The following is a 144,179-nucleotide window of genomic DNA, read 5'->3' on the forward strand; positions in this document are numbered from 1 at the left end:
AAAGGCACCTTTTTCCTTTTTATACTACGTTTTTTGGAGGTAATGCGGGGTGTTAAACAATTTGATGGCCAGCCTTTAGGCGCCATAACATTTTATTTAGCAACGTAAGTGAAATACATACAAACATACAATTAAGTTTTCGATTTCCATGACTACGCACACATACATACAAATTTATTTTATTGTTTTGATATGCAGTTTTCTACATTAATAATTGAGACTTTGTGTTTTCCTAAGTATTTACGAACTTACGCATTTTTTTATATTTATTAAATTGCATACTTTTATAATAGTTTTGTATGTACTCGTGTAAGTATATGAAATGTATAGTATTTGGCATTGAGTTGCTCGTTGATAGCGTTTTTGTATGTGTGTGTGTGTGTACATATGTAGAATGTTGTATAAAATTTGTTACCTGCATTAAGTTTTTAAGTGCAGCTGCTAAAACTATTATTGTTAAAACACACTTTATCCACTAATTTGCTTCAATTATAATTTTTTTGTTTGTTTTTTTTTCTTTTGTCGCCCAATTCTTTTTTCTATGCATTCAAAATATTTTTTTGTTTCACTTACATTTGTCTTTTTTTAATATGCGTACATACATACATACATAAGAGTGTTCTGAAGGCTGTTTTCCTAATTTCAATAAATTTTGCTGCAAAATAATACATATCAAATATGTTGAAAAAGCTTTTAGTAATATATTTTTGGCTAATATTAATACATTGACATTGTCATAAATCGATTTCTTTCTTTTGCTTAAGGCTACATAATACATATAAAAAAATGTGCTCCATGTAGAGAGCGAATGGAAGTCGATATTATTTAATAAAAATAACAATAATTCGTACAAATTGTGCTAAGAAATGTACCGTATGTTTTAGAAATGAAATGTCTTTGTTTAAATATACAACTTCGAACTTTCCTTCATAGCTCGACTCGCATGCAACCTGCCAGTTTTGACTACTTTTTTATTTTTTTTATTTTATAAAAGTATAGTGCATTTCTAACAAAACGCCATATTAAAATTAGAAAAATTTAACTAATTTTTATCAAAATTTCAAAATTTTTAATCAGAACTAAAAAAAACAAACACAAATTGGCTGCGAATTTTTTATCGCTCTTTAAGGGGGGAAACCGGTTTAGGGGGCTGAAATTTTTGTGTTTTTCGTGAATTTTTTTAACAAGGAAAAAATAATCAGAAATTGTTTAAACTTTGAGGGTATTTTATTAATATTTTTAAGTACACTTTTAAATTTTTGCACGCTATTTCCGCCGGAAATAGTGGCGTTAGAGCGTGCTGTTCATGGACGACCGCCATCCGAGTATCTGGTTGGTGGGCATTCCTGAAGTTGTAATTTTTCTCTGTAATCACCAACAATTTTTTTTTTCATTCGCAACATATTTCCTAAGAATATGAACCTAATTTTGATAAAATAATATTGAAAATTGCATGTTTTTGAGGCGCTTGAACACAATGTCATTATTTCATACCATACTTTTTCATCTATTTTGCTTAAAAAAAAATTGTTAATGATAATATAATCCAAGAATTAGGTTCATATAAATTAGAATTGAATAAAGAACACTCCCCAAAAATTTCATAACGATTGGTCGACAACTTTTTGAGCTAGAGTGCCCGCCAGTTGAAAAAAGTCGTTTCGAGAAAAGCGCCGTTCTAACTACCGCGCGCTACGGTGCCGAACCGACGGGCGGTCAATTAAGTGCTCATAGAATCGGGAATAATGCGAATTTCCTTTTAAAATTTTTTTCACATATTCTTGAGTAGATATACTAACAATTTATGCATTACAAAAATTTCGAGTTTTTGATCAGTCTAAACTGGTTTCCCCTTTAACTTTTAGTAGAACAAAACATAAGTTAGGAGTTGCTAGGAAAACTTGTTGATTCTTGGCAATGTTTTTTTCTTGACGGTGTTGTGCATTTTCTCCATATACCAAAACCACGAAATTTTTTCGATGTGGAAAAAAATGTTATCAACAAGAATTTCGAGTCACTTGAAATTTGCACTTTATACTTATATCAATAATTAACTCAATTAATCAATTGATCAATTAATCAATTAACTTAATCATATCAATTCGCTATAAAACGGCATACCCGAAATTTTTCTGAGGATTAGATTAAAAAATGTGAAATTTTGATGAAACTTTGTTGATTTTTTGCTTTTTATCTATACAAAGTTTGAAACTTGTATTTATATTGTTATTGTAGGAGAGTGAACTATATTTCCAAACACAAAAACTATTAAAATTAAATATGAAACAAATAAATTTGCAAAACTTGTAACTAAGTCGAGGGCGTTTTTTAACACAGTGTACATTTTTATAAAAAATAAAAAATTAAATAATCAATCAAAGCTGGATAATTGAGATTAGGTTTTTTTCGTGGGTTGTAGCACTTAAAGCCCCATAAAATATGCAACAAGCCCAATGCAATGCTTTTCAGTTTCAACGCTGAATTATGCAGCGTTAAACCTAGTTTAAAAACTTGCACTCCAGACAGACGGCGGCGTTAAACGGTATTACCGGCGGAGTTCATTCTGATTAAAATTGTAATGTGACAGACGGTTGTTACACGGATTAGTCAACAGTTGACTTGCTTGTTGGATACTTTATTCAGTAAAAGATGGACCGCAGGCAACAAATACGGGTATTAGCTGCCTTGATACCAAGAAACAATCATTTATTAAAAAAAATCTTAAATTGGAATTTCTGAAACTGCTCCTAAATATCAAAATAATTATAAAATTAGTCCTTAGCTTTGCATCCAGCCTTTCTTGTTCTATTTAAAAGTTGCATTATTTTGCATTCACAACAGATATTAACTGTCATTTTTCGGCAATATTGCCATCGAAAATTCCAATAATCCGCTTAAATTATGAGAATTAAGTCTAGCTGTCAATCCGCATTAGTTGCACTTAAGGGGGAACGCCACTGTGAAAGGTCAAAAAATGGTCGATTTTAGGGAATTTTTTTTTGTAAGTAGGAAAGATTATTCGAGGATCGGACAAAAAGAAATTTATTATATATGTAGGTATCTATGTTGATGTAAATTTTTATTAAAAAATATTGAAAATTGACAAATTTATGTAAATAAACGTAACGGCGGCCGCCGTAGCCGAATGGGTTGGTGCGTGACTACCATTCACAGAGAGAACGTTGGTTCGAATCTCGGTGAAACACCAAAATTAATAAAAACATTTTTCTAAAAGCGGTCGCCCCTCGGCAGGCAATGGAAAACCTCTGAGTGTATTTCTGCCACGAAAAAGCTCCTCATAAAAATATCTGCCGTTCGGAGTCGGCTTGAAACTTTAGGTCCCTCCATTTGTGGAACAACATCAAGACGCACACCACAAATAGGAGGAGGAGCTCGGCCAAACACCCAAAAAGGGTGTACGCGCCAATTATACATATATAAACGTAAGGAGTTAAAAAAAGATGACGTCATCTGGTGGCAGCGATACAGCAATGAATAATCTGAAATCAAAAAACTAAAAATTTTAGTTTAATGTACACAATAGTGGCTATCGTTGTACGTAGCCGTTTCTGTTTTTTTTTTATTTTGACAAAATGGTGGGGATTTGAATTTCGATGTGTGTTTTTCACCATTTTTTTTTTTTATTTTCAACAGGCCCAAAAATATAGTTATTTTCAAAATTTTGAAAATCGGCTACGTACAACGATAGCCAATGCAATCACAAAAATTAAAAAAAAAGAAAATTAAAATCGGTTCATTAGTCTTCGAGAAATCGTTGCCACCGTATCAAAAAAAAGGTGTTTCGAGAAAAACGCGTTTGAAATAAAGCATTGTATCGTAAGCGCAACGTTGCCCATGTGCCGGAATTAAAGAAGAAACACATTAACTTCAAGTTTACAGCGCAATTAACGTGAATTAAACTCGAGTAGAAAGAATTAAAAAGGGAATCCGATTGCAGTACAATGGATTTAATTGTGGTTGAACTTACTAGTCTGTTCCGGCAAAAAAAAAAAAAACTCTAGTTGATAGAGCGCAAAGTCCGCTAATTCAATTTTAAAGCACTATGTTTTTAACCGTAATTGAAAGCATTGTTATTTCTTCTAAATTTTAGTGCTGATGCGGCATAAATTCTATCACGTTTTTCTATTTTATTTCCTTTTTAATTTTTTTTGTTCTTTTATTTTTTAATTTTTGTTTTCTCAGCAAGCGTTGAAAATTGTTCAATATCAATATTAAGAAATAATTTGTTGTTCGCTTTTTGGCAGTCATTTTACTATTTAGCTGTGGTTTCTTGGCTTTTGTTTACTACTCAGCTTTTTAGTGGCTGCGACGAGTTCAAGCACAAAGATGCCACTTTTTATTAGAAAAATCAGCTGCTTTATTTTTTTGTTTATTGGAAAGTGCATGTGAAATCGAAAATTATCCACCTGCAGATAAACTCAAACATCTGGGGAAGAATTAACATCAGATTAAAATTTATCTTCAGGTTAACTCGTCACTTCAACAAATTTTTTTTACTATAACTTTTTTATTTAAAAAGAAATAAAACCAATAACAAATTTATTTATTTCTTATACCTTAATACATCTAAGAATAACGGCACTTTTTTGCATTATACAAAAAAGTCCGTATAACTTTTTCAAATTTATGAAAATTAATAATTTTTAATAATTAAATTAATAAAATTAATTATTAAATTAAATTAAGTAACTGTTAATTAATTAATTAATTTAATAAAAGTAAATATTATTATGCATTTAAAAAAAACTTAGTAAAACTTTAAAATGGACGAAATCGGAGAAGTAAACTTTAGTAAAACGACTTTTATAGCAAAAATAAAACAAAAAATCAAAATTTTTTTATTCAAAATTTTTCACATCTCTAATAAAGCATTATGCATCAAAATATTTTAATTGGATGTACACTCATGGACAATAAAAAAGGTGCGACATTTTGACCAGTTTTGGTTCTTTTAATTTTAATTATTTTGTATACATAAATTATTGACAAAAGCTTAACTCATTGCACCATAAATCATATAAATTGTTTTTTCAAACTCTATGCAAAAATTGTGAAAATTCTCCCAATTTTCACCAAAATTTAAAACTTTTTAACCAGAATTTTTGGCATGCAGTTTTATAGACTATTCAATTTTGGTATAACAAAGTGCAAGAGGCTACAAAATAGCACATGTGTATACTTATTTTACTTATATACAGCCATGGGCATATAAATAGCACATTTAGACTTTGAAAGCAAAGAGTTGAATATGTTTTTAAAAAATTATTTTTTATTGGGGAAAAAGCAACATAAAAAATAAAAAAAACTTATTTACTTAATCTTTAAAACAAAAAGAATTTCAGTTCTGATTTAATTTATGAGAACGTTGATAACTCACGAAACCTCCTGGACACATAAATAGCACATCCTAAAAAATTCCAAATAAAAGCAAAAAAGGTAACCAAATCAGATAGTTAAGTAATAATATTGTTTTACCAAATTAGTATTTTGTACTATATCCACCGTTTTTGATTACTTCTTCAAGCCATCGCTCCATGCTTTCTACAAGCTTGTGGCATCTTTCCTTTGGAATCGAGTACCAAGCCTCCTCAACTGCGCCCACAAATCATTACAATTTTTACAATTTTTGTTAGCGAGTTTGACCTTAACGTCATTCCACAAATTTTCTATGAGATTGAGAACAGGGCTCTGCGCCGGCCAATCCAGCCATTGCTGCTCTTCTGAGCCATTGCTTCACTGTCTTTGCAGTATTCTTTAGACAATTGTCCTGCATAAATGTCCAATTTAATGGCATAAACTCAAGCACAAATGGCTCCATTTTATCCTGGATATTGAAATCTATCCATTTTACCCACCACGCGAACAATCGGCCCAACAACATGCCAGGAAAAAGCTTCCCAAACCATAATGCTTCCGCCGCCGTGTTTAATCGTCTTTTTTGTGAACCTAGGATTTAGCGCTTGATTTTTTGGACGGCGTACAATAGTTTTCCCATCTAGTCCCATCCTATTTATTTTGGTTTCGTCGGTCCACAGTACGTTTTTCCAAAACTGAATAGATTTGTCTTTGTGGGCTTTTGCAAAGGCAAGTCGGTGTTTGATATGCCTTTTTGAGAGGAATAGTTTTTTTTCTGCTTATGCGACCAAACAGCTGGGCTTCGTTAAGTCGCCTTCCTACAAGCTTTCTGGACACCTGTAGACCAGATTCTTGGTTTATTTCAAGCATTATTTGTCGTGCCGACTTAAAAGGATATGCTTTGCTCTTGCGTATTATAGCTCTATCCACATTAACATCAGTTTTTCGCGGCTTTGGTTTTCGTTCCGTTTTTTTTTGCTTAGATAGGATTAATCTTTGTTAACTTATTAACTAAATTAAGAGCATTATAAACCATTTTCGAAGAGCACATCATCATTTGAGCTATTTCTGCATAGCTTTTTCCGTTTTGACTCATACGGTATAGGTATAAGAGCTCTTTACTCCGGCATGCATTGTTTTCCACGGCCCATTTTTAGTAATTACTTTAAAATTTTATTTAATAAACCAAAAATTATACTAAAAATAGCTGAAACAATATTAAAGTTTTACTCTCCGCTGCACAAGTTAAAATGTGCTATTTTTGTGTCCACTTCAAAACAGCAATAAGCATAAATAAAATATACAATAATATAACCCAAAAAATTCCATCGAAAAAAAAAGGTAAATTCCTCGCATAAATGTAAGCTTAATAACGGTAATAAATGTAAACAAACAAATTTATTTCATCAAAGCAGAGTTCGTACTAAAAACTTAACTTAAAATATAAGGTTCACATTTGTGCGATTTATCTGTACATGGCTGTATACAGAGATTTTATTAAAACGGTTTTTTTTCGAAATGAAATATTTCTAAATAACCTCTATAAACTAAACATCCAATCACGTATTATACTGTTTGTTCGAAATATTTCTATAAACATTTGAAATTACCAAAATTCTATTAACAGTAGAGTTTTTTACATTGACTTGGCACGAATTTGTAATCGGTCAAGGATTGTCATTCCGAAGTAATAAACAAAAAATGTGTTTTTAGAAAATTTTTAAGGCTGTTTGCTTAGATAAGACAGTATTTGAAAGAGAGCTGTGATAGCATATGGATGCCGGGCTCAATGCCACGGCTCGGCCAACTTATCTGTTCTACGTCGCAATGCAAGGTATAGTACTTTAACAGCTAAACTTCTTTTAAAGCGTTAGTTCGGTCAAAGTAGGAATATGCCTCAGTCATCTGAAACCCAATTTATTCGACCTACGCTCATAGACTCGAAAAAAAATCTTGCGTTTTGTCATTAATTCATTTATTCCATTCCATTCCATTTTCTCCTTAACCCCTTGGGTACGGATTTATTTGAAAAAATATTTGCATGTGGAACAGATTTAATTTTTGGTTTCTTGATGTAGCACTACATTTTACGTAAGAATTCATTTATTTTTACAATATTAGTGACATACAAACTGTAGTACTAAGATGACTTCGGGTAATTAGAATTGCAAAACCTAGGGCAAGCAAGTGCTTGACGTGTCTTAAATGTACTTAAAGGAATCATGCCTATGTATAATTTTGTTTGTGTTACTATTGATTGTTCAGCCCTAATGAGTTAAAATGCATTTCTAAAAACCTCGACTTGGACTTTGCTGTTCCTAGTTCTCAATTTTTGCTCAAACTTGATTCGTATTACTCATAAGTTTTATGTAAGTTCTAACCAGTAGGAATTAGTGCTAAGTCCAATGTAATCTGTTTATGTAATCTTTTTATGTAGCCAAAAACTTAATGTTTAAAGAATTTCTTCACTTAAGTCTCTTGCGGTGGCGTCGACTGATTTAAAAGCAATTGCTGGGCACATAACTTTAGTTAATATACAAATTATAACTTTCTCAATTCTTTTCGCGCTACTGATAAATTCAACTTCAGTACCCTTAGGTGTTGCAATTTGAGTAATTATTTCTACAACACGAACATATTCATGGTTATTACCAAAAGCCATCTATTTAACAGTGACAAAATGTGAAATGGTTTCTTTTTGAGATGGAAAGTTTACGATACAAGTAAACAACATCAAAAGAGTAGTTAGATATCTCTCAACAGTTCAAATAAACCGTATCAATCGTAACATTAGAAAGACTGTAACTTAGTATCTACAACCAACTCTCTTTTTACACGATTTTAAAATCCGTGTAGTTTTACACGAAATCACAAAACGAAAAATGTTTTTCTAAACAAAACATAGTGCCTAAAGGAATTTCTTATTATCATACGTAAAAATATTTCGTGTAAGAGCAATAAGTACATTTTAGAACTAACCAAGTTCAAATGTGCATAAAAGAGTAATCTTAAGGTCGCTCCTAGCTGTATTGTACAAGGTGGCGCAAAATAAGTCATCCAATTTCGTTTTTTTTACTGAATAAAAAAATTATTCTGAGCGATGGAAATCTTCATCTGACCTTTATATGATCGATTGTTTGCCTTTAGCTGGATAACAAGCATTGTACAAGGTGACGCAAAATTAAACATCGAATTTTGTTTTTGAATCGCTTTTTTTACTGAATAAAAAAATTAGTTTGAGTGATGGAAATCGCGGTTGTCGGTTTGTATACTGCAGCTCTCTAGTTTACAAGCGTCAAATATGACGCCATTTGCAAAAGTTATAAATTTCCTTATAGGGTGATTAGTTTTGAGCCACCTTGTATAGGGTTTTCCAATAACAGGTGTTACAGATGAATGGATTGCGCAATCGAGAGATGATTAACGATTTTTTATGGCCGCAATTGGATGGTACTGATCTGGTCAACATTTATTTTCAACAAGCCGCCGCTACGTGCAACACAAGCAACGAAACCATTGATATTTTATGGGAAAAGTTTCCGGACCGTGTTATATCTCGAAGAGGTGAAATCAATTGGCCACCGAGATCTTGTGATTTAACACCTTGTGACTTTTTTCTTTGCGACCACGTGAAAGAGAAGGTATACGCCAACAGCCCAGGGTCGACTCAAGACCTCGAAGGTGGAATTCGTGAGGCTATCGAGGATATAGAGCAGCCACTTTGCAATTCGGTTATGGAAAATTTCATGAATAGGATATTGTCCTGTAAGCGTGGTCGTGGTGGTCTTTTGCTTGATATTATTTGCCACTATGAACGGCACACTTTAATCTTTATAATGAAATAAACATCCGATCATTTATATTAAAAAATAGCATTTTTCTTTGAATATCAAAATACAATAACACCTCTCATATAAGCAACTCGAGAAAGCAAAAGAGACTTTGTTACAACGAAAAAACCGACAGAAGCCGTTAATAATCTGAGTAAAACATGGCAGATGTGCTGGATATATGTGAGATATCTACTTATGATAGCATTTTTGGTCCAGTCCGTAACAAAACGTCGACGCTTGTTATCAAGTAGCTATGAATAGAGGCAAATTAGATTTTTATTCCCAATTTCGATTTGAATTTTTTTTTTGTTTTGTACTTATGGATAGAAACAGTTTTTTTCTAATAGCGGTCGCCCCACGGCAGACAATTTCAAACTTGTGAGTGTATTTTTGCCATGAAAAAGGTCCTCATAAAAGAACCATCTGCCGTTCGGAGTCGGCTTAAAACTGTGGGTCCCTCCATTTGTGATACAACATTAAAACGCACGCCGCAAATAAGAGGAGCTCGGCCAAACACCTAACAGAAGTGTGCGCCCCAATTACTTATTGTTTTTTTTACTACTGGATCAAATTTCCACTCTACACTAATTGCCATTTTTTTATAATATTGGGAGGTTGAATTAGTTTTAAATGTGACACACAGATGGCGCTTTTTATCACTTTATCGCGTTGGCAATACTGAATATATATTCATGACAAAGCCTCATCCCTAGGCTTTGTTTATCAGTATCTGTCATTTCGCTGAAGTATAAACAACGCAGTGTTTTCGTGCTCCGAGTATGTCAACTTTCGTGCCGTCGAAACGCAATTTCCGGGAAGCTTTGCTTTTCTACTTCAATTTGAAAAAAAATACAGCCCAAGCCCGTGAATTGCTGCAGGAGGCCTACCCAGACCATACTCCGTCGATTTCAACATGTGAGTACTGGTTTCGAAGATTCAAAAGTGGTGATTTTCACACCGAAGACAAGGAGCGTCTTGGCCAGCCCAAAAAGTTCGAGGACGCGGAATTGGGGGAATTGGTAAACGAGGACTCGTGCCAAACCCAAGAAGAGCTTGCTGAATCATTGGGCGTTGATAAATCAACCGTTTGCAAGCGTCTAAAAGCGATGGGAATGATCCAAAAGCAAGGACATTGCGTCCCGTACGAGTTGAAGCTGCGCGACGTCGAACGGCGATTTTTTACGTGCGAATTGCTGATCGAGCGACAAAATCGAAAGGGTTTTTTGCATCGGGTGGTGACTGGCGCCGAAAAATGGATCCACTACGATAACCCAAAACGCAAAAACTCATAGGGTTTGCCCGGCCGCGCATCAACGTCGACGGCCAAGCAGAATATTCACGGCAAGAATCTCATGCTCTGCATTCGGTGGGATCAGGTCGGCGTCGTATATTTTGAGCTGCTCCAACCGGGCGAAACAATCACGGGGGATCGTTACCGACTGCAATTGATGCGTTTAAGCCGGACATTGAAAGAAAAACGGCCGGAAACGGTAAAAAGGCACGACAAGGTTATTTTGCAACATGACAACGCTCGGCCGCATGTTGCTCAACCTGTCAAAAAATACCTTGGAACGCTTGGCTGGGAAGTGTTACCCCACCCGCCGTATAGTCCAGACATAGCTCCCTCCGATTATCATTTGTTCCGGCATATGAGTCTCGATTTGGCGGACCAGCGGTTCTCCTCGTACGAGGCTACCAAAATATGGGTTGAGTCATGGATAGCCAAGCAGCGGCCAGAATTTTGGAGAAACGGCAACCGGAAATTGCCCAAAAGATGGGCGAAAGTTGTAGCTAGCGATGGTCAATACTTCGAATAAAATATTTTGTACCGTTTTTTCACAATAAAGCCCCAAATCTTTGAAAAAAACCTTTAAAACTAATTCAACCCCCCAATACAAAGGAATGGTTTTTGTTTTATAAATATTTATGTAATATGAATCTCATTATTACTTCTTTTGCAGAGTTTTTTTTTTTGAAAATATTTAGAGTTTTTTCATTTTACACGACTTTTGCGCATTTCTAAGGAACGTATCTACCTTGTAAGAAGAGAGTTGGGTGTACCTTTATTACACAAAAGCAGTCAAAATTATTGCATTGTGAAACATATATAACACATATAACGGAGCGGAGGTAACTGCAATTATTAATAAATACATTTATATTATATGTTACACAAAAATCCACATTGTGTCATTATATACATTATTGTTGTTCTAATTGAAATTAAAAAGCTGTCAAAAAGAGTTCTTTGGGCACAGGCGCTTTCTCAGCGGGCAAAACTCTAACAATTTTTTAGTCCAAATATAGACGTATTTGGCACTGTTGGAAAATGAATTTATGCCTCATCAAGGCTAGGGCCCTAATTTTTTAGCTGTCTTGAGCAGTCCATACTTAGCACACTTTGTACAAAACTAACTTTGAATCAATCACGAAATTCCATAATAACTTTTTCCTGCGCTTACTTACAAAGTCAATACATTCAACAATACTATCAGTACGAGTACTTCAAATACATTTAACCAACGAAATTAGTTGCATTCCGTTTGAGGACAAAACATTTAGTATATAAAATACCGGTAACCAACGTGAATGGAAGCTAACAATTAAGCTACTTAACAATAATTTAAGCATGAAAAATAATTTAATTGGTTGTAAAAAACGTTGTTATAGTTCTTACTTAATAAACGAAAACAGCGAAATTATCAACTATTTGTTACTTCACACGCGCATCTTAGCTTAAAACACATGCATACATAAAAATACAAACATTTTATGCCGCGGCAGACGCGTGATCTAGTGTATTTGTTCACCACGGGCAGGCACCAAGTGCTGGGTTCGAGGCCCACTTCGCACTTTGAGCATCATATAGCTTTTTTTAGCAGTGGTCACGCCTTGGTAGATAGAGGCAAACCTGCGAATGCATTTCTGTCACGAAAAAGCGACTCACAAAAATTCATCTTTTATTCGGAGGTGGCAGTAAACTGTAGGTCCCTCCATTTATGGAACAACAAATAAACGCTACGAATTGGAAGAGAAGCTCGGCATAAACAACTTTCCATGATGTATGCGCCAGTCTGCTAAGTATTATATTTACTAATTATAATAATAAAGCCTATAAGTATGTATACATTTATAACTTATTCTACTTTGTATAGTATTATTTTGGTAGTTCTGTTGCTTTTAATGCTTTTGTGTCTTCTTATGTTTACATGTATGTATATGTATAACTTGTATTATTGTAATTATTTGTTTGCGTTTATCTTCTTCTTTGTTTTTTTTTTTTTTTTTTTTTTGAAAGCAATTTCGTTCCTTTGTGGCCGCTATGCACTTCTTCTAAACTACTATATGAAACACTGGCTAGTTTCTAACATTTAGTATTGCTAACTATGTATTTAAGTCTGTCGTACTCCTATTTTCCTATAATTAGCTCGTGTTTATTGTACATTCATATGCATGTGTATTAGGTAGTTGTGTGTTTTCTCTAGTTATTCATTATGTGTTTTTTTTTAAGTAACTTAAGCCGCAAGTAATACATATTTGATAGGAGTTTTGCTTTTGTTCTACATATTCTCGGCACATAATTTTTATGTTTGCAAATTTCAGTTACTGTTTAAGTATTGTTGCGCCCTACGCACACTTTGCGTAATGCCTCCAGTTCACTGCGTTTCAAACGTATCTTGAACATGGCTTCTATAAAACTATGGCAGTTGGTAACAATGTCATCCTGCATCATGTTTTCACGAAATAAATTCGCTAATGCAGCGATATCATCGCAGCGGAGTATTGCTGTTTTGTGTGTTAGGAATAATGCTAATGCCACGCGAAAGACAATCTGTCGGCGAAGAGTAAAAGTTGGAAGTGAGTTTTATTAAAATTGATTAAGAAATAATTTGATGAATGTTGCCACCCACCTTATAACCCTCCGCAAAAACGCAGTCCCAAATACGCAGCACTGTTTCTACAGGAAGCACCTCAGCGAATATGCAAATGAACCATTTGCTCGCTATCACAGCATATGGTAAGCCTAAAAGAAGGACGGAAATTACTAAATTAACAATATGTATATATGAAGTATTTATATACAATATTATCATGATTCAATTATTAAAGGTTTGCTCACTTGTGACATTAGAATTTTGACACTCCCTTACAAAAGGTCGCATTTAAGAAGGGCGTAGAAAGTGGAAAAATTAAATACCTTCTTGGTAAAAATGGTAGCGAAAAACGTTTTCTTTTTACTTAAATTATAACTGGTACAAACAGAAATTGCCAGGAATGATATTAAAAAAAATGTTATTAAGTTAAACCCAGATTGATATTTAGTGAATTAATTTTTAAATTGAAAACTGATCACGAAGTTGGGAAGTTTTACCAATATGAAGATACCATACCTAAGCAGTATGGCCCTAATGAATTCCTTGCGCCTTGCTTTACTATGCTATGCCCACGTAAGTTTGGAGTTTTGACCCCCAAGTCGCGATTATTCATTCCTAACCACTTGACAAACTACCACGGGCATGAAACACCAAATGATAGAAAATGTTGTTTGTAATAGCAGAGGCTCCTCGACAGGCAATGGCACACCTCCGAGCGTATTTGTGCCATGAAAAAACTCCTCATAAAAAGCCATCTGCCATCAGGAGGCTATGATTAGTTACATATTGCTAAATGAGCTCTTGTTGGTAACTTATGTATCTTAAAAGTAACGTAGTAAGTACTTCCCCCACCTGTATTTGAAAGGCATTGGACTCAAATTGTCAAAACTTTCATCTTTCACGTTCATTGCCCCAAAAAGATGCTTTGTGATATCCTGATTTAAGCTGTATGTCAGTATGTTTTCCATATCGTCTTGGTTATTCACATACCGAGCAAGTGCTTATACACGCTTTTGAAAACGAAATGTTTTTCCTACAAATTTTACATTTCTTCCACTTTTGTTAAAAATTTCTAGAGTTAACAACCCAGTGTCTTGCTAAGGGAGCCGATTTGTCAAGAGGGAATGAGAAAGCTGCTTACTGAGCAAACCTTTTATTATTGAATCATGCAATATTATAATATATACATATACAGTTTGTCAAGAATATATTTGCATATTGAAGAAAAATTTTAAATTTTAGCTTTGATCGAGAATTCCAACAACAAATAAAAAAGCAAACAAAAAATGTATACACTATTCCATTACTGTACTTGTCTGCGACTATTGAGCGCCAACAGTTTTAAAGGGGGGGTAACGTTTTTGAATTTTTTTTTTTGCATTTTTTTTTTTATTTGATTTTTTAAATGAAGAACCTTTCAAGAATATTCTGTGAAAATTTTAGATGAATCGGAGCAAAACCTACAAAGATACAGCCATGTAAGTGTTGCTACCTACCTGGCTCAACCGCGTTTAGCGTTAGCGTTAAAGCGTTTTTCCCACAACTTACGTTTTCAAAGTCGGTGCCCCTCATAACTTTGAAACTACTGCACCGATCCTTTTGAAATTTTGAACACTTTTTCTGTAGATGTTTTACAAGGTAACGCCGAAGAATTTTTTTCGAATTTGTTGATACTTTTGTTTTTACGGTAACTATTGTAATTCACCGATTTTTTACGCGAAAATCGTGTTTTTGACTTTAACGTGTTCCCAAAAATCGAAAAATTTTTAATTTCAAAAAACCCTCTCGGCGTTACCCGGAGAAAACGATTATCTAACGAAATAACTTTGGTTTTTTGATTTCAGATGATTTAACACCGAGTTATGAGGGGCACCGCAAAACTACTTTTTTTGAGATGCGTCCGAATAATTTCTGCCATTGCCGTATTTTTAAATATTTTTGGATGAAAATTTCACAAAATATACTTCAAATGCTATAGTTTTATGTAGTAAAAGATTTGACGAATAAATTTTAACTGTGTCATCAAAAAAAATCATAAAAATGTGCCTTTTTCCATGAATTAACGTTACCCCCCCCCCCCCCTTAAATAAATACACACATTACAAAAACAACAACAAAAAAAGATTTTTACTCTATTTAAAAAGTGTCAAAAAAATCTTTGCATAACTGATGAAACCAACAAAAAATGCAGTTATTTTCCGCGAAATTCATTCATTTCAGTTTTTTTGCAAATGGTATGGAATGTGAAAGGGGTAAGAAATTATTTAGTTATAAAGTGATTGCCTTCAGTGCTACAAGTGATCTCAGATTTGAATAAAAAAAAATGCCAGAAAAACGAATTTCAAAAAATATTCAATCAGTGTCTTTCAATCACTACAGAGACAAATCACCCAGAAAAATCGCCGATATGTTCTCACTCAAAATTAGAACTGTATATAACATCATAAACCGTGCAGACTCGAGTTGAAAGGATCTACAGGCAGGCCAAAAAAAGTAGCACAGCGAATTGCACATAAAATTATTAAAACTATTTATAATAGCCCGCAAAGCAGTACAAGAGGATTAGCTCTTCAAGTGGAAAAAGACTACGGGTTAAGAGTTTCTCATGAAACTGTTCGAAAAGTGTTGCAAAAACACAAATATTCTTCAAAAGTGGCTGGGAAAAAACCCCTGATATCAGCACAAAACGATGATAAAAGATTGCGATTTGCCACCGAGCACATAATACTTCCCACAGAGTACTGGGATGACGTTATTTTATCAGATGAGACGAAAATGATGCTCTATTACCACATATGTATATAGTATTACCTCTCACAGCATTATAAAATAAAAATATTATCCCTACCGTAAAGTTTGGAAAACTGTCAGTAATGGTTTGCGTTTGTATATCAACAAAGGGAGTGGGTGAAATCAAAATTTTGGACGAAAGAATGACCCAGGAAGTATATCTTGATATTTTAAAAAACAAATTGACTTCCAGTATTAGAAAATTCGGCTTTGTTGACCCGGAAAATTCGAACAAATTTAAATACAAATACTACAAAGATAAAGATAAATCATATTTATGCAGGTCCTGGTTACTCTACAACTGCACCAAAGTTATTGATACTCCCGCCCAAAGTCCCGACATTAACCCAATCGAAAATTTGTGGGTTCATTTAAAAAGAAAAGTAGGAAAAAGATCGCCAACTAATAAAACTGAATTAATAAGATTCATCAGAGAAGAGTGGGAAAAAATACCATTGGAATATGATATTCCGAAACTAATTAAATCAATTCGAAGTCGTCTTCAGGCGGTAATTGATACCCAGGGGGGACATACAAAACATTAACCCCAAAAGACCAAAAATTCAACCAAACTTGATTTTCAACCAACTGTGCAAACATTTTTTTGACAGCAGAGAAATTGAACTGTTTTTATGTTTTAGTATACATTAGCATATAGGTAGGTATATAATTGGCGCGTACACTCTCTCTGGGTGTTCGGCCGAGCTCCTCCTCCCATTTGTGGCGTGCGTCTTGATGTTGTTCCACAAGTGGAGGAATCTACAGCTTCAAGCCGACTCCGAACGGCAAGTATTGTTTTTGAGGAGCTTTTTCATGGCAGAAATACACTTGAAGGATTGCCATTGTCTGCCGAAGGGCGATCGCTATTAGAAAAAACTTTTTCTTCATTTTGGTGTTTCACCGAGATTCGAACCTACGTTCTCTCTGAATTCCCAATGGTAGTTACGCGCCAACCCATTCGGCTACGGCGGGCGCCCTACTATAGTATCCGTCGTATATTCACGCCGGACTTGGAAGGCAACTCGAGCACTATATCTACAATAGGTGGTGGTCGATTCTCTATCTCTCTGCCTCTTCATCTATCAATCTATTGATTCTTTAACACTATATCAACAATAGGTGATTGTGTTGTTGTAGTTGTTGCAGCAGTTAATAAAGCCCTGCTGGTACGTTGTAGTCGTCTACCTCATCTAACGGTAGGCCCAAGAAAACATGCTGTTTCGAAGGGGTGGGTCCAAAGAAAAAGGGGTGTTAGGTGGGTGGGTTTAAGGGCTACGTGAAATATGTGGTGGTTGACAGGATTTAGGTATATGTAGAAAGCAACAAGCTCGCTCAGGTCTAAAAGTACGGGTAGTAAAGCTGAAGGGTTGGAATGTTATTTGTGAAACTATCTCCTTTGAAGCTGACATACTTTTTTAGATTTTTAATAAAATTTATTTAAAACTATAAAAAACATATTTTATCTAGGCCTTGGTAATAGTAGCCGGTTTCAGCACTGCACATTTTCAATTGATTCTCTACCCTTCTTCCTTAATTTAAACGATTATAATTCAAAAGTGACCTTTAGTATTTTTCATTGCTATACATTTGTTTATCTGGAAATATTCCACAGGGCAATGAACCGATTTTACTGATACTTTATATTTCTTTTTGGCTAAAAAATCGATTTCGCAAACTTTTTTGACCGCCACTCACATTTCTGAATTATTACTTTTATATTCTACCGACATCCGCCTCTGCGTACTTGAATGGTTCGGTTTTACCCGACCAAAAGGTCGGTTCGAGGGGTCGTTTCCACGACAGTCGGTTCCACGTGACAGGAACGACCCGGATTTATATCCGGCCAAGAACTGTCACTCCAGCAGCATTCCCAGTATATGTATGGGGAATGTTTATGCTGCTAAAACAACATCCACCGTATTGTTTCGAATTGGTACCTGAAACATTTGACCACCAACTGAAGTTTTATTGCCATAGTAGCAGCAAGGATCTCCGAAAATTGCATGTAAATCAATCTTTCGAGCTGGCATTTCTAATCTGTGTCCCAAGTAACGGGCAGTATAGATTCTAATTTGAGATAAACCCGAAATATCGATTTTACATCACTAGAATGGCACACACCTTCTCCGGCCCAAGTTCATCTGCCAGCAAATTTTCATGCATCCAAAATATTAGAAATTTTGTTTAACCGGGAAGCGGTACCCACCTGCAGAAATGATCTGATTACTGTTGTTGTTGTTTTCATAACAGTATAAAATATCCACTATAAACATTTAGCGTATAAAACTGGAGCTGTTATTTGTTGGATCAAACATTTTACTTCAATGCGATCAGCGAAAGCTTCCTCAAAATCATACGATTTTGATTATTCGCATAAAGCAGCGTGCGATTGATGAAATGAATTGAGGAAGAGGGAGAGCAATCTGAGGCATCTAGCGCTGATATACGAACTCGCACTGTAAATGGACCAGTTACAAGTTCCGAATGCACTGATTATGGTCGCACAAAATGGCATGCACCCAGCAGCAATCTTACTTCAGCAGTCGCGGTTCTAAGCTATGGCCAATATAAAGTGATAGTATTTTGCTGGATATAAATCCGGGGCGCTCCAGTAATGTAGAACCGATTGCCGGGCAACTAGGTGTGCGTGGTGGGCTAAACTGTAGCGCATCAAAATGCCACAATCGGGACTGTTGTGAGATGCCTTCTGAATGCTTGCAAATATCAATATAACAGTGAAAAGCTTATGACCTCAGACAAGAAAGATAAAATAATGGCATATAAGCTATTAGTGGGGCAATGCTTGCGCATTGATAAGCCCAGTAAACACCTGCTGGACAGATACAAAAAAAAATATTTCAGCATTTTTAGGTCGGTCTTCTCACGGTAGAATATGGAATTTCCTCTACCAAATATGGGATTAAATATTTGTGTCAACATTGATTAGTATTATAAACTAAAAATATATTATTTTTACCTAAATTTTCTATGTGTCGATTAACTTGCGGCGCTCGTCGGATAATCATCTCCTTGAATACTGCCAAGTCCCTTAGTAAGTTCGCCATATTCTTTGTATGATACTGCGGCACAATGCTCTCGACAATATGCTTCAATAACCAAAACGATTTCTCTTCATCGTCTGTGACAATCAAGAGCAGACCTATGGAAAATTAAAAGTAATTATTAGATAAAACCAAATTAAATTTCGCGTGATTGTGTATTAGAAGGAAAGAAGAAGAGTTGAAGGAATTGTAAATTCAAGATTTTACTTATGTAGATATATAAATAAATTAATTAGATAATAATTTCCCACTACTTAACATTTGCTTGCACCTCTAATTGGTTTGTATAAGTACAGTATTGTGCAAAATATAAGTAAATTTTTCCTACTGCCTTACTGCTACGTGATTAAGATTATATGTGGATCTAGGAGAAAAAAGATTTTGTAATATTTAGGCTATTTTAAAGACATTTTAAATTAAATCTTTTATTTAATCGTTATTTTAAACTTTTTTATTTGATTGATATGTGTGTGTGTGTGACAATTTTAAACACTTTGCTGAAAATATATGTACATTGTATTTCTTATTAATTTAACATTTTTTCTCAATTCGAGCCAGATCAAACGATATATAAATTTATTTCAGCTTATAGTGACCTCAGCGCCTTAAGTTAGGTTAGGTTGACCTGGCTGGCTGAAAGCCATTACATAGACCTATTGGTCCTTAGTGGTACCAGATGGAGCATGACCCTTACGTTTCCTTGCAGTAGGCTTCTTGTAGTAAGTCTGCGTCTTTTACGAATCTAAGTATGCTCTGAAGCTCTAACCCCGAGAGATATTCCAACCTCTCATATTGTAAAGCTCCTAAACATTTCATTCGGGTACATAGAAGGTGCTCTAGAATTTCCCTCCCTTCTATTTCATTGCAAAATCTGCAGCTGTCCCATCTTGTATGCGTGTGCCGCTAACAAATTGTGCCCTGTCAGTATACCTACGATAGTTCTGCTGTCCTTTCTAGACAGGGCTAGTGCGAATCTGGCGTATTAATCTGCATTCTGTGTACACATGATTTTCGCGGTTTTGCAAGTGGCTGGATTATTCAACCGCCTGTCTATCCGTATTTTCATATCCGCAGCGATGTTCGTATTTAAAAGCCTCAGCGCCTTATTTGGGTAAGTTTTTCGGTAAGTTATTCTTTCAATATAATATTATTCAAAATATTAACTGATTCAATGGAGATTATATAAAGGGGTTTTCAATTGGCGCGGTTCGATTTTGGCGCCCTGTGGCAGCCATTTTGTTTTGGTGACATCTGTCAAATCTTTTGTTTATTATTCAGTTGTTTATGCCAAATCATCATGGCAAGTTACACGATTGAACAGTACGTTCAAATGATAAAACTTTATTATCAAAATGAGTGTTCATTAACGCAAACGTTGCGCGTATTGCGCCCATTTTTCAGTAGACGTGGTGGCCCTTCCAATTTCTTATGGCCCATATTGAACCATATGGACCTAGACGACATGTGGTTCCAGCAGGACTGCGCTACGTGCCACACAGCAAACGCCATTTTATTCCATTTCAACATCTACCCGCCCTTATTGAAAAACCCTTTATAATGGAGATTTTACAACTAACGCATTCCCAAGACTACCTAACGGGCTAAAAAAAAAACCTGAGAAATAAAATTACCAATTTTTGTTTAGCGGCTCAAAATATTCAAAAGTTCCAAAATATCGATCAACCATTTGAGCAGTTCAGTAATGAACATATATTATTTTGAGCAAGTATACAGCTATTCGTACTAATCGATGCCTGGATAACTAGACCTCTAATATGTATGATATATAGTGAAGCCAGTTTAGACTGCACTAACGAGCATTCCCAATATCCTAATAAATTCCACGCCACCTACTTACTTTTTATTTGACCTATGCTGAAAATTTCAAGTCGCTAGATCACCTGAAAGTTAGTTTAAAGTCGACTGCTAAGGTGTGTACACAATAAACAAGAACACAACCCTTAAACATTAAACAATAAAAATGTTGAAGGGAGTAAATTCGTTTATTAATTTTTTGGTTTGTGCTCAGCAGTCGAGATCTTTTGCGGCTTTTGAAAATAGCATAACTTTATAAGTTCAGTTGGGAATTGTAGACATGTTTATTTATTAAGAGCGTAAAATAATAAACTGCGCGGTGGCTCGTTTAAAAGAATTTGCTTTTCTAATATGCAGAAAAAAGGAGAATGGTGGAATTAAAGACAAAAAAAAAAGTGGAATAGAGCAATGCCAACGACAATCGGGTCTACGTCACCAGAACGTCCTGACAATATATTTTGGTCAAGAGTTATCACTCCAGCCAACTGCCCGTCAATAATAGAATTTTGGAGTATTTTATGCTGTTAGAAAGAAAAAAAACAAAATTCTAATTCACACTTGATTTTACTAAAATTGAATGTGCTATTAAACTACATCGGCAGAAGTTTTCTAACGAATCTGATTAAAAAGTTAAAATTTTAATGGCAATTTCTTGAAATTCGTTAAATTTTTAAGAATTTTGTACAAAGTTTTGAACTTTGATTTATTAGGTTTTTCCTATACCTAAATGAACCAAGGCGCATTTATTAAAGGTGGTGGCACAAGACCAAAACACTGTTCTGTACGTTTGATTGTCAAAGCAAATTATTGGGAAACTATATTATATTAGAAAACAAATAATGAATTCGCCTTGTTTCATTCTGAGCTGTCAGCCACATGGACAAGGCGAAAGAAAAAAAAAAACAAATCAGCTGATTTGCCGATACCACCTTTAATAGATTCGCCTTGAAATGAAAATTATTATTTTTTAAAATTAACTAAAAAATCTAAAGTTACTTAATTATGAGAGCACAAGTGTATATTTCAAATAAATTTTTAAAGTGGTGCCATGGTATCATAACGTGTGCCAATAAAGTAGCTAGACAAATTTTGATTAAAAATAAAAAACCATACTACTGTTCAAAATTATTTAATTTTTTTTATTTATAAAACATATGATTGTTACACAAAAAAAGCATTACTTGTATAGTTCTAAAGGACCATGGTCTTCTATTTTCCGAAGCTTTGATTTGATACCTCCAATCATCTTTTGGACGACGTTTATGTCCACTTTCCTTGCACATAATTTGATCCTGTTCTTCAGCTGTTGATTTGATTTAGCTTCCCAGCCATCTTCGTACGCTTTCTGGCAAAGTAGAGTCCAAAAATTTTCAATTGGTCTGGCCTTTGGGATGTTTGGTGGGTTAGCACATTTCGGAACAAATTTTATATTATTTTCTGACATCCACTCTAAGGTCTTTTTAGCATAATGACTACTTGCTAAGTCAGGCCAAAAGATGTAATTACCATCAGAATGCTCGGATTTGATAAATTTTTTAAGTTTTGTAAGGCATTTTTGAATGTAAATGTCACTTCTTATGGCAGGAGCTGTGGAATCTTGAAGATAAAGTTGAGAGAGTCCTTTGGAAGATATGGCAGCCCAAACTAAAACTTTCGGTTCAAATTTAGCTTTAGGAGCAAACTTAATATTATCAGGAGTATTCTCTATGTTGTTTGTATAAAATCCACAGTTTTGGTCTCCGTTATTCCAAGCAAACGTAAAATATTTCTCATCATCGAGAATCACCTCAACATCGCCAACAAAATAGCTACGGCGGAGCAATCTACATTTCTTTGGTATTTCTTCTAGTTGTTTATCACTATATTTTGGAACCGTTACCCTTTTGTGATAATTAATACCACTTTTCAACAAATTTTGACGTACAGTCTCTTTAGAAATACCAAACTTTCGACCTAACTTGCGGTTTGATGCACCTTTTTTGTCAATAGCAGCTTTTTGCAGTTTTTTTAATTGTTTTGCGTTCAGAACTTTTGGGCGACCTGATTTTTTCACTCCTGAGGGAGCTATCCCACTATCAAAACGTTTAAAAATTGAATAAATTGTTGAACGTGCAATATTTTCCAGAAGAAAGTGTTGCAAAACCTCTTTTTTTGAATGCTGTCCAAGCATGTCATAAATGCGTTGACGTAAATGGTCTTGGTTTGCGACCTTCATGATAAAAAATTAATTTAAATAATTTTTTAATTAAAGGCCATAAACTAATAAATAATTTAAGGATTAAATGAAAAAGATATTATTCACCACTCTTAGGTTCTAATAAAAAGGAATTTGTCCAGCTACTTTATTGGCACACGTTATTAAATTGAGAATAGCGATAAGGCAAATAAAAATCTGAAGTTACAAAGACCAGATGCCCTAACAGGACGAGTAAAATTGTTCGCTACAAAAATGCAATAAGTTTTTGTGTCAATAATCCTATTTTTACTAGCTATAAAATTGTATTTATAATATAGTATTCCCTATATGAAAATTAAGATACAATTATAAAAAAATCAATAATTATCATTAAAGAAAAGAAAAAAAATGTTTTTTTCTGAAACTCCGTCCATTAAGGTTTACACAGCTATTGAAGACCACTTTTGCTTTATTTTCTAGTCTTGAAAGCGTTTATTCACTTTCTTTTTTACCTTCATTTGGCTTTTAACAAGAGTCCAGTATTTTTCAGCTAACCTTAAGTGTGGGCAATTGGATTGCTTTGCTCCTCTGGATAACAAAATAACCCCTTATTTTTAGTCCACGGCAAGAACGATTTGCTGTAGTGTCATGAAGAAAAGTTAGACCAAAAGCACGGAGAAACTTTACAGGGTTTGATTGAAAAGTAATGAGTCTTTTTTTTTAAGCAGTTTTATTAAATCTTTTGGCTTATACAACTAATATTTTTCAAAATAGGACTCTTGAGCGTCAATACACCGCTGGTAGCGGTCCTTCCACTGCAGGAAACATTTTTTACAGTTTTTTGGATCGCCTCGATGAAGTCGAAACGCCTCTTCCGGAGGGGGCAGGTCTGGGCTGTAGGGAGGGTGGGGAAGCACCGGAACCCCTATCTTGGCCAATGCAGAGGTTCACATCTTCGTCTGTTTGCGTCGTCGAAGGCCTTCCAGATCGCTGTTCGTCTTCAACGTCCTCCCGGCCTTCCTTGAAAGACTTGTGCCGCCGTTTTACCTGGGCACTGGACAGAGATTGGTAGCCCAATGGTTTCGGTACTCGTTTTGTTTAGCTTTACGCAAAATTTGATCGAGCAACGTTGCTCCAACGATCGCTTCATTTTCGCCACTGCAAAATCCTAACACACTTTTAAAACAGCTTTCACGCGCGGAGCGATATTCACTGCACCGCTGTTGCCAGCGAACTGGGACCGGTTTCTAGTGGAAGGGGAAGGTCCAACGATAATTTTCCCCACCAGCCGATTCGGTTGATCGCTTGGCAGACGCTCCGCGCGGGAAGGCTCATTACTTTTCAATCAAACCCTGTATATTTATTTCATGTAATTGGCGCAACAATTATTGGTTGTTTGACCGAGCTCATCCTCCAATTTGTGGTGTGCGTCTTGATGTTGTTCCAGAAATGGAGGGACCTACAGTTTTAAGTCAACTCTGAACGACAGTTGTTTTTTATGAGGAGCTTTTTCATGGCAGAAATACACTCGTAGGTTTGCAATTGCCTGGCGAGAGCCGACCGCTATTAAAAAAAAAATATTTTCTATCATTATGCTGTTTCATACCCTCAGTGGGTTTTGAGTAAAATAATCTCTTTTGCAAGCATTCTTTCGCAAATAAATAGTCATCAATTCTTTCCGATATCAAGAAAAGTCTGCTGCATTTGCCACAATTGCAAATTACCTGCGAAACAAGAATTGTTTTTTGGGTAAATTTTTCCGCGACTTCTTTCAAAAATAGGCTTCCTGTCTTGTCATGAGAACACTCTTATTTTCCAATACATTTCCTTCGCCCAATGCCCACATCTTCACTAAATCGTTTAATAAAGCAAGAGACAACGCGCGCAAGAAACGTTTTTGAATCAACACTTACATTTTTGGCTCTTTTTTATATTGGAAATTGCTTTCTCCCTTTTCCAAGGCTTTTAATTCGCTTCACATTTACTAATAAATAAAAAATTGTTTGAAAGGCAATAAAATATAAAAAAAACTAATTTGAATGTTTACGTAGCAGTATGTAGTAGTATGTGATGTTACTATAGTAGTATGTGATGTTATTTTAAGAATTATAGCGAATAATCGAGAATTAAAAATCTTTCAAAGCGAGGAATTTTATAAAACCAAACACTTTTTGAGACGTTGAACAGTGATTTTTGGCGTGAATAGATTTTGAAAATGCGATATTATCACTTTTCATTTATAGCCCGTTATAAAAAAAAATGCCTTGTTTTACACAATACTGTACACTGGAACTGCATAGCCATGAAGTGGTGATGTTCACATACCCGCAATATAATTCAAGCCCTGGCAGTAGCCCACTTCGCGATTATGATGCGCATACGCAACCAATATATTGAAGAGACGCTCCTTTTTCGTATCAAAGTGAATATTGTCAGGAAATGTACGAGGTAGATCAATTGTTATGGAATCGCAGATTTCTTTCTCGTAATGCGCGCTCAACAAATTACGATAAAGCGTAGGCGAGCGCTGTTGCAGTTTGGAGGCACCGGAAATTTTCATCCAAACATCAGGACGAAATGGGCCTGAAAGAAAAGAAAATGAAAAATGTGGCGAGAAAATTTGTATAACAATTAGGGATATTCACGAAATGAATTAGTTAATTTGAAAAAAACTCACGTTAAGTAAATGTAATAACTAATAACCATAACTAGCCATCAAATGCATATACGAGAATATAACTACGCTGAACTCAAATTGGCGAAATGAGGTTTTATAAAACGAAGTTTCCTGCCAGCTTCTAAAGTTGAAAAAAACTTTCGAACACAAATCATAGGCGATTAAGTAAATATGGTCATTCGAGAAAATATAGTACTTAAAAACAAAAAAGCGGCTTTTAGGTCTATAATATTTAATATAATATACGCATGAATTACGTTATTTTTGCCTCCTCCGGAAAGCGCACTTTAAAATCATCATCTTAACTCTAGCTAACTGTCATGTGCTACTCTAAGCATCACTCCTGCAGGCACTTTTTGAGTCACCTTTTAGACACGTTAGAAGGCATCTCCATCAACTGAGGATGTCCAGTCGTACACACAACAACCACTGGATCTTACAGTACACAAACAGGCTATCAACACCATTCGCAAAACAAACCTTCACCACCTTTGTGAACTCTCGCTCCCCGAATGTCGTTATCGAAGTCCAACCACCACCGATAGCAGACGAAGAGCTTCAACAGCCAAGTGAGACACGCTTTACTCAGACACAATGACGTTATGGATATTGTAGTAGATTAAACTCTTACTTATTTAGAATTGACCCAAATATGCTCAACATATTATATATACCATTTGAGGGTACCCTGGATGACACTAACCAACTCTTTACATGCCCCACACATCTTACACTCCTTTCCCACTGGAACGACCAAGTCGAAACCGCCTGTTTCTTGGTCTTGCCGTTAAATAAGACCGACTACGGCGATCGATGACTTCACTGCGATGGCAAGGTATTTGGAAACTGCTGCAGCAACAACAAAAACATCATGAGTTCTCTCATGCCCTGAACTACAACTTTATGCGTCGTCTCAATTCAGCAGTCATGTTGTCGCATGCTACGTAACTCTTGTCTGATAAGGGTTTATTCTTTATGGTCGGTGAGGAAACGTTCGAGAAGGTCATTAAGGGGGGGGGGTAACGTTAATTCATGGAAAAAAAGGCACATTTTTATGATTTTTTTTTGATGACACAGTTAAAATTTATTCGTCAAATCTTTTACTACATAAAACTATAGCATTTGAAGTATATTTTGTGAAATTTTCATCCAAAAATATTTAAAAATACGGCAATGGCAGAAATTATTCGGACGCATCTAAAAAAAAAGTAGTTTTGCGGTGCCCCTCATAACTCGGTGTTAAATCATCTGAAATCAAAAAACCAAAGTTATTTCGTTAGATAATCGTTTTCTCCGGGTAACGCCGAGAGGGTTTTTTGAAATTAAAAATTTTTCGATTTTTGGGAACACGTTAAAGTCAAAAACACGATTTTCGCGTAAAAAATCGGTGAATTAGTTACCGTAAAAACAAAAGTATCAACAAATTCGAAAAAAACTCTTCGGCGTTACCTTGTAAAACATCTACAGAAAAATTGTTCAAAATTTCAAAAGGATCGGTGCAGTAGTTTCAAAGTTATGAGGGGCACCGACTTTGAAAACGTAAGTTGTGGGAAAAACGCTTTAAAGTACAAATGGCGCGCGGTTGAGCCAGGTAGGTAGCAACACTTACATGGCTGTATCTTTGTAAGTTTTGCTCCGATTCGTCTAAAATTTTCACAGAATATTCTTGAAAGGTTCTTCATTTAAAAAACCAAATAAAAAAAAATGCAAAAATAAAAATTTAAAAACGTTACCCCCCCCTTAAGGGCAGTTGCGTCGGCCAAATTACAACTCGTTTAATGCAAATTCCTAATGCCTGTCTAGAGTTGACCTCTTTTAAAACAAAAAAACTTTTTTTTTTTATTTCATGTCCACAGTGGGTCTCGCACCCGAATAGTAGCCAACCAAAGGTTAAGTAAAAATAAGTATTTTTGCGAAAAATGGATCTACTTATTGCTTCTATGATTAAGGCGACCAAAAAAGTTTAGCTTAGGTGAGGTTGAACTGGTTGACTTGCAGTCATGCATAAACCGATTCAGTCCATAGCTATATCAGATGGAGTTCATTAGTTATGTGTTTTGAAATAGTCCACCCGCATGGTGTCTGTTTCTATTGCAAATTCAAGGAGACATTTACAACCTACTGCTGAGATATCTTCCAATCCATCAAACTATGCTGCCATCAGATATTTTAAACGTGTTTTGAATAATGCAGGACATCCGCAAAGGAAATACTCTACAGTTTCCCTTGAGCCCTGCTCCTTACATTTCCTGCATTCTTCGCTGCCCGAGACTCCTATCTTATAAGCATATGCTGCTACTGGGCTATGTCCCGTCGGCAAGCCTATCATAGTTTTACAATATCTTCTTGTTAGTGATAGTATAAATCGAGTTCGATTCTGATCGTCATGTTTGCACATGAGCTTGGCATTCCTGCAAGTGATAAGAGGAGATGCAAAACAAATTTGTGTGAACAGTTTTCGATGAAACATAAACTTATTTCCTATAACTTCTACACGTGCATCTAACTTTGCTTATATGGCATTCACCTAAAAGCTAAACTAAATAATTAATAGCCTTCGTGAATATTTAATATTTAAGTATGTGAAAAAATGAAAATAAATTTTCTTCTTACCTGGTATGCCCTTTCGTATGTACCGTTTTAATTTGTTATCGACTATAGTGAGATCGGAATTACGTTGCAAGACGGCTTCCCATTTCATACGACGCTTCGTGAGTGTCTTCAGGTAACCGGACATGAATTGCTCATAATTCTTGTAATCGAAATTATCCGAGCGTTTAAAGCCATATTCGTCAACATCGCTGTGGAGAGAAGGTATACAAATGAGATAAGTAAACAAAAACAAAATTCAAATATTTTCATTGAGATTATAAAGGCTAATGATGATAAGCTTTTTGTTGACGGTATATAGAATGCAAAAAATGCATAAATGTATAGAAAAAAATGCAACAAAAAATATTATCAAAAATCAACGCATATTTTGAGCCACTTGAATGCCGAACGAAGTGACATTGAGTTAATTTTTTCGTATATCACTAACACATTCTTGGTCTGAGAGCCGGCTAACGATCTGCTATTAGTCACATCATAGAAATCTTTTCACCATGGGAAGTGTGGGCGTATTAAATTTTCTAAAAGCGGTATAGTACAGAAACATATAAAAAAATACCATTCTGAGCCGGGTAAATATCTTAAAACAATGTGTGGGAGATATTATCCTATTTCCAAGCCTAAAATGACAACCTTGTATAAAATTCGACATTGTTTTTACGCTCGAGAAAAGCTCCAATCGAAAGTGAGACACACAATCGTCGATCGATTCATACGGCAAGGGGTTAATGCATTTTTTGTAGTTCATATAAGATACGATTAAAAATTACTTTCGAGGATATTTCCCACTATTAAAAATAATTAAAACAAACATGTACTTAAATCAACTATAAAGTCTGGTGGCAAAATTAGGTTTTCAATTTAAAGTTTTTAACGGCGGAGCGTATGAGCGTGGAGGGGACCGCGTTAGCTTTGTTATTAGTGTGAGTTTTATAGCCCCGATGACCAATGGGCGAGTGGACGTTTACAATCGAAGCGTATTTCATGGCCAATAACTCATGTGCAACTGCTCGTCGTAGATTTCGTTCACATTACAATATTTGACATTTACGACGTGATGCCCCAAATGAAGATTTGATTCGCTCATGTGTGCGAAGGTTCCGGACAACAAGTTCGGTGGCAAACAGCTCCTGACCGGGGCGCAGTCGGACATCGAGAATAAATTAAAATATTGTACTTGGCGCTACAGGTTTACAGGACTTCACCACTTCGAAATTTGAATCGTGCAAGCGTTTTAGCCTAACGCTTACAATTTGCAATCGTAAGCAATGTTGATGCGATTTCTAACGGTAAACACTATCTTTTGGAATGATTAAGCCCATTTTCTTTAAAATGGAAATGTAAATAAGCAAAATTGTAATATTGTTCACCCACTATTAAAACATCAACAGCCGCTTCACAGTCCCAAAGTGGCGTTTTGGTGTGATTTGTCAAGCAGTGGAATGGTTAGGTCTGGTTGAAGCGGTTCTCCATTGCGGGACACACTCAGGCTCATAGCCCATTGTGATGCCGCATAGGGAACTTGTCCTTATCTCTTCTAAAACCAGTGTGCACTTTTCGAAAATTTTATTGTAGAAAATCCCTGATTTCCACAGAACTAAGATCTTCCAATACATTGAAAAAGTGTCCACCTAAAATGTTAACCTACGTCTGTATAGAGCGGGACAATGGGACAAAACCGCACCGTCTCTTCCTCTTCCTCATCTAGACAACTTCTGAGAAGTCATGTGCTTGCATACCCATCCTCTGGGCGTGCCTGCCGATTAGGCAATGCCCCGCTATAACTGAAATCAGTGTGCTAAGACGGTGCTTATCTCGACTTAGCAGAGATTCTGTGGAATAGAGAAGCAGTGTAATAATTAGCCCATATTTTTTTGAAAACCGTTGAGAGCAAGCAAATTCTGTAAAAAGTATCACTTATCGTCGCACGCTGAAAGATTATTTTCTACCTTCATAAAACATAAACATACATGATTTCAGCAAGATGGGGATGCGCAGCATGCGGCCAGAGAGGCCATGGCGATGCTGTGTGATTTCTTCTCTAACAGACTGATAAGCCATTTCTGCGACATATCCTGTCCACCCAGTTATCCCTATCTCACCCCTATGAACTTTTTTCTGTGGGGAGACCCAAAGAGTGACGTCTATAAAACAAACTCAACGACCATCTGAACACTAACAGAAAATATCGTTTGCGAGGTTAATGGCAGCCCATCACTTCTCCAGCAAGAGGCGCATAGTACGGAGGCTAGATGCCAAGACTGTATCTGAAGTAATGGTCAATATTTAGAAGAAATATTGTATATATAATATATAATATTTTGAATACAAGTATAAAAAAGTAAATGAATACAAGTAAAAATAAGTAAGTAAAAATGTAAGAGCGCCCGTGTGACTGTATAACTAATGAATTGGAGTGAAGTTTAAAATAAAATATATTACAATGTGCCAAACTTTAGTGACGTCGCTGAGGGCACTTTGAAGACAAATAATTAGAAAACTATTCTTTTCGGAATATTGGGAGTTATAAAGGTTGTTAATGAACTACTCCCTAACATCTCTACCAAGTTTCATCAAATAAATCATTTTGCTTTACCTAAGTCGGATGCTTTCGCCACCCTGTGGATTACTTCGCTGGTAGATGCAACAAACCTACGCCTGCATCAGTTCACGTTTTTGTGCAAATTGCACAACTTGCTTTAGGCATTTTTAATTTTTTATTCACAAGTAAAAGACATTTCGTAAATTGCACGTATTTTTGTCACAAAAAATTAAACGGAATATTCAAGAAAAAAAAAATGTTGCAACCAAATACATATTATTTTGAAAATAATAAATATATATTATGTAAAAGCAACAAAAGCGTCCGACAAATGAAGGCAACATTGGGGAATATAAGGCAGCCAAATGTCAGAAAATGAACAGATAAAGTAGTTTTATTACTACATTTTTATAAGAAAAATTGTAGGGCTGTAGGGCTGTTATTATTGTTCCAGCCATTATACGAGGGTTTCATTTCTATTTTGCGCCTGTGCAACACTTACGTGTAATGAAATGTAATTCAATATTTTTATGGAAAAGTTTGGTATTTTTTAGCATAAACCCACATACATATAACGTTTTCACTTACGAGTTTTATTTACTCTTTGTTTAGTGACTTAAAAATTCAACTCGCCTAAAAGATGGAATTAACCATGGAAAGTTTCGCGCGATGATTTATTATGATTTTCGTCGGAGATTATTGATCAACTTCGACTTTTGGGGTTGAAGCACAACAACGTGGCCATCGATCCTTACAGGCTGAATTTGGTGAAGGCCGTCGATTGTTGTGACAGAAACAATCAATGATGTGCGTCCATTGATAACGCAAAACCCTCACGTGAAATATCACGAGATAGAGGCCTTCTTGGACATTAGTGGGACCAACATACAATCAATATTGCATGAAGGTCGTTAAGATTTTCATAATTTGGCAATTCCCAAAAAAAGGACTCGTGTCGATTGATGTGAAAAAAAACATTTTTTTAAGAAATTCTTCGGTGGTTCTAAGCACGTTTATGACATTGTAACCGGTGACGAATCTTGGAGCTATGCATATGAGTCGGAAACAAAACAGCAATCGGCAGTATAGGTGTTCCAAGACGAGCTTAATTCAAATCTGGTCATGTTGCAACTGTACTATTAGAGAAACTTAGAACAGTCAATTTTGAGTGGTACACAACCATTTGTTTGCCAGAAATTTTTGAAAAAATTATCAAAAACCAACCGCCGAGTTGGTGCACTACCATTCGAAAGTGCACAGGTACGAAACTTCAGGCTACTTCAGGAAACTTCACCCAAATTGATAGAAACAGTTTTTTTTCTAATAGCGGTTCCCTTCGGAAGACCATGGCAAACCTCCGAATGTATTTTTACCATGAAAAAGCTTCTCATAAAAAACTATTTTCCGTTCGTAGGCAGCATAAAACTGTAGGTCCCTCCATTTCTGGGAAACATCGAGGCATACACCACAAATAGGAAGAAGAGCTCGACCAAACACCCCAAAGAACGAATCCGTCTTCATGTATCGGCTCACGAGAGAGTTTTTGAGCACTCAAAAGATCGAATTCATGTGTCACCCGCCTTACAGCTCTGATTTGGCAACTATTGATTTCTTTTTGTTTCCGGACAACGCCTGAAGCAGCTGTTGAAGCCTTTATGCTGATTTTGGGGGTATCCACTTTTGAGTGGCAAAAGTGCTTTGAAAATGGGTCAAGCAAATGCAGAAATGTATTGATTTCCAAGGAGAATATTTTGGAAAACAATAGAACCATTTCCATGATTATTTTATGGTGTTTTTGTCATTAGACGCAAAATATAAAACGCAAGCCTCGTCTGTATGTATCATACATAAATATGATACATAAATAGTTTTGAAAATAATTTAGTTTTAGACAATCCAAAGTACATTGAACAAGTAGTAGCAGTAGAGCAGCTGACTTGCTTTTATTTATTTATTTGGTGACTAAACTGTGAATCTTTGTTTATGGATTTTCACATTCTAGGCACCAAAAGCAAAAACAAAATGCACTGCTATTGTTTTTTTTTTTTTGTTCTACTGATTCTATCTGTGCAATATGATTTGAGGAAATCAGAATTATTTCAAATTCATTTGATAAAATATCCCGTAAATCGGTAATAATTGGGTAACACTTGCCAGCAGCTAAGAGAAAATACGATAGAAGTACGCAGCACATTTTGATAAGCTTCAGAAGGAACTTGAAATCGTTTATGTTGCCCTTTCCTTTCTACCTCCGCCCGCAAAAAGCTAATTAATTATGTTCAAAACGGTGTTATCATTTTAGTCGTGTATGTGTACATATGTATTTTTATGGATGGCTAGTTTTACAAAGCTAGGTAGATAAGAGTGTACCTATGTGTGTATTCATACATACATCTGCGTTCACAATAATAGCAGCGCGGCATGCTGTAAAGTTTCGACTATTTATTTCCTTTTTATTTTAGTTTCTTTTATTTTTTACAGAAATATATTATAGTTCAACAAATTTTCATCAAAATATCAAACGTTTTAATCAGAATGTTTAAAAAATTAAAATTTTGGTACAATAAAATTCAAGTTTAAAATTAATTTTTGTTTGTTTGTTTTTTTTTAATTTTTTTTTAGGAACGTTCGAAAATTTTCTTTGTATGTAAAAAGTGCGCAACGCCGGCAGCAAAAAAAGTTGCGAAAATCAGCGCGATTTTTAAGCCACTTCAAATTTGAGCTTGAACCAAAATTCAATGGGTTATAAAATTAAATACTCGAACATTTTCTGAAAATTCTGAATAAAAGGTTTTAAATTTTGATGGAAGTTTGCTAAATGTTTTTAAATTTTTTACAAAGCTTGAAAATATGAGTTACTTATGCTTTTTGTTGTAGAATGAACTATATTTTTGCAATAAAATAAATATAAGTAAATAGTCAAACGAAAAAAGTCTAAGCGTATCGGATAGCATTGACAATTACGAGTTCGGCGTAGTTATCTAGAATCCAGCATTAACACCAACCACAACGTCAGCCTAGAGATGCAGCGAAGAATAAGTCTTGCCAAAAGGTGCTGCTTTGGGTTCGGTAGGCAATTGAAAAGCAGAGACCTCTCTCGACGCATGAAAGCAAACGCTCTATCAATCACTCATCTCCCCGGTATTACTGTACGGTGCTGAGTCCTGGACATTGACGAACACCGATGGGCGGTTATTAGGAGCGTTCGGGAGAAAAATTCTTCACAATTTGGTAAAATTTGCGTGACTGCTGTATACCAAATAAGCCAGCTGTACAAGCTGTACGCCGTCATCGGTGTAGTGAAGCGCATTAAAATTCAGCGATTGCGCTGGCTGTGTCACGTTGAGCGATTGGATAACAACGCTCCAGCAAAGAAAGTGCTTTTCGAAATGTACTGGTGTAACTCACAAACAAGTACGTCCTCATCTCCTTTGGAAAGACAAATTCGAAGACGACCTAACCTGCCCTTGGTGTTTCTAACTGGCGTCAACGCGCACAATGTAGAGGCGATTAGCGCAACATTTGGTAGTGGCCAAGACCGACCATCCGTTTTATTTGCCATGTAAGTAAGTCAATAGTAAAACTTCGTAATATTTCGCTCTGATATTATTTTGAACACAGGTGTACTTATATGCATGCACAATAAAAAGTTGTGATTATAAATCAAAACAACGTGACCCATACATAGAATTTTTTTCTTGTATAAAAATGTGAAACACATTTTGACTTTGTACGCGCCAAAGTTAGAAATAGTCGAATGATTGGCATGTGTATGTATGTTTATATGTATAAACAATTTATGACGTTCGTTAGTCAGAAATGCAAGCTGCACTTTTGAATTCTTATTACTTTAAATGACACTTGCACCCACCACTGTGACAGAGCTGTCGAAGATGACATTAAACGTACGAGGGACAATACAAAATTGCCATCAGTTCCTGGCTAATACCGTGAAAAGACAAATTTTGTATGGTGCGGAGGAAACGCCACATGTATCATACTTTCTACTTACCGGTTGTGCGCAGTACGCGCATGTAGTGCATTTAACGGTGTCCGACGATGCAGGACTAGTAATATCTGGCGTGTAGCCGCTAGACATTCTAGCAATGGAAGCTTCCCAAAAGCGAGAACACAGAGGGAACAAGGTGGGATAACTCTACAAAAGGGCGTTGACAATCTAAAGCTTTGGCTAACGAGGCCCAATTGATAGGTGGACTTTTACCTGACCGAGTTCTTAAGTGGGTATGACTGCATCAAAGCATATTTACACAGGCTCAACCACGACGGCCATCACTATTGTGATTCCTGGGACGAAAACATCATAGAAGCTGTTCACCACACATACTTCACATGCTCGCGCTTCCGTTATGGAAGAGAAAAAAAATTATTCGATGCCACTTGGTATAAGTTTGTAACAAACACAGGTCTGAATGCATGTTCGTATGTATTGTATGAGTGTATCAAATATCAATATATACCGGCAAACTAATAAAATTTATAATATAATGGGCGGATCAGTGCGTGATAAAAATTTAAAAAACGTGGTGCACGAGCTGACGGCAGCTGTTTTGTTTCCGCTTTTAACACTGACCGTACCGCGCCCAGTCAAATGACCGGTTACAAAATTGAATTTAAAAATATAAACTGACTATGTATTTGTTCCTTGGTTAATTTAACTTTATATAATACATATATAAAATACAAAAAAAATTAAAATGTATGATTTATTATTTTATTGTTATTTGAAAATATTAATTATGTATTAGAAAAAATTAAAAATTTGTTTGGAAAAACAATTATTTCATAACCGGTCAAATGACCGGTTGCGGTAGGAATAAGTAAACGTGATACACCGGTACGGTTAGTGCTAAAGAAATAGTTTTGAGTGATACAGTAATACAGTGACGTGCAGCGAAATAGGGGCACTACTTATTCCATGTGGTTATTTTTACAAAGCTCATCGCTTGACATGACAAAAAAATATATTGTTTTTGTGCATATGCTATTTATGAAAAAAAAGGCTTCATTCAATAACAAGTAAAAAAATAACAATAATTTACTTCTAGCATATTTAATGAATTTTTATTACCAGGTCACTAGAGCACTAGTCCGCCTCGAGTCATTCACATTAAATTGAGTAGAGAATTTACATAAACTGGATAGAAACGGAATTCCGGTATATTTCTGCCATGAAAAAGCTTTTCATAAAAACAAATTATATGCGTTATAAAACTGTAGGTCCTTCCATTTATGGAACGTCAGGGCACACGCCGAGCAGGGCACACGCGTAGAGTAACGTCATCCTTTCATGGTCCTCTTTAGTTTCGAGAGCAAGAAAAAGTCACAGGGGGCCACATCTGGGGAATACGGTGGCTGTGGGATCATTAGTGTGTTGTTTTTAGCCAAAAAGTCGCGCACAAGCAACGATGTGTGAGCAGCGGCGTTATCGTGATGCAAGAGCCAATTTTTGTTCTTCCACAAATCCGGGCGTTTCTGGCGGATTGCTTCGCGCAAATTGCGCACAGCTTGCAGGTAATATTCCTTATAGACCGTTCTACGCTCCGGCAAGAACTCATGATGCACAACGCCCCTGCAATCGAAGAAAACGGTAAGCTTGGCGCGCTTTTTTCGGTCTTGGTTTGTGCGGCAGCTTCCATTGAGATGATTGAGTTTTGGTTTCCACGTCATAACCATAAACACACGATTTGTCACCAGTTATGACTCTCTGGAGCAAATATGGGTCGTCGCGGACAGAGTCCAACATCTCATTAGCAATGTTCATGCGATACTGCTTTTGGTCGAAATTGAGCAGTTTTGGTGCAAATTTTGCGGCGACCCGTATCATGACCAAATTATTGAAAAAAAAATCGTATAGCATGAGCCAATAGATATGTCTAGGTCCTCAGCAACTTCTCTAACGGTGATTCGACTATTTGCCAGTACCATTTTCTTCACTTCATCAATTTTTTCGTCTGTTGTTGAAGTGCTCGGGCGTCCGGCACGCTTTACGTCATTCACATCTTCTCGGCCTTCTGAGAACATTTTGTACCACCGATAAACGTTGCTTTGGTCCAAAGTAGCTTCTCCGTATGACACAGTCAATATTCGGAATGCATCCGCGCACTTAATTTCGTTTTTCACACAAAATTTGATACAGGTTTTTTGATCTATCTTTTTGAATAGGTAACCGAAAAATGTAAAAGCAAAGCAGCTGTCAACAATTAACTGAACATTTAAAACGGCCGAACTCGTCGGCATGAGTGAGAGACATGAGTACCAACATATCGCCACAAAAAAATCGAAATTCGAATATACGTAACCTGCTAAAATTCAAAATTCGCAAAACTTTTTGAACACACCTCGTACATACGCGCCAATTATATGCAGTAAAACCTTCCTTGGGTGGGCACTAGCCGTCAGTCAGCTTTTAGAACGGGCACAATGAGAGCCTTGTAGAGTGTTAGTTTTGTTCGCCGAGGGAGGGCTTTACTACTCAGTTGCCTACTAAGTCCAATGTAGCACTTGTTGGCAAGAGAGATTCTACGTTGGATTTCCAGGCTGGCATTGTTATACGTGTTAATGGGGGTTCCTAAATAAACGAAGTATTTTACAACCTCGAAATTATAACTGTCAAAAGTGACGTGGGTGCCAATACGCAAGTGCGCCAACTGTTTGTTTGATGATAGGAGGTACTTCGTTTTGTCCTCGTTCACCAACAGACCCATTGTTTTTGCCTCTTTATCCAGTTTGGAGAAGGCAGAACTAACAGCGCGGTTGTTAAGGCCGATGATGTCAATATCATCGCCATACGCCAACAATTGTACGCTCTTATAAGAAATTGTCCCTGAGCGATTAAGTTCTGCGGCTCGCACGATCTTCTTCAATATCAGGTTAAAGAAGTCACACGACAGCGAGTCACCCTGTCTAAAACCTCGTTTGGTACCATACGACTCGCAGAGGTCCTTCCTAATTCTGATGGCGTTGCTGGTATTGAGCCGTATTAGTCTTGCGGGGATACCAAATTCAGACATCGCGGTATATAGGTAACTCTTTTTCGTACCGTCGAATGCAGCTTTAAAGTCGACGAAAAGATGGTGGGTGTCGATTCTCCTTTCATAGGGTTTTTCCAAGATTTGACGTATTGTGAATATCTGGTCGAGTGTGGACTTTCCAGGTCTAAAGCCACACTGATAAGGTCCAATCAGTTGGTAGATTGTGGGCTTCAGGCGGACTTCAGGCGGGAATTAAATTTAAATTTTTTTTTTAGTACAGTACTCTCGACGGAAGTGACGCATCAAGTTCTTCTTCTTTTTTAGTGTTTTCTTATAATAAAAAAATACTGAATTTTATAAAATCATTGATTGGACTCTTCAAAACGTTCGATTCGGTTTCAGTTCAGCGTCTCCTGAAAGCCAAAGTTCGTTTCGGTTTGGCCTAAAAGTCTATATTCGGTGGAACCGATTTATGAAGTGCTAATTGAAAAATGCAACCAATCATCAGCCTCAAAAGGCTACAGTTCGCCATCGAAAACTGGCAATTTGCTGCCGTCTATGATAACAAGCCGAATAGAAACTTCAAGCTGATATAGAACTCGAAATAATCCGAAAGAATGAGTAAGTGTGGCTCTTTGGTTTTGAGGTGTAACTTCTTTAAACTCAGTAAAAATTATATGACACTATTTTGGCAGACCAAATAAATGCTTACGTAGTCTACGTGATGAAGGTCAAAATATCAATAGTATGAGCAATATCAAGAATTCGATAGACATAATAATCTCCGCAAGTATTTGGCCCTATATCACTCCATTAATAACTGGTTGATGCAGTTTTATTACCAAATCCAGCGTGCCCCGAATCGCTTTCGAGGGCTAATAGGTTTCCCCATAATTCTGATATTTTTACACACAACTTGTCGGAACCCTTCATGCTTGTAGCGCTCCTACAATTTGTAATTTGAAAGGATTCAATGTGCTCTTTAAGTCTTAAGCCATCCATTTTTTTTTTATAGAACTACGATTAATAAAAAGCACAATTCACTCTATGCAGCCTACTCAAGGGTGATAGATTACAAGGTTTGGCTTTCCGAAGCAAAATTGTGGGGGTAACTTCGGTCGCCACATCATCGGAAATTCGGCAGCAGAATCCTGCCCGCTCATGCCACACGTATTCTCGTCCAATCAGAGAGCAACCATATAAGATGAGCATTGGCTGTGTTGATTTTGTCTTATATCACTAGCACAATCTCAGTTTTATCATAAACAAGGTAAGTAGGTGAAATCATTGAAGTACCATTCTGGTACTTCCCAAGTTGCACTAAAGCGCATTTTCTATACCATTTTGATACCACCAACGAGCACATATCTACAGCCAACCAGAGCTGTTGATGTAATGTAGAAGATTGATGGAATTTAGGTTGGCGTACTGCCCCACTCTGTAACCACTCATTTACAGAGAAAGTTCTCAACAGTCTTCTGCTCTGAAAGGTCCCCATAGCTTCTGCAATGGGGGTTATATGATAAGTCTAGCTTTTGCGCGTGTGTGCTGTTCGCACAATGACCGATAAACACAACTACGAGTTTGGAAATAGAATGGCATGGAATCCCCAAGACTTTCTGAGTCCTCCGTATATTGTACTGAGGCCAAAGAGTTTTTGGAATGGCACATGAAGAAATGGAGCTCCATCTTTTCTGCGCTTTCCTGAGAAATAATTTGTGCAATTCACCTTTAACAGCTGTCAGGGGAAGCCGATGACCGCGTAGGAGGGACCTGAGGCCAATTCAGTCCCCTTCTTAGCAAGCTCACCAGCAATTTCATTTACCTTTATGTTCCTATGTCCTGGAACCTAGATCAGAGAAATGTTACCTACACACCCAGGAGATTTGATCTCCTCCTTACAGGAGTTTACTAGTTTGGTTTTGCAACATGGCGTCGTTAGAGCTTTGAATGTTAGTATCTCCCTCGGCCCCACGTTCCCTAAGCATTTTACATGCCTGCAGAACAAATATGGGCGTGAACAAACCACTATCACATCCCATGTAACGTGAGCAAATCAGCTGATTCCTTCAAATGCACTGAGAGCCGGTTAACGGTCTGAGAGACTGAACTTTTTCACCTGCACTCTACTAATAGCTCTTTTATATGCATGTGCTTAAGAGACACAACAATCGCCATTGTTATTCTATTTATACACCGCAAAGTAAAATACAACAAATTAAAAATATTTCGAGTTCTGGCGTAACATGTTTAGATGCACCACTACCCAATCAAAGTTTCTGCATTAGAAAACATGTGAATAGGTACTCAAGTTTTTTTCTCTTCAGTTTTTTATTCATTCAAGCACCTGAACACTAATGAAGTGTGCAATGATGTGTGTGCGTTTTTTAGCGCAAAGCACGTGAGGCGGGACAATTACTCGTCTAGTGAATTAAAAATTAAATAAACCAGCTGAATGCTGGTAGACGCTGTGGCTTGACAAGTGTGCCAAAGCAGAACTTTGTACTTTACATGACGTAATGCATTACTACGTAGATATATGTATATGCCTATGTAGCGCGCGGCATAAAGGTGTGGTGCACTTAAAAGCTATAAACGTAAGTACATATGTATATAAGTATATATTTATATATATATGTATATGGATATGTATAAACCACGAAGTAGGAACAACGTTTGCCATTCTTGTGTATAAACGATGTTTAACCGGCGCGTTGATTTGAAGAGACTTCCAAGAATCAAAAAATTTCTTTTACACACAGACAGACCATTTGGTTTTAAATTCCATATGTGTGTGGATAAGTAAAAAAGAATGTTTAAATTTAAAAATATATATATTTAATATTGCAAACCTGAATCTTGAGTTGCTACTGGCCGCTACATCCATAGAAACTGCCCTTATTAGACACACTGGTTCCAAATTGTTGATAAAAACAGCCGGGGAAAATTCGATTTCCGACTTGACACACTAAAACTTTTTTTCCAATAAATACTACGTTGGTTTCTTCTATTTTGTTACACCTTGCACATGTTACCGGCATTTGTTTTAATGGTTATTCACTCTTAACACTTTATACACTTCCTGTAAAATTTCCTATGCAGACTGTTAACACAATTGCAACGTTGAGGTAATTAATGCCACTTTAGCTCCATAATCCGTTCAAAGGAAACGAATAGCTGATAGATATGTATGTACGAGTATATCTGTTGAAAACGTATGAAAAATATATTTAAAATTTATAGTGTCGGACAATAAAACCTGCTAAAACACAACTGTATGAACAACACTTTCATTGAAGAAAGAAACATATACACATGCATATGTATGTCGACGATGAGTAACGCTTTTACCGCTGCTTTAAAAATATTGTTTTATTGGTGCGCACATTTAGCCAAAACTATCGCCTTACGCTACACCTGTTCACACATGTACTTAATCACTGATGTATATATAATATTTGCTCAATAAAATTCTGCCTGTATCTGCTGGTATGGCATCAGCTGGCTTTCAGATTTTATTTTAGCTTTATTTAACATGAAAATTTGCTTACTTCCAAGAAGCCGTCCGTGGACATAGCGCCTTATAAAATAAAGTAGTCAGGTATTTAGTTAACAATGCGTTGTTGTTCTTATTACAAAGAATGGACCGACAAATTTCGCTATTGAAAGCAGGTGAGCGAGCGCAGTTGGCTATCTTTCTAAAGCGTTTTACTTGCTTTATTAGAAAGAAGCGTTTTTTTTCAGCTTACGAGCAACACAAAAAACCTGATAAGGCGATTAACGATTTTCAATTGAAAGCCATTTGCAAGCCTCTTATCACTCTCTTACTTAGTTTTTTACACCATTGGTGTTAACGCAGACGCTGACATAGACGTAAACGCCTCTGCCTCCTATGACCTCGTCTAGCTGAAATGGGGGCGTGTGTTGTTGTATCAACGTTGTAACATATTTCGCTTTTATTGTAAATGGTTATTTCGAGTAGGCTAGAGTCGAGGTTCCTTTCTAGAGATTCGTTGAAGGTGTCTATAAAAATGCAGTAAGTGACATAAAAATTTTAAGACTTGTGTCAACTCTTAATCCTCTATACATTAGCACTTAACAAAAATTGCTTCGTATTCCCAACCCATTCACAATGTTTCACACTCACAACACACTGCTTTATCGCCAATATTTTGCAATTAAAAAATACTCTGCTTTAGATTGATAAACTATATTTTGCATCCACCAAATAAATTTTATTTTTTAATACACAAGACCAAGGTGGATTTAATCGCCTTGCACAAGACCGTGCAGTAATTTCTTTCTTATTTGCTGCTTCTGTCACCTGCTATAACAAACATACGCGCGCTTCCCACAACCAACTTTTCGCAGCGAGCACACAACAAAAGTATTTTGTTTTGAACCGTATTCTCTGCTAAGAAATGACAATTGCGACTGCAGTAAAGCAGAGAACAAGGCAAAGTGGACTCATAAATAGAGCTACCATTTCGTTGACAGTAAAAAACGAGATATTTAATGAATTCGAATTATATTTTGTAAATCGAATACATTCGCCTCTTTGAAAATTATAAAAACCATAATTAGACATTTATTACACTTATGCCTACAGTTTTGGCAAACGAAATTTAATTTCGAATTCATATGATTGTAACAGATTCAATCATCAGTTTGATTATATATATAACTAGCATTTCCCAGTGGGCTTCGCACCACCATACATAAAATGTTTTTTTATATCGCAAGAAATTTTTCATATTAAGTTTTCTTTATAGAACTCGTAAAATGTTTAAACAGTTGAATTAATTAATTTTTTTCATTCAACATACTTTCTAAAGATGTCACAATAGCCTTTTCTGTACTTTTTCAAAATTTGATTGTTTAATTTCCATTTCAATTTTTTACGCTAAATAAATTATGCTAAAATAAATAAAGTTAAAAATGTTTTTCCATTTCCTTGAATGCTCCAGTTTTTATTATATTTTCGTCCAAAATTAATATTAACATAATACACTTACAACCACAACAGTACAACAGAAACGCTCATAAGCGGCTGTGTATTTGTTGTTGTTTTTCCCATACAGGCATTTCGTATGAGAGGAAACCATTACTCAAATAAAATGTCATAACTCAGGAACGGCTGCACCGATTTCAATCAAGCTTCACACAAACCACCTCCTCAAAGATAGAAAAGAACTCTAAAATTTTTGTGTCAATCGGTTCGGCGGTTCTTGAGTTATAAGATTACCAAGGAAATGTAACTTCTTTTTATTTATATAGATTATAATTAATTTTCGACTCTTCCCAAAAAACCTTTAATATTTATTTGACTTTGATTTAACCCCTTACCGCATATGAGCCCATATATTGCAATTTTCATTCAATTGTATTTCCAAAATAAGTATTATAAAGCAATTCGAACTATTTTAATCCATTAATATATATTCAGCATTGATAAAACACAAAAAAAAAATTATATAATTTTTTTACATTTCGACATAACCTTACTTTTGTGCAAGTGGGTGAAAAACCAGATAACAGAGTAAAACATAAGTACCTTTTGGCAAAAAAATATTATTATAGGGTAGATATACTCATCCTTAACATCGGATAATATTTTTTTCTCTTTTCAACTGTTAAACTAACGCATAAACAAATATTGGATTCAAAATTATATTTGCCTCTACTCCTTAGCAAGTCTAAATTTTATGTAGTTCATTAAACTATTTACAAAGAATGCTGGCGGAAAAGGTTTCTGTTTTCTGTAGCTGTACGTAGCTGATATTATTTTAATAAATTCTTGAGTACTATAAACTCTTTTAATTAAATAAATAAATAAGAAATTTAAGTATATTGAAAACAATGTGGGAGTATTAACACAAGGTTTATAGAATACCATTATCATTATTATTATTATTATTATCATTACTATTAATATATATTAGATGTGCATATGTTTTTTTAAATTAATTCCGTTGAAGCCATTCCAGTATTTTATAAAAATCATTACTGTAAGAATGGAAAGGGATTGGTATTTGAAAACAAGAACTAGATTTTGCATTGTTTATATTTTGGGCAAAATTTTTCCAAATTTTGAATGCCTACGAAATTCACTGAAAAATATTAGTTGTTAAGGTAATAACACCTCTGCAAAGCCGTTTTCATTGCTTTCGTTTTATGCTCACTTTCTCGCACAGCGAATTCGAACAGCTGTTTGCAAGCTGTCATTTTAAGAAATCGACAACGAGTCTTATGCAATGTCAAGCAATAAGGTAATTTCTTTTAAAAACATTAATTCTTATACAAAAACCATTTAAATCGGTAAAAATTCTATTGTAGGTTGCTGTGAAGGCGTAGACGACGAATGAGAACGACGACATTGACCTAGTGCATTAGTGAAACAGCATTTAACACCGAGCGCCGCTTACAAAACAATCAATCCAAAATGCTCCGAAAAGTTCTTATAGTGACACCAGCGACTGCTATGTTGTTTGCTGCTGTGCCAGTAAAACAGAAGGAAGCGAAAGCGGTTGAAAAGGTCGAAGTTAACAACTTCAAGTGCAAGCCCAGTGAATTGCCACTTTATCAGTCGCTGCACGAATTATACAGGTAATAGTAGCATTGGGACTTGCTGTTTTTGTATTAAAATATCTCTAATTAACAGCCCTAAGTCAGAACTACATCCCGCAAAGGACTCTGCGATGCGTCAAACTATCGAAGGTGGAGTGCGCGTTGTACGCACCGAGGTGCAGGCTGGCCTGAGTGCACTTGCCGAACAGAAGGCCCACTTTGACAACTACATAGACACAGCCAAGGCACATACGCAGTCCACCATAGACTATCTGAATGAGCCACAAAATGTGTTGCCACGTAGCGGAGCCATAGCCGTTGGTGGCTTGTCTGGCTTCATATTTGCCGCACGTGGTGGTTTCATTAAGAAAGTACTTTACACAACTATTGGTGCTGGCGCTGTAGCTTCACTCTGCTATCCACGACAAGCGGAAGTATTTGCACGTGATGCGTTAGTTCATGCGCGCAAAGGATTCGCCATCGCATATAACTTCGTAAAGGGGGTAAAACCAGGTGATGAAGTTGAACCTGAACCGGTCAGCAAATTCCCGACCAGCTTTGACGACTTGAAGTATCTAGTCTTAGATCTATATGACGAAGGAAAAGAGGCAATATTTGGCAAAAAGAAATAAACTCAACACGAAGTTGAACCATTAGCAACAAATTTAAACAACATCAGATCGAAAAAAGTGTATAGTTCTAATCGCATTGAACTTATAGTGGAATATGAATAGCAGGGAACAGTAAAAGTATGCCAGAAGTTTGAAAAGTTGTCTGACAGAATAGCTAATAAGCCGAAAGCAACAATAACAACACAGCCTTTTTTTCACTGTTCTGCGGGGCAGCGGGAATACCTCTGATGTATTTAATATCAAACTAATATAGCAGTATAACTTTAGTGCGACGGGAAACTATGGTATAAAGTAATGTTAACAACCACGAAAATGCAACTATTGAACAACGGAGTAGGAGCGGTTTTGCAAAATATTTATGAGACCATAATAACTTCATTGCTTTTGTCTGGGTCGGAACGAGATAGTAGTTAATTATGATAAATGTAATAGTAACCAAAAAGTATTTGGTTTTTATACTATGACACAGATTGAGCTATTGGTAGGCAAATTTCCACTTATTAGTCATAAAATAAATATTATACAAAGCGATTAACGAGTGAAATATGACAAAGTATTTTTATTTACTATAGAAATATTTTCCCAAAAAGGTCTTCAGTTAATTAAAAACTGCTTTAGAGCAAATGGAATCTATAATAAAGACATTAGATCGAATATGCCAAGATTTATTTTCATATTTTGTAGAATAGAGAGTTTTATTGATATTATACCCTAAGGAGAATAAATGTTTGTGATATGTATTATAGAAGAAATGTTGATGACCTTTGGTGCAAGTTGGACTTTAAAGTAAAGTTTGACATTCATTTGTTTATTCCTTATTGTTCTTTGGAATTTTAGGTTTCGATATCAAAATCTGATTTCCGCAGTACCGAGAAGTGATTGAGGCAGCGCTTTCGTGTCGATCCTATCCAACTCATTAATCTACTTCTGAAATGGTATTGCCCTGAGCAGATCTCAAAATCGAATAATGCTAAGTTAGATTACAAAAATAGTAGTATAACTACCACTGCTCCTCCTAGTGTCCAAATTGAGATATCTTTCTTTTTAATAGAGTTAATCTGTATGCTATTAAAAATGTCTCAAAAAAACTTTTTTTGATTGAATTGAGTCACGCCCATCTCTTTCGTATCTCCTATATTCAAGGCGAATGACTTCAGTGTGTTTCCGAATTGTTAATTTATTTAAATATAATACGACTTTAGAGACTTTAATATACAGGATGCATACGCTATTTGAGGGCATGAAGATACGCGGCTATACTTCCCGAAACCATTATTTTTATTTTTGCTCTTTTCCCGATAAGACATGGAGGACTGCAACTTAACTCAAGAAATGAAATGACATGCACTTATCGTCGTTATCACACCTACTTACAAATCTGTAATTTTCTTAAGTGCGCCCATTCATTCGTTCATATGGTTCGGCGTGAATTGAGAGCAGCAGGCGGCGATGCAGTGCGCAAAAAATAGGAGGAAAGTTCTGACACTGTCCGATCTGCAAGCGATCATTGACGAGGACCTTTTAAAATCAATGAGGTCCCTTGGAGGCCGCTCAATGTTTCTGAGGGTCTTATACGTTGAGTTTTCCATGAAGATCTCCTATATAAATCCCACGTTGACAGTTTATGTCGGAGCAAACACGAGACGAGCGAGTTATCTGATAAAAACGCCTCTTAAACACAATTAAATACCCCGAAGCGCCTGAGATGTTATGGTTTTTTTTTCTGATAAAAGAAAATTTTACGAAGACCAAAAGAGCAACTACAGAAATGATCAGAATTACAGATGGCATGACACCACATTTCTTTTCTCAAAGGTTATAGAGAAAGTAGTGAAACCCTGGATTGATAGTGTGTGCGGTGGCAGCCCTAACGCCTTTCAGCAAGACTCTCCTTTTTCACAGCAACCGATGGCGAGACAAGATTGGATGGCTGAAAATATCTATGAACACAAAGCATCGCACTTATGGCCGTGTAGCTTCTCAGACCTTAATCCCCTGGATTAGTACTCATGGAGTGTAGTTGAGCGTGGAACCAATAAGCAACCTTATATCACAATTCGTTCTCTGAAGGCTACAATTAATATCGTTACGGTTGTATGAATAAGGATCATATGATGCGGGCATGCAATCGTTTCCGGACCCGGATTAAGAAGGTTATTGCAGCTAAAGGAGCATTCCATGGTTCGTACGGGACAGATCGTACGAATTTTTACAGTTTAGAATCTTAATTATAGACAAACCATAACTTTTTAAAACGAGTTATTTAGTGCACTAATACTGTGTGGTAGTTTTCTAAACGAAACCTATAAACGTGCTTTAAAATATTCGCATATCTGTGCAAAATCAAAAAAAAATTATATGTTCGCACGGGACAGCTCCAGTCTACCACTACTCTGAGTTATAGTGAATTAAGTGAAATTTCAGCGAAACTAATAATATTAACAAGAAAACGAAAATGACATTTGATTGTGATTGTATTAGAGTTTTTTAACACAACAAAAACATTTAAAACATATTTAGTTTAAATGACTTACTATATAGTGTAAAAATGAAAATGTTCGTACGGGACGCGTACGAAATTCAGCTCTTAAATTTTGATTTTAACGTTCTCTAAAGGGAAAATTTGATGCTGTTGTTATATTGAGCATGGCTTTTACATGCAACTTCGCGCCCATTTGCTAATATTTCGTGAAATTTGGATATTTCGGGTATAGGCTTGGACGATTCCCAGGGACGAACATCCCGAATTTTGTCAGCTATTTCGGATGCAGAAATATAAAAAATGGATGTTGAAGGAACTAATGTGGCAGCAACTTCTGCGAAATCATTCACGTTTTGGATTACTTGGCTACGGGCTTTTTGATTAACAAGTCTTTTTATATTGCCACCGGCTCCGTCTACAACTCCCTTACCATGGGAAGTGGCAAAATACTTCCATTCAAATTGTTTGCTATATCTTTCAGAGAGATAGGTATACTAATAACGAGACCATATAACGATTTTTGAATTCAGAAGAAGGACCATCACTCCATATAACTTCTTTAATTCTTTCGCCATAATCTGCTGCAAAAATTTTATCATACAAATATGTCATGAAGGCGAATATACTGTATCAGAGCATATCACAAAAGTTTTACATTGTGCCATGAAAAATGAAGCAGCGGTAAAAAGAGTAAAACTTTCCCTACTCCATAAAGCTGACTGCACCTGCTTTGGAATGCTTGTGCTTGTACTCTTTTTATATTTATGTGATACATGACATATGGTAAGTCGGATATAAGGTTTTCGTGTAACTCTCCACAACTGATTTCTCCTGTCTTCGGTTTTACTCGTTGATCGTCTCCTTTTTTCCATTGCTTATAAATTATATTTTTTCCTGGGTCATAGGGTATTACTATTTTACTTTCATTTTTACATGTATCGCACACATTTCTCCAACAGCTTGAATCAAGGGCCGTATCACAGAAAATGTTGCTCCAGTAGGAGCTTATTTTCAAACACTTCAATTTTAGAATAAAATTCTCGTGAACCATACATTTGCACTGTTCTGATGGCATGTCTTTTAATAACAAAACATTTTTCGGTCGTAGTGCACAAAATCTAGAAAACTCTGTTTTTATGTTCGGAAACTCTTCCTTAAATATATAAAAAGCTTCTTTTAAGGGGTTACATCTAGTTAGAATTTTCAAAAAATCGATTTTTTTATTTCATTTTTGTAATGTACATATATTTAAGTAAACACTATGAAAATTTCAAGTCATTCCGAAGATTATTTTTGAAGTTATACGCATAAATGTAACGACGCGTCAGAGCACTTTAAATTAGCTTTTAAAACTTTAACCTTGTTTTTCTCAAAACTGTGTTTTGAAAGTCGGTGACCACGATTTCTCGGAAACGGCTAAACCGGTTAGTCTGAAATTTTTACACCGGCTTCTGAACTATATTTTCTAGTACTTAATCGAAGCTTTTTTAAAACCGATAAACATTTTTTTGTTTATACACAATTTAAGGCCAAAACTATTCCAAAAAATAGATTTTTTTTTTTGAGAAGCCGCCATTTTGTCAATAATTTTTTTTTTGCTTATTCTTTCGATTAATTACAAGAATATACAATACTTTAATCAAATCCGTTAGGTTTTTTCATTTCAGATAATCCACTTCGGAGATATAGTGGTCACCGTAAAACGTCTTTTTTTGGAGGGGTTCCTGGAAATCTGCTGTAGCAGCTATAAAAACTGTTATTCTTGCAAATAAATTTTTTTTAAATATTATTCAAAGTTACCATAATATGTGTACAAAGGCTTAAAACAATTAATTCAGAAGTTTTCTCAGGAAAATTTTTTTAAAAACCTCATTTTTCAGGGCTTCTAACTAGATGTAACCCCTTAAAAATAAGGTGAGGTAGTGCTTTTGCAATGTAAGTTTTTTACCGTTAGTCCAACAGACCATTGTGTCCGTTTCGTCATCGTTAATTGGTTCATTTATAGATTTATTCCTAACGTTATCAATATTAAGTCCAAGTTTTTTTGCCACACCCGCTACAACAGCCTTTTTTTAGTGGGTGAACTGAGTAGACTTCGCATACATTTCTGTACAGCCTTAGCATACGTTTGCTTACATTTCTATGGAAAACATTCAGATTCGCAATCACTAACAATATTTGAACCAGCCTCCCTGTCTTGGGTTTGGATCAACTTTTTGGCTCTTTGGACTCTCTTTTTTTCTTTTTCGTACTTCTTCCTCTTCTGTATTTCTTCCTGGGTCATGGCTTCAGTTTTTCTTTTCCTCCACTGTTTCACTCTTTCTTTTTCGTTGTTTTTGAAATCTGGACCTTTCTTTCGTTTCTCGTCTCTCCATTTTTTATTACTTGACACGCTATGGTTGTTATTATTTTCACTCATTTTCTCCATTTTTTAGTTAAAAGAAAAACTTATATGCCGTGTTCGTACGGGACAAAATTTAATGACTGAATATTGAACTTATTTGCGATGCCAACTGAAGTCAATGCTTTACAAGTAAAAAGAGCACCAGTAGTTTGCTTTAAATGTAAAGTAATCGAAACAAATAAGTTACTCGGATGAGCACAAAAATAACTGTACAGTGTTAAGTGCGTTCGTACGGGACATCATCGAACCATTTTTTTAAAAGAGCATATCTGCGTTGTTCATAAATAAACTTTTTTTTTAATTTTACGTTTCAAAACGTAAAAGTTTGTTCTTTTAACACCAATTATCAGTTTCACGTTATATGTCACACATAATGAGAACTAAGCGCTTAAACTTGACCAAATTTCGATAGAAGAAAATAAAATTTTAATGAGTTGTTTTTCTTGTAAAAAAAGATATTCAAACTGAGGTCAAGTAAAAGGTCGATGTTTATAATGAAGATTGATATATTTTAAATACAATACATTAACACTAATATAATCATCCGGAAATGCAATTTGTTCGGCGGTCGAAATTTACCATTTTCCATGGAATGCTCCTAAAGGAAATTTTATTAAACGATTTTATTGATATATAACATATTAATGTTGTGCAGAAAATTTGTGAAATTTTACTAAATTTTCTTATATTGAAGCTAATTAGTTTTACTCTCAAGTTGCCCTCAAATACCGCATGCACGCAGTATATAAAGAGGGGCAACGGATAACGTGAGTAAAAGTCTAATGCTGGAAACAGTCACCGACATACGTAGTCCCTTACCGCAGCCCCTAGAGAGCACAATATTGAGCAAAACTCATCCCGTAGAGAACAATTGCGTTCTTTTAGTTACATATTTACACAATACATCGGTTTGCGTGTGTATGTGTTTGGTTGTATCTACACAATGTTGCCATTGATATTTTTGCTTACACACTTTTTCACACATCCGCGTTATCATCCGCTGCTCATGCCCGAAAAAGTTTTATATGGGAGAAAAACAACAGCATCGTATGTAAAAAATTGAACGACTTGAATGTTATAGGCCAAAACCCTAAGAGTTTCTAAAAATTCTTATTGAAAAGTTCAAAATTTTATAGCAGTTTCTGGAAAATTATTAAATTTTTGTGAGTTTTGAACAAAGTTCGGAGCTTTGATTTATAAGTGTTTTGTCACACAAAGAACAATAGTTTTATGCAAAATTCACGAAAAAAATTTGTCATTAAAAATATTTCAAATATTGTGAAAAGATAAAGTGGCTTGACACAAATGTATATTATATTTTCAATCCATTTTTTAATTGTAACTGGCCCAAACGTTTAAAAAATTCATACAATATATTAAGTCAGATGTAGTAGAAAATTTAGAAAAAATTTCCTACGATGTTCGTTTGGTTCAAATATCAAGGAAAAAACAGGCATATTCAAAAATATTTTTTTTTGTTACCTTGAACACTTTTTAAAAATATGGTAAATACTTACGCAAAATTAAGTGACAAATTTGTATACGCAAGAATTTTGGTCACTGTACCAGGACTACAAATTTGTAAATATTTTTTTAATTTAATTACTTTTTCTTAATATTTTATTTTTTATTTTTTCTCGAATATAGTTTAGTGGTATCTAAGTCATATCCAAATTTGGTCCAAATCGGCAGACTCAATCGAAAGATATAAATTGTTTTTAATTTTCAAAATTTAATTTTCATACTTAAGGATACACTTTTGAAAGCTGAAACCTGGTAAATATTAATCTTATACGGATTCCTTGTCTGGGCATCCTTTCCATGTTTATTCCCTTTTTCCACAAAGCTCAATCTTCATAAATACACCTGGACTTCACCCACTGGGACAACTCATAACCAAATATACCATATTTACGTGAGCCGCAAGTGGAGAGGTTCGCTACTTGATGCCAGGAATAGACGAAGAGCCCACATAGACAGTGACTACGAGCTGATTACCGGCGACGTCAAGAACAAGCTGAAATGCGAAAGAAAACCAACACACCGCGTAGTGGCGACGGATATGTCACACGCTTAGAAAACCACCATAGCTTCACGAGAATGGCACTGAACACAGAGAGAATGGCACAGAGGTAGCAGTCGGCTAGATAATACTTGATATCAGATAATAGCCCAGAACCGTGTACGATGGAAGAGTCTTGTCGAAGCCCTATGCTCCCGAGCGGAGTAAACAAGGAAAAAATATATCGAGGAGATAGAGGGTTTAAATATTCCACAAAAATTTATTTTTTTACATAGAAATACTGAAATACTTAAATATAATCTTAAATGTAAGGACAACATAGATGCTTTCCATTTCAATTCAACCGGGCTATTCGGGTCATGTTCTTCGATTTCGATGTAACTCAAATATGTTGCTCTCTGGTCAAAATAATGAGACACGTATTTTTTTGTTCGCCCGAAAAAAACTTTTTTCAAGAGTTATCGGCAATTTTGTTTTTCGGCTCAAACTCGATTTTTTTTAATTATATAAGAAACATTTTTTTTTAAATGCCCATAACTTAGTCAAAAATGAACCGATTTTAATAATTCTGGGTTCAAAATGATCGTAATTGCTTACACGAGCGACTTCATGTAGAAACAATTGCAAAAAAGTAGTTGAAATTTTTTTATTTAGCAAAAAAAAAAAAATTGAAAGTTTTTCGAAATTCAATATTTCAATAAGTGTATTTTTTTTTTATAACTTTTTCTTAATCAAGAGGACACCTCAAACTTCAATTAAGCTGAATGCCCAGTAGCTAAAATGAGTTTTTTTTGAGTAATGAATTTTTGAGTAAAAAACCTGTTTCGCACTTTTTGTTTTTTGGAAAATAAAAAATTTTCAACTACTTTTTTGCAACTGTTTCTACATGAAATCGCTCGTGTAAGTAATGGCGATCATTTTGAACCACAAATTATTAAAATCGGATCCTTTTTGACTAAGTTATGGGCATTTAAAAAACATTTTTTCTTATATAATTAAAAAAATCGAGTTTGAGCCGAAAAACAAAATTGCCGATAACTCTTGAAAAAAGTTTTTTTCGGGCGAACAAAAAAATACGTGTCTCATTATTTTGACCAGAGAGCAACATATTTGAGTTACATCGAAATCGAAGAACATGACCCGAATAGCCCGGTTGAATTGAAATGGAAAGCATCCATAGTCTCCTATGCCGATTTCCCATAAGAATGCGCAAAAGGCGAATCTTCGACTCCCTTAAAATAAAACTCAGACGCAAACTTTCAAATAGTCAAATATAGTATTTCTTCCTTCTCTACCAGAATCCAACTCGTTATTTTCATTTTTGTTGTACAGTGCATTTTGTGTGTTTACAAAAATAGGTCTAACACATTTACATACATACATTCATATTTTTTCATGAATAAAATAAAAAAGTACCTTATTGAGATCCCAAATCAAATGATTAATGTATCCGCAGCATCCAAAGAGCCGATAAGAGGGCAGCAAATGTCACAACAAAAAAATTTTTTTTAAATTTTTTATTTCGCGTACCACTTTTTGTGCAAAAGTGAAATTTATATTCGAATGGGACTTCAGCTTCTTCAAAGTTTTTGCACACATTTTTCTTCCTATTCATCTATGATGCCATTCAGAAGTGTGAAAAGAAGTGGAAAAAAGTTAAAAAAAAAATTAACAAACGGTACTCATAGTAAAATATGTATGATGCTCTTTGTGCTCATGTAAAAAAAGTGTTTTTTCCATTCTTTTTTTCCGCTTTTTTACTTTTGAAATCTACAATCCAAATCTAAAAAAATCAAAACATTCTCCACTTCGTTAATAATTTAAAATGCCAATCATCCGTCGATTGCCCCTAATGGCTGCTTTGACTGCTGGCAATTTTATACACTTCAAATTATATTTTTAACACTTTTGCGTTTTTTTTTTCAAATTGATTGTTAGGCATTTTGTTTTTTTTTTTTTAGTTTTACAGGGTAGACTATCGACTAGTTGTTTTTAATTCTATTTTTACATTTAATTCCTATTTTTAAATTGGCTGCTAATTCACGTCAAAAAAGTAGCAGAAACTAAATATCATTTAGCTCATATAGCTTTTGGAATTTAGCTTGGCTATAAATAAATGAAAGTCATTCTAATTACTTCTGCGGCTGGCCTTACAGTAACTCGTTTCACGAATCGCGAATCCAATTTTTCAATGTATTTTTGCAAATTTCGAAGCTTATCGTCTCTGGAAGTTTTTTTTAATATTCACCTTTACCGAGACCATTTAAGAAATTGTCTAATGGAGCCAAATCGCAGCTTTTGGGCGTCCAACGTACATCAACGTTTCGGCTGATTATTCGGTTTGTCTAGACGTAAGGCTGGGTACGAGGCATGTAACGTCATCTGTTGAAACCAAATATCGCCTAAGGAACAAAAAAAAATATGTTTAACCTGCGATAATGCTCGCTATTGGCTCTAAATCAGATTTTTTCTATTTTCAAAAGCAAACAACACAAAAAACCAAAAAAGCGTCCAGTGATGCCGCCCTATCACAACCTGTACTGAAAAATCACTTGTTGGGGATGCATCGGCTGCACAATAATGACATGTGGTTTTATCGGCACCTAAATTTGATAGTTCTATTTGCCAAAATAGCCGCCTTGATGGTAATGGGCTTAATATGGAATTTATACTAATGCGTAATATTGGCAACTCTCGCGGAAACTCCTATAACGAGCTCAGTGATTCTGTACGCAGCACCAATCTGGGCATACACGAAGCCATCGTACCTTGATTACATACGAGTCACATACAGACTTGGCGCCTTGAGAGTAGCCAGTGGCTATCACAGTGTCTCAGATGAAGCAATCGATGTAATAACGGGAATGATGCTTATCGATTTTCTCGCGGTTGACATGAAGAGGTTAAATAACACCATTGGGCATAAGAAAGGCTGCGAACAATGGAGAATGGCAGATACGGTTGGAGCAATCCGAGAAAGGTACGTGAACCTTTGAACTGATTCCCAACATTGCGAGGTGGATTGAGCAAAAACACGGAGAAATCGATTTGTGTATCACGTAATTGCTTACTGGGTACGTTTTCTTCAAAGAACACCTACACAGGTACTTGAGAACGACCTGCCCAAAGTGCCCCGAAGGACAAGATACGGCGAGGCATATCTTGTTTCAATGCCCGCGGTTCATTAATGAGCGAAATATGCTTGAGAGAGTGTTTGGTGAAAACATATGTGAGTCAAATCTTATCCCACATATGTGCGAATATGAAAAAAAACTGGAAAATGGCATGTGCAGTGGCCGCAAACATCATGAAGAACTTTCAATAACAGAACAGAAGAACTTCCCTACAAAGAGCTTCTTAATGCAAAAAATCGTACTTGGACAGAATGACAACAACAGGCGATTGAGTAATAATATATTCACAACGGCCTCCCGCCGTACTACTTAACGGTGAAGTTCCGGAAGACATACCGTAGGACATGAGGGGGAGTTTAGTTGGGTTGAAGTGCCATACCACGACTTCGGCCATAGGCTTTTGATGCTTCTCCTCCTCCACAAAAAAAAAAATAGAAAAAGCTTTATCTGGAAAGCTAATTTTTCGTTGAAAATGCTTGTCTTCAACCAAGCGTTCTTCAGCCCAAAATCCTGAACTATCTTCAAGTAAACAGCTACTAATTTTGTATGTCTAACAATAAATTGACTTTTTGACACATAACTCACATAACAATTGTAGACGGCAAAGTCAAAAAATCGACACCTAAAAGTCCAAACGCTAAACCACTCTGCATCCCCGCCGTATAAAATGGATCGGATTACGTGTAAAAAACTTTTTAAAATATTAAATATTTTAAAAATTCGCTTTCAAAATGTATGCTCTATTGCCACTGCATAGTGGGCGTGTGATTAATTGGTGCCGTTTTTTGGAGCGGTGTCATTTTTGAACCACTCTCTCTCGCAAACGAATACAGCGACAGCGTTACGATCAGCGAAAGAGTACTTCAGAGACATGTTAACCTTTTCATGTTTTGGAAAGCATTGAAGAATTGGATGTGGGTGCGCTCTGATTTCATTCAAATGGCGCGATGTGCCATGCAAGTCGCAAGTCGTCCAACAATCGATCTTTTGTATCGCCGCTGTTATTCTCCTGCAATTCGCCTTGAGGCATCAAAGTGATTTTCAAAATTCAAACGCGATTCGAGCATTGAAATACAATATTGTTCGCGCTATTGCTTAAATAGGAACCGAAACCATCAGTTATTTTTATTTTCTTATTTTGTTTAGGATTCCTTTATTAATTACACCTGTCTTATGACACTAAGTAATTCTTTTACCGCTTGGATTCCATAACATCAATCAGTATTAATGTTACATTTTGGTGAGTATTTGTATGAGTTTGCAATGTACGAGTAAGCATATTATTTTAACATTTTCTAGTTATCTGCTGAGTTGGTGTTGGTCGTTTGAGCCGCCTGGAGTTTGCGTTTTCTGTTGATGGGTGTTGACGCATGGCAGTAGTCGTATGATTCGTCAAACGGAGAATATGCAATGCGTTTGCGGATGATATTGAGATCGCGTTGGAAATTTTCATTTGGGTCGTACCAAAGATCATTGGATATATGTTGAATAATGTGTATGTTAGTATTATTTGCCATGTAGTTGTCGAAATCTGTTTTTTACCTCATTTCTTTTCAACATGATATGTTCTCCAAGGTATCTTGCTTTGGTATTTAATGGGTGATCAGATTTTCTATAGGGGTTTTTAGACAGATCACGCCAGACTACTGTCAAACTAAATGTACAATTTTTTTCAGTATTCATTGACAATTCATCATGAAAAGACTTACGCCTCGACAACGTCACAAATCATAAAATTCTATATCGACGCTCTGTGAAAAGGGTTCATCGCGCGCTCAGGCAAACTTAATATATGATGCACATTTTTGGCTTATTGGCTACATCAATAAGTAAAATTGCTGTATTTGGGCTGAAGAGCAACCCGCCTTCATTCAAGAACAGTCATTACATCGGCTCATATTTCTTCCAAGACGAGGCTTGCGCCAATGTAACAGTGAATGGCGAACGCTATCGGGCAATGATAAACGACTTTTTGATCTCTGAAATTGAAGCCCGTGATCTCCACAACATTTAGTTCCAAGAAGACGGCGCTACTTTCCATACAGCTCATGACACAATGGATTTACTGTGTCATCGTTTCGGTGAGCAATTTATCTCTCGTCTCGGACCAGTGGATTGGCCACTAAGATCGTGTGATATCACACTTTTGCACTTTTATTTGTGGGGGTATGAAAAGTTTAAATACTTTGTGGATAAACCAGCTTCAATTGGGACATTGGAAGCCAACACTACTAAAGTTTTTCACGACATATGGACCGAAGTCCTCCAGCGAATCATTCAAAATTATTGTCTACGGATGACCGAATTACGGCACAGCTGCGGCCTGCATTTGAAAGGCATTATCTTTAAAAAATAAATGTCATGAGTGCTTCTACACAAAAATAATATAGATTGCCCAATCAATTTAATATTTTATTTCAATTTATACTTCTAAATTGATCATCTAAATTGATCATCCTTTATCGGGATTTGTGAATTGTTCATTCTCAGATTCTTATGTCTAACTTTTTTGATTCTTGTTTTTCTATTGATTTGTATTAAAATAAATGAAAATAAATAATTGGCGCTTACACTTTTTTTTGGATGTTTGGCCGAGCTCTTCCTCCTATTTGTGATGTGCGTTTTGTAGTTGTTCCACAAATAGAAGGACTTACTGTTTTAAGCCCACTTCGAATGGCGGATGATTTTTTATGATGAACTTTTTTAATGGCAGAAATACACTGGGAGGTTCGCCATTGCCTGCCGAGAGGTGATTGCTATTAGAAAAAACTGTTTTTATAATTTTGGTGTTTCATGCACGGAGATTCGTATCCACGCACTTCCGAATAGTTGTCACTTCAATGGTTGTCAGCTGCGTACAACGCCTTGAGGTACCCCGGCTTCCATGAGTTGAATATTCGTTGAATATTATTTGTTACTCTATGTTCCTATTCTATTGTTGAATATTCTCGACGTAATCCGAATTGCTGGGAAGGAATTAAGATTCGTGCCTGTAGTGTGGGGTCTAGGCGGCCAAGTTTAAGTTTCTCAAAAAGTTTTGATAATGATGGTAATAAACTAATTGGTCTGTATAAAGAAACTTCAGAAGCGTCTTTTTTGGTTTAGGTATTAGGTATTGCAATGATTTCGACCACTTTCCAAGACAGTGGAAAATACATCATTCGTAATGCTAAGTTAAATAAAGGGTTTATCAATAAGGGCGGGTAGATGTTGAAATGGAATAAAATGGCGTTTGCTGTGTGGCACGTAGCGCCGTTCTGCTGGAACCATATGTCGTCTAGGTCCATATGGTTCAATATGGGCCATAAGAAATTGGAAGGGCCACCACGTCTACCGAAAAATGGGCGCAATGCGCGCAACGTTTGCGTTAATGAACACTCATTTTGATAATAAAGTTTTATCATTTGAACGTGCTGTTCAATCGTGTAACTTGCCATGATGATTTGGCATAAACAACTGCATGATAAACAAAAGATTTGACAGATGTCACCAAAACAAAATGGCTGCCACAGGGCGCCAAAATCGACCCGCGCCAATTGAAAACCCCTTTATATTTCTTAATCAGAAAGTGGCTTAGTCAGGTAACTCCTTTAGGTTTCTTCCTGTTATTCCGTCCAATTCCCAGGACTTATTTTTGTCTTTTATATTTCTTTCGAAGTTATTTTTTTAATTGGTGTATTTATGTTCCTTGTGAAGTGAGCATGAAATTCAGAGTTATCGATGGCTTGGTTATTATGTTGCTTTGGAAAAGTTTTTTTTAAAACGTCAGCGAGTATTTTAGACTTTTATGTTGGAACTTTGGCCCAAGAATTTTTCCTTGTCTTTAGAGGAGGTTGGTGAATTACTACGTTGTCGATTTTTTTGCATGACTTCCATCAGTGTATAGTTTGTAGCTCTAGTAGTTCCCACCGATGCGATATATTTTTCAAAATTTTCGTCCATATCCACTTTTAACATATCTTTCTTATAATTTCTTTTATTGCCATACTGAGCCTTTTTTAATGTCCAGCGAATATTTAGATTGCCAATGTTGCCTTAATTTTAGTTGTTTCTCATTTGTTCCAAGATTTTGTGGAATATCTTGTATTTGTGATATTGATTATCACCCTCCTGTAACTGTGATTATCACCTTCCCATTCTCTGCTTCGAAAGGAATTTCCTAATGAGATTTCCTTCTAGACTGGAATAGTTTGAAGAAGATCCAACACCCAACACACCCGTTAAGATCTACACGTACGGGTCTAAAATGGATACCGGTGTAGGATCAGGGTTATTTTGCGAAGAGCTTCCTATTCGTGAATCCTTTAAACTACCGGATCACTGTAGTGTTTTTCAAGCGGAAATAAACGCTATTCATGAAGCCTTAAAATGGTTAAAGATAAACAGAATATCATCAACGGATATCTGCATTCTATCAGACAGCCAAGCTGCCCTACGAGCCCTGGATGCATTCCAAACAACATCAAGGAGTGTCTTACGTTGTCGCCAATCTCTAAATGAGATGGCCAAACAATATCGAATAATCTTATGCTGGGTTCCAGGCCACAGAGATATACCAGGGAACTGTAGGGCAGACCAACTTGCAAAAGAAGGTACCTGACATAAGTAATTTTATGGAGATACCTCTCGCAACTTGTAAGCTTCTCATTAAGGACGCATTAATCAGGTCTGCAAATCAAAGATGGATTAGCGTTAACACCTGTGAAATTGCTAGGCAAACATGGCCAAGGCTAAATTTACGTCTGGCCAAGAGTATTATAAAACTGAATAGACTTCAAATCAGGACCTTAGTAGGGGCCCTCACAGGACATTGTCTTAGGCGTTTACCCGCATGATTTCTGTCGTAGTTGCAGAAATGAGGACGAGTTGGAACAATTCAACACCTTTTTTGCACATGCCCAGCTCTAGCCAGAAGCAGGAACCGATTTTTAAAATCCTACTTCTTAACGAATATAGATAATCTATACATTTTAGGTATCAACAACCTTTTAGGCTTTGTCAAAAGCTCAGGATGGTTTAATATGGAGAGGGAAATGTAGCTAAGTCCCCGTGGTTCACAACGGATCCATTTCGTGGTCTAAGTATCATCGTTGTCTCTATGTGCGATGCGGCTGCCAAACCTACCTACCTAACCTATCTTGTATTTGTTGTTACTCATTTCAATTATATAATAGGTGTGAATGTTGTTGTGGCACACACTACACTGTCATTGGAGTACACGATTGCGGAGTCTACTTCCTTGTGACTCTTTAAGGAGACTTCAGTGTTAAAGCTATGCCCCAAAATTTCGCGGGAATTCGTAAAATTATTGTAAAATTTATGGGTCTTGCAGTTTAGGATATCTAATATGGATTGGTAAGATGGGCTGCCGATAAAAAAAAAATCATAGAGAAATATTTAACCCAGTTTTATAATGCATTTTTAATTGAAACCAGCAGACGATACACCCTTTAGTTTCCCTTTGCACGCTATTCGTAATTTTGATAATTTTCGCACTTGTTATACACCTATTCCAAATTAATGTTGTTCGTTAAAATATAAAAATATTTTTTTGTTATCATTCTGCCTTTTTTAGAGTTTTTTCGTGTTTTCGTTTTTTGATTTATCATCTTTGATTCACATTTCTATTTGTTACTATTTGCCTGCCAGCGGTACGGCACCGACTGTGACCTATTTTTCATTTCACAACTTTGATATAACCTTTTCATACTATTCTTATTTTTTTTTTTTGTTGTTTTCATTTTTATATATACATACATTTACTTATACATATGTATATTATATATGCTTATTCTGTATATATATGTACAAATATGTACTCCGATTACTTTATTAATTAACAGCATTGGGATCTGCAACTCCGATACTAATTTGATTTATTTCGCTTTTACTATTATATGGTACTTTTCGCTGGTTGCATAAAACTATAGGTGACAAAACTATTGATGAAACAATATCAACTCAAATTAAAGGGAAATATAGGAAATGTATAAATGTATATGTATTTACAAACATATATATGTATTTATGGATGTATGCGCAATTTTTAATGCTAGAAAATTTATTCGGAAATAAATTCGAAAATATTGCCATTTAGCAACTCAGGTCTCTTCTGTAAGTTGATATGCCGAACTTAGCGCGGAAAATATCGATTGCTTGTGGAGCACGGTGCGCCATCCTGCTAAAACCAAAGGCCATCTAAGGCTTTGTCTACTATATAATTTTCTATGATACTCACCAACCTGCCATTCCCTCTGAATGTATCGGCGTCTCAAGTGTAATTTTTTTTTTCATTTTCATTTTCATATTTTCATTCATTCATTCATTTGTGATTCATTTTCTAGTCATTATAACCCCATTTTAACTACAACATTTTCTAAAAACATAGTAATCCAGAGTCATTTAAGGGAATTCACGAAATCAGCCAATTTTATGTCATCATATATGGGGCGTTCCACGTCAACCGGACCAAAGCTCTGTCCAAAATTCTATGGGATGAAAATAATCATATAATATGTCAAAATACTCGTAAACTCATGCCCTTTCAATTGCAAAGTGGCAAATTTGAAAATTCAAAATGGCGTCATTACTGTGTCACCTCAAAGACACTAAATTCCAAAATTTGCAAATATATCTATCAATTACTTTTAAAAATAGGTTCAAAAATGATGACTCATGATATATTTGAATGTTTTTGGGGTCGCTGATTACGAATCTGAAATCAGATTTTCAAAATTCGAAATGGCGGATCCAATATGGCGGACATTTTTCGAAAATTTTTTTGGATTCGCTGGAAACTCATCACTTGGGGGTTTTCGGGGTCGCTGATGACGAATCCGATGTCAGATTTTCAAAATTCAAAATGGCGGATCCAATATGGCGGACATTTTTCGAAAATTTTTTTGGATTCGCTTGAAACTCATCACTTGGGGGTTTTCGGGGTCGCTGATGACGAATCCGATGTCAGTTTTTCAAAATTCAAAATGGCGGATCCAATATGGCGGATATTTTCGAAATTTTTTTTAATTTGCTTAAAATTTGTTACTCGGGGGTTTTCGAGGTCGCTAATGACGAATCCGATATCAGTTTTTCAAATTCAAAATGGCGGATCCAATATGTCAAATCAATGTTGTTTTATAGCCCTAAAAAGGGCTGATTGATGATTTATTTTTTGGTGTTTTAGCTACTTTATTAGCCCTGAAAGGGGCTGATTAAAGGTTTATTTTTTGGTGTTTAAATTAATTTATTAGCTCTGAAAAGGGCTGATTGATAGTAACTCTCTTTAAATGGTTTTATATTTCAAAACGGCTGATTAATATTGGACAATGGCGAGCGGTTCATGGTCATTCGAGTACCTATAAACGTTGAGTTTATTATGTGGTGTAACTATAAAACAATGTGCTGATTGGATTTTTGTTACAGAAGGTGCCGCGGAAAATCTCTTGTTTAGCGAACGTTTCATTTTTTCATGTTGCTGTTTTGAATAAATAAAAAATTGAATCGATTTAATGTGCTCTTTTGCCCAATCAAAAAGAGCTTTGGCATTCAAAATGGCGTCTTGAGGTTTACGTTGTAAACTGGCACGCGTTGCTTCTCTTTTTAAAACTGCTCCAACGCCATCGCATGCTCCTTTCCCATGAGCAGTTGCATGGAAATGCCACTCAGCCTTTACATTAAAATCTTTTTCGTGGTTTATTAAATTTATTATTTGGTACCGATTTTTGTAGTGCTGTTTAGCCCCGTCAGTAAAATAGTATATTTTTTTGACATTTGGGCATACTTTCTTTATTTCCGGTATTACTGTCTGCTGTAATACGTAAACTGCTGCAGTATCATGCGTTGTACAGTCTGACAGTAATACAATACTGCGGTGCTTCATTTCATTCCCTTCCTTGTAATAGAAAACTGCAGGATGTACTGTGCATTGATCATTATTATAATGAAATCCTTGCACAGCATCCTGCGCAACATAAGCATAGTTTTCAGAAAAATCACACTGCAATATTACTTCGCCGTCTTGAAGATTATTTTTTTTTTTCCTGTAAGTACTCAGACTGCCTCTTAGCAATAAAATGATGCGGTAAAAGTTTCTTAAACTGAGTGGACATTTCTCCTATAAAATCTTCTGAGGAAAAGAACATTTTCTTCAGAGTACACCTATCAGTCGATTGCCAAGATCTACAAATAATTTCACTAATTTCATTAGCTTCTAAAGCAGTTGACACTTTATTTAAAAAGGTTTCAATTCCAGGACATGAGGTGCATTCTAAAAGAAAACAAGAGGGCTGAGGAATTTTACATAAAACAAAATTAAAACAAACCTTATAATTTTTAATTAAAAGCTCTGAATCAGGTGCCAGTTTTTCAAAATTCAACTCATCAATCATTAATTTAAAATTTTGATGAATTAAGCAGACGCAAACGCTATGAGTGCCAGCCGATCCCGCACAAACACAATTTTTTGGCCTCAAAGCAGCAAACTTTGACATGCCAATCGGCAAATCAGGATATTTTTCCTTAAATTCTGCATGCATTACTTTAATATCGGTAAGCAAGAGTCTTTTTTGTAATAATCGTTTTTCTCCATTGACTTTAGCGGATACACTGTCTTTTCTTCCCGGCATTAAACGGCTATTTTGATCACACTCATAAAACTCCTGAACTTTATTAATCGTTTCCTCAGGTAATGTTTTTCCTTGTTTTAATTCAGGTTTAACCATTAAAAGCTTCAGAGCTAATAAAGTAGCTAAAACACCAAAAAATAAATCATCAATCAGCCCTTTTTAGGGCTCTAAAACAACATTGATTTGACATATTGGATCCGCCATTTTGAATTTGAAAAACTGATATCGGATTCGTCATTAGCGACCTCGAAACCCCCGAGTAACAAATTTTAAGCAAATTAAAAAAAATTTCGAAAATATCCGCCATATTGGATCCGCCATTTTGAATTTTGAAAAACTGACATCGGATTCGTCATCAGCGACCCCGAAAACCCCCAAGTGATGAGTTTCAAGCGAATCCAAAAAAATTTTCGAAAAATGTCCGCCATATTGGATCCGCCATTTTGAATTTTGAAAATCTGACATCGGATTCGTCATCAGCGACCCCGAAAACCCCCAAGTGATGAGTTTCAAGCGAATCCAAAAAAATTTTCGAAAAATGTCCGCCATATTGGATCCGCCATTTTGAATTTTGAAAATCTGATTTCAGATTCGTAATCAGCGACCCCAAAAACATTCAAATATATCATGAGTCATCATTTTTGAACCTATTTTTAAAAGTAATTGATAGATATATTTGCAAATTTTGGAATTTAGTGTCTTTGAGGTGACACAGTAATGACGCCATTTTGAATTTTCAAATTTGCCACTTTGCAATTTTCACTTGCCACAATCATATTATATGATTATTTTCATCCCATAGAATTTTGGACAGAGCTTTGGTCCGGTTGACGTGGAACGCCCCATATATAAATACATATGTGATTGGCCGAGCTCCTGCTCCTATTTGTGCCATGTGTCTTGATGGTGTTCCATAAATGTAGGGGCCTTGGTATTTCATGTACGGAGATTAGAATCTATGCTCTTCCGAATGGTGTAGCCCCGCAAGTCTGGTCGAGCGTTGTTGCACTTGAAAATGACGTTATCTCCTCAATGCTAAGCTCGTACGGAATACAAAAATTCCTTTAACAATTTCCTGTCATACCCTCACTCCATTCATTCATACATACAAACAATGTAAGAAAATAGAATTAGTGGTCGTATTTTGTTGAAACTTTGCCCCTTAAATGACTAATAGGTCTATGAATAAGTTCGTGCGGTTTTTTTCGAAATTTGAATTTCGGATCATTCCCATGGCTTTTAAACGTTTGGAAATGGTTGATTGATCAACTCCCAAAGTTTTTGCAACCTCTTCTTGCGTTTGAGCCGGATCTTGATAGAGCAATTCCTCCAATTCGGTATCCATGAACTTTGGCGGCGCGGCCAAAATCACCACTTTTAAAGCGTGCAAACCACTTCTGGCACGTTCGCTCAGCTAGAGCATGCTCACCATAAACTTCCACCAAGATACGATGACTTTCGGCTGCTTTTTTCTTCATATTAAAGAATTCCCCGCAAAAACACATTATTTGGCACGAAATTCGACATTTTCAAGTGTGGTAAAAATATTGTTGTTTACGCTTCAAATAAAAAACTTATACTGACGTTTGTGCCTTACGACAGTAGCTCTCCAATGAATGTTTGGAAATGTGGATCGATGGAATAATAATCAAGTTACGCCATCTGTTGTAAAACCGCACGAACTTATCCATGGACCTATTACATGTCGCTAATTTGAAAAATGAAATAGGTTTTTCCGTAATTTTTTTTTAATTTTAAATTTTAAATTTTTTACTTTTTGATATGGCATTATATCATAGTTGTTATTGAAATTTACAATTATATTGAAAAATATGAATACAACTATTAATCAACCTGTTCAAATCAAATGTCATCGCAGTACTGCTCATAGATGCGAGACCTAGCTTGACCATCTAACTGGAAAAATCCAAAGTTTTGTAAACGGATGTCTCCGGCGTATTCTCAAGGTATGGTGGCCAAACGTCAACGACGAGATTTATAAAAAGTGCAACTTGCAACTAATGGCCAACCATATAAAGTTACGAAAGTCTGGGTGGATAGGCCACACATTGCGAAAAGATGCAACAGAAGGCGGTCGACTGTGATTGGAAGCCGCAAGAGGGGAAAATAAAACGAATGTCTAAATTGAAGATATATTCACTGTGTATTGTATACCAGTTTTTGAGATTACATCCTTAGAGGTGGAACTTAATAATTGATGCAGAGAGTTCCGTGCTATTATCTGTTTCTTCTTTTTCAACAATTCAAGGCTTGAATCGGAACCCCTTGATGATTTTTTTCCGTATTTTAAGTTCCTTTGAGATGAAACTAATGGGTGTGACGATAATAGCAAATGAGTTATTAAATCTTTATTGGTATGTACTTTTCCAGTTCTTCCAGTATGAGAAAGCCCATTTTTTGTGAACTTTCTAAGGCTTATTCAGATAATAAACCTGCCAAAACACGTTAAAACAAACAATTAGACAAATAAATAAATAACTCAGAAACTATTATCTATTTGTAAATCAAAGAACTTAATTATATCGCATCGATAGATATAATCAAATACTTATCGTCGAAACACTGTCTTGTCCATCCAGCATCGCTCATCAATGCGACCAAAGCGCTATTCTTATCTAAAATCGACTATGGCCTACCGATCTATGGGCACTGTGCGAAAAACAATGTTAAGCTCATTCTTCCTCCATAGCACACCGCAGCCAGGAGAAGCATACCTGCCTTCCCTACCTCACCGGTTATTTGCACTTTGGCAGAAGCTGGTCTTCCAACCATCGAAGAGAGAGCTACTGCCAACACCATCAAATTGATCCCAAAGCTCCTTCGGTGCAAGAATGCAGTATTGCTCAAGGCGGTTTATTCGGCAAGCAGAAAGAAAAAACACGGATATCGACCGTCAACGATTATGAGATGTTTAAATGCTGCGAATGAACTAGGTATTCCTATCAAACCAGAGAAATTCGATTACTGTACCTAGACATGCATTCTTTTAAGAAAAGTACAACTCCTCCTACAGTTTACCGTCAAGCCTTCGAACAAATTGCCTTAAATCTAAAAGAACAAGGATGGAAATTTTTGTACACGGACGGGACTAAAACTGTTTCCACCACAGCCTTTGCGGTAGTAGACTCCAACCATAACACTATTTCCGCTGGTCATCTACCAAACTTCTGCTCCGTTTTTACTGCAGAAGCAAACGCCGTTCTGCTGGCAACGCAGTATGCTCTCCGAACTGGTGAAAAATACGTTGTATGTACTGACAGCATATCCACCATTCGTTCAGTAACCAACATACCAAAAAGCAACTTTATCATCTCAACGATCCGCAACGTTTTAGCTGGTGGAAACAATTTAATCAAAATCATGTGGGTTCCAAGCCACATAGGAATACCTGGCAATGAAGCCGCTGATGAAAGAGCAAGACTGGCAGCAAATCAACCACTTATCGCCTTGAACGTGATTCTCAAAGAAGATGTTTTTAGGCTTTCAGAAGCAAAATTTTTCAAAGCCAAACTTTCTGAGTGGAATAATTTCCGGCATCACTACTCAGCATTAAACTCCCCTTCCCGAGGGGAATAAACTGTAACGATCTTAGAAATTTCTCCCGCCTACGAATTGGTCATACGACAGCAACGCATAACCATCTCCTTAAGGGTCTTCCACCTCCACAGTGTCCATTTTGCAACAGCGGTTCAATCTCGGTCATCCACTTGCTCGATAATTGTCAACATTTTTCAACAATAAGATTCAACGTCTTCGGTTACAACACCCCTTCCGATGCCCTGAAAAGCTATGACTCCGAATCCATCAAGAACATCAACAAGTACCTTACGTTAGCTGAGCTTAGGAAGTTAATTTAGAGTTAATTATCTAATAGCGTATAATGTAAGATATTAATACTATTTATTGTTACTCTGTTAAATTCATTAACAAGCGAGCCGAAGAAGTTTACACTAGTGCTCCATTTAAATGTAAAGTAGTGGATCTCCTCTACTTTTCTTATATATAATAATAATAATATATCGCATCCGTGTATTAAAACTTTGTGCACATAACCTGTTTCAGTTACCAAATTACTGAACTTATAGGTTTATATAGGGTGGACCATGTAAAATTTGCTTTTTGAATCGGCTATAAAAAAAAACTAACCAATATTTTTTCAAACTTTTTTTTTATTTTGAAGATTGAACATTGTCATTTATGAATGAAAAATAATATCGTTCAAATGACTGCCATGACTGGCTTTACAGTAGGCCATTCGATCAACCCAATTTTTAGGCACATTTTTGATTACTTGGGCTCCAATTTCATGAATGGCAACTTCGATTTCGTGTTTTAAAGCATCAATCGTCTCTGGATGGTTTGCATAGCATTTGTCCTTAACGGCTCCCCACAAAAAATGGTCCAACGGGCTTAAATCACAGCTCCGAGGCGGCCAATTGACATAAGAATTTCAGCTGATTATTCGGTTTTCAAAAACGGTAGCCAAAAGTTCGAGTGTAACTTTGGCAATGTGACAAGTTGTACCGTCCTGTTGAAACCAAATGCCGTCCATGTCATCCTCTTCAATTTTTGGAAACAACTCGATGAGCATGTCACGGTAACGCTCGCCATTTACTGTAACCGCGGCTCCTCGCTCATTTCAGAAAAAAATGGCCCGATGATGCCGCCAGATCAAAAACCGCGCCAAACAGTGACTCGTTGTGGATGCATTTGCTTCTCTACAGTAACGTGTGGATTTTCTGAGCCCCAAATCCGACAATTTTGCTTATTGACGTAGCCACCGATGTGAAAGTCAGAAGGAAGCAGAAGACTCACCACTTTGGAAATAGGTTTTCAATATTTCCCAATTTTGTTCAAGTGAATAGCGTCCCATTTCGCAAATGTCAAACTTTAAGTAAATTATGAACACATTTGACATGTCATTTGTGTTACCATTCTCAAAAAAATAGGTGGCTCAAAAAACAAACGCTATATGGCCCACCCTGTATTTCTTTTCAACGCGAGAGGACCTTTTGCAACAGAGAAAAGTTAAATATTTATCCAGACGAGTAGCTCCTGAAGCTTTCTTAAAACTTTTCTTTTGACACCAATATGGGACACTGACCTGGGTAGCAGATGGACGACGAAACTCAATCCAACAATAGGCAAATGAGTTCATAGGAACTTCGTGAAAGTGAACAATTTTATGACATATGTAGTTCCTCTCGGGCCACAGGTACTTCCGGAAATACCGCATTGGCAAGGTAAGCGACCCCATGCGAAGCATCGAGCGATGACGCAGAACAGACTTCTTTAGTTACGGCAGACGGCTCCTGGGAGAGATGCTCTGAGGGGGCAGATTGCCGCTAACTAGCCCTCCAATATAATCAGGAAATTGCTTCAATGCGAGGAGAGACGATAGACCTCGACAGAGTACAACAAAGCGAAGCTACACAGACAGAGATATAAGAAGACGAGCTTATAGCATGAAGCTGGCTGCAAATATGGTGGACTCAGACGTGGGTTAATAGAACTGGTTCATTTTATGGACGCCGTTCTGGCCCCTCCCGAAGTAATGCAGGAAGTAGTCCCAGGAAGGGAGTATGTCCATAAGAGAAGGAGGGATTGTTTTAGTCGCCGCATCTCTGAATGATGGTCGCTGTAAGTGCGAAGGCATTTAGAACTCTACTCACCCACCAAGAACCAAAAAACAAAACTAATGAATTATGTTAAATTTAATTTTGCTAACAGATGACAGCACTGTTTTAAAACCTTTAATATATTCCAAATGATAGTCAGAGTTATAAGCGGTTCGTGTGCCAAATACAATAATTTGCTTTTAAAGATTTAAAATGTGAATATCAATAATTTTCATCGACAGTCGAAATATGACTTGAAAACAATCTATGTACTTTTCTATGTACTCAGGCATCGGCTTGCACTAGAAGAAACAGTTCGACAGCTCCCGTTTTCTCTTCGAAATTTCAACATTAAGCAAAATGGTGTATTAAATGAAAAGTTAGGAGGAACCCAGAAGCATGGAATTAACAGTCGTATCATTTCTGGCGTCACGTGAAGATCTTTTGCTGGGAAAGGGGTAGAGTCCAAAAAAGATAAGCGGCTGCCGTAGTAGAATGGGTTTATACATGACTACCATTCATTGGAGGCCTCATAATGGCATCAAAACAGCGCTTTAGTGCTGCTTGGGGAGTGCCAGATCAGTACTTCAACTATTTCACCTACCTACCTACCATTCGGTAGGAACCCGGGTTCCAAATTCACTGTGTCCATGAAGCACCAAATGATTTTTCCTAATAGCGGTCGCCTCTCGGCAGGGCAATGATAAACCTGCGAGTGTTTCTGCCTTGAAAAAGTTCCTAATAAAAAAACCATCTACAATTAGGAAGTGGGCTAACACTGAAGCTTTCTCCATTTGGGGAGCAACTGGCAAAATTTAGACAGTAGTAATACTCTTGTGTGGCTAAGACGATTACTGGTGGGTGCTGAGATATACTCGTATAAATCATTTGATAGGTGCAGATATTACAAGCATAATTCCAGAGCTGCTCCTAAATATTCACAAAAGACGGGGAGAGAATATCGATCTATGGAAAATTTAATAATCAAAGTGAGAGCCTTATCGAGTTAAATATTAATTGGACTATAGACAAATACGACGAGAGACAAGAATGATCAGATTGAAGTGGCAAAAAAGCCCAACTTCGGTGGGATAAAATTCTAGATGAGGTGCTAAGTCAAAGTAGCAAAGATTTGTAAAAAAAATTAAAAGTTACGTAGTATAGTAGAAATACAAAAGTTGTTTGCAAGCAAAGAGATCTGCAAATACGTCAACTCAAAAGCTCACTGAGAGCCAAGTAGTGATTCGTGATACGCCCAATCTTTAGTTTTCTCTCAGCTGTGGTCTACGATATTGTTAGTAAAGAACAAATGGCAAAAAATTTTTACCAAGGATAAAATTTTTATCGAGGAATAAACGCTGAGAGAGGTTTCTAGATATTTAGAGTTCAGCGTGGTGATATTCATGTCAGAGAAGCTGAGCGAGTTCACATAGCATTCGTTCTAATCTGTTGGCCTTTGTAATTTTGAAGTACGAGCATTAGTGGACTTCGAACCAATATTTGGGAACCTGTATTAATGCCGATAATAAGGTCAGTCCTTGAAATTCAACGGCTGTTCTCTCGTCCTCTCTTAACGACTTCCAAGAAAAAACTTTATAAGTGCCTCACCATGCTGATCCTATTGATTGCGGCTCTTCTGTAGTGTTCTTGTTTTGAGTGGCATAGTGCTGCAAATAAAGATCTTATGGCTCATCTGGTTAGATCATGTCTTAGGAATGAATACAAGTCCTCCAGCCTTAAATAAAGACACAGAGGCTTGGACGATGACGATATCCTATGAGGCGTCCCTTGGAGTGTTTGAGAGAAAGATTCTTCGGAAGATTTTTGGAACTTTACACATTGGTGACAGCGAATATCGTAGGCGATGGAACAATGTGCTGTATGAGCTTTACCACGACTTACACATAGCATAGCGAATAAAGATCCAGTGGCTTCGTCATGTCTTCCGAATGGATATAAGCGCTTTGGCCTCCTCTGCGTTGGGAAGATTAGGTGGAGAAGGGCTTGGCCTCACATGGTGTATCTAGCTGGCGCCGGTTAGCACAAGAAATAAATAACTGGCGCGCTTTGTTAAATTCGGCCAAAATCGCTTAAGCGTTTATCGCGCCACTAAGGAAAACGAAGAAGTACCTGCAGGCGGCGTAAAAGGAAGATAGAAGCATTCTCTCCTTTCGAACAAAGATAGTAAAGACCCAACTCGGGTAAGGATATTCAACAAAAAAAAAAAATAATATACAAAAAAAAACCAAAAAAATTACTTAATTAGTTCTCATTAGTACCGGTCGGTTCAAATTATTTTTTTTCGTTTGGTTTTTTTTTATGTGATGTAATCTCCTACCTGTCCGAGAGGTAGATACCTATGAAATGAGACTTTTTTCAATTTCAAACGTTTATTAACAAAAAATGGTTACAAATTTAATCTTCAAAGTAATAGCCATCGCTATCGACACATTTTTCCCATATCTCAGGCAATTTGTGGATGCCGCACAAAAAAATTGGCCGTCTTTGGCCGCAAACCAATCATCGAGCCATTTTTTGGCTTCTTCGTGAAAATTTAAGCGCTGCTCGGAAAGTGCGTAACCCATCGATGCAAAGAAATGATTATCGGAAGGCACCAAGTCTGGTGAGCAAGCCACATGCACCAGCGGTTCTCAATCGTACGTCCAGCGGTTCCCAATCGTACGTCTCCACCAATTCCCGGGCCGCTCCTGTGGCGGTGCATTGTCATCAAGAAAAATTGCTTTGTGACCCCGATAGGCATATTCTGGGCGTTTTCGATGTATAGCGCTATTCAAATCGGCCAATTGTCGTTGGTAGCGTGCACCGTTAACTGTTTCACCTGGTTTTAATAGCTCGTACCAAATCATACTACGCTGATCCCAGAAAACACACAGCATTGCCTTGCGGCCGAAGCGATTTGGTTTGGCCGTTGTTTTTGGCTTGTGTCCGGGCGGACCATACGATCGTTTACGCTTGGAATTGAAGAAATACACCCATTTTTCATCACCCGTAACGATTCGATTCCTTTTGAACCGGGAGAGCAGCATTTCACCAGTGGTTTTTCGGTTCTCTTGTTGCCTTTCAGTCAGTTCATGCGGCACCCATCTTCCGACATTTAAAATCATGCCCATGTCTTTCAAACGTTTGGAAATGGTTTTTTGGGTCACTCCCAACTGCTCTGCCATCATTTCTTGCGTTTAACCATCATCTTCATCTAACAATGCTTGAAATTCGGCGTCCTCAAACTTTTTCGGTGGCCGGCCACGGTCCTCGTTCTCCACGCTAAAATCACCACTTCGGAAATTTTCAAACCACCTGAAGCACTGTGCTCTACTTAGAGCATGTCCACCATAAGCTTCTATAAGCATTTGATGAGCTTGAGAAGCAGAAAATCAACGATGGCCGCAAATCGTAGTTTTAAGGCACGAAATTCGACATTTTTAAGAGCGACAAAATTGCATTGTTGTATGAAACGTAACAAACAATAAACTGAATATTGTTGACAGATGACAGACGAAAAAAGCAAGACATTTGGAAAGGTTTAAAAATGCTCCTAGCGACATCTATAGCCTAATAGCTGAAGGTCTCACTTTATAGGTATATGCTTCTTGGCCCCAGTTGTTTAGCGCAAGAAAGTTAATACGTTATTTAAGAAAAAGAAGAAGGTAATCATTAAAACAAATTCTGATTTTTTTCCATTATTTTTTATTTGCTTCTTTGGGCAAGATTAGTCATTAATTAATTATTTAATTTATTTAGTTATTAAATTATTGCCTGCACATACTTAAATTTTTTTTAAAAAAAGGGGAAATTTTGCTTCATTGCTACTTTTAAATTGATTTTTTTTTTGTAATACGTACATACTTATAAACTAGAACATATCAGCTGTAAAAATATGATTTTCGTTCACTTTATAACAACTGTGTAATGAAATGACTTTTACTATGTACAAAATTAAATAAATTAAAATTTTTAATATTGCCATGCTACTTACATATTAATTTGCTTTAAAAATGGTTAAATTTTCGCAAAGACACTAAAATAAAAACTAAAAAAAATTAAAAAATAAAAAATAAATATGTATACCTAGAAATGAGTAATAAATCGTATTAAAAAAAAACTTAAATAAAATTAGTACAAAATTAAATTAAGAATAAATTTGAGCTATTAGAAATTAGATTTTTCACCATTTAACGAGATTTTTAAATTAATTATTATTAATTAATTAAATTCATTTGCTCTTCCTTAACTTCGCCTATAATTAATTCACTTTTTAATTGCGACTAACTACTTTCATAAATATAAATCACATAATTTATATAAATTAGTATTTAACAATATATAATTTCATAATTTTTTGTTTTCGTTTTTGTTTTGAAAATAGGGAAATAAATTAGAAATAAGAAAACATGCTTATCATAGGAAACAGATGAGAGCACAAAGTACTCTTCAATCGAACACTGTGCCTAACATATTGCAAAACAAAAAATTAAATTAAATAAAAATAAATCCTAAACTATTTACAGTCGAATTTAAAACGATTGCATGCCGGCCTTGTCACATATGCCATGCCCATCACGACACATTCTCCATGATCCAGGGCACAAAGCGTGAGATGCGCGTGCACACACCTGGTAAATTCGCCTCAGCACAGCCAATGCCCCACGAGATGATGCCAGCCAAAAAAAAGCGGCCATCTGCGGATTTCACCTATTTGTGAGAAAAATAAGTAGAATAATTATAAATATCTAAAATGAAAAAGTCACGCAAACCCACCTGCAGCGGTCCACCGGAATCGCCCTGACACGAATCATGTCCACCATTCTCATAGCCCGCACACACGAAGATATCCGGTATCGACTCTTGACGACCGGCGCGCGCAAACATTGACTCACAAATGCCGTTACTCACAATCGGCACAGACACCTTCATGCGAACAAGAATGAAATAAATTATGAAATATATTTTCACCAGTTCGTATGCACCGCTTACCTCTTGCAGCACCGACGCCAGCGTGCCGCCTTCACTGAGACGTCCCCAACCGGTCACCGTGGCATTCATGCCAATCAATAAACTCTCCGTTTGCGGCAAGCATATGGGACTGACATGTGGCGCAAACTCCACCGGTTGTTCCAATTTTACCAATGCCAAATCATATTCGTAGGTGAAGAAATTATATTTGGGATGTACGACCTTTTTGGCCACACCCCGTTCGATATAGGGCAACTGCTCTTGCACGTGTGAGAAATCATATTCACCGACGCGTATCCGCATTTGAGAGATGAGGAGACTGTAAAATGAAAAGGAAGCGTGTTTTAGTAAATACAAATAATAAAATTCTTTGTAATTTTTTTTACGAAAAAAATGGTTTATGGATAGACAAAAGTAGACTTGGTTTTAAGTGCTATAAAAGCAAGATATTTAAGTCTTGGTTTTAAGTACTTCTTTTATGGAGATTTCAAAACCGCAGGTATTTTTTTGAAACACCTGTTATTTAGGAAATAAATTGAAAAATAAACTTCACATTAATTTTGGGCGTTCACTCGTTTCCAAAAAAATTAACAGTCCAGTATTTTCTTCAGTAATTTCGACTCTGACAATAACGCAAAAGTGTCCAGTAATAAATTGCCACTATGCGAGCAATCGTTCTCTCTGTTCTTTCTTTAAAACTCTGTTGGAAATGTTCGATTAGGCTATGCATTTAATGTATCTTGATGATAGGCGTAGTTTGTTTGTTTGTTTATGGTATTTGTTTTATTGGAAAAGTCAATACACTACAAAGATTCTTACTGATTGAAGCTATAGCCCAGATTAAAATATTTCGATACCGAAGAGTCCTCGTTGGACTGAAAAAAATAAAAAGTAAGCAGTGGGTAGGGGCAAATTGCCTTTTATCACGTCAAAGCCGACAGTTAGAGAGAGAGGATAGTTCTTCTGCTTGAAAGGAACTTTAGGTTAAGTAAAGGAGGCAAGCTTTATAGGGATGGAGAAATGGAATCAAAAAATTTTTGGGAACTAAGGGTGGCCACCGTAGTCGAATGGGCTACCATTCGGAAGTGCACAGGTTCGAAACTTCGGGCTGGAAACAATTATCTCCAAGTGTATTTTTGCCATAACAAAAGCTCCTCATAAAAACTTAATGGCATTCCAAAAAAATTGGAAAAGAAGCATGGTGAAATACCCCACAAAGGATGTAGGCTCCAATTAATTAGATTAATTAAAATATCTAGGCATCTAGCGCCATTTTAATAAAAACACTTCTTTGTTGTTAAAATTTCTTGAATATTGTTAGTTAGGAGGCAATATAGTTAGCAGGAGTTACCTTCTCCGTCCATTTTTCACAAGTGTGACATATATTTATATCGTATGGTGGCGAGCCTTGAGATGCTGACCGAAGACACTACTCATCCAGAGGGTCTGAGTCTTTGTATGTAGTACTAGTTTAGTAGTGGAATACTTTATGAAAATATTAGGCATAGTACGACTTCGAATATAGTTCTCAGTCCTCAAACTTTTAAAATAAAGTTGAAAGAGAAGTTTTTTGTTGTATATTTTAATCCTCGGTCTCCCACCTAAATGCGCATTTTTTCTCCTTTCTCAAAACAGATTAGTGAAAGTTCATCGGAAAAGGTAGTAAGAGGATTAAATTTTCTACCAAAATTTTAAAGGGACAATTTTACGGGCCAAAGACAAAAAAAAAATCATACGGTTAAGATGAGTGAAAGCTTTGTCTAAGCTATTGTTTGCCAATTTGGTACTCCTCTATATGTATTGTTTGAAAATCAATTTTATGACTGTAAGGTATGTGTTGATATACATTAAAATTAATTTAAAGTAATTTCTGCGATCAAAGTATGGCTGTAGTGAGACTTCAGTCCACTTTCTTTTATATATATATTTATATTTTTTTTATATGAAAAGTGGTGGTGTTCTTAACATTTGAACGGTCCTTGGAATAGAATTAGGAAGAACAAAATACAAAATAGCGTTCGCCTTTTTGACACCACATAATAAGATTGATGAACATGATGAACAAATGATATGTGACTTGCATGACTTCTTTCGTAAAAGCCCTACGCACAAATAGAAAGATATATTGGGAACTGACTTTAACATTTATTGGTCAGAGCACTGGATTTAAAACATGGCACGTCTGGTTTAAAATTAACTTTCTTGAAATTATTACTTTTTTTGTTATAAGAGGGAAAACGATTGATTGATGTAATTTAAAATTGTTTGCTTTGTATGAGAAGATATTTTCTGTAGTAACTGTAAATTTAAAAAACGAAAAATTAATCTATGGCATTTTCGGAAGTAACAACATTCAGTTCCACGCCATTGGATTTCTTCTTTATATTGATATGTTTGCTTTGCTGTCAGGCTTTATGTTCCCAAGGGAGTTCTTATAAAGCGTTAAAAAACTTAAAAATTATAGTACCCTTAAGGTATCGGCATATATCGGCCACTACTTAGTGAAGAGTGATATTCTCCTGCGCAACTTAGTGCTTGTTTATTACATTCTTTTTTGTTAACCAGCAGTGTATCTCTCATGTTGTATAGAGTTTGAAATTTTTTCAAATCTTCTGATATCCTTTTGATGTCGAAATTATTCCATAAGAAATCTTTGAACGAAATATACGAAAATAAAAACCACCGTAAATAATCACCTGCAATAATCGCCGTTTCTAATACGCTAAGAACTACAAATCTTCCCTATTTTTCAATCACAAATTTTATCATCCAGTTGCCGAACGAGGGATGTTATTATTTCCTTTTTACATGGGGTACCAGCAATTTCAATTTCTATTTGCCTACAAGCCATTAGTTATCTAGTTAGTGACTCTCTTACTTAAGATCTTTTTCAAGTTCACATTTATGTTAGGTCTTTTCAGATGTGCCTATCCTTGGAAGTGAGTACTCAGCTGTGATCTACTTTGTTTTTTTCTGCCACATAACGCACAAAAGTCAGCAAGAGATCCGCAAGAGAGTAAGCAAGTATATGACTAATCTTGCATCATATCGTGTAAGGATAGCAGACCAGATATGTTGGAATTAGGAATTATCAAAGACAAACTGCTCCGTGCTTAGTTAGTTAAGTTTACAGGCGCCAAACATCCAAGCCTGAAAGCTTATCATATATATATATATATATATATCGCGTGTATGCTGTAAATTGAGAGTCAAGATCTCTGAATCGTATCCGTGCTCAAGCAGCTCAGCTGAGTAGTAGATACTGATATGATTCCACTACATCGTTCTAAATACGTTTGCGGAAGGGAGTTCAAGTCTTGAGTCACACCGCATGAACTTTTTTCGGATAGCATCAAACTACGACTCCAACTAACAACGAGAGGTGCGGCTTTGTAAGCCTCAGAACCTCTCATCGACCACCTCCGAGTTGCTCGTTACCAGAAGTACTTTGCAATGGTGAAAGTCAATGTTTTTGCTCAGCACTCAAAATACTAATCAGATGACAAATGGGTTCATGGATATTTGAAATAGCTCTGCTGGAATTTATCGAGATATACCTTCTACTCAAATATGGACGAGACGTTATAAATAAAACGGTCCGCGGATGACATATGGCAAAAATAATTTTTTTTGTTTTTTGGTAGGACTGTTATAAACTTACATGACAAATTTCAGCGTGATATGTCACATAGTTTGTTTTCTGTGCTACTCTAAAAAAAAAAAAACAAGTCAAGCTCGAGTGTGTTCTTCGAATTTAACGATGGAAATTCAAGTTGAACAAAGAATTTGTTTGAAATTTTGTTATTCCAACAAAATTTCGGCTTCAGACGCCTTAAAAATATTGCAGACAACCTATGGGGACTCTACTCTATCGCGTGCACGTGTTTTCCAGTGGTACAAATCGTTCAAAGAGGGCCGTACATCAACCCAAAAAACCACGCCAAAGTCACTCAAAAATTAAGGTTATGCTGACTGTTTTTCTCGATTACGAAGGTGTGGTGCACTCGGAGTTCCTTCCGCAAGGCCGATCGGTTAACGCTGAATATTATTTAGACGTTTTAAAGCGTTTGCGCGAAAACATTCGTCTTAAAAGAAAGGAATTGTGGGACAACAAGTCATGGTTCTTGCATCACGATAATGCACCAGCTCACACATCACGTCTTGTTCGCGATTATTTGAACAAAAATAATGTTAATATCGTTTCGCCTGATATGGCTCCATGTGACTTTTTCTTGTTTCCCAAGCTCAAGTTGCCGCTCCGTGGAAAACATTTTGAGACAATTGAAGTCATAAAAGAGAATTCGAAGAAGGAACTGAAATCCATACCTAAATCGGCCTTCCAGAAATGCTATGATGATTGGAAAAAACGTTGGCATATGCGTATCGCCTCCAATGGTGATTACTTTGAAGGAGGTAAAATAAAAATTGAACAATAATTAACCGTTTTTGTTTTATTAAATCAGTCTCGTTCATATTTGAGCAGAAGGTATTAAGTATAGGTATATTTATACTTATACACATATATAGTATACATATAAATGGTGTTGACACCCTATTTTGTATGTTTGGCCAACCTCCTCCTCCTATGTGTGCCGTGCGTCTCGATGTTGTTCCACAAAGCGAGGGACCTACAGTTTTAAGCAAACTCCGAATGGCAGATGGTTTTTTTATGAGTAGCTTTTTCATGGCAGAAATCCACTCGGATGTTTGTCAGTGTCTGCTTGCAAAATTTATCGATAGAAAAAGAAACAAGTTTTCTAAAATCTCCAGAAAAGTACTGCCTAGTCGTTTTACCCACATTGGGCGTTTAAATTATTTTAACTCTAGATGATGGAATTTGTTCACACTTCCTAATGACTTCCGGACAGGTACGAGTATGTAAAAGAAATTGTTAAAAGTCAACATGACTTTTGAGCGGCTTCAAGTTTTTTCTTTATTATACTAAGATTTAATGAATTTTTGTGAATTCTGTAAAAAGTTTGGAACTTTGAATTATGAGGTTTTTATAGCACAATGAACTACATTTTTATAAAAAATTAACGAAAAAATGTAACATGAAAAGTATTGCGCAAATTGTAAAAAGATGACGTGACTTAATTATGTGACTGCAAGTGTATGTATTTATATTGCTCCAAGCAACAAGAAAGCGCCAAAAACTGGTCTTATTTCTATATTTTACATATACGCACACATTTATGTACATATATTATATAATATATGGTAGTTAACAGTTATTAAATTACTTACTCATCGACACAGTGCCCCGCTGTAGCGATCCAGTTCTCATTGATCAGCGCGCCCCCACAACGATGCGTACTCGAGAAACCGAAAAACGTAGTGCGACGCACCGACACTTGCCACGGCCAACGGCCGAACGCCGCACTCTTACCTCCCACGATACGCGTCTCCGGACGCGCCAAAACCGGTATGCCACATTCTACAAATCCATCAGCAAAGCATAAAAAAGAAAAGGTGGGGAAGAAAATTGAAAAATGAGAAAAAGATTACCTAAGAAAAACAATTAAATTTTTATGTTGTTGCACGGAAACTTGAGAATGATTAAATGCAGTTAAATGATGGCTTACATCGTCTGCACGACGCTCAATGCCAACATCACTCATTGAACGCCGATGCAAATGCCGCAGCGTGTGGAGTGGATAAGATAAATGGACCGCATCTCAAGCAGTAAAAAAAGACTATTCCAGTGAAGTTATAAAACTTACCGCTACGTGCCGCAGTGATGATTTTGAGAGTGGTGCTATTATCTGTCAAACTATCGGAGATCTCATTCGATTCGATCGTCGTAAGATTGTGTGGCGACAATGTGTGATGTTGTTGATGTGATTGCTGCGGGTGTGGGTAATGTCCATAAGGAGGCATATAATGCGATGTGGTGACATAAGTGGATGAGGGTGATGATGATGATGATGATGATGATGATGAAGTTATTGCTGATGTGGAAGAACTTGGACGCGTGGGCGCCACTGTTGATGCTGTGGACCATGTGGGGCGATACGTAGGCCGGATGGGTATCGTCGTGGAGCCACTGTGCGATGTTGATGCGGATGATGTGGAAGAAGACTGCGACGAGCTTGATGGCGCTGACGATGATGATGTGGATGATGTTGTAGCCGCTGAAGTTGGTCTATTCTTTTGCGTTGTTGTAGTCATTATGGTTGTTGTTGTTGGCTTCTTTGTAGTAGATTGCAGTGGATAAATTGCGTCGCCACCACCGCTGCCACTATTGCTGCCGCTGCTGCCGCTGCTGCTGCTGCTGCTGCTGCTGCTGGGCACACCACTTTCGCTAATGACCCAGCTGGGCGTGGTTGGGCGCGTGTAAGGACGCGTTGTCGTTTTCACCGTCGTACTATACGGTATACGCATTGTAGTTGTTGTTGTTGTCGTTGTAGTAGTTGATGTAGCGCTGCCAATGCCGGCGGTGCTCGCCAGTGTTGTGGCAGGCACTTTCGTTGGTGGCTTCGCATACATAGGCGGCGGCTGATATTGTGGATATTGTTGATGCTGGTGGTGTTGGTGCTGCAAATTTAAATTATGAGATTGAAATTATTCAAAGTTATTTATGTCTAGTCGGTGCTCATGTCAGTGGAGATTTTTCATGTGTCAGAAATCAATTTTTCATTTCAATGCACCACAAAAACGCAACCCGTGCGCAGGCGCACTTTGCATTGAAACGAGCTGTTGTCGCACGAAGTTGCTTTTTACGCTGGGACGACTTTTGGCTTACCAATGAGTTATTGCAAGCGCTAAGAGGGCCGACTCTGCAAAGTAGCGTAGCAAGTCAACTTAGGTCCAGTATTGGTGTACTTAAGCCTAAGACACACACACACACACATACAGTGCCTACACTTAATTGCTTCTGAATGGCTCGTCATTTAGATAGTTAACTGAGAAATATTTACTGACGAAGAAAATAAGGTTTCCGACACCGACACCTAAATAGTAAAGAAAGCTTCGAGTTTTGCTGGAGATATTTTGAAATTTTAGAAACCTCGACTATGAAACGAGAATTTTAGAGTGTAGAGCTGAATTTAAGGAAATCGTTCCGGGAGTTATTCCTATGTCATGGACTCATGGATTCAAATAGGGGAGTGATTCTAATGAGAATATTTAACAATAAAGCCCCAGGTGGATTATCATTTCGTACATCAATAACAAAGCACTAGGATTCTCGACTTAGACTCGAAAATCTATAAAATGTTTAAAAGGAGACAAATATAGAAAATTACTCCTTTATCCATTAATATAGGAAGCACAATTGACTGTATTGATCAGACGAAGAAATACTTCAAAAGTGATTACCACAGGCCGCTGTTTTATTAAATAACATTTCGAAGAAATTCAAAAAAAACTACAGTGAGCACATATATTCAAATAGGCTCCCATTTTAACTCAACTAAATAAAAGTACGTCAATGGAAAGGGGTTACCATATATACAATGAATATTAATACTAATTCTCCAATATCATACCTTTGGGGCAATTGAAGTGGCCTTGTCATTAACTCGCTAAATTTACTCCTCCCATTTTCGTTGAGCTTATAGATATTAAAATCTTTTTACCGAGAGCGCGCTTGCATAGAGGAATTTTACAACCCTTCGAAATAGAAGCTTGACCTCGCTTTCAGTATCAGATCACTGTATGGAGAGGGGTTGTGAGACGATAAAAAAGTATGCTAAACAGGCACATATAATACCTGCCATAGCAAACCCGAGAGAGAGCTGTTGCCTTCACTTATGGACAGAGCTAAGAACTAATGTTGAAATGCTAGAAGACGAGTCCCTGATTGTGCTAAGCAATGTGGAGAAAAAACGGAATAAAGCTGGTCGGGATGTCGACCTAAAAGATGAGGTGAAAAATTACTACCGCCATTAGTGTGCACTGGGAGGACTTAATTTTCAGAATGTAGAGATGAATGAACAACTGCTCATAGAAAGAAACAAACGTATAACAGGGCGTTTTAGCCGAGCTGTTCTGAGAAGATGATCAAGATCGGAGAGGTTGCTAAAAGGTCTTGATCTAATTCACCAGAGTAGTCTTGAGTGAACTTACAGATCTTGTTGAGGTTCTATGAAAGATGATCGATATTGCTAGTACCCATGTCTCGCGGGAGGAGGGGAAGAGCTCCAAATTGAACGTATAAAGACGGAGCAAAAATAAATAAGAAGAGTAAATATTTGTTTGAATGCCTAGCACACTTCGAGTCAATGGGCATTTGGAACTCGCAACGCTCCTTAGAAAAAACTGTAAGCGTAAGAGAGTCTCTCTGCATGTCTTGGAGAGCGGCAGCCACCGTAACCTAACCTAACTTAACCTCTGATTATACATAGGTATATAATGCTCTTTTTGAATGTTTAGCCGAGCTCCTCCCCCTATTTGTGGTGTGCGTCGTTGGCGTGCGTCGTGTTGTTGTTGTTCCACCTACAGTTTTGAGGTTCTGCCGACTTCGAGCCGGCCCTCGTTTTTATGAGGAGCTTTTTCGTGGTAGAATACACTCGGAAGTTTGCTATTTATTAAAAGTGTATCATCTTACAGCGTGAAACTCTCATCACTCTCAATTACAGGGTAGGCCATTTAAAGCGGGCCCATCTGGCAACCCTATAACTTTTGACAGGAACGTCAGATCGACTAATGACATAGCGCGTTGGAAGCGTCAGTCCAAGACAATTTTTACCATGGAGCAGTACACTCCAAAAGAACGCGCTGAAATAATTCAGCTTTACATCCAAAATAACTTCTCAATTGTGAAAACTCAACGTGCGTTAAAAAAAAAAAATAAAGTTAAAAGTGCGCCATCCAAAAGCACTTTACAGCGTTTATACGCAAAATTTATTAACCACGGTAGTCTCAGCAATACCAGCCACGCATCCAGACAACGTACACGACGTTCTGCTGAAAATATCGAGGCTGTACGAGCCAGTGTTGAGGAGGCTCCGCGAACATCGAGTTATCGTCGTTCTCAGGAATTAGGCATCGCCAGGACAACACTCAGGCGCATAATTCGCATCGATTTGAAAATGTTTCCGTACAAAATTCAAATGGCACAAAAATTAATCGATTTTTTGAAGCCATTGTTCCCTGGAAGGTTGATTTCGAAAAATGGTGATTTTCCGTGGCCACCGAGATCACCAGATTTGACGCCACCGGACTTTTATTTGTGGGGTTATCTGAAATCCAAGGTATACATCAACAAGCCAAGGACTCTAACTCAACTTAAAAACAATATCCGACGCGAAATCGCCGCCATACCGGCCGAAATATTGGCCAAAACGATGGAAAACGCCGGAAAAAGGACACATTTGGCCATCAAGGCCAGAGGCAAACATTTGAAGGATATCATTTTCAAAAACTAGCTGGAACAAATCTCCTTGAATCAAAATAAATGATTTTTCATATCAACACAAAAAAAAATGTTTTTTTCAATGTTTTTTTTGAGAAACAAATGGGCCCGCTTTAAATGGCCTACCCTGTATTACATTTAATAACATAAATTAACAATCTAAAATCAACAACTCTCTAATTTGTTTATTTTAAGTTACGCCCAAACAAATCATTTATAGACGCTTCTCACCTACTCCAACCTACTCTGGTTTTAAGTTACAACTTTGACAGATATTGTCATATTTCTTCGTGGTTCTAAGTCATACAGGTTACGAGGAAGATTATTGAATTAAGCCTGTGGGTGAGTTGTTAGTTCAAGTTCTATGAGCGAGATCAAAACTGCATAGTTAGGCTTACTCACCACTGGGAAAGCTTAGAGTCTCAGAAGCTGTAGAGTCGGGTAGGTTAGCTTGCATGGAAGTTCTCGCTGGTGGAGGTGAGAACCTATATGCAACCACACGTCATGCCAACCTGTTGAGAATTTAAGACTTGTGCCAGTTGCAGACTAAATCAGGTATTCGCTTGAAGATTGACTGAGTGAAGTAAGGTCCAACGAAGAAAAGTGTTGTCGGGATCTTCTCAGCAATTCAACAATGTGCATGCTTCACCATTTATTGCTGTCTCATTATCAGCATGACTGGACATCGGTCTAAACCAAGCATTAGCTACTACTCTACTGTCAACTGCGATTAGGGCTTTACGATGTCGCAAACAAAGTACGTAAACAGCACAGAAAATTTAGTGGTCATATGCGGCATGCCACACACAAAATAGACGCCGCATTTGGAGTTACTGATACACTTTAGTGGATCAATCGACCAAACTGCACAACGAGTGGATGCACATACACTCTGTATGAATGTATGTGTGTAGTTTAATGCTGCACCACACCCAAATGACGAGCAATCTTTCATCAGGTATTTTCAAACAATAAAATGTCGCTCAGGGCTACATAAACATTTTTATATCAACTTCAAAGTCGTATCGTTGTTGGGCGATAATCCGCCCATGCCACAGTAAGTGCATTCATGGTACATATGAACGCATGTATGTATGTAGGTAAGGGAGGCAGGCAGAAATTCGTCAGTATGTCAGTTCGTAAACAAATGAGTGAGTGTTTGAGTAAATGACCTCGGCATGTAGTCGGACCTGCCGTGCGTCCCGCTCACTTTTTGTTGGGCATCGTACAATGTGTGTTGCGGTGGTACATACATACCTGTTGCTGCTGCGAATTGATGCCTGCCGAGGATGAAGTGGAGGCTGCGGAAGCGGAGGTGAACGGTGGCTTTGGTCGCGTCAACGACAACGCCGATATTGGTGTTGTTGACGCGGTGTTCGGTGATGATGCAGGAGGCAAGGAGGATGGTTTAGTAGACACTGACTGCGTTGACGTCGACGGCATTGGCCTTCGCGTCGTGAACACAATAACCGGCGATGTGTGCTGCTGCTGTTGCTGCGTCAGTTGGAAGCTGGGCAATTGTGGCTGCGGCAAGATAGGCTTCTTTGTTGGTTTTGATGGCTTCGAGGGACGCATACCGGTCGGTTTCTCCCAGCTGGGCGGCCGTGGTTTGGTAATAAAATTCGGCTCAGTCGTTATGTGCCAATGGTGTTGCGTTGCGGCTGTCAGTTGGGGTGATGTATGCCAGAGATCTGTATAAAATCATGAATTTAAATGAGGGACACCGACGTAAGTGCTTCATGTAGGCTCAGGCAAGTATGCAAAATATTACTAGTGTAAGTGTGGTGCAGTAGGGGCGTTCTTTTTTACATAATTTTTTTATTTACATATTTTTAATAACAAAGTTTAAGTATTCTTTTACAAATGAGAGTATCTTCAAGATAATAGAAAGTGTCTCTAAAAATTGTGTTAAAGAAAAAGCATAAAAACACCCATACGTTGCATATTTGGTAATAGAAAAATACTCACTTGACGCTGTTACCGTCGACGTAGCCGCTGCCGACTGCATGTCCAACAGGACTGCGTTCGAAGTCCAGTGCGCATTAGTCTTCTCCGTTGAAGTGGTTGTTGTTGTTTTGCTCGTTGTTGAGGGAGACGTCGAGAACGATGTCGTGCTGCTTAACGAGGAGGGTTTCGTATATTGTGGCTTATGCAACGCACCCTGATGGTGCGGCCCAGAGGGGCGTATGACCAGCGTTCCAGCGCCGTGCGGTCGTTCGATGGTAGTCATGCCACTACAAAAACAAATAGAAATCACTTCGCTGTAACCAAATATTTCATTAAACTGATCCACTCTAACTCACCTAATGCTCGGCTTGTGGGGCTGATGCGGCGGTCGTGGTCTATGATTCAGACCGCCAATACCGAGCGGTTTTGTGGGCCGCGTATAAGAGAACGTTTGCGGCATTACAATATTATCTGTGTAATTGTGTGCACAACACGAGCCGAACATAAACGAGTCCACGCACATGCCCACATGTCGGCCCTCGGACTTGATGCACTCCCACACGAACATACAGGTGCCTTCGATGCGTCCAATCGAGCAGGGCTTCTGACTGATTTTGTAATTTTGACTGCGTTGCAATTGATTCACCGACAACGCATCACCGCCATCGGGTAGGCTGTAAGCTGATGCAGCCGCCAGCGTAGCAGCCGATGGTAGTTGCAATGCATTGAATGCATACGCCACATTGCCACCTATACTGTGCGGTTGGCGATAGTTGCTATAAACGCCATCATCGAAGGCACTACCATCGTCACCTTGCCGACTTCTGCTACTCGTGTAAAAATTATACGCATCCGCGAGCGTGTCGCCCGCTAGTGGCGCACCGAATGCGGCCGTAGCTACGGGCAATTGTCCTAACAGCTGCATAAGGCAATTGGCTAATAGTAAGGCTAGTAATACTTCTATTATTTGGTTAAGGCAAGCGTTGACTCGTGTGCGCTTCAGCGGCGCTAGTGAGGAAATGGATGAGAACCACAGCGTCACGAACTGCATCATAGTAGCCGTTCTCGAATGTGGCCGCGGCCGTCGCCATCGCCGCCTACACTTCGATGCTGTTGTATCTGATGTGAGAACACTGATTGGCAAGTGTAGCAACTGTGGCTGATGTTGCCCCTTCACTGTACTATGCACCATATTGGTGTGGTTGCATAATTGCCGGCATTTGCGTTTAGTGTGCTGCTGTTGTTGCAGCGCTGACGTCGCTGTTGACTGTGATGACTGTGACTGCTTCTCCGCCCGCATGGACAGCGTGTGCCTGTCTTCGCTGCTTCCTATGTCCGATTGCCTTGTGTCCGTGACTAGCCATCTTCGACTATGACATTTACTACTATTCCACATGTTGCACAAATATTAGAATTCTATAAAAGAAAGAAAGAGGAAGGTTTGAATAATATTGCATAAATATTATAATTCTATAAGAGAAACAATTAGAGATATATGAATTGGTGAACCAGTTTGGAAATGCTTATTGAAAACCCCCTTGACTGGTATTAGAAATATCAACATTTTTATTAGACAATTTGAGGCGCCGCCAGAGACGAAATTTGGCCTTATGGCATACTGCGTTAGAACTATAGAGAGATCTTTTTTAGCAAACTTGAAATGTAAATAAAAATCAGCTGTTCGAGTTAACTTTGTTGCGGTGGAACCGCTCGACCTTTGCGATTCTTAACATAGATCTTGAACGGGCGCCATAGCCGAGTTAGTTTCTGTATAACTACTACTTGTCAAAACAAATATAATGCAATGCTGAAACATCATAGGCAACGTTGGATTCAAGTGTTTTTTTTTATTTTATTCACTACAGCTACAGAGATATAATAGATGAAATAAAAGATATCTTAAGACTAAATTTTCGTCCGCTTTCAGTTACATGCCATAGCTCTCATTGTCTCTGTAAAAAACCGGGGTCAGCAGCAACGGTCAAGGCCCGATTGGAATGTAAGAAGTATTAGCTCGCCCGCCGTATTCCCTTCCGATTATTGCCTGCTCCGGCCGACGACAGTAACCTGTCGGGGTGGCACCTTACACCATACAAGCATATCAGAAGAATTGGTTTGGTTCGTGGACAGCTTCAAAGAGTAAAGAATTCCTTCGATGTGGTATTTGAAAGTTACCAGAGGTATGGGAAGTATGGGCAAAAGCAGTGGCCAATAAAGCACAATATTCTGATTAAAAGCCAATGTACGATTCTTTCACAAAAATGTTTTTTTTATTGGTTGAAGAGTTTGTATTTTCTTAAAATTTGTTCGTGTTCTTCAGCGTTGAATATATGTCTATTTCTAAGACTCCTGCCCCCCAGATCTTGACCTTCACTTTGTAGCACAGTGTAATTGAACCGTTTTTTTTTGTAAAGAAAAATCTCTGGTTCGTTTTTGGACAGAATTCATTTGCAAAAATTAATATCAAAATTAATTGAGGGTCTAAAATATGAGCTTCTTAAACTCCAAACCGATTAGATTGCATTTATTCACAATTATTTTACTTAAAGTATTACAGTATTTCTTTCTGCTATATACCCCTTTCTTTGCCTTTCAATTCCGACAGGTCATAGGTCTCTAATAGAAAGTGACTTGACTATTTAATTAATGTATTGCATATGTCGATAAGAAATGATGGCAATCAAAATATGTCAAGTCAAGTGAAACGCTTGTGGCCAGACAGCCCAGACAACTCACTCACTGGCAGACACTGGACGATCAAGTTCACCGTCGACCGGCTGGTCGCCTAGCATACATAAAACAATCAGCGGCATAGTGCGGTGGCCAGTCAAACGCCAAACGGACTGACTTAAGGCGGTCAGTTAGTCAAAGTAGTCAAGCAGTCAAGCAGTCGAACAGTTTGTCAGGCAGTGAGTTAGCGAATGTTGAACGATATACGAAGTTGTCAATTGAATGGCAAGCTGGTGGGGTTTTATATGGCTGAGTGTTTGACTGGCATTGAGATTGTAAAACGCATACACATACAAGTACATAGATGTGTATACGAGGGCCGTTAGAAAAGTACATTTAAAGTCAGAGAGATGGCACTACTAGCGCATATCGTGGTTATGTTTAGTTAGTGATATCTCTTGGAAGAACGCACACCAAGTTTCAGCCAGGTCGGTGAAATTCTTTGTGTTTGGCATTCGTTTGAATCGAGGAAGTCGAGTGATTTTGGAAATAAGATTCCAACTCGTTTGACATCCACCCTACTCTCAAGACTTGGCTCCCTCGGATTCCTTGGATTACTATTTGTTCCCCAATTTGAAGAAATGCCGGGGAAAAGATTTTTTCTCAAACGAGGAGGTGATTGCTGAAACGAATAGGTATTTTTAAGACTTGGACAAATCCTAATGTTTGGAAGGGATCAACAAACTAGAACAACATTGGACGTAGTGTATAAGCCTAACAGGAGACTATGTGGAAAAATAAAAAAGGTTTCCCCCACACATTAAGCAGTTTTTATTTTTGCACAGACTTTTCAAACGACCCTCTTATATCCACAAATCAAGCGTGCAAGTAACACATAATGCATGCATACATACATACAAATGAATATGTAAGGAACAATATAATGAAAAATTAAAAAAAAAAACATCAAACTTACAAATTACAAATTACAAACAAACTGATTAATGAATGAAAGAAAGAAAGCGCGCTCGGCCTTTCAAGTTCTTCGTCTGTCATGGGCCTTTCCTCCTGCTGAGGCGGCGCTAAAAAAAGACAAAATCAGGCGGGCTGACGGGCGATCAAATCAGCTGGGCGGGCACGGCCAGCAGGGTTTTACAGTCATCAGACAAGCGAAACCTGCCAACCGGCAATTAGCTACAACGCATTGTAATTGTTGTTGCTGTTTTTGATGTTGCTGTCGTAATGTTGCACCAGCAGACATAGAAAAAAGTATTAAAGAAGAAATTAAAACACACATGCGCTTTGCATAGATTGTGGTTGCAACAACTTGTGGCAGCAGTAAAATTAGCAAACAAAAAATTGTTTTTTGTTCATGTGGAAAAACTGACGAGTTGAACAAAACCATTGACTGGTTTAATTGCAACTTTTCACTTTTGCGAGTGCATATAAAAGCTTGCAGAATAGAAACATAAAAAATACATACAAAAACAATCACAACTAAAGGTAAATCTACGTGCAATAGCTTTGCAGTAGTCGCTTATAAAGCAAGACGAAAAACGGATACCATAAGCCTTTTGCATATTCCTCTCCTTTGCTTGATAGACCCTGAAATCGAATAAGGCATATTGGCCGGGACCGTTCAAAGTTCGACGACCGTTTTCTCGCTGTTTGGTGCGCTGACGCCCGCTACCATCAAACACTTAAAGGCAGTATCAAGTGCTCTTTGGATGAAGTGTTGAAACCAGCAAATCCACCTTTGCGTAATTCCGTTTGGAATAATTTACTATAGTTCGCTGATCGCGAAGTATTTGATTTCAGGCATCAGAGAGCAGATATCTTGAATTGTTAAATTTTGTTCTACTAAATTTCGGTTACCTGAAAAAAAATCTTATATTTTTGAACTATCCTATGGTTGAGAATTTCGATCTTCTTCAATTTGAGGTGCGCCATTAGAGTTTCTGGCGAGGTGAAATAGGTCCCTCAGCTTACTTTGATCCAAGAGGTGCAGTATTTGGAAACAGGACTCTTGATTGGAAGGCTGATATTTTAAGAAGCGCTCCTTATTAAGCTTAAAATAAGGTTTCCGGAGTGGGTTTTATTAGTATGAAAAGCGTACGTATACAAGATCGAAGCTCATGCTGGGGTTATAGAAGAAAGTATCAAAAATTGCTGAAAATGTTTAATGTTGTGGTGAAAAATATGCAAAAATTGTCATCTTTCGATAATTGGACCCCAAAAAATATTTGGTATGGGAATAAGTTTCCGTCCTCGTAAAAGAGGTATCGCTGCTGACACTATTTTTGTGATCGCTCTAGTAATATACTGGTGATTTAAAGGTGTATATGTGAGGTCTCGATCGCAGTAGTTCACATTCGTTTGAAGTGTAAAGATCCTTTTTTATCTGACGTCAAAAATGTATACGTTCGTCCCGAAAAAACAGCCTTTGCGCGAAGTCATGCTTCATTATTACCTTTTAAAGAAAAGTGAAGCCAAAGTTGACAGATCAACCATCGGTAATTTTATAGAAATTTTCTTATTGCAGAGTTCAATTTTTGATTAATTTTTGAGTTGTGACAGACAACATTGTTATTGCCACAAATTTATTATTTCTTTCTTTATGTATTTATATGTATATTTAAACGAACTATTGTAAAAATTATTGTAATGTAAGATGAAATATTTATAAATAAATAAAGAAGAATTACTACTACTACCATCGGTAAACGTTTGCACGCGATGGGAATGGTCCAGAAAGCAGGTAACTGGGGCCACATCAATTGAAGGAGAGGAATATCGAGAGGCGTTAGGTGACGTGTGAAAAAGTTTTCTGCTTCGTAACGTCACTAGCGATGAAAAGTGGATCTATTATGACAACCCTAAGGGTGGAAAAAGTTGGAGCCTGCCAGGTGAGTCGGTCCAAAATTATTTATGCTTCAAATGTTATGTTGTGAATCTGGTGGGATCAGAAGGGTGCCATCTATTATGAGCTCCTCAAACCATCTGAAACCATCACTGGCGATCGTTACCGACTGCAGCTAATGCGTTTGAATCGAGCTCTCAAAGAAAAGCGGCCGGTATGGGACTGTAGACATGACAAACTGATTTTGCTGCATGACAACGCCAGGTCACACGTTGCTAAATCGGTCCAGAAATATGTAGAGGGACTGAATTGAGAAATCATGCCCCACCCGCCGTAGTCCCCAGACATTGCACCTTCGGACTACCATCTGTTCCTATTAGTGCAGTCAGGCCTTATTGGAGTGCGGTTCGCTTCTTACGATAGCATCGCAAACAGACTCAATGAACGGATCAAGCCAAAAGAACTCGAATTTCTCATCAAAGGAATCCGTATGCTGCCTGAAAGATGGAGTAAAGTTGTAGCTCAAATTTGGAAGTCCAATTGAAGAGTATATATTAGAAATAGCCTTGACATAAAAGTCAAACCTAGCTGGGGTTTTACGATAGTCTTCGATGAGTGTACTTTCAGAAAAAGCGAACGAAACCGGGCTCGTCTTCGGCTGCCTGACAATTTTCACACAGTGTTACAGCAGTGTGTTTCAATAGGATCTAACCAAAGAAGCAGCCGATTGACTGCTGACTGGTATAATAGCGTGTAAGGAGATACAAATGTAATCTGATAGCCAGAAGGTAGCTGAAGTATTTTAATATTAGTCAGGAACTCCTTGACTTCCTTTGGAATTGCATCAGAATACTTCTCGAGTCAGGCAAGGCAAACAGTGATCCTTCGGGCCAAGGAAGGTCCCTATCTAATAATATCGCGATTCTAGTTCGTACTAAGAGTATGATGAGGTGGAACCATTTCTGTATTCGTCACCCTGTTTTCGCGAGCCAACAATTCAGATATTTTGGTTATTACTTTTTAAATACGCCTGCGAAATTTCTTCTTTCTATTAGCCGCCTTAGAAATTTTCTTACAGCACGGAGTGTTTTTCCATAAACATCGTTCGGATATATCCGTGGCTCTTCTCTTTTACAATCTTTCATTTTGCTGCCTTAACTTTTGCATATAAGTTTCTCTCGTCTATTGTGGAAAAGTTAGACCTGAAACGAATTTAAGTTGGACTTGGAAAAAGGATTTTCCGAGATTCTAATGAATATCATATCTGCAGCGGCCGCCGTAGCCGAATGGATTGGTGCATGACTACCATTCGGAATTCACAGAGGGAACGTAGGTTCGAATCTCGGTGAAACACCAAAATTAAGAAAAATATTTTTCTAATAGCGGTCGGCCCTCGGCAGGCAATGGCAAACCTCCGAGTGCATTTCTGCCATGAAAAAGCTCCTCATAAAAATATCTGCCGTTCGGAGTCGGCTTGAAACTGTAGGTCCCTCCATTTGTGAAACAACAACAAGACGCACACCACAAATAGGAGAAGGAGCTCGGTGAAACATTCAAAAAGGGTGTACGCGCCAATTATATATATATATATATATAAAGTGGGGATAGAACTCAGTAGTAGACGTAAACAACTTTGCAAAATAGAATTGATTCCGTCCAAATTGGGAAGACATTTGCGAATACTTTGAGTCTGAGTGAGATTTCTGATTTTTCCCATTAATGTCAGTTAGAAACTTCATCGCTTATATATTTTTTTACATATAAGAGCGTACAGTTGTTGGAATTGACATAATCGGCACCATCAATAATATGATGCTCGAAATCCAATTGAAGTGGAAATGGAAGAAGTCATCTCAAAGCTCTCAACAATTCCATTCTGTGTTAGCATTTACATATATCCAGTTTATTATTTATTGCTTTTCTGAAATGAGTATTTTTATAATTACGGCAAGGGTTCTTAACGAACCTGTCCTACTCAAGTTAATCGCTGCATTAAATATGAACTTTCTTTTAGAACATCTCATCTTATGGGATGAATAGCCATTGTTTTTATCGGTTTATCGTAATATTCATATTTATGTGAATGTATGCATACACATGCATACATATATATAACAGCAATTTGCATGTGTGTAGATCCGCTTTCAAGCGATACTATCTCTGCTACTCGCGCTTACTTTTAGTTTCACGCTGTGGGACGCAAACACCAACAACAAACGAAAACAGACAAACTGCAGCAACATAATCTATAGTCTGCAATTAAAAATTGTGCTTAGCTAATGTTGCTTCTTGGTTGTTTCTGGTGGTGTTGCATGATGTTGATTTTTGCAAACAGGCATACCTATGAGGATAGTTTTGTGTACAGCACACATATGTATATGCAAACATACACAAATATGTTGCTGTTGCTATTTTCTTTTGGAAACACCAAACGCCACTATTTGTTGTTGTTACATTTGTTTTTTGTTTTTTTTTGTTTTTGCATGTGCCAATCCAGACTGTGAATTATTGACACCAGGCGTTGTTGCTTTGTTGCCCATTTCTTCTGCCCTGCCTAACAGCCAGTCTCAAGCACTTTGCCGTTCCGTCTTTCCTTGCTGTTAATGCAACTTTTTCCAAATATTTTTCCATGCTGTGGTTTTTCCTAATTTTCCTGTGTTTTTGCTCCAAGTAAATTAATTATTTGGTTTTTGCTTTCTGTAGTTTTCGTTGCTTTCATTTATTTTTAATGCATCTTTTCTTTCATTTGTATGTCGACATTTTTAATTAGTGTTTATGCGTTATTCGCTTTTCTGTTCGCCTGCCACAATCCACTTTCGACAAATCACCACATCGCGGCAGTCCAGAGGACATAAATGACAATTGGGCACCACTGCAGCTGGTTGATGAGGTGTCGTTAGCTGGTAGGCGTTATGAGACTTGCAACCAAAGGAAAAGTGGAATTAATGAAGTATGTTTTGTTGATCATAAATATACTTATATTTTTTACCAGTGCCTCCAAAATAAACAGAGCCTAACTTATTTTGGTCGGGTACATTAGATGGCAAGGAATAGAGATCCATTATATCCTAAGAAAGAATATAAAATCCGAAAAATGGTATATGAGAATGAAGCGCTTGTGATGCTGGCTGGCAGCGAAAAATTCACACAAAAAATTTGGCGAAGCATAGATGGTATACCCTTCGAACGATTTGCTGTAAGATTAAAGACAGCGGTGACTGAAGGCTGATGTCCAGACCGAGCTCATGTTATGGATCGACCACTTCTTCAATCTGCTAATGATACCTTAGACCTGATTCACCAATCGCTTACGACAGAATGGGCATCCCGTTACGCAACTGCGATGACTAAGTCTTACAAAAGGTTGCGATCGCTACAGGGAGTATTGCAACGCGCGTATCTGCTGGTGGAGTCAGAGCAAAAGGAATGTCAGCTCTGCATGGAAAGGCAAAGGGAGTTGCTTTCATTTAGCTTCTCTAATTGTCGCCATTATAAAAAAAATTGAATGCGGCTAAATAGAAGTAGTGGTTACGTCCACATATTTATGTGCAGAAGACCTGAAAATCCGGAGCACATTGAAAAAAAAACTTACATGAGCTAAGGCAAATTCAAAACTGAATTGGGCAATCGTAATATTCAGGGATGAAAACTAAGAAAAACATTTTTCTAATAACGGTCGCCCCTCGGCAGGCAATGGCAAACCTCCGAGTGTATTTCTGCCATGAAAAAGTTCCTCATAAAAAATATCTGACGTTAGGAGTCGACTTGAAACTGTAGGTCCCTCCAATTGTAAAACAACATCAAGACGCTCGCCACAATTAGGAGGAGAAGCTCCACCCAAAAAAAAGGGTATACGCGCCAATTATATTCGCCCTTTTGGGCGAATAATAGCATACGTCGGTCCCAATCTACTGCTGATAATCAATAACTTCAACGAAGTGTTAAGGATCCAGTTAAAATTCATGTTTGAGCGGTTTTTCTCAAAAAGGATTTGGGTTTTTTTTTGTGTTTACCCCCAATTTGAATGCAACAAAAAGAACTAGTCAACCTTGGTTTCTACAAGAAGACGATGATCCCAAGCATCGAAGCCTAAGGTGCATGGAGTGGAAACAGCAAATGGGATTGAAATGTTGGATAAGGCTTCACAGTCGCGCGATGCAACGCTGATGCAACAGTTAAGCGAAAACTCAATGGAAAAAAATACAACAAGCAGTTATCACGGCAAATTCGGTTAATTTTGAGCCGATTACCTCCACAACTTGCGCAGAAATTAGAAGATGTGAAGCCACCAGTTAATGGTGGTGACTATACATACGAACGGCAAACGGTTTTTTATGAGAAAATTTTTATTGGCAGAAAAACACTCGGAGGTTTGCCATTGCCTGCCGAGGGGCGACCGAGGGGCCAGTAAATATATTGCGTACAATAACTAGTATAAGCACATACAATGCAGTTTGTTGCATACGAAGGCAGACGTGTATGATGAAGTTATTAATTAAAAAACATTCTTAAAATTAAACTCTGGTATTTGGTTTAATTACCATTGGGCTACAAAGTAGCTGGAAGTAGATTTTGCGTATGACAACTTTTCCGCCTCCCTTACCGTCTAGCATCCCCAAACCATCACTGAGCCCCCACCATGGTTAACACTGCCGGCTATATTATTAAGATTTAACTCTGTGTTAACTTTTATTCATAATTTTTCACGACAATAGTGAGTAAACCGTAAAGTTACTTTAATCTGGGTTCCGGAACATCGAAACATTGAAGGAACCGAAAAAGCGAACGAACTGGCAAGTGGGGAATCTGCCATGAAAAACATTCTTGAAGAATCGGTATTCACACCAATGGGTGCAATCAATAATGCAATTTCCTTAAAATATCTACAAATCGCGGAATGCAGTTGGAGAAACCAGACAACAGCAAAGCCAGCAGAACGTTATGGTCCACATAGGACTAAAAACAAATGTCAATAGTGATAAATATGAAACGAAGGGATGCCTGCAGAGTCACGACAGTGATAACTGGCTTCTGGTCTATCGAGGAACAAGCAGCCAAAATGGGCATAACGCACAACACACGCTGTCATAATTGTAAACAACCAGAGAAAAATGCACTGCACTATGGAAGGAGAGAATATCAACCCTGGGCAAAGCGTTCGGGAGTTGCGAACAACTGTCTGGCTTAGACGTCAACAACCTCTTGCTACAAATAAGCGCTAAACAAGATTTTACCGAGTGGCAACAAAAAGGTGCGGAAGCGCTAGTTGGATTCTGGATGAATCACACTTTAACTAACCAAGCAACCAACTGGATTCAGTATTACTAAATTTGCATTCATCTGAAAGTGGTCATGATTTTTTGCGATTGCGATCCATTATTTTAAAATATTTGCCAATGCTTATAAAATGCTTTCCAATCTCATTTTACACCTTAGATTTCAATTTGGGGCAACTATCTTAGGATTGGTTCTTAATTTGCGTACGATTACGCTACTTTCCCTGCCACTGTAACCGTAATCACCCGAAGCGCGACTTATTTGCTGTGTTTCCCGTACATTTATATTTACATTTGATATATATACCAGCTTTTGAATTGTTGTTATCTACTAAACGACCGATTTATCATAATAATTTATTCCCTTTGGGGTCTAAAAAACTTGTGTGCTCGTTCAACGAATTCTCCTTAATGGATTTTATCGATTCAAAGCGGCGTCCGCAGAGTGGCAATTTAAGTTTTGAAAAAAAAAAATCACAGGGGGCTAAATCCGATGAATACGGTGCTTGTTCGATTATATAATATTTGTCGAGCTTTTGACCAAAAACCTTAAAAAAAAATATGAGACTTGTGAGTCGGTGCGTTTTCATGGTGCAAGATCCATGAGTTTTCTTTCCACAAATTGGCCGTTTCCTACGCACATTCTCTCTCAAACGCCGCAAAAATTATTCCTAATTATATTCTTTATTTACCGTAGAACCGTTAAGAATGAACTCCGAGTGTACAACGTCATGATTCCGACCAGAATCAAAGGAAACGACTAGCATGGCTTTCCCTTTTGACTGACTTTGACGTGGTTTTTTGTGTTTCGGCTCATATGGATAGCGCCATGCAGCCTCCTATTGACTGGTTTGCCCATAGGTTGTCTGCAACATTTTTAAGGCGTCTGAAGCCGAAATTTTGTTGGAATAATAAAATTTCAAACAAATTCTTTGTTCAACTTGAATTTCCATCGTTAAATTCGAAGAACACACTCGAGCTTGACTTGTTTACAGTAGCACAGAAAACAAACTATGTGACATATTACGCTGAAATTTGCCATGTAAGCTTATAACAGTCCTACCAAAAAACAAAAAATTTATTTTTGCCATATGTCATCCGCGGACCGTTTTATTGATAACGTCTCGTTCATATTTGAGTAGAAGGTATATATCCACGTCTCACCACCTCTTATGATGCGCTGGATAAACATTGGGTCCGAATTCACTTGCTCAAGCATGCCTGCAGCCACCTTCTTCCGATGAATTTTTTGAAAGAAATTCAACTGTCTTGAAACGCATCAGTAGTCACGCGTCTCATGCCCAATTGGTGGTGTAAAATTTTGTGAATTGATTCGTGAGACAAGCTAAGGTCATGAGCTACCTCCCTCAAACTTAAATGATTCTTTTCCAGCACCATTTCCTTGACTTTGTCGACGTTTTCATTCATTGAAGACCTTGATGGGCGATCAGATAGGCGAAAATCTTCCACCACTTCTCGGCCCTCTGTAAAAGTCTTGTAGACTCGTGTTTTTGACAAAGTACACTCGTCATAGGTTTCTACAACGTTTCCAACGAAAGTCAACGGCACACAAAATCCCGTTCGAAACACAAAACTTAAGACAAATTCTTTGCTCGTTATTTTTATCCATAGTGAAAATCGCAGAGCATCCCTGCGGTTGACTGATATAATTAAATGCCAAAAACAAGCTAATTGATAGATTACGCTGAAACTCTGCGACACTAGAGGACAGTTGTACTAGCATTCCAGCAATAAAAATTTTATAAAATAAAAATACAACTTTATTCTGAAAAAATGGTCACAAGTGAATCATTGAAAGTATTGCGCATCGCTGCCTACTACTTTTTCCCATCTTTCTGGTAGATCTCGTATACTGGCGCGGTAAAACTGTTCATATTTTGAGGCTATCCACGGATCAAGCCATTTTTCGAAGTCTTTATATGAATGGAACTGCTGGTCAGCTAGACCATGTGCCATCGATCGGAACAGGTTATAATCGGACGGCACAATATCTGGAGAATATGGCGGTGTAGTAGGATTTCCTATTTCAGTGTTTCCAGGTAGGTTTTAACGGGCTTGGCAATGTGAGGCCGAGCGTTGTCATGCTGTAGAATCACTTTTTCATGCCTCTCCGCGTATTGCGGCCGTTACTCGCGCAGTGCTCGGCTCAATCGCATCAATTGAAGTCGATACCGATCCCCAGTGCTGGTTTCGCTTGGTTTTAACAGTTCATAATAAATAACACCAACTTGGTCCCTCAAAATAGAATAACCTTCCCAGCGTGAATATTCGGCCGAGGCGACGACGTAGAAATATGACCGGGCAGTCCACATGACTTTGTTTTCTTTAGATTGCTGTAATGAATCCATTTTTCATCACCCGTCATGATGCGATGAAGAAAACTCTTCCTTTTTTGCCGCTGGAGCAGTTGCTCGCAGACGAAAAACGACGTTCAATATCCCGTTTTAACTCATAAGGAACCCAAGTCCCCTGTTTCTGAATCATTTCCAAAGCATGGAATTACTTGGAAATGGATTGACGGGTAACTCCTAATACTGAAGTAAGCTCTTTTTGCGTTTGACACAAATCCTCATTGAGCAATGCCTCCAATTTAGCGTCTTTGAACGTTTTTGGCCTTCCTTCACGCGGACGGTCGTCAACATTAAAATCACTGTCTTTGAAGCGACGGAACCAACCTCGGCACGTTGTTTCACTTAAAGCAGCATCTCCATAAACTTTTTGTAGCTCTCGATGGGATTCAGCCGCCGTTTTTTTTCGAATGAAGGAGGAAAATCCACACATCCCGCAAATGACGATTATTAGGCACAAAATCAGACATTTTCACAAAACCAAAAGCATATGATACTAAATCAAAATCACTAATGTGTCGAAGCAGTTTGTTTACCATATGTCTAAGCTTCGTTTGTAACGTTTAGGTTATGTTAGAATCGACTAACACACACTGCTGGCGGCATCTATTGACAAACAGCGGGAACTTAGTTGCGCACCTAATATGTAACCGTCTAGTTTTCATGACTCATTAAGGGGAAAGAAAGGTATTTAAAGCTTTTGTTGCATTTTCGTTTTATGAAACGCAAATGGATCAATGTACAATATCTGAAGAATATTGTGTCCGAGTTTCTAGTCGATTGGAGCAAACTTAACGAAGTTGTGAATATTTGAGCGCCCGTTGCTTCAGGCCGAACTTCTCGTCTGACCTTGAATCCTTTTTCTGGAACTTGTTATTTTTTAAGTCTGTGCGCGTCATAACTCAATCGTTTTGAAGTTTTCAACAGTACTTATTCACACAATTCGCAGGTATTCCCCGAAGATGCTTGTTTTTTTAATAATCAATAATCTTATTATAATAAAAATTTCCATTTTTTTTCGAAAATCGGTGTTTGGCTTCCGAGCGTTACGAAAAATTTAAAAATCGAAAAGAAAGTTTTCAAGATATACCTTAAGAATAATCATTTTTGGCAAATTTAATTTTGATTTTTTCGTTTCAACTGATTCCGCAGGAAGTTATGATGTATATCACAAAACAATTTTTTTCATGGCTCTTCCGGAGTTTCAATGTCACTCGCGCAATTTTCTATATTTTGGAATGAAAATTAAGACAAATATTTTTTAAATGTTGCATGATTATATGAAAATTGATTGAATAAGTTAACACAAATGCTTTAGAATATGCTTTTATTTACCAAATATACCTTATTCCCTCCTTAGTTAACATTCATTGGGCGCATTTTGAGCAAACGGTTATAGAGCTGGGCTGCTTATTTGTGTTATATCATGCTTGTGTTATACAGGGTCCAGCGCTCGAAGTGTAACCAATTAAAAAGGCCATAAATTTAGTTCGGAAAATTACTTTTATTAAAGTCAAAGTAAAAATGTGTGAAAATATTACAAAATTAATAATCAATTTACTTTTACTCGACATGCCCACCTTTTGCCTTGACTATGAGCTTGAGATGGCTCAGAAATGAATCGCAAGCTGTCCGAATGTGACTTGCAGGTATTTTGGCCCACTCGCAGACAAGGGATTTTTTCAGCGACTGGTGAATCTTTCGGACCTTGCTATCCAAAATATCCCAAAGAGAATAATCCATCGGATTCGGGTCTGATGAATTTGAAAGCCATTTTGTGGACGTTATGAAGCTCGGAATGTTGTTTTTCAGCAATTCTTGGTTCACTCGGGCTTTGTGAGACGGTACTGAGTCCTGTTGAAACCTCCATGGTCTGTCATCGAAATGTTCGTCTGCCCATGGCTTAAAAGCAACCTCCAGAATACTTTCCCGATAATATTTCGCATTTACCTTGACGCCAGGCTCGATGAAAACGATTGGAGAGCACCCATCTGCGGTTACAGCGGCCCAAACCATTACCTGTGGTCAATGCTGCCTCCCGGTGGCCAATCGATGACACCAATTCTCGCATAAATATATATATATATTATATAATTGGCGCGTACACCCTTTTTGGGTGTTTGGCCGAGCTCCTCCTCCTATTTGGGGTGTCCGTCTTGATGTTATTCCACAAATGGAGGGACCTACAGTTTCAAGCCGACTCCGAACGGCAGATATTTTTATGAGGAGCTTTTTCATGGCAGAAATACACTCGAAGGTTTGCCATTGCCTGCCGAGGGGCGACCGCTATTAGAAAAATGTTTTTCTTAATTTTGGTGTTTCACCGACATTTGAACCGACTTTCTTTCTGTGAATTGCGAATGGTAGTCACGCACCAACCCATTCGGCTACGGCGGCCGCATAAACGGTCTGTCAAATAAACCCTGTCGTTTAGGGAGTTAACGAATTGCTCAACTCATTGCTTGGAAAACATTATGTTCGGAAATTGACCGCTTTCAGCCAAGCAAAGCAACTCTTTCGCTCTCTCAAGTCTGACTTGTTGCTGTTTTTATGTGAGATCATGCGCTTTTTGGATTTTGTACGGCTTGAATTTGAGATCAGTTTTCAGTGTGCGGCCGATGCTATGGTCAGATATTTTCAGTTCTTTCCCCATTTGATTGACACTTCGTCGTGGACTTCGATCAAGTCCCTTCTTTACTTTTTGAACCATTACACGTGACGTTTCAGTCTTTTGATGACCACCTCCATGACGTTTCGCGATGCTACCAGTATCATTGTAATGAGTAATGGAGCGATAAACAAAGACTTTAATCGCTGGTTGTGATTTTCCAGCCAAATATAATGCAATCTCACTATTACGTTTGAAATCCATTACTGATTTTATTCTTTCGCGTTTACTCTCGGCAAAATATTTTCGCGCGCTTGCAACCAATACTCTGGACTGCCATTTAACCAACAAACAGACTGTTGATGCTCGTGTATCAGCTGCGCGAGCAGTCTGAAATCGGTTACACCTCGAGTGCCGGACCCTGTGAGTTGGAATAGCATCACCTAAACCTTGCAACCCAAGCATCTTTCAACTTTATCAACTTAACTACGTCGATAAGTAAACACAAGTATTTTGCTTATTTTATCAATTTACCCCTAAAGCATAAGTGAAATTGTTGATTGGTGCAGTATTCTTATCTCTACCTCTCTCTCTTGCTCTCAAACTCACCTTATCTCGGCCGGTATTACGCGCATTAGTGCCGTGGCGAGCTCAAATCTGCAATAATAAAAGTAAAAAAAATAATAATAAAGTAAATTTTTATAAAATTGCGCATTAAGGAAATTGAAAATTCCAAATCGTAAAACGTATTTCTACCCACACCCAAATGCCATGCAACATATGTACATGTAACCAAATGTATTGTACCAGCAACAATGTAACCAAATAAAAAACCAACCGAACTGAGTGCAGAAACCCATTGCCCTACTCTCCTAAACTTACATACATACAAACTCATGTCTGTAAGTTAATGTTTGTGTGGTCAGTTTCACTTTTGACTGTTTCACCCATACACACATACACACGTGCATATGCATGCAGAAGCATGCACCGCACGATGCAACGCGATAAATGGCAGAAAGCAATTAATTGAATTTTCACCACACTGCAGGCGTTTTTGGTTTAATATGCATTGAATGGGACGGCGCAAGGCTGCAGGATGTTTGCATTTATTTTATACCACATTTTATATGTAAAACAAATATATATTTATTCCTCTTGTGCTGTTGTTGTGGCATATTGACATATATTTGATTTTACTTTTGGCTTGTTTTTGCATTTGTTAGTTTGTGCCACAATCTATGTTCGTGAATATTAGTGAGTGTGTATTTGTAATAGCCAAAACGTGAGTTTAGCTCTATTGACATCGATCTCCCGTATCCATATCGATTTGGCCAGCAGCGCAGGTGAGGGGAGCAATACATTACCTATGTATGTATGTGCGTGTATATGTAGGTATGCACTTAGGTACGAGTATGAAAGCAAGTAATCTGCTTGAACGATCAAAATTCATGCAGTATCCCTCTCCCTTGTCAGCTCTAGGGTGAGCCAACAACATCATTGACAGCAAACGCTCAATAAGAAAAATAACAACAAAAGCAAATCCATATCAGCCAAAGCATCAGTTGGTCGGCTGTCGCGAGGCACAGTGTGACAAAATACAAACAAATTGAATTGTCAGCGAGGTGAGCACGGCAAAGCCACGCTTTCGTAATTTATTTATTTAGTTAGTCGAAGGATTCACAATCTTACAGACTACGAATAGTACAGAGTAACTTAAAATTTCGAAAGCTTAAAGGCGGAATTAAAAGGGGAAAAGGTGTGCTTGAAGAAAAATTGTTTATTCAAAAATTCATGAATTCAAATCATTAAATTCAAAAAGTCCCTAAGGATAGGGATTTATTAAATATTAACTTTTATGAGAGCTAACTACAGAATTGCATTTCAGTACTTCTCAATAAGTATTATGCACATGAATTCGGATTATTATTTTTCTCTATTGGCACTTCCCAGATAGGCGCATCCAATGCTGCATGGGCCAGAAAATCTAAATTCAAAACTGCACAGAAATCCAGCCTTGATATTCTTGCAGCTGTCGTGGCTGATCACGATTTATGGGAAATTTGCGCAGAAGCGAACTACGAAAAAAAGCTTCCTGAGCGTAGTGATACCTAATACTTTGTAGAACAGCCATTGCCCGACCAAAAATACCAAAAAAAATTTACGAATTAGAAGCTTATTTTCTATTGAGAGAACGGATATTCTAATTATATGTCACCAAATATTAGGCGAAGTAAGAATTTATGAAAATTTTCGCATAAATCTCATTTATAGAAGAAGTTCGTAGTTAGGATGCCATTCAAGTTAACATAAAATAACCTTTTGCATCGAAATGAGGCCTGCATTTTTTTGCTGAAATCTAACTAATTCGACCCATTTTTGGAAAAAGAGTAACTGGCTATGATAAATGGCTCACATGCGAGAATGACAACCCAAAATATCGAGGTGAGCCGATCAAAATGATCTCCAAGCTCAGATTAACTAGGAAGAAGATGTTGCTGCATATTTGTTGGGGCGGCAATTGCTCTCATCGTGCTAAATACCCAATTTAGACCCATGCTGTCTTCGACTAACCTGATGACGGCTAGAATTGGTGAATAGGAAGGGTGTTGTATTTGATGACGATACACCAGAAGCTGCGGCGGTTTGAGTGAGAGCCTCTATTGCATTCGCCATATTATTTAATACCATCTTTTGAAGCATTTGCAATATGTTTTTGATTGAAGAAAACTGGCCTCAAGTGAAGTTTATGAAAATGATAAAAAGCCAATTTTTTATTAATAAGGAAGAGGGCTTCTTCATTCGCGGAAATGTAGAAATTATAAAAAAAAAAAAAAACACAATGCTGTACAGGAAATATAGACACTAGATACCACTATCAAATTACTGTCGAGTTACACTTTTTTATTGACAAGTTTTCGAGGTATTTGCAATTTACCATTATTCATCCAAAAAACGAAAGGGGTGCTATTGAATCTCATATATCTTACGAACCAGTTAAACCACATTAACATAAACTTTACCAGAAGAATAAATAAAATTCCCCTTAGGCCAAGTATACATATCTCTTTTCTATGAGCCTAATAATTTCTGAGAAACTGATTAATCATTACAGCTTTTATTTTTGTATGCATTTTTTTTAAACAGGGAACAAATTGAAATGCATTTTTTGTAATTCTTTTTCCTCTATATTAATGATGAAATGAAAATAACCAAGTCCCAAAATGTCAATGTATTCGTATACAAAGGCATCATGTGATGACTACATACATACATATGTTTGTATATGACATATGTTTGAGGGCAAAACTACTAACTTTTCATATTTTGACCGAAATTTGGCAATAACAATCCACTGTAGATATTCATGACCGCACCATCGGCAACATCAGCGCCATCGCCCAACGTTTCTGCATTTGACTTTACTGGCATTTGGCAAAATATCACCATTAAGATAAAATCTGTAACTGTGAACATTCAAACATCCATATATGTGTGGATACGAGGTAGCTGTGGCAACAAAACATCATAAAAAACTCATAGGCGTGCATCTGTAGCAAGTATATTTACTCGTACTTGTATTTGCCGCACTCGAAGCACATGCTTAACAAGCCGGTATTATTCAAATGTGGCGCGTCCAGTTTATGCTACAACAACACAAAGCATATCAACTGCAATGCAAATATTTTTACATACGAATGTGTGAATTACTCGTATAGTACATAGTTATTGGGTATTGGTGCAGTACATAGACATAATATTAAACTCTGCAGTAAATTGGAATATCTATGGAATAACACGACACTAGTCCATTTTGGAATGGTTAGGGGCCACTCCATATATTCAGTGCTTACGGCACACCCTGCGATACTGGACTTTATCCGAAGCGTAGCTACAAACGCGCTTTCACTGCTATAGGAGAACTACGCCAGCGACCGTCAGCTGTTTAGCTTGAAGCCTTCTCTGTCGAACGCAGTATCTTTCTTTTCAGTAAGCAATCAACACCTAAGTTCACGTGTTTTTCCCGGTAAATGCTACTTGCAGCAACATAGTAACGAATTATTGTTGAGCTTCATATGCAAATTCGAAAAACCGCTGCTGGAACTTAAAATTTATTGAAAGATGGCCAAGCATTTTTGTTGCATGCATTACTGCTTAAGCGATTTTTAAATGATCAAGAAGTTGTTGAAAATAATTTGCGCCACTCTGCGTCAAAAAATTATGACAAATTTGAAAAATATATGATATTAGTCGATACGAGCTGGGTTTCTGAGGGTCAAAGGTCAAACATTACGTGCTTGCTGGACTTCGTGAAAGCATAAGAAAAACTACACGAATTATGTAAGAAAATTTCATGAGTTCTCGCCCTAGACAATGAGTCAGTTACTTCCGCATTGTCTGTCAAGAGGTCTCAGGCCAAATTGAAATTTGAAAAGGTCGACCCAAGGAGCACCAGGAGATTTGGTGGCTCCTAAAACACTCAGGCTAAAGAGCCCATTGTATTTAAAGCTCTGGAAAGGGGGTAGATAGTCAAGGAGGGAAGGAGAAAAGTATCAGAAAAAGAGATAGGAAAGAATAGAGACAGAGATAGAGATAGTTAATCCTGTGAGAATTTTCCAGATTCTTTGGCAAATCGGTAAATATCCTCCAGTTTTAGAGAACGAATATTACTCATTCTCATGACATCGGAACCCAATACTCGTAGTCGCGCTCTAGCAAAGGCAGGACACTCACAGAGAAAGTGCTCAGTGCTATCCGCCCCCTCCAAGCATGACAGGCATACTGGGTCCTCGATGATTCCAATGGTGGTCATATGCTGGCCCCATGGGTTGTGTCCCGTAATGATGCCGACCATCAACCGAATGTCTTTCCTTCTTAGTTTTAGTAGAAAGTTTGACAGTTTTCTGTTCGGACTTGTCACAAAACACTTTGCAGTTCTGCAGCGTTCTAGACCGGACCATCGCTCTTTATGTAGATTGCCTACATAATCGCTGATCCAATTCTTGATTCCTGCGGAACTGATTCCGATTATTGGCTCTGGCCTCCGTGGGGGCACCGCTGATCCACGGTTGGCCAATTCGTCGGCAATTTCGTTTCCTTGAACACCGGAGTGTCGCGGAACCCATATAGGTACAACCCTGTTTTGTCTTGCGACAGAAATGAGCTTCTTCTTACATTTTTGAACAATCCTTGAGGTTTGCTTCGCATTCTCCAGGGCCTTCAATGCAGCCTGACTGTCACTGAAGACTCCAATCTGTTTCCCGCTCCATCTCCTCTCGATTATCCATTCGGCTACTTTCAGGATGGCAAAAACTTCTGTTTGGAAAACAGTTGCCATTTCCCCCATAGCATAGTGATACTTATTCTCTTCTTCTTCTTCTTAATTGGCGCGATAACCGCTTACGCGATTTTGGCCGAGTTTAACAAAGCGCGCCAGTCGTTTCTTTCTCGTGCTAACCGGCGCCAATTGGACACACCAAGTGAAGCCAAGTCCTTCTCCACCTGATCTTTCCAACGCAGAGGAGGGCTTCCTCTTCCTCTACTACCACCAGCTGGTACCGCATCGACGTAGCCGCTGGATCTTTATTCGCTGCGCTATGTCTATGTCGTCGTAAAGCTCATACAGCTCATCGTTCCATCGTCTGCGATATTCGCCGTTGCCAACGTGCAAAGGTCCAAAAACCTTCCGCAGAATCTTTCTCTCAAGCACTCCAAGCGTCGCTTCATCGGATGTTGTCATCGTCCAAGCTTCTGGGCCATACGTTAGGACGGGCATGATGAGAGTCTTGTAGAGTTATTACTATCGTTTAAGTACCAATTTGACATCAAATTTCCTTCCAAATGAAACTGTGGGTATCAGGTCATCTTTAGGTGCCAAAAGCAGTGGATACTGCTCCGATAGCAACTTAAAGATTTCTCTGTGTCCCGAAGTTCCATGTTCGTGCCAGAAACCATATTTATGGAGTCTACACATTGCTTTTATTGCTTCCTATTGTATCTTAAGATCCAGGGGGAGCAAATCAAGCATAGCATTTAGGGCATCACCAGAGGTTGTACTCATGGCACCCGTGATGCATAACCATACACTTCTTTGCAGCCTGTATAGTTCCTGGATTGTGGACTTAACCATGATCCGTCGCCACCAGACCACAGAAGCGTAAGTAATGATTGGTCTGATAAGTGCCGTGTATATCCATAGGACCACAACAGGTTTCAGACCCCAGGTTTTGCCAAAGGCTCTACGGCATTGCTGAAAAATCTTCAATGCACGATTCAACTTCAGTGAAACGTGTGTCTCCCATGTCAGCTTCTTACCCAAGATTACTCCTAGATATTTAACTTCGTTGGAAAGACCAAGTGTCACACCTTTCAGTGTTGGAAGACTGAGTCCATCAAATTTCCGTTTTCTCGTAAACAAGAGTATGGTTGTTTTGTTCGGATCAACGGAAAGACCTTGTCTCATGCACTAGTCATCGATTTTGTCAAGAATCCTCTGCTCTTTCGTGCAAAGCCTCCTTAAGGATTTATCCGCTGTTAGCGCACAGACGTCGTCCGCATATGCTTGGACATGGAAACCGAGTTCCTGTATCTCCACTAATAGAGAGTTTACGACGAAGCACCACAGCAGCGGAGAAAGAACACCCCCTTAGGGACATCCTTGCTTGGCCCAGACTGTGATTTGTTCGTCACTGCTCCCACCAGCGGTTAACAGCCTCTCAGAGAGCATGGAATATATCCATTTTATAATGGATTGATTAACTCTGTGTCGTTCGGCAGAAGAACATATCGAGCCGAAAGTGACATTATCAAAAGCCCCCTCAATGTCCACGAACACGCCCATTGTGTATTCGTCAGCTTCCAGCCCGGCTTCAATCTTGCTAACAAGATCGTGTAAGGCTGATTCACATGATTTTCCTCAGGCCAAGAAAAGTATTACAATGTTAAACAATTAATCCTTCTTATTTGCCAGATCTTGAATTGTATGATTTTTGTCTGTTGAGAAAAATTCACCATTAAGAAGAATAAGTTCATTGAGGCTGTAAAAGGGAAGGTGATGAGAAAAGAAGACATTTTTTTGAACCATGGAAGAGTTGCATGGAAGAGTTGCATTGTAGTGATAAAGGTTTGGTGTATGAGAAATTGATAATAAGCAAGTGTGCGTGAAATTCAATCAAAATGAAATATTTAACAGTTTCAGTCCGTTATAAAAAACAAAATATTTTGGGTTAATTTTTTTATTTTGTATAAAATATTTTTTTTCAAATTTGAAATACAAACTCTTTAAACTCTTCAATAGCTGAGACTGTGCCTAGCAATTGTTGAAAGCAAGTATGCGTGAAATCAAATCAAAATAAAATATTTTACAGTCTATTATAAAATAAATGTAGTTTTTTTGTTTTGATAATTTTAATTTTTTTATGAATTTGGTTTTTCCTTTTTATATTTTTGAAATGCAACCTCTTTTAACTCAATAATAGCTGAAGCTATGCACAGTAATTCCTGGAGGTTTCATAGTAGACTTTTAATAACTTTTCGAGTTATATTCCAATACGTACAGCAAACCAGAGAATAATACCTCGTAACTGCTTACAAACATACGTAGCGATGCTTTAATCGATTTGCATACGAGTACGTATCTTAAAATAAAAAAAGAGGTTGTCTGTAAAGTAGGTTTACTGACGATAGTTCAACGTGACAACGTCATAAGAAAAAAATTAATGAAATGGTTGCAGTTTTCAAAAGAAAATTTTAATTTTATTTGTTTGATAGCTATTTTGTATGGATATAGAGAAGGAGATAAATGGAATCGTAATGGAATTGATCAAGTTAAATTTACACAAACGTGGACAATTACGAAACATGGATTAAATTCATGAAAGATATGTTCAATTTCGATTGTGCATCAGACGTTCATAAGTCAACAACACTAAGAGGCGCCATCCTCGAATTGACTTTTTCAAGACACATTACACTCGAAACACCCCCTTTCATTTCCTACTTTTCCTATCATCGTCCTATTCTCAAGAGAGAAATGATTCATTACCATGCACACAGGAAGAAGGCATACGCAAATGCAAATATGTGAATTTATATACAAATGCGCATATACATACATATATATTCTCACTCAAGTAGGACAGAGCCAGATGTCGAACGTTGCCGAACGCGAGGGCCGATTGTGCTCTTTGTCGTTCATTCCGCGCTTTCGTTTGCAGTTCAAGCAAGGTAACCGCCATTGAGCAAGATAACGACGATTGAGCAAGATAACGACACATTTTTTCGTGCGTGCAGCCGGCTAAATCGAATTATAAGACGTTATCAAGTCAAAAAAAAGTATATGTTAAGAAAAAGCAGAAGGTATTTCACTTTGAGAAACTCTATACCAAAATTTCAAATCTCAAAATTATTACTTTTTTTATATCAGTATTCTTCAGTTGATTTCTTATTGTACTCAACGTTACAAATGATCCAATGTTTAGGAAAACTGACGACAATCCAAGTAACTTGACATGGATTCGCTCATAATTAGAAAGATAACAGGAAATTGGCAGGGTTGCTGCCTCCTTTCATAATTTTCTAAAATTTTCAAACTAATTCGGTTAAATGCAACATGTTCCGTTCCGAATTTGAAAGTAGTTTTGACATATTTCTGTTTCAAAACTTAAATATAGGCAGAGTCACACCCATTTCCCAAATTAATAAGGTCTAGTACTAAGTAAAAGAATTATTTATATAACATTAGCAACATTAAAGCCTCAAATGGTACATAGTCAATCCATTTTAGACTATTTACAAAGGGTTCAGTATAGAACTAGTTATTTTATAGAGCACCACCGCTTTGTACTATAATATACATACATACATACGAGTACATATATACGCTGTGTTATGCAGAAGGTGTACGCACATATATGATGTTGTTGTTCATTTAAATTGATTGCTGTTGCCACCGCGTCTCTTATCTTTTAGCCATCAATTTTTTGCCATTTAGCTGGGTTTATTTACACGTTGCTACATGTCGGCATAAGGCTTGCAACAAATAAGATCTATACCACATAACGGTTGTCACGCAGTTAAGAGAAAAAAGAGAACCATTATAGCTGCTATAACAAGCAATAACACACATCAGCACCAGCCAACAAAAACCAACCTCATTTGCAGCAAATCTCCTTGAATTGTTATCTTTATTTGTTTTTTTTTTTTTTGTTATAGCTTGTTGTTTGCTGATTGGCTTCAATTGTTAGAACCTATTCACCTCCCCAACAGAACCCATAAACTTTAACTAATCCTACGCGCACTCTCTCCACCCACAGACACACAAACACGTACAAGAATGGTTGATTACAATAACTTTTCAGAGAAAATTTAAACTAGTGAAAGAAATTTTTAGCGACTTCGTTACACAATTCCAGAGTAGCGACGTGTGTCTTCAGGGTGTGACAATGTCAAGGCTGAAAAGTGAACAAAAACGAGATCCACGCGTATGCCGCGACCAAAGCAGCGGAGATGACAGCCGAACTAACCACTCTTTTAACTCTCAGGTGAATATCTACTGTATTGACTGTCCGGCGGATATTTAAGCTGTAATTATTGTGGTGATCAAGTCACTTTGTATGCGGGATATGTAGAGCTAAGATAGATGAACTTCACGCTAATAGACAATAGAGAATGAGCCGGTGCATGCCTGTCATCGGCCAATCTCAGCTACTTTAGGGCTCAGGTAAATATGGCATTGACATCGAGGGCGAACACATAGTGTGATGGATCAATAACTTGTAGAACTGCCATGATTCGCCCATAAACCGCAAAAACCTATCGCTTTAAATTACTAAGGTACAGCGTGGATGAGTAATTTGGGTACCAACGGCACTAACTCGCTTACGCTATCTTATACTAAAAAATTAGGATTGATGCAAAGTGAAAGTAAGAAAGACACTGCTCTAGTCACTCTGGTGCACCTTCCGTATTATTGTCGTCCTTTTCTAAAACACAAAGGTGCCCAAAAGTTACCTTATTCGACTTAACAAGCTGGTTTTGCTTCAATATTCTGCCTATGTGACATTCTTGATTTTACGATATTTTCTTCATTGAGGACCAGAGTATAAGCACTTGAGTAGGACTAGGGAATCGCTGCATCATAGGAAAGATTTAAACCTTACGTCTCCATGAGTGCGCGGGGGCTCCAGTTTTGTTTCTCATAGATATTATTTGTCAGTTTTAAATTGCTTCGGGACTACGAATAATTAATCCAGGTCACACTGGAGCCCATTTGTCAAATTCAGTCTGAAATCGTGGGCCACAACCCTCTAAAATTTTTTGTATTTTTTTTATATAATTTATTTATTTATTGAAACTGCTTTTATAGTCTTACAATAAGTTTTACAACAACATAAATAATATAAATTAGAATTGATTCAAATCCTAAAGTTAATCTATTCATACGTCTATTTTATTCACTTTATAGATGGCTGGCAAGAGTGCATTTAGGGCAACCATGAGTGCATTTAGGCTAAATGAATCGGGTCGCTGGCAGGAAAAAACTTATGGTAATGCCAGTCTATTATTGTGGCAAACTCAGTTAACCTTGGCAAGGACTGACTTCATCGTCCCGACGGTAACATTCAATAGGAATTTTGCCACTCTCTTTCCATCTAAGGAGGAATGGAATACGGGATTCTATCTAAACAACTTCGACTACAATCCATACGGACAGTTCTAAAATGGATTGTGGTGTTGGAGCTGGTATATATTCTCATAGACTTAAAATTGAAAAATCTGTGCGTCTGACCAATGTCTTCCAGGCGGAAGTACTTGCAATGGGGGAAGCTTGTAGGCTACTAATCGTAGATTTCTCTTTTAAGTGCAATATCGCTATTCTTTCGGACAGCCAAGCTGCAATCCAGGCACTGGATTCAGCTAAAACAACTTCTATGGTAGTGGAAAAAAGTAGAAATAGCCTTTCCACCTTGGCTGAAAACCATAATGTTACCTTAATCTGGGTCCCGGGACATCGGAATATTGAAGGTCACGAAAAAGCAGATGAACTGGCAAGAGGGATATCTGCCATGATTAACGCACTTGCAGAATCGGTGAATACCATTAGGTGCAGTCAAGAGTACAGTTTCTCTAAAATACCTCCGAATCACGGATTAAAGATGGAGAGACCAGACGAAGTGCAAAATTAGCAGAACGTTATGGCCCACCTACAACCTCAAACAATCGTCAGTATTGTTAAACATGAAACGAAGGAACGGCTGGAGACTAACGGCAATCATAACTGGCTTTCGGTCTGTCGGAAAACAATGGGCATCCCTCACAACACATACTGTCACAGTTGTAAACAACCGGAGAAAAAGGAAACAATGTTGCACTTCCTCTGAGAATGCCCTGCCCTATGAAAGCACAGAATGTTAACCCTGGGAAAACCGCTGTTCGAGCGTCTCGAACAACTTTCTGGCTCAGATGTCAACAACCTAATAAGGTTTTTAAACCGCACAGACTGGATATAGTCATGCCGTAAATAACTGGTAAACTAGTTGATAACGAGAATGTGGTGCGGAAGCGCTAGTTGGATTCTGGATGAATCACCACTCAAAGCAACCAACCAAACAGTCATTTGAAAGAGATGCAGTATAGGAGTGGAGGAGAGTTTATTTCGTGTGCTTATTAAACACTATTTTTTGGCCGATAAAGAACCCATCAGACAATCTTGAAAAGTTTATGTAGTCTTTATCATCCATCGAAACTATCCGCCACCGGTTTACTTGACTTCGTTGCGGTTGTAACCGTACAAGTGTCCTAAAGTACCGCTCACCAAATTGACCTTACCTTACATTGAAATGGCGGATATGATATACGATCACTGATGTGTGAAGATGCCCGAACTTGAAGAGGCTAATGGTTCAGCGATCTCCATTTTGTACAAAAATTTAGATTTAAAAAAGTTATCTGCAGGATTGGTGCCGCGTTTACTCATAACTGAAAATAAACAAATTCGCTGGCAAAAGATTTGGACCAAATGAAGTAGTCATCGATGCATTTTTGAGCACTTCGAAAAATCGTACCGTCTGGAGCACATCAAAATATTGGAAAATCTTTGGATGATGTGAGACTTTTCTACTGAATAGAGTGTTTAATATTTCGTCCTTCAGAGGCATTTTAACTCAACTACGTAACTCCGAGCTATCGAAAATTTGAAAGAAGGTGAATTTACCTTTTACAATAAAATCCATCAAATGTTTTAATGGGCTTAATGAGGAGCGTGAATTATTTATAAAAAAAACTAATCACATACAGTGCAGTGGTTAAGTATTAAAGTCCTCTCTCGACGAACAAAACTACACACTCTATAGGGATCTCATCATGCCCGTGTTGTTGTTGTTGTAGCAGCATAAACATTCCCCGTGCACATACGAGGAATGCTGCTGAAGTGACAGTCCTTGGCCGGATATAAGTCCGGGTCGTTTCGATTACGTAGAACCGACTGTGGTGGGGTCGCCCGTCCTTACGTATGGTGCAGAAGCTTGGACGATGACAATATTCGGTGAGACGTCCCTAGTAGTGTTTGAGAGAAAGATTCTGCAGAAGATATTAGGAGCTATGCGCATTGGTGACGGCGAATGTCGTAGGCGATGAAACAATGGGTTGTTTGATGTTCACGGAAACATAGACATAGTGCAGCGAATAAACGTGCAGTGGCTACGTTGGCGGGGTCATGTCGTCCGAATGGATACAAACGCTCCGGCTGTGAAAGTATTCGATGCGGTACCACCTGGTGGTAGTAGAGGAAAAGGTCAAGAAGGACTTGGCTTTACGTGGTATGTCCAACAGACGCCGGTTAGCAGGAGAAAGAAAGGATTGGCGTACTTTGTTAAAGTCGGCCGAACTCGCGTAAGTGCTTATCGCTCCAATCAAGAAGAAGAAGAATAACTAATCACACACCAGTTTGGTCAAAATTCACCCAACAATACTTTATAGCTGTGCACCTATTCGATACCAACACATTTCACTGCTGGGATGTTCTAAAGTCCAAGTAAATACTGCACCAGCCACCAGTTGCAGGTCACCTCTTGCCAGCCACTGGCTACTAACCACTAATCGCTAAAGAATTCGCATATCTTTTTTTCATTTGGCCACCCCTGCGCCCGCCTAGCCAATGCCGTTTGCTTACACACCCAAAAAGTGGGTCAAAATTCGCCCAATAACACTTTAATTTTTTATTATTGATATTCTATAGAAATTCTTCCATAGTGAACAGCAAAATACTCCCATATATGTATGCATGTGTTTTTGTTGGTAATTTGCACATTGGCCAAATGACCAAATGGCCTAATGGCGAAATGGCGCATGCGGTTACTACCTGCCGCTCTCACATATGACACCACCAAAGGGGCGCGAAATGCACAATTTTACGATTAGTTGGTAATGTAAGCATTTTATTTTCTATTTATTTTTTTATAGCTGTTAATATAGCTTTTATTTTTGCTTTGTTATTGCCATTGCATTTCGCCATGGATTTTGTGGCTTAGCTTATGGCGGGTTTCAGTTGTAAGTGTTTCGAAGTTTCGAATGGTGTTTGTTTACATGACGTTATTTGTTTATGATTATTTAATACTAAATTTTGTATAGCTGCATAGGTGTCATAAGTCTACACTCCTTGATTGTAAATAAAAGGATAAAATATAAAATTTTATTTTTAATTGTCAATATTAACAAACATTTTTTACTGCTCACTATTTGTTAAAAGCTGCAAATAGACAAGGGATTTAATTTGATAACGGCACTTTTATTAAATATGATTCAAGTACTAAAATTAATTTTGGACAGGGATGTTGAATTTTGTGTTAGAATGCTAATTTGGCATAGTTACAGTTAAATGTAAGCAATAAAATAAAAAATTCTTATAGGTTCGTATGCAACAGCTAAACCAAAGTGTTGAAAGCAAAGCAGTTATTATGAATTTTTGAAAGGTTTTAGAAATTAAAGATTCAACGATATATTGACAAATCGATAAACATTGGACATTCAATAGCAATTCAATAGAAAAGTGTTATGAGGACTCCATCAGAAACAATAAAAAAAGTGGTTCGCTGATTTCAAACGTGGTTGTAGAGACACCGATGATGCACAACGTAGTAGACGCCCAAATGAGCCGGTTACACCAGAAAACATCGAACAAATGTACAATTTCGTATTGAATGATCTAAAAGTTGCGTGAGTTAGCTGAGTGTGGACTTTACATATATTGCACGAGCACTTGACTATGAGAAAGCTCTGTTCACTGTTGACCATAAACAAGAAAGTGTAGATGCTTTAGAACAATGCCAAAACTACATTAATTGAGCTTCGATTTGCTTCCATATCCACCGAATTCATTAGATTTGGCTCCCAGTGACTACTGACTGTTCGCAAACCTAAAAAATAAAAAGATTATCGCTGAAACTGAGACCTATTTTGAGGCAAAAGATAAATCATTCTACAAAAGCGGTATTGAAATGCTAAAGCGACGAGGAAGGATTGCCTTGTGAATGAAAAAAGCTAATTTTGACCGAATAAAACGGGTTTTCATTGTTAGGCCCGGCACTTGTTAGGCCCAAGTTTTGTCCTAACCTTATCATCATTCCAGTCACTTTATATTTCTATGTAGGTTTTTGAGTAGATTTCCCGTCGACTATCAACTAAGAGATTTCGCATTTATCTTTATGAAACTTTCTCCTCTTTTGAAAACTACATTGCTTTTGGTTTGCCAAAACCTTAACTATTAAACAGCTTTCGAAGCCCACCAAGATATCACCTGTATACTGATTTCACACCGTTCTCCAAGACTCTCACTAGCCTGTCCCTAATAGCCGACCTACATATTTGCAAGCCACTAAACGATTAAAATTAAAATCCAAAGAGCAAAATAATTCAATCAAAACCACAAAACCATTAAATGTTAAAAAGTATTGCAAACAAAACGAAAATGCTCTTACATGAAACTAAAATAAAAAATTGAATAACCGCAAATAAAATTAATCGCATAATTCAGCAGAAGCCACAGAGGCAAAAGTAAAAACAAATACAAATGTAATATATAAATATGTACGAATATAGGAAGTAGTAAATATAATTGAGCAGAGCATGAAGACAAATTAAGACATTGAAATACAGAGATGGGTATGAGTGCAGTGCAGGCGGCGTACGGTTGTTAAATTCTTTTCATTTATATGGACTTAATAGGGGTGTAGAGCAGATCGCCTAACCTAACTGTGAAGTGAAAAAGTAAGGTGAATTTATTTGTCAAACTTCGCGGGATTAAAATTTCGCTCTAGTTATTTTTTTCATGAGTTGGCAGCACTGCTAATAACATCTGGGCCAACTTTCACGTGAATGTCATTATCAGTAATATATTTACGCTTGTGTTTACCAAACGACCAAGAGTTCATTTTTCGATTTTTACAATGTCTGATTTGATTGAGCAGAGAAGTGCCATCAAATTTTGTTCGCGGAATGAAATTTCGGCTGCGGAAACGCAGAAGGCATTTGGTGATTCGATCATGTCGCAGAAAAATGTTTATAACTGGTACAAAGACTTCAAAGAGGGTCGAGAACGTGTTGATGACTTGGAGCGCTCCGGACGACCATCGACGTCAACAGATGACCAACACGTGAATAAAGTGAAGGAGTTAGTGCTCAAAAATCGTCGGTTGACTGTTAAAGACCTTACTGATTTGATCGGAATATCAGAAGGATCTGTGAAAACCATTTTGAAAGACCATTTGGGCCTACGAAAAGTCAAATCTCGTTTGGTACCGAAAACTCCCAATTTCTTGGAAAAAAGTCGTCGCGTTGATGTGTGTGAAATATCGTGCTAAAGGCGAGGCCAGACCGAAAAGAGCACGTCAAAGTCGTTCAAAAATAAAGGTCATGATGACAGTTTTTTTCGATTTTCGTGGTGTGGTGCACTATGAACTCCTTCCACCTGGCCAAACTATTAATAAGGAATATTATTTGAGCGTTATGCGTCGTTTACGTGAAGCAATTCGTCTAAAAAGACCAGAATTATGGGCCAACAACTCTTGGTTTTTGGATCACGATAATGCACCGTCTCACACTGCACTCGTTCTTCGTGACCATTTCGCCAAAAATACCACGCATATCGTTCCGCAACCACCGTATTCGCCTGATTTGGCTATTCCCAAAACTCAAGAGACCACTCCGGGGAACGCGTTTCGAGTCGATTGAGGAGATAAAAGCTGAATCGAAGAAGGTGCTGATGGCTATACCGGAAATGGACTATTTGGCATGTTTCGGGTATCGGAAAAATCGTTGGCATAAGTGTATTTCATCGAGAGGGGATTATTTTGAAGGGGATGAAATTGGTTTACAAGAATAAATAAAGAGTTTTCATTTTACAACCAAATTCACCTTACTTTTTGTACAGTAGTATATATATATAAATTAAAATAAACCTATCTGCACTTTTTTCATTTTTATTTTTTCAAACATTATATATAGTAATATATATATATATAATTGGCGCGTACACCCTTTTTGGTTGTGTGACCGAGCTCCTCCTCCTATTTGTGAAGTGCGTCTTGATGTTGTTCCACAAAATGGAATCAAACATTACATATCTTCAATTAGCAAACAAATAAGAAATAATAAGCTTTCTTCCTAGCTCTTTAACAACTTAACTATATTTTTAAGGTATAAGGAATTATATATCGCTCGAAATGTATTTTGATATTGAAAGGAAGAAAATTAATTGAATTTCGAATTAGTATAATATAAGCCGAAAAAAATTATTTAAAAATAACACTAATAAAAATACATGTATACTTGTATTTTCATGCCTCCTAAAGGTGTGCTTCACACTGAGTTGAGGAAACGAGCCAAGCAGCGGTTTAAGAGTAAGAATTTTGCTAAGATTAATATAATACACAGCTGATGAAGAGGTAAACATGTAGATGAAGAAGTGGAAAAGACAATGATAAAAATAAAAAAAAAATTTAAACGCCGCTTCGATAAAGCAACAACTCTGTATTTAACAGAAATCCTTACTATTGACGAATAATAAAAATAAAAATTAAAATAAACAGCCACTTTAAAACCACAACTTTATCGTGAGATGATAAAAAAATACCAGTCTAACGGTTAGACGCGATAGAAGTGAAACCTTCCGTAAAACAAACTGAGAGAGAATGAGACGAAAGCAGCATTAGGAGCGGGATAATTATAGGTTCATTATAATATTGCTATAAAGTTCATATTTTATTTTCTTCATTTTATTATTATTCATCCTCAGTGTTTTCAATTTCAACAAATGATACGAGTGGCTTATGATAGCTAAAATATGATACAAATGCTTTGGTTTCGATGTTGTCAACATATCTTTGAAATACCGCGTCAATTGTTGTTTTTGATCGTGTTGTCAGTGCGATTGTTAATATATATCGCTCATAATGTTTTTGATTGTTACACATTTTTAAATTGAATGTGAATGAAAATTGAGAAAGTCAATTAAAGGAACCGCTGTGTCCAATGCAAAATTTACGTTAAAATCATTGGAACTTTATCGTAATCTTTTCTAAGTCTCCGCGATACTTCTGGTGTATACTTTATTAAATTTTCGTGAATGAATTCCGTGATGCTATTTATTGATTTATTCGGTGAAATATAAATTGCCACAATGTTTTTCCATTGCTCAATCTGGTTTCGCATGCACATATTTCTCCCACTTTAGAGAGCTGAACAGACAGTGATTCTAGTTGCTGTGCATTCAGATCTATCTGTGGAGTTACAATACGAGCACCGTCATTTTGATTGTGGTATATTGCAACATCGCCTGCAATTGCAGTAAATATTTAAAAATGAAAATATTTACGAATATAAGAATACGGACGCAATACAGCACACGCGGTTGCTGTTATGAGCCTCGTAACGCGTATATTACACAGACGTACTAACATACACACAAACATTCATAGGACGCTTGGTCTAAGCAAGTATTATGTAGTGTAGTGTAGGTATACATAATGCCTTCTCGCTCACCGTGGCTCCGTAATACGCAGGCGTGCACACATACGTACTAGCATACATACAAACATACATACGTATGACGCTTGAACTAAACACCAAAGTAAGTAATAGGCAGTGTAGTATACATACTACAATACTCACTATACTAGCGTGGCTCAGCAGTACGCAGCCACACACATATACGTATATCAACATATACATATTCGTAGTGTCGCTTTTTCGTTTCATCGAGTCTCAAATCACTCCCAACGATTCTAAAGAAGTTTTCACTTCAAAAACCTATTTTTTTAACTCAAATTTCAAAAGGAATCCTCGATCTAAAAGACAATAATAAATATTGGCGCGTCCACTTTGGTAGATGCTTGGCCGAGCACCTCCTCCTATTTAAGGTGCACGTCTTATTGTTGTTTCACAAATGTAGGTCCTATATTTTTATTCCGCCTCAGAACGGCAAATGGTTCTTTTCTTTTTCATGGCATAAATACGCTCAAAGGTTTGCCATTGCCTGCCGAGGGCCGACCGCTATTAGAAAAAACTTTTTCTATCAGTTTGGTGTTTCATGTACGGAGATTCGAGCCTACGCAATAATGACGAATAATTCTGTATAATAATAAAAGATCGCTTCCGATGCTCCACTTTAAAATATACAAATAATCAGCTGGCACAAGATGAACTTATTAAAATTTCCATATTTCTCCCTAGTGCTTAGTTAGTTTTATCATTTCATGTAGATGACTCTGCTCAATCAGATTTTAGCTACTGGTTTTTGCATATCTATTAATGACTTACATATGTATGCAAAATTCTTCTAAGTTAAAGTTTGATTGTGTGGCCAATATTTTGTAAGTATACAATCTTTTGCTTGGCTTTTTTACTTTCTTTATTTTCCTTAACCATTCACATACGACGATTTTCTGTCATAATTTCGCCTAAAATCTCAAAATAGCGAAAGTAACTAGAAAAATGGGAAGACGAGTATATGTAAATATATATAGCCCGCGACGAAAATATAGTACCTTAACATTCTGACCAGGTTTGATTCATTAACTTTTTTTTGTTTTTGTGAATGTTTATTATGTTGCTTTTTATAAAATTGTCTAACAAAAAATTGTGTTAATCCCAGCTTCAAACTATGTATAAGATTTATACAAAATTCGATTAATTGCCATTAAAATTTCGAAATTTCAATCAGAATAAGTTTTAATATAATGAAGTGCAAGTTTGAAGTCGCCTTTTGATTTTTAATAATCTTTTTCCAAGATGGTCTTGCGTATTTTCTCCATTTCTTTATGTGCAGAAAATGCTCAACACCGTTAAGGGAATAATTATCAAAAATCAAAGCAAATTTTGAGCCACTTGAAACTTGCTTTTTATTATACTAAACTTCAATGGGCAATAAAACTGGGAATCTAACATTTTATCCAGTGTTTCCAAATTTTTAATTCTATATAAGAATTTTAATGAAATTGATCGAATTATTATAAATATTCTAGAAAGTTTGAAACTTGGATTTCTTGTGGTTTATTATAAAGTAGAATAAATTATGTTTTTTATAAAAAAAAATAATTTTAATTAAAAAATTAGTAAAGAAATAGTCAATATATTCTTTTATAATTTTTTATGCATATTTTCCTCTGCCGGAATGCTTATAAAGATGAAATATAAATAAATAATAGGAATTTTGATTTATGGTAGTTGGCAAATGGTCAGTGACAGGTCGCAAGTGGCCGGCTGGTTGGAAGTTGAGAGTTACGCAGAATTACGTTTATCTATGCTAATGTTTTGTTGCCTTCTTTTTCTTTATTTGTTTTGCTATTACAATACAATTTTTTGTTTGCTTTAATTTGTATGGCATTAATGATTCTTTTGTTTGCCTTTTAAATTTTTGGGCTGTAACGACCGACATCTCCCATTTGTGTTGTATAATATTAATAATAATTTCAAGTTCGACGTCATTTGCAAGTTCACTGCCATCGACTCACAAAAAAAAAGCAAATCTGACGAATACAGTATTAAGTGGAATACAATGAAACTCCGACGGTAATAACTATAATTATGAATGAAGCAACAGCAGCAACAAAAAATGTTAGTTAAAATAGTGAGAGCAAAATACAATATTTTCCTTTCAAATTTGCTTTATTTCAAACTTTTCTTATTTTCAAATATTTATTATTGTTCTGGTATAAAAATAATGCCACATTTTGGTATAAATATAAGTAAAGTTGTTTACCTCATTAGGGCAATTGTGGATGGTCTGTCGGTATAGATCGGTGACCTTATGTGTTGCGGCTCAGTGTTAGCTCGATTTAAATATCAAACTATGAGCTACCATGGGAATCCTTTAATAGAAATTATAAGGTATATGTCGCAGGTGCTGGGCCAGCTATTTAGCTTTAGTCCTTTGGATTTTTATCAAAGATATTTGCTGTTTTATTATACCTATTTTGGTTAAGGTTTTTCTCTGATCCTCATTATCAAATAAATCTTTTTGTCGATCATAAAATAAGAGTTTTATAAGCTAGTTTTTTTTTAGAGTTACAATGGGGTTTATTTTAAAGTAGTAGTTTAATCGCTTAAATATTTTCTATAACTACAGGCCATTGAGTTATTACATAAGATAATAAAAGCAAAAAAAAAAAATACAATTTGGTTATTTCGTTCCAATGAGTAAAACTCAGCTTAGGACAAATATTAGGCGCCTTCGAAACTGGTATAAATAAACACATCTTCGCTGTGGCTGAGATGATTTGGACAGCTACTCAGGATGGACGACAGCAGAATTACAAAAAAGACCTTAAACTCTCTTATAAGGCGCAGTAAAAAGCATGAAAGGTCTCCAAAAAGATGGGCACACGATGTTTATACCGAGTTACGCCTTACAAATGCTAGGAAAAGCGACACAATTGACCAATTCGGAAGGAGGAAGCACTGGCTTACCCCGATTTTTGATTTCTATGATGATGATGACTCGCTAGCGGCGTATATTGCTCGTTATCTTTGTTGTTGCTTTCACATGCAAATTTTTCCTCCAGTGAGCGGAGCAGAGAGATAGCGAGCAGAAAAGCGACGAATAGAAGACGGTTATAACTATGGCGAATCGAAGGTTCTTATTAAGCAAAAATTTAAAAATTAAAATATACTTCATAATTAATTCAACACTATGCCTTGAAGAGGAACACAGAACTTTGAGTTCAACATTCACCGATGATTCTTCCGAATTACGCCATAAAATTTTTTTTTTTCGGTTACACTTATTATATTTTTTTTTGCAGCCACTTCTAATTTAATAACGCATTTTTGGGGTATTTTTATAGTATTTTGTATTCGTGCCAATTGCGCCTTTGCTATCTTCAGAAAAGGCTTAAGGAGAGGTATTGGAAAAAGATCAGGTGTCTTCTCCATGCAATTCTATTCTATTCTATTCTATTCTGTTCTATTCTATTCTATTATATTCTATTCTATTCTATTCTATTCTATTCTATTCTATTCTATTCTATTCTATTCTATTCTATTCTATTCTATTCTATTCTATTCTATTCTATTCTATTCTATTCTATTCTATTCTATTCTATTCTATTCTATTCTATTCTATTCTATTCTATTCTATTCTATTCTATTCTATTCTATTCTATTCTATTCTATTCTATTCTATTCTATTCTATTCTATTCTATTCTATTCTATTCTATTCTATTCTATTCTATTCTATTCTATTCTATTCTATTCTATTCTATTCTATTCTATTCTATTCTATTCTATTCTATTCTATTCTATTCTATTCTATTCTATTCTATTCTATTCTATTCTATTCTATTCTATTCTATTCTATTCTATTCTATTCTATTCTATTCTATTCTATTCTATTCTATTCTATTCTATTCTATTCTATTCTATTCTATTCTATTCTATTCTATTCTATTCTATTCTATTCTATTCTATTCTATTCTATTCTATTCTATTCTATTCTATTCTATTCTATTCTATTCTATTCTATTCTATTCTATTCTATTCTATTCTATTCTATTCTATTCTATTCTATTCTATTCTATTCTATTCTATTCTATTCTATTCTATTCTATTCTATTCTATTCTATTCTATTCTATTCTATTCTATTCTATTCTATTCTATTCTATTCTATTCTATTCTATTCTATTCTATTCTATTCTATTCTATTCTATTCTATTCTATTCTATTCTATTCTATTCTATTCTATTCTATTCTATTCTATTCTATTCTATTCTATTCTATTCTATTCTATTCTATTCTATTCTATTCTATTCTATTCTATTCTATTCTATTCTATTCTATTCTATTCTATTCTATTCTATTCTATTCTATTCTATTCTATTCTATTCTATTCTATTCTATTCTATTCTATTCTATTCTATTCTATTCTATTCTATTCTATTCTATTCTATTCTATTCTATTCTATTCTATTCTATTCTATTCACTTCCATTATTACCAATTGAGCTACACTTTAAAAACTCATCTGAAACTAAGACTATATGTGTCTCCATTTGGGTAACAACATCAATATGTACACCACAAATTGAAGAATTATTAATATTTCCTAGAATAAAGAAAATCTCTATCATATTTTGCCACTGTGTCGCCTGGTACTAGTAATTCGCAGTGGACAAACCTCTGGACCTATTATCTCTTGCAACACTGGACCGAACAGTATGTAGACAGACGCTAAACGATATTTATCGGGAGACTCTCAACATCTTCCAGACGAAGAGTTTCAGCTACCGAGTGAGACTCGCATAACTTTGGCCCAATTATGGTCTGGATATTGTATCAGGTTACTTATCCAGAATCGACCCCGACATACTCAATATATATCCAACGTGTGAAGGCACACCACACGATAATTACCACCTATTCATATGCCTACGCAAACCTACTCAGCTAGCACCCCTCTCCCTCTGGACCCAACCTGCCGAAGCAGAACATTTCCTGGGGAGACCGTTAGATGAGTTAGACAATGACGATAGGTGACTACACTGCACTACAAATTTAATGCATATTTTCTCTTTTAAGTGTATCTCACTTAAGTGCTTAACTCGCTTAACGGACTTGATTTTTGTGCTACCCATGATAAGTGCGACTTCGTGTTAAACGAGTTTGTTTGATTAGTCAGCTACAAATGGCGAAGCACTTTACCGGCTGAACTCAAAGAATTAACTTCAATTGTTTTTCTTCAGTGTATTAACCTTTACTATAAAACGCGAAGATAAAAAAATATATATCCGAAAGAAATGGAAGCACAAAATAAAAATGAGGTACGTAAGACCTGCTGGCTACTTTGTACGATGTGCTAATCACCCATCATTATGAATTAGCTCCGAGAATATAAACAAGTTTCCGCGACCAAAAAGAATTTAAAGTGATAATTTCGTAACTGATACAAGTTTGAATATAAAAGGGAGAACAAAAAAATAAATGCTCGTGTGAGGTGCACGCAATCAAACAAAAAACAAGAACACTCGTGCCACTTGCGTGAATAGGTATGAATGAGGAAAAAAAACGAAAGCAAGCAAGGAAAAATTCAAAATTAATGTTCTGAAAATTAGGAAACTAAACTTGGGTGAGTCAATGACATACTACATCGAATTATACTCACAGTATCTGGAAAATAGCTACAGAATGCAACGTCAACCCACGCCTCTAATCCTTCAACTTAATATTCTTACGTTAGATGTATCTTACAAACTCAAGGCAAGCTGTATACAATGCCAAACAAATTGAATCAGATATACTGATCTAGAGGACCAATTCACTTTTACATTGAAAGCAAGCTCTCGTAAGTATCCCTGATCTTTAGTAGATCCCTCTTCAGTTGACTTTACAGTATCTTTGGCATCGATCGAATGAAGCAAATTCTTAAGCAAGCTTACAACAAAATATGCCACGACGGTAGAATGGACTCCTCATGCAAGAAGCAGAAGTTTCATTCTCTGCCTAAGCTGTCAACTAGACAGCTACAAAGAACGAAATTTACCTATATTCAGTAATTTCTCTCCATAATGCTGGCACTCTCCTTTCTCATGTAAAAAGCACTTTCAATGTATAGTAAATGACTAGAAAAGTGATTTAACTAGCTGATGAAGCTCATTTCAAACTTTGCTTCTACACCAAGAAACTGAATTATAGACATTTGGAGAGTTGAGAATCGAAAAGTGATTCGTTTATATTCCAGATGTTTACAATGAGCCACTGTTTGGTGAGTATCTTGGGTTGAAGCAGAGATCAGAATTCTCTATTCTGAGAACACAACACAACACAACACAAACAAACATTTTTATAGTGAGATGATAAAAAACCTTTTTTTTTAACTCAAATGGCAAAAAGAATTCTCGAGCTAAAAGACAAGATTTGACGTACCTTAAAATGCACTGCGCCGTTACTGCGCCAAAATGTCAATAAAATGTCGTCAAAATTGTTAATAGGCACCATAAGTTTTGAGACAGTTAAGTATCGTATCTTGCCCGCCACATATCATTTCCACACCTTTTATTAGAATAAAGATCTTACATATCAATTTTCAAATTACCATAATAAAGCGTTTTTCAGTAAGAGCGCTTCAACTTTTGAACTTTTTTGAATAAAACACAAACGGTTTGACCTTTTTAACTAATTTTTTTTTATTATCGAGTTTGAACATATACATTTAAGTATGAAATTCGATTTCTTTTGCATGACCACCGCGTGCACGTTTTACGAAGTCCAATCGTTGAACCCAATTTTCGACCACTCTTTTGCATAAATCGGCCGAAATTCCAGCAATTTCGCGTTCAATATGGGGTCTGAGGTCATAAATCGTCGCCGGCTTGTTACTGTAGACGAATGACTTCACATAACCCCAAAACGGGACGGCTTGTTAAATGGACCGTAAAATGGCCGTAATGCTCTTAAAGTAGCAGCAACAGAACGATTATTTTCATAAAAAATTTGCACGATTTGCAATCGTTGCTCAAGTGTATAGCGTTCCATGATGAAATGTATACTAATGAAGTTTACAAATGACAAGCGAAAAATAAAAAATATTGCGTCGTTCACCCTCCCTATCGGAAAAAAGTTGAAGCGCACCTATTGAAAAACGCTATAGATGGTTTTAATGGGGCACCCTATATAAAAATTGCAAGCAATAAATAAGTAAATATTCACATGTGAGTGTGTATGTATGTATTTTGGATCCACCACTAAATGCTGAAAAAGCTACCGCTCAAGAAATAGCGGTCATGTCAGCAATTGACATTCCAGCGGCATGATTACCTGCCAACCGTCGACTTGCTGGCTGGCTGGTTGGCCAGGAATTGGAAGTCGGCATCCGCCTCCTACTCTGCCACCCCTAGCTAGCTAGTGTTGCAACAAGTTGGAGGCTGACATGCTCAAAGCGTTGCAGGTTTTGAAGTTAGATGACCGCCAAATGCCGAACGTCTTTCACCGGCAACCGACCGCAAAAATAATTGCGTAATTTGCGATGACGACAACGACGACGACGGAATACTGCTTTTAATGCCAGTTGAGAAGTTGTGGCAGTAAAGAAAAAAGATAAAATGTAAAGTACAAGAACAAATAAAACACAAATAAAATACAAGAGTAGCAAACATACCAAAGAGACGGTAACAGTGAACTCACTTATCGATTTCCGTATTGCTGTCGGAGCTTCAAAGGAAAGGGAACTTCGATGGGAAAAATATGCAAAAAATGTATTTCAAAAGAAAGCGGATGAGAAGAGAATATTTTAAGTAAATACCGTAGGTTGCAGGGAACTGAAAGCAGGATGCAGAGAAAATTCGATGCTGGCGCTATTAATACCCAACAAGCATGAAAAGCCAACCTTTGAAAAATCTTAAATTCTCAGGTTGAGAAATTAAAAATGTCAAATTGAGCAATTTAAATTTGTAATAACGTTTCCATTGGTTTGCAAGTGAAACTAATCGTTTGATAGATTACACAAATAACAACACTGGCAAATCATAAAAAATTCAGGAAGCATCAATCGTGTATGTATTCGAAGTACTTAAATCGTGTTAGATAGTTATTCCACTTTTCGCTGTAATTAGTTTGTGAAAAGCTACTGAATAATTAAGAATTGTTTCTTTTTTTTTTTTGATCGCGATGAGGTTGGACGTAAATGTCTTTGCACCATATAGTAACAGTCGTTACTACGTGTGTGGTGACCCCACTAAACACTTCCCTCCTCTTCTCTTGAAGTTTTTCCTCAATCCCGGGACTGCTTCCGCATTGCTTGGAGGTAGAGGTCCAAGACGGCCACCTAAGAAGGACACATTCACTTACTCACCCCGCGTCCAGGATCGCCTGTTTTGAAAAACATAATAATCTGCAGCATAAGGTTCCATTTCTTCAACGAAATTTACGACGGTTTTCAGACATATGTTGGATTTTGTCTCTTACTTTCGAACTCACTCTTACTAAGTTGGTGAAACGAGGGATATCTTGACCAGGATCCTCGGGATCGTCGTACCCGTCATCTCCTTAAGAAAAATGTCCTTATGGACAATAAAAAAATAATAATAAACAATAATTTGCAGGTACTTGGAACTTGCATAGGAACTGCATTAAAACAATCCGCTGGTTTTGTAGCGGTGAACATTGAAGCGGCCAATCTTTGGAGTAGAGATGTGGCAACAGAAGACGGCGGTGCTTTTGCTCAGCTTTGAATTATTTGCATAATTATACATACCCGTTTATATGAAATTGAAATGTAAGGACTAAAATCTAAATATTATCAAGTTTTTGTCAGAAATTTTTAGGCACAGAAGAATTAAATTATTTTAAAAATATTTCTGACTTTTTTATTTTAATTTTTGTTTTATGAAAATACAAAACCAAATGAAACAGTGGAAATGAGAGAGTGCGACTGAATGGTTGGCAAACGTCAAATATGCTAATGCGTCTATCAACATTGTATTTTTATCATTATATTGCATACCTACTTCACTTTACTTGTAGTTTGATGCACTTATTATTTTTTTATTATTATTTTCTTAATTTTTTCATTCATTAGATTTTCTGCTGGCTTGCTTGTTTTTCACTTTTCGCCACTTCTTGCAGCTTTCAGCTGCTGCTCCTAATTTGATTTGATTTGATTGTAATTACTTTGTGGCATGCCACGGCATGTAAGCTGCTCAGTACTGAGTCGCAGGTTTTGCTAGTCTATTATTCTCTTTTATACATTAATCTACAATGTTTTCAAGCATTTAAGTCATTTTTGCATGTACTGGAAATGGCGCAAGATTAACTGTCGGCCTACTGAGAAGCTATGTCTGTGCTTCAGTGCTGCTTCGGGATTGCCTTAATCAAGTATAATAAAGTTTAAATTATGGCATGCAAGAATTTTTGCGAGCTATTAGTAGTATAATTTAATTTTGACACGTATTTTATATAAAAAAAAAACGCTACTTATGAAGAAAAAAATTTAATTTAAGAGATTTTTTCCATTTCATAATACTCGTTTTTGTTGTTAAAGAATTGGTTTATAGTAAAATTTATGGCTATTTGAATTGATAGAAATGTGATTTTTTTCCTTCTTTTATAGTAGATAAAACAAATTTAAAAAATCGAATGGAGATAAGTGAAAATATTTTTTTTTTTTAATATTTTGTATTTTTTAAAATCAAAAAAGCCAAAAATGAGCTTTGTATTCCCTAATCGAAATTTGATGAAAAGGTGCTAAATTAAATAATTTCAAGCCATTAAATAAAATTTAGAGATCCTCAGCAGAAGAACTCGGGGTAAAAGTCTTGCACTTTTAATTTTAATTTATTTCTAAATTTTTTTTGTTGCTTGCAGAAGAACATAATGCTGAGGCGGTCTGCTCAAATATGCGGCATATGAGTGTCGGTTGAAGCGCATCGAGAGCTAAAAAAAGTTTATGGAGAAGCGGCTTTAAGTGAAACAATGTGCCGAGATTGGTTCCGTCGCTTCAAAGACGGTGATTTTAATGTTGACGACCGTCCGCATGAAGGAAGGCCAACAACCTTCGAAGACGCTGAATTGGAGGCATTGCTCAATGAGGATCTGTGTCAAACGCAAGAAGAGCTTGCTTAAGTATTATGAGCTAACCGCCAAACCATTTCCAAGTGATTACATGCTTTGGGAATGATTCAGAAACAGGAGATCTTAGTTCCTTATGAGGTAAAACCAAGGGATGTTGAACGTCGTTTTTCGCCTGTGAACAACTGCTCTAACGGCAAAAAAGGAACGGGTTTCTTTGTCGTAACGTGACGGGTGATGAAAAATGGATTCATTACAGCAATCCAAAGAAAAGAAAGTCATGGAAGTTATGTTGTGTATTAGATGGGACCAAGTTGGTGTTATTTATTATGAACTGTTAAAACCAAGCGAAACCATCACTGGGGATCGGTATCGGCTTCAATTGATGCGATTGAGCCGAGCAGTGCGCGAGAAGCGGCCGCAATACGCGGAGAGGCATGAAAAAGTGATTATATAGCATGACGCTCGGGCTCACGTTGCGAAACCCGTTAAAACCTATCTGGAAACACTGAAATGGGAAATCCTACTGCACCCACCATATTCTTCAGATATCGTGCTTGCCGATTATCACCTGTTTTGATCGATGGCACATGGTCTAACTGACCAGCAGTTCCATTCATATGAAGACATCGAAAAATGGCTTGATCCGTGAATAGCTTCAAAAGATGAACAGTTTTACCGCGCCGGTATACGAGATCTACCAGAAAGATGGGAAAAAGTAGTAGCCAGTGATGGGCAATACTTTCAATGATTATCTTGTAACCATTTTTTTTAGAATAAAGTTGTATTTTCAACAAAAAACAGCGAGAACTTAGTTGAGCACCTAATATATATAACTGAAAGACAGCTTACAGAAATTTACATCTATTTGCCAGCCGTTAGAATTTCTGGATCAAGATCATTTGCTTTTTTTCATTTAAGTCTCCGCCATTGCCCAACTGGATTGGTAAGTTCCCGAGCCTCCGGTTGGTTTCGCGCCTTTCGGTATGGGCTGCAGCGAAATGTTTGACAACTTCTAATACTGATGACATCTTGAGGTCACGACGCAAATCAGAATTCCTCACATACCATGGTACGTTTACTGCGCAATTTATGAACTTGTTTTGAAATCTTTGAATTTTTTCAAGATAAGTTTGTTTGTCTTAAGTCTACACGGTTCGAATACTTGGTTATATATTAAAAGTTTGTTTGTCTTGCAGTAAGTCAGTTAAATTTTTCCATATTTAGGCTTAATTCCGCATATTTTATTTTAACGTGCTCTTTCCAACAGAGTTTGACAACAAATGTCATTCCAAAGTACTTCGCAGTATTGGAGTTTGGAATTTGCGTACCTGATATGTATATATGTAGAACGATATTAATTTTTTTTACTCGTAAAATCTACATGAATTTATTTTGCTTCGTTAAGTTTTATACGCCTCTCTGTAGTCTATTCGGTGATTTTGTTAACATCTTCCAGAAGTCTACGAGTGGACTGTGTCTTATCGTCTCCGATTGGTAAAATGCACATATTGTAGGCAAAGTTAGCTGTAGTGCTAGACTTAGAGATCGATAGGTCAGATGTGTAAATGACATAAAGTATAGTATAGCCTTGTGGAACCCCGGCTTTAGGCTAGAATAAAAGCTATCACACTTGATCCTGTAATATCTGTTATTTAGATACGAAGTAAATATATCCGGCAGCCGCCGTAGCCGAATGGGTTGGTGCGTGACTACCATTCGGAATTCACAGAGAGAACGTTGGTTCGAATCTCGGTGAAATACCAAAATTAAGAAAAATATTTTTCTAATAGCGGTCGCCCGTCGGCAGGCAATGGCAAACCTCCGAGTGTATTTATGTCATGAAAAAGAGGCTCCCCATAAAAAATATCTGCCGTTCGGAGTCGGCTTGAAACTGTAGATCTCTCCATTTGTAGAACAACATCAAGACGCACACCACAAATAGGAGGAGGAGCTCGGCCAAACACCCTAAAAAGGTGTACGCGCCAATTATATATACATATATAAATATATCCGAAAACTCCTTTGGAAGCAAGATTTTAAGCTTATGGAGTAGTGCGTCATTTCATACTTTGTCGAAGGCCTGGGCAAGATCGAGCATTATGGAAGAGCACACTTTCTTCTTGTCAATTGCTTTTTCTGTCACGTCTGTTATTGTATGCACTTGTTCAATTGTTGAGTGCTTTGCTCGAAACTCAAACTGGTGAGTAGGAATAAGGTATTTGTTTTCCATCAGAGGCTTTAACCGCTACAGAATTATTTTTTTGAATAGTTTGGACATTATAGGTAGCAAGGAGATCGGACGGTATGATGACGCTTCATAGGGACTTTTGCCAGGTTTTGGTATCATTATAACTTCTGACACTTTCAAGCACGTTGGCAGATATTTTAGCTTAAGCCATGCGTTTAAAGTTAAGAATGCACGACCTGTTTTTGGCTTATATGGGGAAAATGCGTAACATCATGACGGAAAAAACTATGAAAATCCACCCCAAGAATTTTGAACTATTTTCGACTTGAACTTAATTGAATTTAATATGATATAAAACGGCGTGCTCCTTTTCGACAGCCTGAGTTAGTGCGCCAAGCTTAATCTCATCAATCTTCTCCATTATACAACAGCTCTGGCTGGCTATAGATATCTCCCTATTGTCTCAAAACGGCGCTTTAGTGCTACTTCGGGAGTGCCAGAGTGGTACTTGAACCATTTCACCTACCTACCTACCTACAGCTTTCTTGGACAATTCTTTTCTTTGTGACACTCACGATAATATTTCAAAACATTTTTTATATTCTTTTACTTCATCCTTTTACTCAATTTCTTAATTATCGCTTTATAGGTAATCTTACAAAACTTTATAAACAATAACAAAAGTAATAACAATAACGATAAATGCAAAAAGTATTGTGCTAGCAACAAATCTCACATACATATGCACATATGTGTATATGTCTGTGCATGCACTAATAATAAATTTAACACTTAAATATACCCATTAACCCATATTGCAAGAAGGCCTGCGCAAGGTGACCACTTGTTGGTCGGACAGTTGATGAGTCGTTGGGTCAACACTGCGAAAAAATGGATTGTATACAATCGAAAAGATTAATTACAGGCAATGTAGCTACTTTACAACAACTATAGCGCCGGAAAAAGTAAAAAAGAAAAGGAAAAAAGAATCGAGAACTTTAAAACTATAATAAATTAGATAAGATGCTTACAAGCAAGCAAACACAAATACAAGAAAACAAGAAAAGGGAAGGGGAAAAAAACAAAAAAAAAAAACCTGAAACAATTTCGAAGGCAATGCTTACGCACATACAAGTAGGCGTATTGAAAAGTTTTTAATTTTTATTTGTTTGTTTACAGCAGAGTAAATTTGCATAAAAGTGGAAAAGATTAACACGCAAACGCACTTTTACAAAAATACAAATTAAGACCACCCTTTGAGTGTGAAACAGTGAAATTGTTGCCCCAAGGAAAGACGGGAAAACCCTTTTCTTAACAAATCTAAAGCTGAAAAGGCAGTAACTACATGACTTAGCTAAAAACACGATGTGCGAGACTAATAAATTAGAGACGGCAAGCAAAAGACGGAAATAGCTTGTAATTAATCACTGAATGAATCGGGAGAGGAGTTTTCAAACCTCTCAACAATGATTTGAATTTTTAGAGCCGTAGAATATTTTGTAAACAAACCACACACATTACTTCTATTAACATCTGCGTACTAAATGAATTAATTTCCATATGGGTGTGTAGGTGATGGCATAAATTTCAATTCTTAGAATAAAGAAAGCGAAATGCGTGTTTAGCGCTGAAGAGGCTTTGTTATGAAACATGTAAGCTATGTAAATAAAACGAAAAAAAGAAAAAAGTAAGGAAGCCTACATTCGTTTCGGACCGAACTTTATCGAGCTGCGCACGTTTTAGGAAAAGTAAATATGGGCTGACTGTTAGTTTTTGTAATATAATAAACTCATAGATAAAGAGACTTATGCTTAGCTTGTAATATTAAATAGACGTTCCAAAAGTGTGTGTGGTCATTGACTGGAGTTTTCCCCATTTTCAGTACTAACCTACTTTGGCTACAGAATAAAAAGTGTGCCAAAGCTCATTGAAATGATAATATAAATTTTTGTTCAAGTCATCATATGCACGGATGATCGGAAAGACATGACTAAATTGACTCGCCATTTTGTGGATTTTGTTAAACAAATGCCAGTAATTTTTGCAATTACATACAACCGATCAGTCGGTCAGAGATCTGAATGATGAAATCCAATGATGGCCAGATTCGTAGTTGGAAAGAACACTTTGAAGCAATTAGCAACATTGCTCTTACCAGTGAATCTAGCTTTGAAGTGGGCAGCACAACAATCAGCAGTAAAATAACAACATTCTGCTTTAATCTAGTGGAGAAGATGGCATATAGGCAGAACTATTGAACGCCAACCCGCAAATTTCAGCGAAAATTTTCCATTACTACATAAACCCGTCTGGGACAATGAAAAGCTGCTTTCACCTTGGATAAAAGGCAACATCGGGAGACGAGGAATAACCCTACTCAACGCCATTTACAAAACTCTAGTAATGATTATCCAAATCAGATTCCAATACATTGAACGCTCTTTAAGAGACGAGCAAGATGGGTTTCACCTTTATCCAAGTTGTGTTGACCAATGCTTCACATGCTGTTCGTTGACTTTAAGAAGGCATTCGGTGCAATCCAACGAGACTCAATATGGCTGGCGTTGAGTAGAAAGGGAGTTCCTTTATAAGAACTCGGAACGGGCAGTGCTTCACAATGGCAACATCAGCGACATATTCACCACCAACGCAGACGTAAGGCAAGATTGCCAAGTGAAAAAGTTCACCAAATTTACTTCTAAAAACTCTAAACTGGCCAGCAAAATTGCAGAGTCCATTGAATCGTGACAGTGAATAATCCAAAATCTTTGTTTAAAATTCTTACAGGCTACTGATTTTAGTTTCTTACATTTAGTCCCAGCAGCTGTATTCATATACCTTTTAAGGGGGTAGTATGGTTAATTCGGTGTAAAACAAGCATATTTTTCGAAATTTTTTTTGTCGACACAGTTGATTTATTAAAATTTTTTGATTTTTTGAATTTTAAAATTACTTCATTATAAAGTCATATTTAAAGAATATTGTGTGAAATTTTCATTGATTTTTATGAAGAAATGAGTTGGTGGCAGCGAATCTTCGCGGACGTCTCATAAAAAAGTTTTATTGCGGTGTCCCTCAGAACTCATTACTGGATCAACTAAAATCAAAAAACCAAATTGATTTCATCAGCTAATAAAGTTTCGCAGGTAACAACGTCGAATTTTTTTTTTTTTCAATTTTTTAAAGCGCTTTGAAGTCAAAACACCGATTTTTCATAAAAAAAACTTGAAAACTTTGTTGTTTTAAAATATGACAAAATTTAAAAAACAAAAAACTCGACGTCATTACCTCGTGAATAAAGTAAAGAAACAAAAAAAACCAAATTTGAAAAGAATCGGTGCAGTAGATATGAATCTACAGTGGACACCGACCGTAAAAAAGGCAAGTGTGAGAAAAACGTTAGGTAGCTATTTTCGGCAGCGTGAAATCCGGTTGGAGAGGTAGATACTTAATCCTTTGTGTCTTTGTCAATTTTACTCTAATGCCCTTCAAACTTTCACACAATAATCTTAAGATGTTATAAAATAATTTAAAAAAAAAAAAAAAAAAAAATGAAAAAAAAAATACCATACTACCCCCTTAAAGAGGAAGCCGTTACACCATATTCACTTTGAAAATAATTTTGTAGTCTTTTTGAACTTTATTCAATCGTACGTTGACTATTTCTTTTTGCAAGAGGTTTATACAGTAAAAAATTTTAATAGAACTGTTCTTGGCAAAATTAGCTACAACATAGCCTAGATATAAAAACTGTCTCATTAGATGGATATAATCCATGAAATATTTGTGGCTGCATTAGTCAAAAAATATATAAAACTATATTTATATATTTACGTATGTGTTAAAACTTATCAACCCTGCTTTTAATTTTAGTTTTGCAAAAATAATTTTGGTTTCAAAAGTGTTGCCTCCGATACATCGGAATGAAAAGTCATCATCGAAATTGAAAAAAATCAGCATAGCTTTGCTTTTCAACGCAAAGCGGAATGCAAAACATTATTTTATACAAATTTTTCATTTCATTAAATTTCTTAACACATTCGTATTATAATCCTTAATTATTAAAACGCTATTTGTTTGCAAGCATGTGAACCCAAATTGAAATTCACACTTCCGACACGATTGACCCACAACAAAAGCCGCCCGCTGCTCAATACTTATTTGCTTGTTAGTTGCTCAATCTTTCAATCAAACTATTTATGTTCGCATTACTTTTACTCTCACCCACACAAAAAGCTGCAACCTGTTCGAAATCACGGTCATGAACCACTCTTTCTTTTAGAAAGTGAGCGTTTCTAATGCCTCAGCAAATATTGAGAAAAAATACATAAAACAATTAAAAAAAAGTACGCAATGTTAAGCAGACGTGCAAAAATAATAAGACCTTTAAATACTTCACGCCACATTATGCTTATTTTTTTTTTGTATTTTGATTTCTATACACAATCTGTGTACGCACTCCAACACGTTGCCACTGTTGCTGTTGCTGATGCTGGTGATTGGTGAAAATTGCACATCATCAATATTTTCCTATTATCCCACGTAATAATCATGCCGACAAGCCTAACAAAGCGTTGGAAGCAATAAAAAAGCATAAAAATCGCTTTTTGTACGCCAGAAAATGCCAACACACTCAGGCACATTCATATGTGTGCCTGAGCACATACACCCAAACGTGAAGCCAACGCAATGAAAGACTTAAGTAACGAACTTGTTGATGGCCGCAGTTGCGTGTATTTGATTCGATATGCCGACAATCAATGTACCAAATAAATGCAACAACAAGCTACTATTGCAATGACAGCAAATAGCAGCTTGACAAAAACAACACATGAATAGCTTACATCTCGAGCACTTAGCAAAAACCATAAAATAAAAGCAAAGTAGACGTAGCGCAAACAAATCACCATTTCGCCATAAATAATAACAATTACATACTGATCAATTCACATCACATTGCCACGCGTATTTGACATGGAATCATTATCCAAACGCACATATATTGACACACGGATTTCACACGATTGCTCGCCAAATAACGCCTGTGCAAATATACATAAATACTTTTACATACTTACAAATTTGTACACATATCTAGACAAACACTTAGGTGGGCAGCGTTTTTTATCAATAAACTATATAAGCATTTGCTGACCATTTCTGCCAACTCATTTGTTTGTTATTTAATTTAAATAATTTTTTAATCAAACATTGTTTATTTTTCTATAAAAACGAAATAAATCCAAGCTAAAAACTTTGTGCAAAGTTAAAAAAATTCTAAAAATTTACTTAAAAATTTCTTTCTTTCTAACTGAAGAGTGAGCGGATGACTGAGCCAGGAAAGGCTCAAGCTTAACCTTCAGCGAGTAGTAGAGGACATATTCATTCCTCTAAATGAACTGTACACTGCGACTGACTTGAGCGCAAGCATAGAAACCAATAGAAGGTGGTCTCTGACTATTAACTGCAGAGTCTCCAAAGCGCTCTGGCCAAAACTGTATCTTAAAAGGATAAAATGTCTGCTTGGGTTCAACAGACCAGCTACCAGTGTCCTGATAGGTGTAGCCAGTAGAATGAGTGAACCTCACAATGACTTCTGCAGGGCTTGTGAAGATGAAGAAGAAATTGAATCGGTACCACACCTCTTCTGTGAATGTCCTGCAGTTCAAAGAAGTCGTGCCAAATATCTTGACGATTATTTCTTAGAAGACTTGGGCAATTTGCAAAATGTCTCAATGGAGGGACCAGTTACCTTCTTAAAAATAGTTAAGTAAATTTGAAGTGACCTAAAAATCGCATTGTTTTTGGGCATTTTTTTTCATTTTTAGTTTTTTCTTCTTCCATATAAAAGAATGCTCGATCGTTGAATGAAAAAACACCAGATCACAAGAAAAAAATTGTCAAAAAGTAACGCGATTGGTGAGCTATTAAAACTTGTACTTTATTTAAAAAAATTCAATGGGCTTGAAAATTCTAGATTGGAAATTTTTCTAAAAATTCGGTGGAATGTTCGGTGAAATGTTGATGAAAATTTTTTAACTCTTTTGTGAAATTTGAAACTTGTATTTATATGGATTTTTTAACAGAATGAAAAACGTTTTTATAATAAAGCAATTAAGGTTAAAGAAAAAGAAAATTAAATATCAGAACTTGCCAATAAGCCAGCTATTAAACGCACTGTATCCGGTATGTTTTCCAAATCGGACGATTTCAAAATAGCGTAATTTACAAAGTATTTCAGAATATTTGTTAAGAAAGTAATACATTTTTTGATCCGAAGCTGCTTTGTCGTATACAACGATTAAGAGCCAAGTTTTTGCCTTTTTGTTAAGAAAGCTGCACTGACTTGAAATCATTTGATTTGCAGAACATGCCTAAATATTCTATTCTACTTTCACTGATTTTTAATTATTTTTTTATTCGCGTTTTTTTTTTCAATTCATTCGAGTTGTTTTCAAAATCACTTTGAATAATTACCAATGAACAGTATAAACTTTGCAACGACATTTTCGATTGTGAAAGAATTTTGTGTTAGCATCCCTACTCAGTCCACTGATGGCAAATATAGGGCGATGAACCAAAAGGAAACGGGAAATAATGATGTCTACTACGCTCTTCATTCTCCTATTCGGAGCTGAACTGTGGGAAAATGCGACGGCGAATCCTAGAATCAGCACAACCAGGCAACGGTGTAAGATGCTAGCATCAGTACAATCAGCGGATGGTGTAAAAGCATAGCATCAGTACAACAAACGGCAGCTATGAAAGTTGTACCTACCTACCGCAAAATATCAGGGCCAGTAGTTCAAGTGATAAGTGGTTGAAAACCGATAGATTTGCTAGCCTTTGAGAGGAAAAAGTTGTGAACATTATAGATCGAGATGCAAGGAGAAGATAGCAAACTTGTAGCGTGCGAAATAAAGGACGAAACGAAAAGGGCTATGACAAGGCCACTAGAGAAACGAAACACGCGGCAGATGGTTGGCTAATCCAATAAAAGACGTAGCTAAATACAATCCAAATGCTTTTGGGACACGGGTATTTCCGGAAAAGCTCTTTAAAATAAGAAACTGTGACCACCCAAATGCATATAAAATAATGTAGCCCAAGATGACGTTGAACACACCTTTTTCCAATGCATGCATTGAGAACAAAAACGTCGAACGCTGGAGAATGTAGTCGGCCACATAACCACTGAAAATGTAATCGACAAGATGCTAAGCAGCAAGGAAACGTAGGAAACCAACTGCAGTTTCGCGGAAGAAATTCTCTGGACGAAAAAGCAGGACCTGATCACAGCACACAAGCATAAACATTGTAATAAGAAAGATGGAACGCCACTTCGTAGTAATGCGGCTGTGACGGTAGCTTTGATGATGCAGGTATTTCAACCTCCTCGTACGCCAAAAAAAAATACAAGAAATATCCCAGTGAATTTCTCTTATCTGCAGTTCTGATGCGGCAAAAAAATTGAAGGGTTCTCCTATAAGGGTCCTAAAATAGAACAATATCGAAATGCGCACTAAGAATTGGAGAATATATTTATAGTAGATATGTATTGTATGTATAGATGAACTTAAACGATGCCTAAGCCATAAGAATCACCTCAATCAGTAATCTTTTCAGAATACGATGAACAATAGTATTGAAAGACTTGTATATCACCGCAAACAACGCTTTCTGAACAAAATATACACACAATGGGACAATACCATCCAATAGATTCGACAAGCTTACAATGAAGAAATCAAAATCAAAGGATTTCTATCTTCAACTTGTGGCGATACATTTCGACTAGACATAATAAAGTTGGAAAGACTTCGACTAAGACAGATGAAAATTAGATGTGGACGCCAAAAGGATCTCTCCACTATAAATCTTAAATAATAATCTCATTACCCTTTATACTTCAGTGGTCCTATTCATTCAAACCATAGAAACCAAATTTTTAGCTATTTCGATCCCTTAAAATCTCTTTCTGTCCACTCCAACAAAAATACTCTATTATTAATGGTTCCTTAAAATCAACAACCACTCCACCGCATTTAGTGCAGCCTGTGAGTATCATGTAGATTGTTCTTACTCCAAATAAGAATATCATCTTGCTAAAAAAATCCTACTTAACCTCCTAGTGATGATCTGGTGACTTCAATACTTATCCCAGTGCATACCTAAACCGACTTGAACTAATATCTTTCCCGAAAATACTCAGTCTTCTCTCACACTCACTACGAACACCTAAAAGCACACCCTTCCCACACACCAGTACTTCCCCCATACTCAAAGAAAAGTGCAAATCTCAGAAATCGTTTAATTTACACCAATTTCATACCAATTATTTCTTCATTACACAATTGACACAAATAAAATCACACAAAATTCCAAAACAAACAAAAAAAATGTTTCAGCTTGTTGCTAATCCCGCAGCTGTGGCGCGGCGACAAACTGATGTTTTTTGATGCGCCGATGGCAACGAAGAGCATCGACAGAAAGGCAGTCGGCGGTTACTGGCCTTTTGATCAACTACTTAACGACTCTTTAGTGGCAGTCGGCAGCAGCAGTAGCAAGGGAAGAATGAAGACAAAAGTGAAAAGTGAAGTGGAGATGCATACGTACATAGTACCGCATACTATGTATGCATGTACATATGTATGTATTGGTGTGCGCTTACAAGCCATTCACACAGCTTTGGAGCTCAAGTGTAGCTTAGCTATCTTTTGTTTTCCTGTTCATCACATTTTTGACATTTTGACAGTTTTAAGTGAAAATTAACCAATAAGCTTTTGACACTTGAGTGCAAGTGCAAGAAAAAAAGCAGAGTACCACAGCACGCAAGTGCTGCTGTGTGGGTATTAGATGCGTGCAAATATTATAAAGAGGCTTGCAAAAGTTGATAGGTTGTTTTAAAAAGATTGTCCGGCGAACTTTCTTATTACAAATGCGCTATTATAGTGGAACAAACGACCTTAGACGACAAAAAAATATATATTTTTTCAATTTTGGTTTCTTGTAAGTTTTGCAACTACTCATATAGAGTCACACAAATATATCATATTTAAATGCAGATACGTAGATAGTTTGCAAGTAATTTGTAGCAGAATCAAATTAATGATGTTATCGTTATTGTTAGCGCACATGATTTTCGACTGAGAAGACCTCTATTGAATATTTCAGGCGAATATTTTAGTAAAACATTTTTACCATCAATCGACTTTAAGTTAGGTTAGGTTAGGTTATTGCTACACTCCACAAATATATATAGAGAGGGGACACATATGATACACATTGTGATACAATGTACATACATATGTATTGGTGTGCGCCTGTGAGATAAACGATAAAATACTGCTGCCGATTCCAAGCCTGCTAGATATTTAAGGAAATAAGCGTTTGGACAGCAATATCCCGTTCCCTTTCATTTGTATTCCCATTAGACAGTATGCGATAATGATGCCAACCAGCGTACTAATGTAAAGCGTACTAATTGATGAGGAATTGAATTCTGTGTTTATTTCCGTATTATTTATCGGTCCTAAAGACTTTATATATTTTTAAGATTTTTTGAAGTAAGGACCAAAATGAAAAATTCGAAGTCTCATAGCAAATGAAAAAGAAAGATTTCCATAGCACTTTCCCAATTTTTTTTATGAATTTCTATTGCTGATGGAGCGTAAGAAAAGAATTGTATCACTGTATGATGATCGCTTCTTTACACTATAAAATTATATGCTGACAAGCCAACTTGAAATTTCTTGTAAACAAAGAATGAATTGACAGAGTGATATAACATATTTTTTTGTGTGCAAATGAATGGAGAGGTTCTAAAGTGACGAATAAATTTTGCTTCCTCTACAAGTTGCTATACTCAATGTAATTAACAGCCGCGCAGTTAATTCTGCCTTCTCCAAATTGGATAAAGGGGCAAAACGAATGGGTCTGGTGGTGAACGAGGACAAAACGAATTACCTCCCGTCACGTGACTGTTGACAGTTTCGATTTCGAGATTGTAAAAGACTTCATTTATTCAGGAATCAGCATAAACATCTTTAACAATGCCAGCATGGAAATCCAACGTAGAATCTCTCTTGCCAACAAGTGCTACTTTGGTCTAAGTAGGCAAATGAGTTCCTTTCTGGACGAACAAAAGTAACACTTTACAAGACTCTCATCATGCCCGTCCTAACGTATGGCGCAGAAGCGTGGACGATGACAACATCCGATGAAGCGACGCTTGGAGTGTTTGAAAGAAAAATTCTGCGCAAGATTTTTGGACCTTTGCACGTTGTCAACGGCGAATATCGCAGACGATAGAACGATGAGCTGTATGAGCTTCACGACGACATAGACATGGCGCAGCGAATAAAGATTCAGCGGCTACGTTGGCTGGGCATGTCGTCCGAATGGATACAAAAGCTCCGGCTCTGAAAGTACTCGATGCGGTACCAGATGGTGGTAGCCTTCCTCTTCATCTGCTTTGGAAAGATGAGGAGAAAGATTTGGCTTCACTTGGTGTGTTCAATTGGTGCCGGTTAGCACGGAAAGAAACGACTGGCGCGATTTGTTAAATTTGGCCAAAATCGCGTAAGTGATTATCGCGTCGATTATGGTAAGAAGAAGAAAAATTTGCCACCGTTTGGTCGTCATCCTCCAATCCAAAGCCTCTTCTTCCTTCTCCCCACCTTTTCGGTTCGGTGATTATTTGCAGTAGTGGGCTCTAGCTTTAGCAGCCATTTATCCTAACCTAATCAGTTAATACTCTGTGTTAAGAAACTATAGCACAGGGAAAAGTTTTGGCCCTTTTTTTCTCTCATTTAATTTTAATATTTCTTTTATTTTAAAAATATAGTTCATTCACCAACAAAAACTTTGTCCATGAAGGCAAGGAAGCAATTAACAAGCTCGCTCGCAACCGCAGGCTTTGAGTTTATTGGGTTCCTGGGCGTAAAGGCATAGAGGGATAAAGGAAAACAGTGGATGGAATAGCTAAAGCAGGCGCGAGACTTGCAGGGGATCAAACAAATCAGATACTTATGTAACTCCTGCGCATAAATAAAAAAAAACTAGAGGAACACCTGCTAAGAAAGGCAAAAGGCAGATAACTTAGCTTAACCAATTGCAAAGTTGCCAGGATCATGTCTCAATACACATATGAAGATATAATACTAACAGGGCCACTGCCTAGTTGCAGCACACGCTTACAAGCCAAATTTAACCCTTAAAGAAGGGCTAGAATCTATCCCTGAACTAAAACTTGAGCGACTTCTAAAATTCGAAAACAGTACGCGTAGCTTGAGTGATGCATATTTTCGCTAAATAGTACTCTGATCTGGTATCCTTATGGACAAAATGGTCTCTGCGTGGCTTCGGCCAGCCAGTATAACCTACCCTAACTAACAAAAACTATATAAATCCGAATTTCGAACTTTGTGCAAATTTGAAGTATGCAGTTTTATAGCCAATTGAATTTTGTGCAAGTTTCAAGTGCATCAAAAATTGCGTTGAATTTTCTGGGCAAGCGATACAGCCCATTTTCTCAATATAATGATTCAAATTCACCATAATTTCTGCAGTTTAAGTTTTTTTCACTAAACATTTTTTTCGTTTAAAAGTATGTATGTTAAGCGCTTTTTACAAGTTCAGCCGATACTATAGTACTCTTAAAAATGTCGAATTTCGTGCATTCAAACTACCATTTGCGGACATCGAAAAACCACTTGAGAAATGCTGCTCTCCCGGTTTAAAAGGAAGTTTGTTTTGCATCGAATCGTTACGAATGATGAAAAATGGATGTATTTCTCCACTCCCAAGCGTGAACGATCGTATGGTGCGCCCGGCCACAAGCTAAAAACAACGGCCAAACGAAATCGCTTCGGCCGCAAGGCAATGCTGTGTGTTTTCTGGGATCAGCGTAGTATGATTTGGTACGAGTTATTAAAACCAGGTGAAACAGTTCACGGTGCACGCTATACACCGAAAACGCCCAGAATATGCCGATCGGCGTCACAAAGTAATTTTTCTTGATGACAATGCGCTGCCACATCGAACAAAAGCGACCTGGGAATTGGTGGAGACGTACGATTGGAAGCCGCTGGTGCATGCGGCTTTCTCACCAGCCTTGGCGCCTTCCGATTATCATTTGTTTGCATCGATGGGCCACGCACTTTCCGAGAGCAGCGCTTCAATTCTCACGAAGAAGCCAAAAAAATGGCTCGATAATTGGTTTGCGTCCAAAGACGGCCAATTTTTTTGCGCGGCATCCACAAATTGCCTGAGAGATGGGAAAAATGTGTCACTAGCGATGGTTATTATTTTGAAGATTAAATTTGTAACCATTTTTTGTTAATAAACGTTTGAAATTGAAAAAAGTCTCATTTCATAGGTATATACCTGATACACGTTTGGAGCCCGCATTATTGGTTTTACATTTATAACACAGAATCCATTCATAAGCAGTTTTGTGTGAATGCAGCGATTTTCTCCCACACAATAGTCATCTAAAGATTATGAATCTTCCTACTCTTACTAGCAGTAGAAAGTTACTTGGAAGGATACAGTCTGTCTAATGCAAGCATGCCCGACAAAATTCAAAATTAGAGTTCTGTTATAAAAAATATAAAGGCCTCTA

At 36.9% G+C, this 144,179-nt stretch overlaps 3 protein-coding genes across 3 annotated transcripts; 1 reads left to right on the forward strand and 2 right to left on the reverse strand.

The window, feature by feature from the left end:
• Positions 1-12,191: 12,191 nt before the first annotated feature.
• Positions 12,192-40,685, reverse strand: LOC129253363 (growth hormone-regulated TBC protein 1-A). The gene is made up of 6 exons (XM_054891710.1): positions 40,601-40,685; positions 28,218-28,405; positions 25,253-25,510; positions 18,852-19,034; positions 13,121-13,233; positions 12,192-13,041 (listed from the first exon to the last, which is right to left on the reverse strand). The coding sequence occupies exons 1-6, from the start codon at positions 40,633-40,635 to the stop codon at positions 12,820-12,822; spliced, it is 999 nt and encodes a 332-aa protein (XP_054747685.1). The 5' UTR covers positions 40,636-40,685; the 3' UTR covers positions 12,192-12,819.
• Positions 40,686-43,922: 3,237 nt separating this feature from the next.
• Positions 43,923-45,491, forward strand: LOC129235357 (MICOS complex subunit MIC27). Its single transcript, XM_054869166.1, has 3 exons — positions 43,923-44,017; positions 44,085-44,354; positions 44,410-45,491. The coding sequence occupies exons 2-3, from the start codon at positions 44,191-44,193 to the stop codon at positions 44,945-44,947; spliced, it is 702 nt and encodes a 233-aa protein (XP_054725141.1). The 5' UTR covers positions 43,923-44,017; positions 44,085-44,190; the 3' UTR covers positions 44,948-45,491.
• Positions 45,492-73,828: 28,337 nt separating this feature from the next.
• LOC129251195 (serine proteinase stubble) lies at positions 73,829-86,925 on the reverse strand. The gene is made up of 9 exons (XM_054890558.1): positions 85,886-86,925; positions 85,551-85,816; positions 84,840-85,273; positions 80,357-80,761; positions 79,948-80,305; positions 79,472-79,661; positions 74,246-74,543; positions 74,030-74,179; positions 73,829-73,963 (listed from the first exon to the last, which is right to left on the reverse strand). The coding sequence occupies exons 1-9, from the start codon at positions 86,923-86,925 to the stop codon at positions 73,829-73,831; spliced, it is 3,276 nt and encodes a 1,091-aa protein (XP_054746533.1).
• Between the last annotated feature and the right edge of the window lie 57,254 nt (positions 86,926-144,179).

This window comes from Anastrepha obliqua, chromosome 1 (genome assembly GCF_027943255.1).
Source record: "Anastrepha obliqua isolate idAnaObli1 chromosome 1, idAnaObli1_1.0, whole genome shotgun sequence".
NCBI classification, from domain to species: domain Eukaryota; kingdom Metazoa; phylum Arthropoda; class Insecta; order Diptera; family Tephritidae; genus Anastrepha; species Anastrepha obliqua.

Bases quoted from the DNA above. Each gene is read 5' to 3' on its own strand.
- LOC129235357 (XM_054869166.1), top strand. From the start codon at position 44,191: ATGCTCCGAAAAGTTCTTATAGTGACACCAGCGACTGCTATGTTGTTT. The intron at 44,355-44,409 runs GTAATAGTAGCA...TCTAATTAACAG, and splicing joins TCGCTGCACGAATTATACAG to CCCTAAGTCAGAACTACATC.
- LOC129253363 (XM_054891710.1), bottom strand. From the start codon at position 40,635: ATGGATGTAGCGGCCAGTAGCAACTCAAGATTCAG. The intron at 19,035-25,252 runs GTATGTGAACAT...AATTTTCCATAG, and splicing joins GGGCTTGAATTATATTGCGG to GTCTGCTCTTGATTGTCACA. The intron at 13,042-13,120 runs GTGGGTGGCAAC...CTTCGCCGACAG, and splicing joins TTTTTGCGGAGGGTTATAAG to ATTGTCTTTCGCGTGGCATT.
- LOC129251195 (XM_054890558.1), bottom strand. From the start codon at position 86,925: ATGTGGAATAGTAGTAAATGTCATAGTCGAAGATGGCTAGTCACGGAC. The intron at 79,662-79,947 runs GTAAGTTTTATA...ATGGATTTGTAG, and splicing joins CATCACTGCGGCACGTAGCG to AATGTGGCATACCGGTTTTG. The intron at 74,544-79,471 runs GTAAGTAATTTA...TTCATTTTACAG, and splicing joins GCGGGGCACTGTGTCGATGA to TCTCCTCATCTCTCAAATGC.